This window comes from Giraffa tippelskirchi, chromosome 13 (assembly GCF_054371585.1).
Source record: "Giraffa tippelskirchi isolate mGirTip1 chromosome 13, T2T-mGirTip1v1.2.pri, whole genome shotgun sequence".
In the NCBI taxonomy this organism is placed as follows: domain Eukaryota; kingdom Metazoa; phylum Chordata; class Mammalia; order Artiodactyla; family Giraffidae; genus Giraffa; species Giraffa tippelskirchi.
This window is the reverse complement of record NC_137287.1, coordinates 45406198-45550376: the sequence shown is the minus strand read 5'-3', so window position 1 is coordinate 45550376 and position 144179 is coordinate 45406198. Positions and strand designations below refer to the sequence as shown.

General features: G+C 40.1%; 1 non-coding gene and 1 pseudogene across 1 annotated transcript; both read right to left on the bottom strand.

Annotated features, from left to right (window-relative positions):
- Nucleotides 1-58689: 58689 nt before the first annotated feature.
- Nucleotides 58690-116255, bottom strand: LOC145530937 (ras-related C3 botulinum toxin substrate 1-like; annotated as a pseudogene).
- On the bottom strand, nucleotides 92761-92842 carry TRNAS-GCU (transfer RNA serine (anticodon GCU)). Its single transcript has one exon. It is a non-coding gene; the product is annotated as a tRNA-Ser (tRNA).
- Nucleotides 116256-144179: the final 27924 nt, after the last annotated feature.

The window sequence follows — 144179 nt, the reverse complement described above, 5'->3', positions numbered from 1 at the left end:
GGTATTGCAGACGAAATCAATTCAAGAAACTTAGTTAAGATGATCCTGCACCCATGGCTGCAGCACCTGTCACTTTTCTGTGACCACTGTTGTGTCCAAAGCACATGTGAGCACTTGTTCTGTCTACCTCACCTGTCGATGCAAACTTCTGCTATGGTTACTGTGTTTTTTCCTAAGTCTTTCACCAACCCCAACAGTAATTTTCTCAGTGAAGAGTGTAACTGACAGAATTGTGGGGGCTCCCAACATTAGATATTCAGATCCAATCACATTGTTTCTTCCTGGGGATGTAGGAATGTCCTAGAATGTAAGATAGAAGAGTTTCCACTCTGCTGTCTCAGAAAGCCACAGCCACCATTTCTGTACAATGATTATGTCATGGGTAAGATTCGCAGAAGCTGACCTTGAGGTGATGATTCATGAGCAAGTGGTTCATTAAGAAAATTCTTCTAGGGAAAAGCTGCAATGGAGTAAAGCAGGGAAGAGGGAAGAAGCCAAGTAAGGATATGGTTTCAGGCAAAGCCCCAGTCTCAGCCTGATCCTACAAGAAACTATGGTGTTTTAAGTTCCACATTGGAATTTTCCTTGACTCAAAGCGAGGGAGCTGGTTTTTCCTACTGGCCAAGTGCCAGTCCAGGGGCTGTAAACTACCAGGCACTTTCTGATCTCTGCTAGGGATGTGGGCAAAGAAGTTTCAGAATCCTAAGGGCAGTCATGCAATGATGTTTGCAGGTATGAGTTTCAAGGCACACAGAACTGAGGGATGGAGGAGCAGAGAGGGTAAGAGGAACCACAAGGAACCTTAGCAAACCACTGGAAATGCTCAAAGTTTACCTCTTTTTGTACATGAAGTTGTTCACCCATATTTTTGTAATTTCCCGATGCTCTTTTCGTAAGTTTCTCATTGAATTAGTTGGCTCTGGGGTTTTTGTCATGTCCAGTTGTTTTCCTATCCAATCATATTCTCAAATTTTTGAGCTTAAAGGGAGGAGGAAGGGGCTCTTGGTTTTCCCCTCCCCCATAGCCCTGAATTCAAATCAACCTCTACATTTCAATACTGTCTCTCTCATATACATCCAACATTGAAGTTCCCAGCTCATCAGAAACTCTGTTACCATCAAATTTGGGGATGAAGGAAGAGTCTGGAATGATACGCAGGATTATGACTCCACCCACTGAGCCCCAGAGCCCTGACCTCTCTGGGAATGCCTGCAACCAAAGAGCAGGCTTGGGAGTCAGAGCTCCTAGCAGGCAATTTCCCTAGTTCATACAATTTAAAGGACAAGAAACTGACAGGTTGGGAGATATTCTTGGGCTTCCTGGGGAGCTTGAAAAGTTAGGAGTGAACTTCAGAGAGGACCTTCAACCCAGATCCTCTCCTGAAACTAAAGATATAAAGAAAGCACAGGCATATTTGTTGTCCTATGATACACATTTCCTACAATTATAGAGCAATAGAGCTAAATCCGAACTACGTGAATCATCTGATTATCTCCTTTCTGTTACAAGCCCAGAAAAGCTAGGTGACATGCCCTGGGTCACCTGGTTAATTGGTTGCAAAGGCAGTGCTAGAATCAGGGTCTTATAATTTCTATCAAGGTAAATACTTTTCTAAATTTGAAGATAAAAATGGCCATTAAAATTCTCTAGATTTTAGTGACCAAATTTTATCATTTTATTGTAAATGATAAATAAATGATAAATATCAAAATAAATGATCTTATTATCATAATATTATCATTTATTAACTTTTTACCTCCAATCTTTGTACATTTCATGAAAACCATTAAAGCTTCTTTAAGTGATTTCTGTTTGCTTCAGAAACTATTGTCTGCACATATCTAATTGCACTATTTATAGTTAGTCCTCAATCAGTTTATAGATATTGAATATTCTCATGAATTCAAAAGAATTCAAAGAATTACTCTTTTGAAGATAGTTGAGGCAAAATTTAAGCATATGCACCACTTATCAAAAATACATCTTTCTGGCTATATTATTTCTGTATGTCCAATCATCCCAGCTCAGGAACCAGAGGCAATGGCTAGGTATTCCCTGATAGTCCCAATTCCACAGCTGCTTAGTTCTGTGACCCTGGAGAAATTATCTAACTTTCTAACTTCCAGTTTCCTCATCTGTCAAATGAGCATACTAACAGACTCTTCCTTACAGAGTTGTGAATGGATAAAAATTGATGCCGCATGTAAAGCCTTCTTTGGAGAAATGTCTGTTTAGTTCTTTGGCCCATTTTTTGATTGGGTCGTTTATTTTTCTGGAATTCAGCTGCAGGAGTTGCTTGTATATTTTTGAGATTAATTGTTTGTCTGTTGCTTCGTTTGCTATTATTTTCTCCCATTCTGAAGGCTGTCTTTTCACCTTGCTTATAGTTTCCTTTGTTGTGCAAAAGCTTTTAATTTTAATTAGGTCCCATTTGTTTATTTTTGCCTTTATTTCCAATATTCTGGGAGGTGGGTCATGGAGGATCCTGCTGTGATTTATGTCGGAGAGTGTGTTGCCTATGTTTTCCTAAAGGAGTTTTATAGTTTCTGGTCTTACGTTTAGATCTTTAATCCATTTTTTTTTCATTTTTTTAAAATTACTTTACAATATTGTAATAGTTTTTGCCATACATTGACATGAATCAGCCATGGGTTTACATGTGTTCCCCTTCCTGGACCCCCCACCCACCTCCCTCCCCATCCCATCCCTCTGGGTCATCCCATTGCCCCGGCCCTGAGCCCTTGTCTCATGCATCGAACATGGAATGGTGTTCTGTTTCACATATGATAATATACATGTTTCAATGCTATTCTCCCAGAACGTCCCACCCTCACCTTCTCCCTTAGAGTCCATAAAATTGTTCTATGCATCTGTGTCTCTTATTCTGTCTCGCATATAGGGTTCCATTTTGAGTTTATTTTTGTGTATGGTGTTAGGAAGTGTTCTAGTTTCATTCTTTTACAAGTGGTTGACCAGTTTTCCCAGCATCACTTGTTAAAGAGATGGTCTTTTCTCCATTGTATATTTTTGCCTCCTTTGTCAAAGATAAGGTGTCCATAGGTGCGTGGGTTTATCTCTGGGCTTTCTATTTTGTTCCATTGATCTATATTTCTATCTTTGTGCCAGTACCATACTGTCTTGATGACTGTGGCTTTGTAGTAGAGCCTAAAGTCAGGCAGGTTGATTCCTCCAGTTCCATTCTTCTTTCTCAAGATTGCTTTGGCTATTCGAGGTTTCTTATATTTCCATACAAATTGTGAGATGATTTGTTCTAGTTCTGTGAAAAATACCATTGGTAGCTTGATAGGGATTGCATTGGGTCTATAGATTGCTTTGGGTAGTATACTCATTTTCACTATATTAATTCTTCCAATCCATGAACATGGTCTATTTCTCCATCTGTTTGTGTCCTCTTTGATTTCTTTCATCAATGTTTTATAGTTTTCTATATATAAGTCTTTTGTTTCTTTAGGTAGATATATTCCTAAGTATTTTATTCTTTTTGTTGCAATGGTGAATGGTACAGATGGCTAACAAACACATGAAAAGATGCTCAACATCACTCATTATTAGAGAAATGCAAATCAAAACCACAATGAGGTACCATTTCACACCAGTCAGACTGGCTGCTACCCAAAAGTCTACAAGCAATAAATGCTGGAGAGGGTGTGGAGAAAAGGGAACCCTCTTACACTGTTGGTGGGAATGCAGACTAGCACAGCCACTATGGAGAACAGTGTGGAGATTCCTTAAAAAACTGGGAATAGAACTGCCATATGACCCAGCAATCCCACTGCTGGGCATACACACTGAGGAAACCAGAATTGAAAGAGACGCGTGTACCCCAATGTTCATCGCAGCACTGTTTACAATAGCCAGGACATGGAATCAACCTAGATGTCCATCAGCAGACGAATGGATAAGGAAGCTGTGGTACATATACACAATGGAATATTACTCAGCCATTAAAAAAATACATTTGAATCGGTTCTATTGAGATGGATGAAACTGGAGCCCATTATACAGAGTGAAATAAGCCAGAAAGAAAAACACCAATACAGTATAATAACGCATATATATGGAATTTGAAAAATGGTAACGATAACCCTATATGCGAGACAGAATGAGAGACACAAATGCATAGAACAGTCTTATGGACTCTGAGGGAGAAGGTGAGGATGGGACGTTCTGGGAGAATAGCATTGAAACATGTATATTATCATATGTGAAACAGAACACCATTCCAGATTCGATGCATGAGACAAATGCTCAGGGCTGGGGCAATGGGATGACCCAGAGGGATGGGATGGGGAGGGTGGTGGGAGGTGGGTCCAAGAGGGGGAACACATGTAAACCCTTGGCTGATTCATGTCAATGTATGGCAAAAACTACTACAATATTGTAAAGTAATTAGCCCCCAACTAAAATAAATAAATTTATTAAAAAAATTGATGCTGCATGTAAAGCCTTCAGTACAATACCTGGTATATAAGCATCCACAAATGGTAGTTATTTCCAATGATTTTATCCCACAATTAAGATATAATTTAGATACTATAAAATTCACTTTAAGATGTACAGTTCAGTATTTGCTGGTAGATTCACAAAGTTTTACAGTCATCATCACTCTCTAATTCCAGAAATTTTTCATCATCCCTAAAAGAATCTCCATATCCTTTAACAGTCACTCACATTCTCTCATCCCTCCAATCCCTGGTAACCATTAGCTTAGTTTCTATATTTATGTATTTGCTTATTCTGGACATTTCACATAAATGGAATTACAGAATATGAGATCATTTGGGTCTGACTTCTTTTACTTAAAGTTATATTCTCAAGCTTCATCCATGTTGTACTATGTGTCAGTGTTTTATTCCTTTGTTATGGCCAAATGATAGTCCATTTTATGGTCATATCACATTTTATTTATCCATCCTTCAATTGATGGGCATTTAGATTATTTCCCTTTTTGGCTATTGTAAATAATGCTGCTATGAAACGTTCATGAATAAGTTTTGTGTGAATATATATTTTCAGTTATCTTGAGTTTAGAAGAGAAATATTGGCTCATGTACTAACTCCGTGTTTAAAGTTTTTATGAATTAACAAACTTTTCCAAAATGACTGCACCATTTTACATTTTTACCACAAGGTAAATGTCCCCATTTATTCACATCTTCTTCAACACTTATTATTATGTGTTCTTTTGATTATAGCCATTCTAGAGAGTGTGAAATGGTATCACATTATGATTTTGATTTGCCTTTCTTAAATGATTGATGATATTGAGCATCTTTCTGTGTTCTTATTGGCTGTGTGGACATTCTTCACTGTATTGTCTGTTCAGTTCCTTTGCACATCTTTAATTGGATTTATTTGTCTTTTTATTGTTGTATTGTAAGAATTCCTTGATTTTTATTGGGTATTATTTTATGGATCACATGACATTCCAGAAGCTGCAGACACAAAGATGAAAATATAGACAAAGTTCTGCTTCTGTTAACTTGCTTTCTAGGGAAGGTATAGATAACCAAAACAGCAAGCAAGTAAATGAACAATAAAGGTGTCTGAGAGCAATAAATGTTATAAAGGAAAGAAAATGGGGAATATAACTGTGACAGGAACCATGGGAACAATATAAGAGATGTGGATAGGGAAAGACATACTTTGAGTTGAAATGTACAGCAATAGAAAGAACCTATCACGGGAGATAAGCTACAATTGAAAAGATGTACTAAGATTTCAGTAACACAGACAAAAAAAAAAAAACTACATTTGGAAATAAAATATATTCCATAGCCAAAAGATTCCCTTGTAACTTAGTGACATTTCTGGTAGAATTTTTGGTCAACTTGGTCCTAAATCTGCAAGTATATGACAGTACATAACTTATGCCAAGAATTCCTTTTACATGTTATCAGGTAAGCAAATTTGACCTTGATATATTTTGAAAAACATATTGTACCTCTTGAATTCAAGGCCCATGCAGTGCTTTTTACAGTTATTGGGTAAGTACATATTTATTAAGTATATACATTTCAAGGCTAGTTCTCACCAGATTACAGTAATGAGTCCAAAGTGCAAGGTATTACTTTAAATTATCCTTTTTCTAAGAAAATACATAGCATGGGAAAAATCAGACATTCAGCAAAGTCAGAGCCAAGTTCTATGCTCCTGATATTGAACTTTCTTTCAAATCATTTTTAAAAGCAAATCCATAAAATATGAAGTGACTGTGTTTACTATTTGCAAACAATGCATAAAACATAAAGTAACAGGCACAATATTCACATTTTAAAAATTCAGTTTAGAATATAGTGTTCCCTTGCTTGCTCTGAAGCTGGTTGCCAGAGGAAATGAATAACAAAATCAGAAAAATCCAATAAAGGCTAAGTGTGCTTCTGGGTAATTTCCCCATCATTTGGGTGTCGTTCCACTTAGATGAAGGACAGATACCTGAAACCACTGCACACATTTCACTGTAATCTAAGAAAAAAAAAAAGCTCTCTGTTCAAAAATCCAATCTAATACATCTAAAACTATTCAACCAAGCACTCAGCAACACCTTAGTATGAAGGCTGGTGTTTTTATGAAATTGATGAAGAGCATAAATTCAAAACTGAAGTTAGCAAAAATCCTTCAGGAATAACTATATTATGAAAAGTAGTATCTGTTATTAGTGGTCATTAGACGCCCACTTCTTAATCAATTATTTATTGGATATCCTGTACCAAATGCCATCTGTAGATTCTAGGACACAAAAATGAGAAAGAGACAAAAGCCTTGTTTTGCACTCTACTAATAATTTTTTTTATTTTAAACTTTTTATTTTGTATTGGGGCATAGCTGATTAACAAGCAAAGTTGTGATAGTTTCAGATAAACAGCAAAGTGACTCAGCCATACGTATACATGTATTCATTCTCACCCAAACTCCCCTCCCATCCAGGCTGCCACATAACATTGAGCAGAGTTCCATGTGCTGTACAGTAGGTCCATGTTGGACAAAACATTTTTCTTAATAAGACATTCCAGGGGAGAACACAGATAATAAATAAATAAGAAACCTTTGAAATGTAATGCATTCTACATAGAAAAGAGGGGGTTATACATATGATAGGAAGAATGGAGTTGGGCAAGATTAGCTAGGGTGATTAGTAAAGATCTTTGTAAAACTGTAATATTTGATGAGAATTGAAAGACTAGACTTGGATGAAATGTTTCATGTTGTATTTTTGCATGTCATGTGTGTGTGTCGTATAACCCTTTTTTACTACTATTAACGAATGAATTCTAGTTTGTGTTGTTTTTCACTATGCTTTTCTAAAAAGGTTTACGTCAATTATTATTATTGAGAAAATATTAGCATACTAAAACAATTTCTACATTGTATGTCTAATAATTTACAAAAACTAGCTCTATTACATCCAATATTGTCTTATTCCAATAGTTAAAGGATCTGCTTGCTTAGTTTTTGTGTCAGTTAGCTATTGTCATAATAATGCTGTGTGACAAATCACCGCAAAACTCAGTGCTTAAAAAATCACTTATTCCAGTTCCTGTTATCTCTTGGTAGACTCAACAGGAACTGACTTAAATGGGCTTGGCTCAAAACTGTATGGTAGATACAGGTCCACCCTGAGTGTTTTTCATTCTCATTAAAGCAGGAGCTACATTTCAGGTAGCCTGGGAGAAATCATGGACAGAGGAGTCTGAAGGGCTACAGTCCATGGGGTTGCTGAAGAGTCGGACATGACTCAGTGACTAAACAACAACGTTTCAGATAGAAATGCAGAATCGCAAAAGATTGACTCTAAACATGAGGCAGACTTCAGGTATCTGCCTGTGTCACATGTACTAACATCCCATTTAGCAAAGCAAGTCACCTGGTTTAGCCCTAAGTCAAGTGATAGGGCGACACCCTGCCCATGATGTGACCTAAAGGAGTCTCATTGCCAAGCTCAGCATCAGTGGGGCACAGCAACAACTCCCTTGTGGTTAAAGGGAGAAAGAAAACATTTGTCACACAAAGGCCTAGTCTACTACATCTTTCACTCACCAACTATATATAGAGCCTTTAGTGCGTTCAACACTGTTATGTCCTGTGGGATATAAAACCATAAGATAAAAGCACATTTATGTGCAAGGAAACTCATTTATGTATGCTTACTTGAGTCAGCAACACAAGATAGCAAGTGAGAAGTGTATTTTCAAATAATTAGATTAAAAGGTTTGGGGCATTAAGAGAAGGATGAAATGATAGACATTCCTCATCTTACTTTGTCTTTTCAATATAGAAGACCTTTTTAAGCTGAAAAAAAATGTACACATATTCACTAGCATTTCCATACGTAGCCATACAGACACAAACCCATGCGTATTGTAATGCTCTATATTAGAAGATTCTGTCAATTTACCCTATCAATTCCTCCTTTCCTGACATTCACTTTCCTATAGTTTTTCATGGTTTCACATCTCAAGAGCCTGCCATCCTTGGTCTACAGGTTTTGTCTGCCCCTGGGTGCATGTATAGCCTGTACATGGGATTGGCCAGAAGGTGATGGATTTAAAGCCCTGGGAACTGCTCTCAGTTACTGATGGACCAGAATTGATGGAAATATATCTCAACTCCTTGCCCCGAGGCTCCCTACAAGTTCCCCCGCAGGACAGCATTCTAGTCACTCACACTGGAACCTGGTTTATTAACACAGCCTCTTTGACTGTCTTCTTTTCCCTGTCTCTTTTCTCCAGTCGTTAGCACTGTGCTTCATGAGATCACCTCTCGAACAAATTAATTGCTACTTGTTACTTGGATCCTCGTTTTGAGGTTTGCTTCTGGGTATTCCAAACTAAGATCATTAAAGAGACTGAAATAACTCAAAATGATGATGTTGAAACATATTTGAAATGGAAACATCAAACCCAAATCAAAAAGCCTTGAGGCAACCACTGTTTGACTTGATATCTGGCTTGGAGCTTTTTATCTGTGCTTAGTGTCTATATAAAAAGCAGAAGTTTCCATCTCTACAGAACACATCATATGCCTTATCAAGCAATGAATTTCAAGTTAAATTTGCATCACCAAGAAAGGTTATACACATCCAGCTGAAGGAATTGGAGATAAATTCTTACATAAACAGCTCATTATTCCTGAAATTCTGAAGAAAACAGAACCACATATCTATAGAATCTGACCATCTATTTCCTCCATATCACTATTAACTCCACAAACATTTAGTAAAACTTTACTACTTGAACAATACTATTCTGTTTTTTTATCTGAGATTTATCATTTGACTGAGGCCTGGTTCCTCCTGTCTTCTATTTATAATCCAGTTAAGAGTCTAGCATGAAAGAAGATGATAAAAATTAAACTGTAATCTGAAAATGAAAGTCGCTCAGTTGTGTCTGACTCTTGGCGACCCCTTGGACTATACAGTCCATGGAATTCTCCAGGCCGGAATACTGGAGTGGGTAGACTTTCCCTTCTCCAAGGGATCTTCTCAACCCAGGGATTGAACTCAAGTCTCCCACATTGCAGGCTAATTCTTTAAACTGTAGTGTAAACTATGGCAAATGTCATAATTGAGGAATTAGCACCCTGCTGTCTGCATGCACCCAACCTAACCCTGAAATGGAAATTGTTAACGAGATAATCTCACATAAACAGTCAATTATACCTTGGAATGTATTTTTGAAAAGAGAGAAAAGCCATGGCTGAAAATATAAAATTAAAATTAAAATAAAGAAATATATAGTTTAACATTCATTCTTTTGTTATCATCGAAAGACTCTTTTCTTAGAAATGGTCTGGCATTAGAACCAACTTTTTGAAATTTGGATCAGGCAAAACTTAGCCAGAAAGACAGAATGGGGAGGTTTGATTCAGGGGCAGAGAACTTGTTGCACAGGTCCTGAAGGACAGAGAAGTCTAAGAGGAACATGGATGTCCCCTGTGGCAGCAGCAGGAGCCTGCAGCAGCCCCCGGCAGTGGAGACTGGCCTTGAGGCGCGTGCCAGCAGAAGGTAAAAGGCACCCCTTTTTCCCTCCTTCCCATCTTCCCATCTGTTGTTGGGTCAACCCAGTGAGAAATGGTGGCAGTGGAAGCCTGGGAAACACAGCCTGTGAGGGGCAGCCCATTGGCCTGGGGACTGAGTTGCGGGACAGATAAGGACATGATGGAAGGTAACCCAGTCCACGACCGGCATGGGAGCTCAAGTTCACATCTAGATTTTCTCTGCAAAAAACGCCCACTCTTCTCCTGAAAAAATACAATCTCAAAAAGCCTTTCTATATATATATATATATATAGTTTGAAATTCTTGCTTTGTAACATCAGTGAGCTAATTAACAAATATCTATTACCTGAAATTCATACTGTAGCTTCAAGTAAAAATGATCCTTAATCTTTCTCAGATACAATTTTCTAATAAATGTAAGCACATTCACCTCTTTAGGTCTTGGTGTTTTGATCTACTTTGTATTTTGAATAAAAGTGTGTTCCCCTTCCTGGATGCTGCCTTTTTCCCAAGGCGATCACTTCTCTCCTGCTTTTTCTTTCATTGCATTAATTACTTGTCAGACCTATGCAGAGTTTAGCCCCTCCTCCCATTCCCCTGGGCACATTGAAATAATTGGCTTTTTTTTTTTTTTTTTTTTATATAAGCTACAGTAGAAATCCAAGAAGGTGGGGAGAGGGAATGGGGGTATTCAAGACAAGTTGTTTAAAGGAGGATGCAAAAGCAAAAAATCAGTCACCAGTAATTGATTGTCCCCTGATACAACCAACACTGGCTTTGTGCTTCTGTGGACTGTAAGATATTTTGTGACACCAAAGTTGTTATAATCCCATTGCTTCCTCTCTCCTTCCTTCTTTTCCTTCTTCTTTCTCTCTCTTATTTTGCCACCCCCGTCCCCCCTCCCTCTCTCCCTTCCTCCCTTCTTTCCTTTCTTCCTCTTAGTTTCTTCTTTGTTAATACTCTGAATTTTCCCTAAAATATTTGAGATTATAAATTTATAATATAGCTAGAGATCCACATTAAATGATTTGAGAGCAGTAGAACATACAATAAGGTGATAATTATGCAGCCAGTATCACTAAGGAGAAAGAGAAGAGGAGATGGCTGTGTGGGCAGCAGCAATCAGATTTCAGATGCACTCTGTGGGAGGACCTTGACCTTGAAGATGAGAGAATTAGGCCAGTGGCAAGTCAGTGGGAGAGTATGGCAGAGTGAAGGCTGGTTTGGGTAGAACCACAGATATAGGAAAGAGGTGAGCTTGCGGAAGAGGGACAGGAGTCTTAGGACCCTCCTTCCCTGATGCCGCTGCTGGCCACCTGTCCCCTAGTCTTTTAAAATCTCTAGTGATAAGCTAGGCAGCATTTTCACCCAAGCATCACTAGCCAGTGACCATTCAGGGCAATTGCATAAACTCCAGGCCATCCACTTGAAAGATTATTCTTATTTATCATTACTGCAATTTTCATTGTTTTATCTCCAGTTTTCTTTTAAACATCTACCTGTAGAACACACAATTCTATAGTTTGCACAAATGTGGCCACGAAATTTGTGCAGAATCAGGTTTTTACCTCCCCTAACCAGGAAAAGCAAAAGTCAAAGTACCAGTTGAACAAAGTACCAGTCCAACTAGACAAAAATTACTTGGCCAAAAAGAAAAAAATTGCATTTTTAAGAACAATCATCACAGAAAAGAGAAGGAAAGATATGTTTTTAATATAATGGAGCTGTCCCCAAACTTTACTGAAATTAGAGTCCAATTTGACCTTGGGATGAGTTTTCTTAACACTTCTTTTCCATCTTCTCAACTTTTCTATGGTTTTTCAAGAATTATTCTTGAATCGAGCTTTTAGGTTTCACTCTGGGGCTGGGACACCTGACTCTCTTTGTCATCATTTTACAAAGAAGTGCACCATGTCTTCAGACTCTAATTGTTGAAGATTCTGCTTTCATGATGTGATCAAGAGTTTTCAGACACCTCAAATTAAGCTGAAGATTCCACCTCAATTTCTGTCTTGATAACTTAACATTGAGCAAACATTTTAGGCCTGGTCTAAGCTTGGACTTGGATGTATAATCTTATTTCTATTTTTTAGAGAACAAATCATCCAGGGGCCTTCCCTGGTGGTTCAGTGGTTAAGAATCCACCTTGCAGTGCAGGGGATGCATGTTCAATACCTGATTGGGGAACTAAGACCCCACATGCTGCAACTACTGAGCCTGTGTCTGTGCCCTACAAGGGAGGGTGCCACATGAAGCAACAAAGATCCTGCATGCCAGGGAAACCCTATACAGCCAAAGAAATGAAAATTCTTGTAAAACCCAAACTATCCATTTTTATCCCTTCATGAGTGCTTACACATCTGAAGCATGAGGGGCAGGGGAATATCCGTTCAGTCATGGAGGAGGGTATTCGGTTAAGTTAACTAATTTGCTCAGTGAAGGATCATATCTGCCAACCTGATAGGAAGCATCGTTCATATTTCCATCCCAGCAAAATTGCAAATTACCCTTAGGAAGAGATCTTCAGGGAGGTTCTTCAGTGGGAGACAAATATCAAATCCATGAGTACTAAACTGCCAGTATGCATTGATTTAATTTTGCCTCCGTTCTTCACTCGGGGTGGTGATTAAGAGCATGGGCCCCCGAAACCAGATTGCCTGGCAGACTACAAACCTGAATGCAGACTACACTAATTACCAAATATGAGAGCTTGAGCAAATTTTCTCATTTCTCTTTGTCCTCACTTTCCTTTTGTAAACTACTGACAATAGTAATACCTATATCACAGCATTGTTATTTGGAATAAATAGGATGATACATGTAAGAGTAAGACATGGAAGAGTACTTGGCTTATAATAATCACTCAGTAAATGCTAGTTTATTATCTCTATCCATTAATTACACCCATTCCACTTCACCCTTGGGTTGAACATCATTTACATGCTTTTTTAATGACTATTTCCAAAGCATGTTATCATGCAAAATAGATCAAATGAGCTCTATTTAATGATTTAATTAGTTAATCATTTGGCTTTATTTAAATTAAGTCTTAGACACTTTTTATCTAAGATATATTAATTTACTTGGCCTATTTCCTAGGCTCTTGTGAATAAAGGATGTCTGAATGAAATATATTTTTGCTCCAAATGACCCTGTCTGAAGGCTCTTTGAAATGACATCCCTGTCAGGCAATTCAAAGTTTCAAAAACAAACAAACAAGTAAAACCTCAGCCAGTCTGGCTGTATTCTACATAATCAATAAATGGAACTTGGTGGTGGTGGTTTAGTCACTAAGTCGTATCTGACTCTTGCAACCCCGTGGAGTGTAGCCCACCAGTCTCCTCTGTCCATAGGGTTCTCCAAGCAAGAATACTGGAGTGGGTTGTCATTTCCTTCTCCAGGAGATCTTCCTGACCCAGGGATTGAACCCGGGTCTCCTACACTTCAGGCAGTTTTTTAATCAACTGAGCTACCAGGGAAGCGTCCAGTGGAACTTGAGTAACCTTATTTTGTGAGCTTCCCTGGTGGCTTAGAGGTAAAGAATCTGCCTGCAATGCAGGAAACTTGGGTTAGATCCCAAAGATCCTTGGAAGAAGGAAATGGCAACCCACTCCAGTATTTTTACCTGAAGAATCCCATGGACAAAGGAGCCTGGAGGGCTACAATCCATGGGATTGTAAAGAGTCAGACATGATTGAAGCAACTTAGCATGCATGCACATAACCTTATTTTGAGTTAAGGTATTTAGCACCCTTTGGTTTCTTTAATGTCCATCTGGGCTTCCCTGGTGGTTAAGATGATAAAGAGCCTGCCTGCAATGTGGGATACCCAGTTCAATCCCTGGGTTGGGAAGATGCCCTGGAGAAGGAAATGTCAACATACTCCAGTATTCTTGCCTAGAAAATCCCATGGATGGAGAAGCCTGGTGGGCTACATTCCATAGGGTGGCAAAGAGTCGGACATGATTGAGTGACTAACACACACACACACACACACACACACACACACACACACACACACACACACATACACACATATGATGTCCATCTAGGATTTCAGCCCTTATTTAGACTAGAAGGCACTTTTCAAACCCTGGGGAATCGAATAAAATGAGTAAAATCAGAAGCCGAGCAGTGGGCTGTCGTACTTGGTGGGTGTGAGTGTGGATTTTCTTTTCCTCTCCATTTTTGTTCTTTTTAATAATGAATCTAAAACATTTATGATTTGCCAAGGGTATGTTTTCTAAAACTGGAAAAGTAACACAGTGTAACAGAAATAATATTCCAATCCACTGACTATTCACTATGATGGCATTTTGGAAAGTAAAATGAGAGACTTCTTTCCAATTCGCTTCAGTTTTTTTAAACAAAGGGAAATTTGTATCTCTTTAATTTATGAGCTTTGTCCTTTTAATTTTCTCATATTACATTTAACAGTTGCAATTTAATAAGACTAGTTGAAAGGCATTTTTTTTTTTTGGTTAAGATTTATGTTGATGGAGACTTTGAGAAGGCTAGTTTCAATTTTTCCCCCTGTTTTTGGAAGAAAAGAGGCTTTAGTTTATATACTTGGCTTAACCTGCCCATTTATTTGCAGGGCATATTCTTTATTTCTTTATTTCAACACTATCTTCCTACTTGGAGACATTCAGGTGGTTCTAAATAGTCATGTAGAAAAGAGATGGATATGAATTCATGAGTAGGAAGAGTTTGGAAAAAAACTACAAAGAAACAAAAGAAATACTCTTTTTTCCTAGGAAAAGAAACAGTAAGTGAGTGGTAGATGAGAGGCTTCCATTCGAAAATGCCAAAATAGTATCAGATTTTCTGGCCGAGGCCGCGCAAGGGCGCTGTAGCTGCCAGTGCCGCTGTCATGGCGTCTGAGGCGCTGTCTGAGGAGAACACGCGGCGGTCTCCAATGATAACTTGGGAAGTGTAAATAGTTTGCAACTCAGATGGTCTGGTTGTTGTCCTTGCACTGTTAAATCAAAAAAAAGCAAAATCCCTGGGTCCCATTACTCCTGCCCATTTGGAGATGATATCTATGACCTAAAACTGAATGTCATATCTGCAGACTTCCTGGAAATTAGCTATCACTATCCAAATCAGAGAATATCTACAATACCTCTATGATCAAATTAATCAATAAGAATTTCAAAGAACTGTTTCAGGGAGACAAAGAGTGACCATCCAGTTTTAATTCATGAACTGATTGAGATCCACAGAAATTATGGGGTTTATACGAAATTCCTTCTCTTATTGGGTATGATGTTAAGGACTGTAAATAAAAAGAGATTTAGGAAAGTGACAATATCTATAATGCTCTTTCCTCAAAACATAATTATTGAAATGACACTTTTTCTTTTGACCTTTTATAAAGTTTAAAAAGACATCATCTAGCATTGTTTATAGTATTTCCTTGGCAATAAGTACTGTTTAGCTGCATGGAGTTTCTTACTGAGCAAGTCTTTTTTTCCTTGTATCATCTTCACAGGTGTGTGTTGGTTTCTTTAAACTTCTCTACCATTTTGAAGATACTAATAACAGAGAAACACTTGAATATATTTTTGTACTTCCCTGAGGACTTAATACTACACGTTACATACAGATGGTTTTACTACGGGCAAATATTTATTGATTGTTCAATCTATAAAGTTGAAGTGGGCACAAAAGAAAGGTCACTAGTGGTTTAAGACTCTGGTTGTAGATCTATATCTTATGCTAGGTGGAAAACTGACCTAAGGTAGGTAAGTTTACCTTACCTTACCTTACCTTACCTTAATGTAGGTAAGTCTTAGCTTCTTTGTAGTCTATAGGATAACTAAGCAAATCAAATTGAATGTGTGTAGAAATACTTCAGCAGCTGCATTCCTTCACCTCTTCACCCTACGTGCATTCCACCTCCTTTTGGTTCTCACTAATTTCTTAGATGTTAAGTCAATTTAATTTGTAATGTGCTGAGTACAAAAAAGATCTTCATGACCCAGATAACCACAATGATGTGATCACTCACCAGTGATCACTCAGCAGTGGCCACAGGACTGGAAAAGGTCAGTTTTCATTCCAATCCCAAAGAAAGGCAATACCAAAGGATGTTCAAACTACCACACAATTGCATTCATCTCACATGCTAGCAAAGTAATATTCAAAATTATCCAAGGCAGACTTAAATAGTACGTGACCCCAAAACTTCCAGATGTTAAAGCTGGATTTAGAAAAGGCAGAGGAACCAGAGATCAAATTGCCAACATCCGCTGGATCATCGAAAAAGCAACAGAGTTCCAGAAAAATACCTACTTCTGCTTTATTGACTATGCCAAAGCCTTTGACTGTGTGAATCACAATAAACTGTTGAAAATTCTTAAAGTGATGGGAATACCAGACCATCTTCCCTGCCTCCTGAGAAATCTATGCAGGTAAAGAAGCAACAGTTAGAACCAGACATGGAACAACGGTCTGGTTCCAAATTGGGAAAGGAGTACATCAAGGCTGTATTTTGTCACCCGCTTATTTAACTTATATGCAAAGTACATCATGCAGAATGCCAGGCTATATGAAGCGCAAGCTGGAATCAAGATTGCCGGGAGAAATATCAGTAACCTCAGATATGCAGATGACACCACCCTTATGGCAGAAAGCGAAGAACTAAAGAGCCTCTTGATGAAAGTGAAAGAGGAGAGTGAAAAAGTTGGCTTAAAACTCAACATTCAGAAAACTAAGATCATGCCATCCAATCCCATCACTTCACAGCAAATAGATGGGGAAACAGTGGAAACAGTGACAGACTTTATATTTTGGGGCTCCAAAATCACTGCAAACGGTGATTGAAGCCATGAAATTAAAAGACACTTGCTCCTTGGAAGAAAAGTTATGACCAACCTAGACAGCATATTAAAAAGCAGAGACATTACTTTGTCAACAACAGTCCATCTAGTCAAAGCTATGGCTTTTCCAGTAGTCATTTATGGATGTGAGAGTTGGACTATAAAGAAAGCTGAGTGCTGAAGAATTGATGCTTCTGAACTGTGGTTTTGGAGAAGACTCATGAGAGTTCCTTGGACTGCAAGGAGATCCAACAAGTCCATACTAAAGGAAATCATCCCTGAATATTCATTGCAAGGACCGATGCTGAAGCTGAAACTCCAATACTTTGGCCACCTGATGAGAAGAATTGACTCAATGGAAAAAACCCTGATGCTGGGAAAGATTGAAGGCAGGAGGAGAAGGGGATGACAGAGGATGAGATTGTTGGCTGGCATCACCTACTTGATGAACATGAGTTTGAACAAGCTACAGGAGTTGGTGATGGACAGGGAAGTCTAACGTGCTGCTCTCTGTGGGGTCACAAAGAGTCAGACACAACTGAGCGACTGAGCTGAACTGAATGTGTTGGGTAGAATTTGTTGTTCAGTCACTCAGTTGTGTCTGACTCTTTGCGACCCCATGGACTGCAGCATGCCAGGCTTCCCTATCCTTCACTATCTCCTATAGTTTGCTCAAACTCATGTCCATTGAGTTGATGATGCCATCCAGATGTAGCCACCTTCTCCTACTGGCCTCAATCTTTCCCAGCATCGGGGTCTTTTCCAATGAGATGGCTCTTCACATCAGGTGGTGAAATTATTGGAACTTCAGTTTCAGCATCAGTCCTTCCAATGAATATTAAGGCTTGATTTCCTTTAGGATTGACTGGTTTGGTCTCCTTGCTGTCTAAGAGACTCTCAAGAGTCTTCTCCATCACTGCAATTCAAAAGCATAACTTCTTCAGTGCTCAGCCTTCTTTATGGTCCAACTCTCACATCCATTCATGACTACTGGAAAAGCCATAGCTTTGACTATACAGACCTTTGTCAACAAAGTGATGTCTCTGTTTTTTAATATGCTGTCTAGTTTGTCATAGCTTTTCTTCCAAGAGCAAGTGTCTTTTAATTTCATGGCTGCAGTTTTTGGAGCCCAAGAAAATAAAGTCTGTCACTGTTTCCATTGTTTGACCGTTTATTTGCCATAAAGTCTATAGCATCATGGTACTTGATGTCATGATCTTAGTTTTTTGAATTTTGAGTTTTAAGCCAGCTTTTTCACCCTCTTCTTTCACCTTCATCAAGAGGCTCTTTAGTTCCTCTTCACTTTCTGCCATTAAGGTGGTGTTATCTGCATATCTCAGGTTATTGATATTTCTCCTAGCAATCTTGATTCCAGCTTGTGCTTTGTCTAACCTGGCATTTCACATGATGTACACTGCATATCAGTTAAATAAACAGGGTGACAATATACAGCTTTGATGTTGGGTAGAATGGGGACATTTAAAAAGCAAAGGAAGGGACTTCTGTGGTGGTCTAGTGGTTCACCTTCTAATGCAGGGAATGTGGATTCAACCCCTGCTTAGGAAGCTAACATACCATATTCCTCATAGCCAAAAAACCAAATATAAAATGGAAGCAATATTGTAACAAATTCAATAAAAGACTTTTAAAATGGTCCACATTTTTAAAATCTTTAAAAAATTAAAAATAAATAAAGAGCAAGGAATACCCTAGTCTCTGGGGATGAAAAGCCAACTTGATACAGTGAATTTGTGTGCGTGCTAAGTAACTTCAGTAGTGTCTGACTTTGTGCAACTCCATGGACTGTAGCCGCCAGGCTCCTCTGTCCATGGAATTCTCCAGGCAATAATATTGGAGTGGGTTGCCATGCCCACCTCCAGGGGGTCTTCTCAACCTAGTGATCAAACCCAGGTCTCTATGTCTCTTGCCTTGGCAGGTAGGTTCTTTACCACTAGCACTACCAGGGAAGCCTCCAGTGAATTGAAGTTACTACATATGGAAAAATGGAAGTAGGAACTGAGGTGACTATACAACCTAGCATTTTAGCATTTAGTCTGGATGTTGACAAAATCATTGCACATTTTCTTCTCTTCCACTCATACAGAATTATGCTCTCTGAGGTAAATGATGCTTATTTGTAATTATGAATATACAAAAAACTGGATAAGAGGCACACATAGGCTATTGAGGAATTCCCAGGGGAGATGATCACCATTGTTCCTTTTGGTTTATGTGTAAGTTTCCTCAAGAAGAAGGCAATGATGATCATCTGATTTATGGAGTCCATGGGTAAGACAAGATTCATGGCTACATTTAGTGTTGTGTGGAATGACTCTCTTTTAGGATTGCTCATCTTGATTTGGATTGTCAGATCTCACATTTAAAAATGCTTTATTTTCATTGAGACATTCCTTTGTGCAGGTCTCAGCCACCCTGTGTGTAATATGCCATAACAAATACATAAATCATCCCTAGCCAGAGAGCTAATGTGAGGTTACAGTAATTTTGCCCTGAGTTCTGAAATTCTGGCACTTTCAGGGGTTTTACCCTATAATGCTTTTATTCAGTTCAGTTCAGTTCAGTCGCTCAGTTGTGTCCGACTCTCTGCGACCCCATGAATTGCAGCACGCCAGGCCTCTCTGTCCATCACCAACTCCCGGAGTCTACCCAAACCCATGTTCATCGAGTCGGTGATGCCATCCAACCATCTCATCCTCTGTCGTCCCCTTCTCCTCCCGCCCCCAATCCTACTCAGCATTAGGGTCTTTTCCAATGAGTCAACCCTTCGCATGAGGTGGCCAAAGTATTGGAGCTTCAGCTTCAACATCAGACCTTCCAATGAACACCCAGGATTGATAATGCTTTTATTCAGTGAAGAAATAATCACACTTTTCTCTATCTCTTAAATATATCTTCTGGCCTTTTCCAGGGCATTAATCATAAAATCCATGTTTCATAAAAGGAGAAATAGGAAATAAAAACAAATGAATTAGATTCCAAACAGCTCTGAAGGGAACTATGTGAATGCAGAATATGTTGAGAGGTAAAAGTTTTGGACTTTTGATATGTTAAATCAAAGAATCTTGATAGTGAGATATTTCTCCATGCCTTCAGGATAGGAAATGTTGAATAAAGGTAAGTGAGATATAGCCTATTTTCTTTTTATTCTTTTGTGCTTTTTCACAGTAATTTTCCCTAAATCGTACATTAAAAAAATAAAAACTGGGATGTGTCTTCTTTTGAATAGTTAAAATGAAACTCTGATGGCTTGAAAATAGCCAATGGAAGGTTGTAAATAGAATTTAATTCACATTTACAGGATGGAAATTGTTCAATTAGAATGGGTTTCATGGCCCAAATTTATATATGCTTGATATAAAGGCAGATTACTAACAATAAGAACGAACCAGGATAAAGATGAAAATTTTGTAATTATATAGATATGTGTTGTGATTAGTCACTCAGCTGTGTCTGACTCTTTGTGACCCCATGAAGTGTAGCCCACCAGGTTCTTCTGCTCATGGGGATTCTCTGGGCAAGAATACTGGAGTGGGTTGCCATGCCCTCCTCCAAGGGATCTTCCCAACCCAGGGATCGAACCCAGGTCTCCCACATTGCAGGCTGATTCTTTACCATCTGAGCCACCAGGGAAGACCAAGAGTACTGGAGTGGGTAACCTATTCCTTCTTCAGGGGAACTTCTCGGCCCAGGAATCAAATCAGGGTCTCCTTCATTGCAGGCAGATTCTTTACCAGCTAAGCTACCTGGTAAGCCACCAATTATATAGATAACCTCAGGTATTTTGGATGTCTCCCTTTTACCACACTTAATAAAAATGTAAGAGTCACAAAAGACAAGTTTTCCTAAAAGGTGTTCAAATTCAAGTTGAATGTACAATGTAATAGCACAAAGTTCACCAGATAAACTTTCACAAGATATATGTCTTGTTTTTTTTTCATCACTTACTATCTCTAGGGTGACATGGAGGTAAATTATTTCACCTTTATGAATATCAATACTCTCATTTTTTAAACGGTGAAAATCTTAGCTTCTTGCCTCTTCTTGGGTGGTTGTGAACATCAAACAAAATGATGGATGTAATTGTGCTTTGGAAAATGGCAAAATCCCATCAAGCTGAAATATTATCCATCTCCACTTTCTTTCGGTTCTACTTCTTAACATAGCAATTCTTTTTTTTTAATTTATTTTTTAATTGAAGGAAAATTGCTTTACCATGTTGTGTTGGTTTCTGCCATACAACAATGCAAATCAACCATAATTGTGTGTGTATGTGTGTGTGTGTATCTCACATTCCTCTGGTTAAAACAGTAATTCTTATTAACACATTTTAAGGGCTCTTGGAACTTGCAAATCAGACAGATAGAATGAGTTTTGATAATACTATCCTCTCTTCCACATGGAGAGGACTCTTCAGGACTATTCAAGAAAGTCCTTTACCAGATATCTAACTTCATGCGCTTTCCAGAATGTATCAGTAAATGATTTAGATAATATGCATTTTAGATTCAGTGGACTATTGTTAACGGAAAAAAAATTGAGAATAGCACAATGTCTCTTCCACGGTAAAGCCTTAATATATATTTGTGGTTTGAATGAATGGATTTAATAGCAAGTGATCTGAATGTGATCCATTGTGACTGCCTGGCCCATGTTGATCCTGTGACCCAACATGACTGCCTGACGGAGCTTTGTGAATATTGTTCCTAACAGGAAACATTCCTCTACTGGTGACTCAGGCCCTCCTGAGCACCCCAGCTCACGCCCAATCTGTGAATTTATTAATAAAAACCCTCTAGTCTGACCATATTCCAAAAAAAGTGTTGATTCTCCAATATCCTACTGCTGCTAAGTCGTTTCAGTCATGTCCAACAGCAGCCCACCAGGCCCTTCTGTCCAAAGGATTCTCTAGGCAAGAATACTGGAGTGGGTTGCCATTTCCTTCTCCAATATTCTACTAAAAATCCACAAAATCTGGAAAATGAATAAATCTGAATTTATTGAGTAGCTACTATGTACAAATTGTTGCTTTACTATTCATGATGAAATGTATGAGTTGCTACTCTATCAGCGTAGCGAAATGAGTCAAGTGGATCTCTACAAGATCAAAAACACAATAATGTGAAAAAAACACAAATGAAAACATCTAAGTCCCAAACTTGGCTTTTAATATGAAAAGACTTTCAAAAGAGAAAGAAGAAACCACAATTTCCAGAAATGAATGGGAACACAAAACCATGAAAGTAAATATACAAATTGATGCTGTAGCTGTTGGCCAGGTCCTCATGTCTGGGGATGGAGCTTCAATACCCACCTGGGACATGACACAGGGACCACAACCCTGCCGAGCAGAGGCTGAGACCAACACTCCTGCATAAAGCCAGGCCCTGGAAATCTTCCTGCTCAGCCCACGAGCCCAGGGAAATGGGAAGAAAACTTATCTCTGGCTTGACAATCTGGGTGAAAATTTTCAGTTCAGTTCAGTCGCTCAGTCTTGTCCAACTCTTTGCAACCCCATGAGCTGCAGGACGCCAGACCTCCCGGTCCAACACCAACTCCCGGATCCCATCCAAACACATGTCCACTGAGTCGGTGATGCCATCCAATCACCTCATCCTCTGTTGTCCTCTTCTCCTCCTGCCCTCAATCTTACCCAGCATCAGGGTCTTTTCAACTGCGTCAGCTCTTCACATCAGGTGGCCAAAGTATTGGAGTTTCAGCTTCAACATCAGACCTTCCAAAAAAAAAATCAAACCTTCAAAAGAACATCCAGGACTGACCTCCTTTAGGATGGACTGGTTGGATCTCCTTGCAGTCCAAAGGACTCTCAAGAGTCTTCTTCAACACCACAGTTCAAAAGCATCAATTCTTTGGCGCTCAGCTTTCTTCACTGTTCAACTCTCACATCCATACATGACTATTGGAAAAACTATAGCCTTGACTAGACGGACCTTTGTAGGCAAAGTAATGTCTCTGCTTTTTAATATGCTGTCTAGGTTGGTTGTAACTTTCCTTCCAAGGAATAAGCATCTCTCAATTTCATGGCTGCAATCACCACCTGCAGTGATTTTGGAGCCTCCCCAAAATAAAGTCTCTCACTGTTTCCCCATCTATTTGCCATAAAGTGATGGGACCAGGTGCCATGATCTTAGTTTTCTGAATGTTGAACTTTAAGGCAAATTTTTCACTCTCCTCTTTCACCTTCATCAAGAGGCTCTTTAGTTCTTCTTCACTTTCTGCCATAAGGGTGGTATCATCTGCATATCTGAGATTACTGATATTTCTCCCAGCAATCTTGATTCCAGCCTGTGCTTCCTCCAGCCCAGCGTTTCTCATGATGTACTCTGTATATAAGTTAAATAAGCAGGGCGACAATATACAGCCTTGACGTACTCCTTTTCCTATTTGGAAACAGTCTGTCGTTCCATGTCCAGTTTTAACTGTTGCTTCCTGACCTGCATACAGATTTCTCAAGAGACAGGTCAGATGGTCTGGTATTCCCATCTCTTCCAGAATTTTCCACAGTTTATTGTGATCCACACAGTCAAAGGCTTTGGCATAGTCAATAAAGCAGAAATAGATGTTTTTCTGGAACTCTCTTGCTTTTTCGATGATCCAGCGGATGTTGGCAATTGGATCTCTGGTTCCTCTGCCTTTTCTAAAACCAGCTTGAACATCTGGAAGTTCACAGTTCACGTATTGCTGAAGCCTGGCTTGGAGAATTTTGAGCATTACTTTACCAGTGTGTGAGATGAGCGCAATTGTGCGGTAGTTCGAGCATTCTTTGGCATTGTCTTTCTTTGGGACTGGAATGAAAACTGACCTTTTCCAGTCCTGTGGCCACTGCTGAGTTTTCCAGATTTGCTGGCATATTGAGTGCAGCACTTTCACAGCATCATCTTTGAGAATTTGAAATAGCTCAACTGGAATTCCATCACCTCCACTAACTTTGTTCGTAGTGATGCTTCCTAAGGCCCACTTGACTTCACATTCCAGGATGTCTGGCTCTAGGTGAGTGATCACATCATCGTGATTTACTGGGTCATGAAGATCTTTTTTGTATAGTTCTTCTGTGTATTCTTTCCACCTATTCTTAATATCTTCTGCTTCTGTTAGGTCCATACAATTTCTGTCCTTTATCGAGCCCATCTTTGCATGAAATGTTCCGTTGGTATCTCTAATTTTCTTGAAGAGATCTCTAGTCTCTCCCATTCTATTGTTTTCCTCTATTTCTTTGCATTGATCGCTGAAAAATGTGACAATTTTAGCGCATGTTAATAATCAGGATATAGACAAGCCTTGTTATCTCCTACCCTATCCCCTACAAAATCCTTTATGCTACCAGAAAGTAAATAGTTGGAACCATGTAGTGTATAACCTGACACTGGCTCCTTTCTCTGGTCATAATGCCTTTGAAAGCAATCTTGTATATCAATAATTCCTTTCTTTACAATGTTGAGTGACATTCCATTGTATGAATGTGCCACAACTTGTTTATCTGTTGATTCATTGAAGGGCATCTTTTTTTCCAGTAATTGGTTGAGAATGAATAAAGTTCTATATACACTGATTTACATTTCTCTATAGTAAATCTCTATAAGTGAGATTGTTTGGTTATGTGGTAAATATAGGTTTGATTTTATAAGAAACTTTCAAACACTCTCCAAAGTCACTGTACTATTTTGCACTAGCACCAGCAATCTATGAGTTTTAACTGCTCTACATTGTCATCAAGTCTTAGTCTCTTCTGTATTTTTCACTTATAATTTTAATTTTTCTAATAGATGTGTATCTAGCAAAGCTTTTATGTTGCATTTTCCTGAAGGCATATAATGAGGAACATCTTTTCATGTATTTGCATGCCTTTTGCATATCCTCTCTGGTTAAGTGTCTTCAAGGCTTTTACTCTTTAAAAAATTTTTGTTTTCTGCATGTTGAGTTTCAAGAGGTTTTGGTTTTATTTTAACATATTTTGTAAAAAAACTTTTTATGTACCTTGAAAATATTCTCTCCCACTTCTATAGTTTGTCTTTTCATTCTCTTCAACAGCAGCTTTTTCAGAGCAGTTTTTAAATGTCAATAAATGTCAACTTACCTTTTTCCCCATGAACTGTAGTTTATGTGTCATTTCTAAGAACTCTTTGCTAATGCCAGGTCACAAACACTTTTTGTTATTTTCTTCTAAAAATTTTATAGTTTCATATTTTAGAGTTAAATCTATTTTAGTGTAAATGTTTGTATTAGTTTTAATGCTTAGGTCAGGTTTTTTTGTTGTTGTTGTTTATGCTTTTGGTATCTAGATTTATATTGTTTAACAACATTTTTGGAAAAACTATTTTTTCTCCATTAAATTCCTTTTGCATCTCTGTCAAATATCAATTGACCATATTTGTATGGGTCTATGTCTGGACTCTATGCTGTCACATGGATCAGTTTCCAATACTACACAGTTAATTACTGTAGCTTTACAATAACCTAATGTTGACTACTATAGTTCCCTCAATTTATTCTTCTTTTTCAGTTATTTTTCAGTTATTCTAGTTCCATTGCCCTTGAATATAACTGCACCGTACTAGGGAGAAGCCAATGGCAACCCACTCTAGCACTCTTGCCTGGAAAATCCCATGGACGGAGAAGCCTGGTGGGCTGCAGTCCATGGGGTCGCGAAGAGTCGGACACGACTGAGCAACTTCACTTTCGCTTTTCACTTTCATGAGTTGGAGAAGGAAATGGCAACCCACCCCAGTGTTCTTGCCTGGAGAATCCCCGAGTCGGGGGAGCCTGGTGGGCTGCCGTCTATGGGGTCACACAGAGGCAGACACGACTGAAGCAACTTAGCAGAAGCAGCAGCAGTAGCACCATACTAAGCTTTCCAGTTCATGAATGTGGTATGTCTCTTCATCTATTTCAATCATCTTCAATTTCTTTTTTTTATATATAAATTTATTTATTTTAATTGGAGGCTAATTACTTTACAATATTGTAGTGGTTTTGCCATACATTGACGTGAATCCGCCACAGGTGTACCTGTGTTCCCCATCCTGAACCCCCCTCTCACCTCCCTCCCCATCCCATCCCTCTGGGTCATCCCAGTGCACCAGCCCCAAGCACCCTGATGCATTGAACATGGACTGGCGATTCATTTCACATATGGTAATATACACATTTCAATACCATTCTCCCAAACCATCCCACCCTCGCCCTCTCCCACAGAGTCCAAAAGACTGTTCTATACATTTGTGTCTCTTTTGCTGTCTCACATACAGGATTATCGTTACCATTTTCTAAATTCCATATATATGTGTTAGTATACTGTATTGGTGTTTTTCTTTCTGGCTTACTTCACTCTCTATAATAGGCTCCAGTTTCATCCACCTCATTAGAACTGATTCAAATGTATTCTTTTTGATGGCTGAGTAATATTCCATTGTGTATATGTACCACAGCTTCCTTACCCATTCGTCTGCTGATGGACATCTAGGTTCTTCCATGTCCTGGCTATTATAAACAGTGCTGGGATGAACACTGGGGTACATGTGTCTCTTTCAATTCTGGTTTCCTCAGAGTGTATGCCCAGCAATGGGATTGCTGGGTCACATGGCAGTTCTATTTCCAGTTTTTTAAGGAATATCCACACTGTTCTCCATAGTGGCTGTTGCTGCTACTGCTGCTAAGTCGCTTCAGTTGTGTCCAACTCTGTGCAACCTCATAGACGGCAGCCCACCAGGCTCCACCGTCCCTGGGATTCTCCAGGCAAGAATACTAGAGCGGGTTGCCATTTCCTTCTCCAATGCATGAAAGGGAAAAGTGAAAGTGAAATCGTTCAGTCATGCCTGACTCTTAGCGACCCCATGGACTGTAGCCTACCAGGCTCCTCCGTCCACGGGATTTTCCAGGCAAGAGTACTGGAGTGGGGTGCCATTGCCTTCTCCGTGGCTGTACTAGTTTGCATTTCCACCAACAGTGTAAGAGGGTTCCCTTTTTTCCACACCCTGTCCAGCATTTATTGCTTGTAAAATTTTGGACAGCAGCCATTCTGACTGGCGTGTAATGCTGCCTCACTGTGGTTTTGATCTGCATTTCTCTAATAATGAGTGATGTTGAGCATCTTTTCATGTGTTTGTTAGCCATCTGTATGTCTTCTTTGGAGAAATGTCTGTTTAGTTGATTAGGCCTAAATTCGGGAAACAGATGAATATATTAACAGGCAATGCAGTGAAGTATTCAGAAAAGTTTCAGTTCAGTTCAGTTCAGTCGCTCAGTCGTGTCCGACTCTTGGCGACCCCATAAATTGCAGCACGCCACGCCTCTCTGTCCATCACCAACTCCCGGAGTCTACCCAAACCCATGTCCATCGAGTCGGTGATGCCATCCAACCATCTCATCCTCTGTCGTCCCCTTCTCCTCCCGCCCTCAATCCTACCCAACATTAGGGTCTTTTCCAATGAGTCAACTCTTCGCATGAGGTGCCCAAAGTATTGGAGTTCCAGCTTCAACATCAGACCTTCCAATTAACACCCAGGATTGGTCTCTTTTAGGATGGATTGATTAGATCTCCTTGCAGTCCAAGGGACTCTCAAGAGTCTTCTCCAACACCACAGTTCAAAAGTATCAATTCTTCGGCCCTCAGCTTTCTTCACCGTCCAACTCTCACATTCATACATGACCACTGGAAAAACCATAGCCTTGACTAGACGGACCTTTGTTGGCAAAGGAATGTCTCTGCTTTTAAATATGCTATCTAGGTTGGCCATAACCTTCCTTCCAAGGAGTAAGCGTCTTTTAATTTCATGGCTGCAATCACCATCAGCAGTGATTTTGGGTCCCAAAAAAATAAAGTCTGACACTGTTTCCATTGTTTCCCCATCTATTTCCCATGAAGAGATAGGACCAGATGCCATGATCTTAGTTTTCTGAACGTTGAGCTTTAAGCCAACTTTTTCACTCTCCTCTTTCACCTTCATCAAGAGGCTCTTTAGTTCTTCTTCACTTTCTGCCATAAGGGTGGTGTCATCCGCATACCTGAGGTTATTGATATTTCTCCCTGCAGTCTTGATTCCAGCTTGTGTTTCTCCCAGCCCAGCGTTTCTCATGATGTACTCTGCATATAAGTTAAATAAGCAGGGTGACAATATACAGCCTTGACGTGCTCCTTTTCCTATTTGGAACCAGTCTGTTGTTCCATGTCCAGTTCTAACTGTTGCTTCCTGACCTGCATACAGGGTTCTCAAGAGACAGGTCAGATGGTCTGGTATTCCCATCTCTTTCAGAATTTTCCACAGTTTATTGGGATCCACACAGTGAAAGGCTTTGGCATAGTCAATAAAGCAGAAATAGATGTTTTTCTGGAACTCGCTTGCTTTTTCAATGATCCAGCAGATATTGGCAATTTGATCTCTGGTTCCTCTGCCTTTTCTAAAACCAGCTTGAACATCTCGAAGTTCACGGTTCACGTATTGCTGAAGCCTGGCTTGGAGAATTTTGAGCATTACTTTACTAGCATGTGAGATGAGTGCAATTGTGCGGTAGTTTGAGCATTCTTTGGCATTGCCTTTCTTTGGGATTGGAACGAAGACTGACCTCTTCCAGTCCTGTGGCCACTGCCGAGTTTTCCAGATTTGCTGGCATATCGAGTGCAGCACTTTCACAGCATCACCTTTGAGGATTTGAAATAGCTCAACTGGAATTCCATCACCTCCACTAGCTTTGTTCGTAGTGATGCTTTCTAAGGCCCACTTGACTTCACATTCCAGGATGTCTGGCTCTAGGTGAGTGATCACATCATCGTGATTTACTGGGTCATGAAGATGTTTTTTGTATAGTTCTTCTCTGTATTCTTTCCACCTATTCTTAATATCTTCTGCTTCTGTTAGGTCCATACCATTTCAGTCCTTTATCGAGCCCGTCTTTGCATGAAATGTTCCTTTGGTATCTCTAATTTTCTTGAAGAGATCTCTAGTCTTTCCCATTCTGTTGTTTTCCTCTATTTGTTTGCGCTGATTGTTGAGGAAGGCTTTCTTATCTCTCCTTGCTATTCTTTGGAACTCTGCATTCAGATGGGAATATCTTTCCTTTTCTCCTTTGCTTTTCGCTTCTCTTCTCTTCCAAGCTATCTGTAAGGCCTCCTCAGACCGCCATTTTGCTTTTTTGCATTTCTTTTCCATGGGGATTTTCTTGATCCCTGTCTCCTGTACAATGTCACGAACCTCTGTCCATAGTTCATCAGGCACTCTGTCTATCAGGTCTAGACCCTTAAATCTATTTGTCACTTCCATGGTATACTCATAAGGGATTTGATCTAGGTCATACCTGAATGGTCTAGTGGTTTTCCCTACTTTCTTCAATTTAAGTCTGAATTTGGCAATAAGCAGTTCATGATCCAAGCCACAGTCTGCTCCTGGTCTTGTTTTTGCTGACTGTATAGATCTTCTCCATCTTTGGCTGCAAAGAATATAATTAATCTGATTTTGGTGTTGACCATCTGGTGATGTCCACGTGTAGAGTCTTTTCTTGTGTTGTTGGAATAGGGTGTTTGCTATTACCAGTGCGTTCTCGTGGCAAAACTCTATTAGCCTTTGCCCTGCTTCATTCTGTACTCCAAGGCCAAACTTGCCTGTTACGCCAGGTGTTTCTTGACTTCCTACTTTTGCATTCCAGTCCCCTATAATGAAAAGGACATCTTTTTTGGGTGTTAGTTCTAAACGGTCTTGTAGGTCTTCATAGAATCATTCCACTTCAGATTCTTCGGCATTACTAGCTGGGACATAGGCTTGGGTTACCGTGATATTGAATGGTTTGCCTTGGAAACAAACAGAGATCATTCTATCGTTTTTGAGATTGCATCCAAGTACTGCATTTCGGACTCTTTTGTTGACCATGATGGCTACTCCATTTCTTCTAAAGGATTCTTGCCCACAGTAGTAGATATAATGGTCATCTGAGTTAAATTCACCCATTCCAGTCCATCTTAGTTCGCTGATTCCTAGAATGTTGATGTTCACTCTTGCCATCTCCTGTTTGACCACTTCCAATTTGCCTTCATTCATGGACCTAACATTCCAGGTTCCTATGCAATATTGCTCTTTACAGCATCGGACTTTGCGTCTGTCACCAGTCACATCCACAGTTGGGTATCGTTGGGTATAGGCCAACAGTTGGTATAGGCCAACAGTCACATCCACAGCTGGGTATAGGCCGGGCTGGGGGCCCGTGGGCCGGGGGCGGCAGCCGACAGGGCCTAGGCTGGGCCGGGGGCCGGGGGCCGGGGGCCGCGGCCGACAGGGCCTAGGCTGGACTGGGGGCCGGGGGCCGGGAGCCAGGGGCCACGGCCAAGAGGGGCTAGGCCAGGCCGCGGGCCGGGGGCGGCGGCCGACAGGGGCTAGGCCGGGCCGGGCGCCGGGGGCCGGGGGCGGCAATCGACAGGGCCTAGGCCGGGCCAGGGGGCCGGGAGCGGCGGCCTACAGGGCCTAGGCTGGGCCGGGGCCTGGGGGCCAGGGGTGGCGGCCGACAGGGAAAACTAGCTAATCTGATCACAGGGACCACAGCCTTGTCTATCTCAATGAAACTAAGCCATGCTGTGTGGAGCCACCCAAAACGGATGGGTCATGGTGGAGAGGTCTGACAGATTGTGGTCCACTGGAGAAGGGCATGGCAAACCACTTCAGTATTCTTGCCTTGAGAACCCCATGAACAGTATGAAAAGGCAAAAATATAGGACACTGAAAGATGAACTCCCCAGGTCAGTAGGTGCCCAGTATACTAATGGAGATCAGTGGAGAAATAACTCCAGAAAGAATGATGGAATGGAGCCAAAGCAGAAAAGTTTAGGTTGTAGGAAACTCTATAACACAAATCCCTGTTTCCTTTAATGAAAAAAAATACCAGGAATAAAACAGGGAGTGAAAAGAAACCTACCAATAAAAAAAGAGAAAAACCTCAAGAATCATGTTAATCAGTATACGAACATTATTTTAATTTAGATTTAAGTAAACACACTGAAAAAATAAACATTTACGGGGAAATAACAAACTTTCGAAAAATGACTAGATACTTTGTGATATTAAGAGCATGTTTTTTTTAAATTTCTTTAGGTGATAATGCTACCATTAAGTTACTTTAAAGATTGAAAGATACACTTTGGTATAAATTGGAAGAATTATTATAAATAAGATTTTAATTATAGACTACTTAGTCTGTAAAATCAATGCAATGATAATAGAAATAACATTTATCTTTTCCCCATGGAATGTGACAAATCATTTTAGAGAGATATACTCAAACAGTTTCAAATGAAATATTATAATAGATCACATTTTTTACAAAATAATTTAGTGGGAAATAGTGGAAAGTAAGCAAGGCACTGTTCAAACAAGAATGGTCATAACTTCATAATTTTTGTGATTGAGTGCTGGTAATTTTCTCTACATTTTCCATTATAAGTTTCCATTATAAAATATTTTCATAATAAATATATTCCATAATAAAAAAAAAACAACTTTTAAGGAGGTTTTCAACAATTTATAAAATAACTAGTTATTTAAGAAATCATAACGGAAATAATACAATAGTTAATGAAAAATTGAGGATGATTCAACACTCATAGGACACAGATAGACTATTACTTAAAGGAAAATTCATATATTAAAAAAGAAGATTAACAACAAATGAACTGAACATTATTCTCAAGAAATAAGTCAAAGAGTAGAAGAAATTGATCATCACCAACAATGACCAGACAGAAACAGACGGAAATGGTAGGGACCTAACAAAAGCAGAAGATATTAAGAAGAGGTGGCAAGAATACACAGAACTATACAAAAAGAAGCAACAGTTAGAATTGGATATGGAACAACATACTTGTTCAAAATTAGGATAAGAGTATGTCAAGGCTGTATATTGTCACACTGCTTATTTAACTTATATGCAGAATACATCATGCGAAATGCCAGGCTGGAAGAAGCACAAGCACAAGCTGAGTCTGAACAAGCCCTGGGAGTTGGTGATAGACAGGGAGGCATGGCGTGCTGCAGTCCATGGGGTCGCAAAGAGTCGGACACGACTGAGTGACTGAACTGAACTGAACCGAACCAATGACCAAACAAACAGTTGGAAATAAATAATGAAGATTAGAAACTGATAAAATATCAATTAAATCTGTAAAACCAAAAGCTGATTCTTTAAAAATACTATGTAGAGCTCTGGCAAGATCTAAGAAGAAAAAATAGATGTGAAGACACTAATAAATGATATTAGTAATAAATACCCTTCAAAAAGATATTTTAAATGAAGGTAATATTATAAAGGGCTTCCCTTGTGGCTCAGCTGGTAAAGAATCTGCCTGCAATGCAGGAGACCTGAGTTCAATCCCTGGGTTGGGAAGGTCCCCTGGAGAAGGGAAAGACTACCCACTCCAGTATTCTGGCCTGGAGAAAGAGTCAGAAGCATTTCATGCCAAAACATTTGAAAGTATTCTAGAAAGATAAATTACCACAACTACCTCTTTAACAAATAGAAAATCTTGGTAGACCTATATTCTTTTTTTCAGGACTAGGCTTTATTATATTTGAATTTTGCTGAAATTTCAGGAAACAAATACTCAATAGCATGAAAAAACTGTTAAAAAAAATTTTGTCCTACAAGAAACAACTGGTGATCATTACTCTTTAGCCCATTCATCTGGTTCATTGTAAAAAATGGCCAGAGGACATGAAAAGGGGTTCTGACTTAATCTGAGGATCAAGAGAAGCCATAAAGGTGCTAACTTAAACATTGTGACCTTTAAACTGATTGGTTAGAAATGACATATTTTACAGACAGGAGCCAACCAAAAATGTACAGATCAATACTAGTAAGGATATACATTGCTGCAAGTCCTGCATTTTGGGGGACTCTTTACCCCCTCTCAGTGTCTATGCTGAGAGCGTTGTACTTTCCTTCTCTTTAATAAATCATATTCACTTGCTACTGTGAAAAAAAAAATTGTCCTACAAAATTTCAAAAGCAGAGCAATCTTTCCATTTATTTAATGAGACAAGAAATAGCACAAAATAATATTAGAAATACAAATTGCAGTTCAATATTACTTATGAAAATGAATGCAAACATGCTAAATCCAATACTCAAAAATGAATTCAACAATAAATATTTAAAATCATTATAAACGAATTGGAATTATCACAGGAAAGCAATAATTGTTTAACATTACAAAAGCTATGTGCTAAAATAACATCCCAGTCATTGTAAAAACAAGTTATGAGAAGCCTGAAAGAAATATAATAGAGGAAGTATATAACTTTATAAGAAAAATAAAGGTAAATGCATTAAGAGATTTTGGTTATTGATTAAAAATACAATAAAATTAAAATGTTCGATTTTACACCCATTAATAGAAATTATTATTTTTTATGGAAAGTTAGATTACTAAAATTAATATAGAAGAGTTTAGAGAATAGCCATGATAGTTTTGAAGGAAAGCAAATTATTGGAACTTGCTTTTCCTGATCAAGATTTGCTATAAAGTTAGAGTTGTTAAAACATCCTGAAACACAAAGATGCTGAAATAAGAATTCTAAAATTATGAGGAAAAGATTTGTAAATTTACTACATTAAAATTTAAAAGTAGGTTGTATTAAGTTTAGATAACACTGAAATTTATATTAAGATAAAAAGCATTATAAGTAGCTAAAAAGAAAATCTACATGCATAATGGGAGGATATATTAATGATACATGAGACGGAGAAATAATTACTATTGAGATTATATAAAGAATTCCTACAAATGAGTGAGAAAAAACCTGCACAACTGAAGAATAGACAATATAAGAATATGAAAGCCATCTGGCCTATAAGCATGTGAAAAGACAGTTCAGCCTTATTAATGATCAGGAAAAAGAAATTAAAACAGAAATGAGCTAGCATTTCACACTCATCAATTTGGATGAATTTTAAATTGTGTGTTTGTGTGTGTATGAATGTGTTTGTGTGACTTTCAGTGTCAACTAGGCTATAAGGAAATTGGAGCTTTCATCCTGCTGATCTGATCAGGAATATGTTGGAAGATGTTTAAAAACTGGCTCTCCAAGAAAAAAAAAACAACACAAAAGTCCCACTTGAAGTATTGTCTAATTTCAAGGTCCCAGTGGGAGGTGATGGTAGGGAACAGAATTAAAGAGAGATGTGTGCAATTAGAATTGCTCAAAATCTTGGGGTATAATTTAAAATGTATACCATTGAGAAAATCTAGTTTATAAGAACAAGGAACATTAATTTTAAAAGGAAAAAGTTAATAATAGTCTAAATCTAAATCAATCTAAATCTAATCATCTAAGTAATCTAAGCAGAAGCATAATAAAAGCATTATATTTCCATAAAGCCATGGCAGTTAAAATGAATAAGTTAATAACTATGTAGATAAATTTAAAACATGACTTTAAATGAACAAATAAAACTAAAATGTGATAGCAGGTGTGTAAATTTTGAAAACAATGCAATGTGACTTATGAACAGTAACATATATGTGGTAAAATATGAAAACATGGGGAGAAAGGCATCAAATTCTTCCTTGTGGCACTCTTGGAAAAGAGAGTGGGATAGAAAGGGAGTATAGGGCTTCAATTATTTTAGTAACACTTAATTTCTTTATGAAAATAAAGATTTGCAATGAATCATTTTAGATTTGATCAGAGGGAGCATGGTTGTTGGTTTTATTGTCTTTCTACTTTTACCGTATGTTTGAAATAAAATATTTGGGGTGAAAATCCTATCTCTGGCCCCCAAATCTTATAGCTATGATGAGGGTAAGATGCTCTGAGGATATGACTGGTTTACTCAGTATTGGATGACAGTGACAGATGCAGAGGCCTCCAAAGGGACTGTCATAACCTGAGGGACCCAGGAAGTCCTCACATTCCATGAACACTGCACCTAATTGCTGGACCTGGAATGATCCCTGTGAGATTCAGTAGTTCTCAATCTGGGACCATTAGGTGACCATCACTTGGCTCACAGATGATCACAGTGCAATGTCAGCTTTCATCATACACAAAACCAGGGATGCCAAAATGAACCACCCAAGGATACCAAGGGGATGTCAATCTTGAATCATTACAGAGAAGGTGTCAGAAGTGAGATACGACAGAATTGCTCTGTTAACAACTGCATCCATTTCCTTTCTTTCTATGCACTAGCTTCACTGAGCTGATTTGATCTATAACCCAGGCATATTCCAGTCATCTCCAGGGACTACCTGTCTAAGCAACAGGTAATAAAAATCACCATTTAAACTTGAAGGCTGTCTGTCCATGGATGGCCATTTAGAAATGAGAAATTTCATGGAACCCTAGAATGTTAGGATTCAGAGTTCAATTAAGTCACTTCTTTCTTCTTTTAAATGTGGAAATGGAAGCCCTTCAGAGATTCAGTGACCTACCAGACCTCTAGAGTGAAGGACAAAGTCTGGGACTCAAATGATTTAATTACAAACTGAGTGAGTTCTCATAACCACAAGAAATGGTTCCATTACAGAGCTTCAAGGAAGACTATTTGGGATTCTCTCTCCTTCACTCTCTCTCTCTTATTCCAAGTTTAAAAAAAAATCTGTTTAAAATCCTATGGGAGCTGAAATCGCTGAAGACAACTAGCTCTTTAATTATGATGTGCAGTCAGCTTCTTTTACTCTTCACTTATCTCTGAAGTTGAATGGCCTGGTACCTGGAATGATCCCTGACAGGTCCCTGTGATTTGTGTCAGCTCACAAAATTAAAAAATGCAGACTTGCAGCTCTAATTTGCCAGAATCCTTAAGATCCCTTTTATCATGCCCTGCTGGCTGGGTGGAAAGCAATGCTCTCTTTAGTGGTAATCTGCTCTAATCATTTTTTATTGAGGTGGCAGGCAGGGTTCAGGCAAAACATGAAAGAGAGTGATTGGAGCACAGCAACTTCAGATGGCTTAAACTGCATCAGTCAGATAGTTTTGATCCTTTTTCATTTAGCCACATTTAAACAGGTTTCTTTTGCAGCTCAGGAGACCCAACCCCAGCACAGGATATAAATAAGGTGCATCAGAAAAGAGCATGTTGTCTGAAATCCGAACTTACTCCCTTCTAGATGTATTTGACTTTCAGTTTCTAAATCTCTCTGAGTCCTCCTTTCCTCGTGGATGAAATAGGAAATAAAAAAAAAAAAAATGCCCTCATCACTGGATTGCTCTGAAGGGGAAATGAGCTTTGAGTATTGTATGTGAAAGTGTTTTATGCATTTTAAAGTGTTACACAAATGTTAGCACCATATATATTCATTTTCTATGTGAATTTTTAAAACTTGCCATGTTGTCTAAAAATCAGCTTTTAAAAATGTGGACATAGGAAAAATTTCCAGGTAAATATCTAACTGTCCTTTCTGAGTGAAAAGAAAAATCATAGATTCTGGTTTTATTTTTCCTTAGTTGTGCCATTCTGAAAGGTAGATGTAAGGACAGATTGCATAATAAGCAATGATCTTATTTAATATAGGTTTCTGGAGAGGAGAGAGAACTTATTTCTTTGCCACAAACTACAGCTGTTTATTTCACTTTATGAGAAAAAAAAATCAATGAGAAAAGAAGACAGCTACTGGGGCCACCAGGAAGAAATTAAAAACAGTTGGTTTGGAACTCTTTGCAGTTGGTTTGGGAGTTGGTTTAGAGAAAGTCTCTATCTTTTTGATTGAGGGGGTAGATCTCATTTATTAAAACCTTTAAAAAGCACCTAAAAGTGACAGGGATTGAACTAAAAAGTATGGTCTCTGCCTCCAATGAATACATGCTTCTTGATGATTGTATTTCAAATTCAGCTGCCCCTCATTATATGAACTCTGGTTGACCTCATTACTCACTAATCAAAGTTCAGTAATGGAATGTATTAGGATAGTCAGAGATACGTTACTCAGTAAAGGAAAATAGCACTACCACTCACTTCCAGATTCTACTGATACTTAATTGTTCCTCTAGCTCTCTGACCCTAGATCTGGCCAAGGTAGCTTTCAAGTTAGAAAAAAATGCCAATTAATATCCTGTGTTTCCATGGAACACCTAGCACACTATTCAATACATGTTTGTTGAATTTTATTAAATATTGAGTTGGCCAGAAAGTTCACACAAGTTTTTCCATAAGATGGTACACGAAACCCCAAACAAACTTTTTGACCAACACAATACCTAAAACCTTATGTAAGTATGTGAAATGGGAAAATTCTTTACAAAGTAGAGCATCCTTATGACATAGGAAGACGTTTCTAATCAGGCCTCAGGATAATAACTGTTTGCTATTCACTACAATTTCCCAGCCACATGGTTGAGGAAAAAATTATTTTCCCCTTATTGGACTGTTTGTGGGAATAACTCCTTGAGAAAAGGCACTGTGTCTTCTACTCTTCTGCCTATTTCTATAGTAAACCACCAGGCAAAATGAGGAGCACACTTAGAGATGATATTTTTGAAACCAGAACTTACAGAGTGCTCAATAGTCAAAGCTATGGTTTTTCCAGTAGTCACGTAGTAGTCAGATGCGAGAGTTGGACCGTAATGAAAGCTGAGTGCCAAAGAATTAATGCTTTTGAACTGTGGATGCTTTTGGACTCTTGAGTGTCCTTTGGACTTCAAGGAAGGTAAAACCAGTCAATCCTAAAGGAAATCAACCCTGAATATTCATTGGAAGAACTGATGCTGAAGCTGAAGCTTTGTCCACCTGATATGAAGAGCCAACTCATTGGAAAAGACCCTGATGCTGGGAAAGATTGAGGGCAGGAGGAGAAGGGGATGACAGAGGATGAGATGGTTGGATGGTATCATCGATTCAGTGGACATGAGTTTGAACAAACTTTGGGAGATAGTGAAGGACAGGGAAGCCTGACGTACTGCGGTCCATAGGATTGCAGAGTCGGACATGACTGGACAACTGAATAACAATAATTTCAACTCAAGACCAAGTAGAATAAATATGTTCCCTAAACCAAGCACAAAAGATGCCCTCTTCTGGATAGCCTGACTTCAGATCCTCCATGCCAACTCAGAGCACACCCAAAGCCTCTCTTTGTTCCCCAGCCCCCTGTTTGCCATTGAGTCTCTGCAAAACACAAGGTTTTGTTGCTACAGCAAACTCTGTAAGCAGCCTTTGTTCATTCTCTTTTAGATGGTCCTCTTTTGCTTCTATATTCTCTACCCCTTATTTATCATCAAATCTGGGGCCTCCATCTCCTGATGGGAAGCAGTTATTTTTTCTTTTCAATGAGGAGAATAATGAAAGACCGGCTATTTCTACTTTCAATACACAAGCAGATCCAGGCTTTTCACTGATGCAGACCTCTATCAGCTGCCCCACTGGGGTCGGTTTCCACCACTTCTCTCCAGACATGGACCCTCAATATCTACAATGTTGCTGCTGCAAGTGGTGTAACTCCCAGGAATGAGACAAATGTCAGCTTCCTTTTCACACTGTTACCTGGTAGGGTCCATGTGTAGTCAGGAAACATTGTATATACTGCCTGGTGGTGCAGTAGTTACTTTTAGAGTTATCAGTAGCATCATCATCAAAAATTGCACGTGTAAAATAATTAAAGCAGTCAAAATTATTTGTAAAGTTTATAGTGGGATTACTTTATCTTCCTTTGGGGGCAATATTTTATTTCTGTTTTGATGGGTTTTGCTCAGCCTTGCAAACATCTATCAATCTAGGCCAAGTAAAAGTGAGTGCTTAACAACAGGTGAACATTAATATGTTGATTGGCCTCTGGCCTCCAGTAAACTGTAAGGAGACCCAAAGCCCTTGTAACAGATGGAAATACTATGATTACAAATAAACTTTTAAACAGAAAACTTTAATGTCTTAGCCCTGGAGTCATTTTTTTTTCCCTTTAGGTACAGTGTGTGTGTGTGTGTGTGTGTGTGTGTGTGTGTGTGCGCGCATGCGCGTGCATGCACGCTGACACAGTTGCTCAGTTGCTCAATCTTGTCTGACCCTTTGCGATCCAATGGACTGTAGTCCGCCAGGCTGTTCTATCCATGGGATTCTCCAGGCAAGAATACTGGAGTGGGTTCCCATGCCCTCCTCCAGAGGACCTTCTCAACCCAGGGATCAAAACCACATCTCTGGTGGCTCCTGCGTTGGCAGGCAGATTCTTTACTACTAAGTACAGTGGTACTTCTGTGTCTATGGGTTCTGCATCTCTTACTTGACCAATCTTGGAATTCACAATAGGGGCTGTAGATTGTACCATTTTGTAGAAAGGACTTCAGCATCCGTGGGTTTTGGAATCCTCTGGGTTCCTGAAACCCATCACCAGTGGACAGAGGGACCACTGCACCTCACTCTCAAGTAAAATGAAGCTGAGGGCTGTTCATGGTGATTTGCCTCAGATCTGATAAATCTCTTAAGAATTATCTTGGAACTTGAACTACTCTAAGTCCATCCTGAACACACCATATGTTTAACTCTGTTAAATGTGGAAAGCGGCTCACCTGGGGAATCATCTTTGCTCAGAGGAAACCACAGAGGCTACTATTCACAGGCTTTAAAATCAGAATAATTCACCTAATTGGTGATATTTATAAGTCTATTTCCCCCATTTGTGTTTATCTATTTACTTATTCATGTATTTAAATGTACATTCTTTACATGACTCCATGATACATGTTCAGAATATAGTATTTAGCATAGCTTAATTCTAGTCATCAAACTGCTCTGAGCATATTAAAGGACCTAGGTAGAGAAGAAAGAAGCAAGTGTGTCATGTGTAGATTTCCACCACCTGTCAGGTCCTTCTCTCCACCACATCTTCCCAACTGAAGATTCTTGCTTGATATGCATCTCCATCTCTTACAGAAGAAGGAAGAAAAAACACAAATGAGGTGTACTAAGTTTGGGAGAGAATTTTGGTAATAAGAAAGAAAGACATAGCAAAGAGAGTAATACTAATTTAGTTTCGCTTTTGTTGTTCATGTAGTTTTAAGCGTCTCTCAGGCATGAGATATAATGGTCATCTGAGTTAGATTCATCCATTCCAGTCCATCTTAGTTCGCTGATTCCTAGAATGTCGACATTCGCTCTTGCCATCTCCTGTTTGACCACTTCCAATTTGCCTTGATTCATGGACCTAACATTCCAGGTTCCTATGCAGTATTGCTCTTTACAGCATCGGACTTTGCTTCTATCACCAGTCACATCTACAGCTGGGTATTGTTTTTGCTTTGGCTCCATCCCATCATTCTTTCTGCAGTTATTTCTCCACTGATCTCCAGTAGCATATTGGGCACCCACCGACCTGGGGAGTTCATCTTTCAGTGTCCTATCTTTTTGCCTTTTCAGACTGTTCATGGGGTTCTCAAGGAAAGGATACGGAAGTGGTTTGCCATGCCCTTCCCAGTGGACCACATTCTGTCAGATGACCATGATATCTACTACTGTGGGCAGGAATCCCTTAGAAGAAATGGAGTAGCCATCACAGTCAAAAAAAGAGTCTGAAATGCAGTACTTGGATGCAATCTCAAAAATGACAGAATGATCTCTGTTCATTTCCAAGGCAAACCATTCAATATTACGGTAATCCAAGTCTATGCCCTGAACTGTAACGCTGAAGAAGCTGAATTTTGAATGGTTCTATTAAGACCTACAAGACTTTTTAGAACTAACACCCAAAAAAGATGTCCTTTTCATTATAGGGGACTGGAATGCAAAAGTAGGAAGTCAAGAAACACCTGGCGTAACAGGCAAATTTAGCCTTGGAGTACATAATGAAGCAGGGCAAAGGCTAATAGAGTTTTGCCAAGAGAATGCACTGGTCATAGCAAACACCCTCTTCCAACAACACAAGAGAAGACTCTACACATGGACATCATGAGATGGTCAATACCAAAATCAGATTTATTATATTCTTTGCAGCCAAAGATGGAGAAGCTCTATACAGTCAGCAAAAACAAGACCGGAAGCTGAATGTGGCTCAGATCATGAACTGCTTATTGCCAAATTCAGACTTAAATTGAAGAAAGTAGGGAAAACCACTAGACCATTCAGGTATGACCTAAATCAAATCCCTTATGATTATACAGTGGAAATGGCAAATAGATTTAAGGGACTACATCTGATAGACAGAGTGCCTGATGAACTATGGACAGAGGTTCGTGACATTGTACAGGAGACACGGATCAAGACCATCCCCATGGAAAAGAAATGCAAAAAAGCAAAATGGCTGTCTGAGGAGGCCTTACAAATAGCTGGGAAAAGAAGAGAAGTGAAAAGTAAAGGAGAAAAGGAAAGATATTCCCATCGGAAATCAGAGTTCCAAAGAACAGCAAGGAGAGATAAGAAAGCTTTCCTCAGCGATCAATGCAAAAAAATAGAGGAAAACAACAGAATGGGAAAGACTAGAGATCTCTTCAAGAAAATTAGAGATACCCAGGGAACATTTCATGCAAAGATGGGCTCGATAAAGGACAGAAATGGTATGGACCTAACAGAAGCAGAAGATATTAAGAAGAGGTGGCAAGAATACACAGAACACCTGTCCAAAAAAGATCTTCATGACCCAGATAATCACCATGGTGTGATCACTCACCAAGAGACAGACATCCTGTGCCTTAGAAAGCATCACTACAAACAAAGCTAGTGGAGGTGATGGAATTCTAGTTGAGCTATTTCAAATCGTCAAAGATGATGCTGTGAAAGTGCTGCACTCGATATGCCAGCAAATCTGGAAAACTCAGCAGTGGCCACAGGGCTGGAAAAGGTCAGTTTTCATTCCAATCCCAAAGAAGGGCAATGCCAAAGAATGCTCAAACTACCGCACAATTGCACTCATCTCACATGCTAGTAAAGTAATGCTCAAAATTCTCCAAGCCAGGCTTCAGCAATACGTGAACCGTGAACTTCGAGATGTTCAAGCTGGTTTTAGAAAAGGCAGAGGAACCAGAGATCAAATTGCCAACATCCACTGGATCATTGAAAAAGCAAGAGAGTTCCAGAAAAACATCTATTTCTGCTTTATTGACTATGCCAAAGCCTTTGACTGTGTGGATCACAATAAACTGTGGAAAATTCTGAAAGAGATGGGAATACCAGACCATCTGACCTGTCTCTTGAGAACCCTGTATGCAGGTCAGGAAGCAACAGTTAAAACTGGACATGGAACAACAGACTGGTTCCAAGTAGGAAAAGGAGTACATCAAGGCTGTATACTGTCACTCTGCTTATTTAACTTATATGCAGAGTACATCATGAGACACGCTGGGCTGGAAGAAGCACAAGCTGGAATCAAGATTGCCGGGAGAAATATCAAGAACCTCAGATGTGCAGATGACACCACCCTTATGGCAGAAAGTGAAGAAGAACTAAAGAGCCTCTTGATGAAAGTGAAAGAGGAGAGTGAAAAAGTTGGCTTAAAGCTCAACGTTCAGAAAACTAAGATCATGGCATCTGGTCCCATCACTTCATGGGAAATAGATGGGAAAACAGTGGAAACAGTGTCAGACTTTAATTTTTTGGGCTCCAAAATCACTGCTGATGGTGATTGTAGCCATGAAATTAAAAGATGCTTACTCTTTAGAAGGAAGGTTATGGCCAACCTAGATAGCATATTTAAAAGCAGAGACATTCCTTTGCCAACAAAGATCCGTCTAGTCAAGGCTATTATTTTTCCAGTGGTCATGTATGGATGTGAGAGTTGGATGGTGAAGAAAGCTGAGGGCCGCAGAATTGATGCTTTTGAACTGTGGTGTTGGAGAAGACTCCTGAGAGTCCCTTGGACTGCAAGGAGATCCAATCAGTCCATCCTAAAGGAAATCAGACCTGGGTGTTCACTGGAAGGACTGATGTTGAAGCTGAAACGCCAATACTTTGGCCAGCTCATGTGAAGAGTTGACTCATTGGAAAAGACCCTAATGTAGGGAAGGATTGGGGGCCGGAGGAGAAGGGGATGACAGAGGATGAGGTGGTTGGATGGTATCCCCGACTCAATGGACATTTGGGTAAACTCCAAGAGTTGGTGATGGACAGGGAGGCCTGGCGTGCTGTGATTCATGGGGTCACAAAGAGTCAGACACGACTGAGCGACTGAAGTGAACTGAACAGGCATGAGAAAGAGATTAAAAATAAGAGATACAGCTCATATAAATGTTTAAAAAATTTTTTTTTTTTTTATTTTAAGCACACCCACTGGTACTCTTGGTATTTTTGCAAGAGAGCAGTATTTTGAATTGCTCACAGCAGTTATCTTTGAAAAAGGAATACTGCTCAGAGGCTGGGCCATATGGAACTCCAGTTACATTCCAGTTACATAGGTAAATAAGCAATTACATTGCAGTGGTATCAGCGCTTTGATCAGGGAGAGGTACTGAAGGTGTCTAAAGGAGCAAGGACAGATTAAAAGAGGAATGATATATAAGCTGAAATCTGAAGCATTAGATATACAGACAAACCCAGGCTTGGGAGAGAGGATCAACAACGGAGTCAGAGGAGCAGTAGGATTGCAAAGAATTATTATTCATAATGGCTGGAACCCATGGCTGATTCATGGCAATGTATGGCAAAAACTACTACAATATTGTAAAGTAATTAGCCTCCAATTAAAATAAATAAATTTTTGAAAAATGGCTGGAATGAAGTGTGTATGGATGTAAAGGGAAACATAACCTTAGGAATGACATTTTCTTTAGATAGTATCTTATAAAGTCCAGAACCTAGCCTGCGGTTTTCTTTAATAAGTTCTCTTTTCATCTGTGTAATATGCATCTCCCCATGCAATTAAAAATTCTTATTGTAGTATAGTTTATATACAGTGTTGTGTTAATTTCTCCTGTATAGCAAAGTGACAGTTATCACAGGATATTGAATATATTTCCTTGTGCTATATAGTAGGACCTTGTTGTTCATCCATCCTGTATATATATATATATATATATATGTGTGTGTATATATATATATATATATGTATATATGTATACATACATATATATATATATGTGTATATGTATTACTAGTTTGTGTCCCCTAATCCACACTCCCAATCCATCCCTCCCCAACTCTCCCCCTTGACGACTGCAAGTCTGTTCTCTGTGTCCATGAGTCAGGTTCTGTTTTGTAGATAAGCTCATTTGTGTGTATTTTAGATTCCATATACTAGTGATATCATATGGCATTTGTGTTTCTCTCTCTGACTTTCTTTACCTAGTATGAGACTATCTAGGTTCATATCTAGTATCATATCTAGTATGAGAATGTCAGGGGCTTCCCTGGTGGCTCAGAGGGTAAAGTGTCTGTCTGCAATGCGAGAAACCCAGGTTCAATTCCTGGGTTGGGAAGATCCCCCTGGAGAAGGAAATGGCAACCCACTCCAGTATTCTTGCCTGGAGAACCCCACGGACAGAGGAGCCTGGTAGGCTACAGTCCATGGGGTCACAAAGAGTCAGACACGACTGAGTGACTTCACTTTCACTTTCACTTTCAGATTCATCCATGTTGCTGCAAATGACATTGCTTCATTCTTTTTGATGGCTGAGTAGTATTCTATTGTATATATGCACCACAGCTACTTTATCTATTCATCTGTCTTGGGCATTTTGGTAGTTTCTATGTCTTGACATGTGAATAGCACTTCTATTAATATTGTTGTTCAGTCTCTAAGTTGTGTCCAACTCTTGGTAACCCCATGAAATGCAACACAGCAGGCTCCTCTGTCCTCCACTATCTTCCTGAGTTTGCTTAAATTCATGTCCATTGTCAGTGATGCTATCTAACCATCATCCTCTGCCACCCCCTTCTCATTTTGCCTTTAATCTTTCCTAGCATCAAGGTTTCTTCCAATGAGTTGGCTCTTCACATCAGGTGACCAAAGTATTGAATATTCAAGATTGATTTCCTTTAGGATTGACTGGTTTGATCTCCTTCAGTCCAAGGGACTCTCAAGAGTCTTCTTCAGAACCACAATTTGAAAGCATTAGTTTTTTGGTATTCGGCCTTCTTTATGGTTCAACACTTACATCCATATATAACTACTGGAAAAACCATATCTTTGACAAAATGAAACTTTCTTGGCAGAGTGATGTCTCTACTTTTTAATTTGCTGTCCAGGTTTATCACTATGAACAGAGGAGTGAATTAAATTTTGGTCTGGGTATTCGCCCAGGAGTGGCATTGCTGGATCATACAGCAACTCAATTTTTTGTATTTTGAGGAACACTCACACTGTTTTCCATAAGTGAAAGTCACTCAGTCATGTCCAACTCTTTGTGACCCCATGAACTACATAGCCCGTGGAATTCTCCAGGCAAGAATACTGGAGTGGGTAGCCTTTCCCTTCTCTAGGGGATCTTCCCAACCCAAGAATCAAACCCAGTTCTCTCACATTGCAGGCAGATTCTCTACCAGCTGAGATACCAGGGAAGACCAAGAATACTGGAGTGGGTAGCCTATCCCTTCTCCAGTGGATCTTTCCCACACAGGAATCAAACCAGGTCTCCTGAATTGCAGGTATATTGTTCAACAGGTGAGTTACCAGGGAAGCCCCATAATGGCCACACAAATTTAGACTCCTACCAACAGTGTAGGAGGGTTCTCTTTTCTCCATACTCTCTCCAGCATTTATTGTTTGTAGATTTTTTTGATTATGGCCATTCTCATCAGTGTGAGGTGGTACCTCATTATAGTTTTGAATTGCATTAATGAGATTGCAATTTAACTTCCACTTTGCTTAGTTTTATCTCTAGCTCTCAGGACTATCCTGTCCATGGGGTTTTTCAGTTGCTCAGTTGTGTCTGATTCTTTGCAATCCCATGGACTGCAGCACACCAGGCTTCCCTGTCCTTCGCCATCTTCCAGACTTTGCTCAACTCATGTCCACTGAGACAGTGACACCATCCAACCATCTCATCCTCTGTCATCCCCTTCTCCTCTTGCTTTCAATCTTTCCCATCACCAAGGTCTTTTCCAATGAGTTGGCTCTTCTCATCAGGTGGCCAATACTTTGTCCTGTGGAGTAGCTCAGCAAATAATCAAATTACTTAGTTGTCACCTTCTATGTACTAGACCCTCACATCTATCATCTCCAGTCCTTAACATAACCCTAAAAGGTAAGGTGATATCTGTTCTACTTAAGAGAGGAATAAACCAAGGCTTAGACTTCACTGATTTGCTCAAGACTGCACATCAAAATGGAAACAGAAGCTACACTGATTTTCATACTAGACTGCTTTTAACTGCTATAAACACTCGAGGTCTCCATTTCACCATGGGTTTTAGTACAAGTGTTAGCTCTTCTTCCCCTCACCCCACACAAGAGATCTTCCTCACATTTGGCCAGCCTTTGTGCCTTGTTCAATAGCTTCTAACATAATAAAAGTCAGGATCTTAGGGGTTAGAAAGGCTCTGCCCCCCACACAGTCTGTGCCCTTGGAACTATTACTTTAGTCTCCCTAGGCCTCTGTTCCTAATCTGTTACACAGAACCTGAATGGGTACCTATTTCGTGGGCTGTAATTACAATTCCAAGAACTTACTTAGGAGAAGAGTAAGCATAGTGCCTGGCATAGTTCAGCCAACAATGAATTTTACATTTTCTTCATGGACTTTTTCAACCTTAACTTTGTTCTGAACTTTCTTAGACTCAGACTATTTTGTCTTCTTTTTCAGGAACTTTGCCTCTGTGATCACATCCACACAGTTCACCCTTTAAGAACCCCAAATTCTTAAATTAACAAAATGTCCACTGGTTATCCATATTGGTACATGTGTCATAGGTATTTGACTGCATACCATCATCGTATGACATTTAAAAATATTCAAGATTTTCTTTTCTCTCTCTTTCTGAATAGAAATGAATTCCTTTGTTCTCCTAAGATCCTTGTGGTAAAAAGAAACAAAAAATTTACACCCTCTAGTAAGTGTCTCTATGCTGACATTTAGAATTATGTTACTTTACCCATAAAGTGAGTCAACTTTACTAGAGGCTCCAGTTACTCCAGATTCACCATTATCTCCTTATTTCACCTAGTTAATTACCAAAGGGCCAGTGAAGGAAGGAAATGCACATAACAGATCATTGTACCTTTAAGAAAAATCTCCTTGCCAGTGTCTTTCGGGATGATGATTTTGATCTTAAGGAGACACTGTTTCAGAAGGATGCAGGTTGCAGAGGCAAATGTCACAGTAAATAATCTGTGAACTGTCTCTTGCTACCCTTAACACGAGGCTCAGATCCCAGACATTTCTCTCTCACGATGCTCTAGAGATACTTCCAAGTCTAGCAGAGCCATGTTGCAAGATAAATTGGGGAATCTTCCTTTTCCTGCTGATTGGACTCTTTCAGTCATGACAAGCCCAAGATGCCTTGGGACAGAAGGTTGGTTCAGAATGATGGTATAACCAACCAACATGACTCAGGAAGAGTGTCAGGTATTTTTGTCCTGGACAAAACAAATGCACATGATCGCACACTTGATTGGAGACTCTGCAAATAGAATTCCAAATTAAGTTTGTAAAAAGATAAGAAAACATATGAGGCTCTTGGTTGGTTTCCCTGGAAGCAGAAGCTGAGATGCATGTGGTTTATTGAGGGCTCTCAGGAGAAGAAGGATTAGGGGGATGAGGGAAGAGCTGAACAAGGACATGGTCTTCTCTGGAGATGAACCTCAGCCTGATCACATAGAGGGCTCTGGAGTAGGAGTTAAACCTAAGAGTTGGTCCCACCTAGAGGCAGGGGGCTGAGCATTTTGCATCTTTGAGGCCATTCTGAGGGTAATGATACAGAACCTCTCTAGTGATACCACTGTCTTATGACACACCAGACTCCAAAGGAGTGTGCAGCCTGGAGCTGTTTAGCAGACAACACTGCAGCTAGGAGATGGGTACACTGTCTGCAAAAAGGGAACCTGGGCAGCAGGCCTTGCACTTGGAGTAACTTTACCCTTTCCAATTTGTGTACCTGCGGATGGAGAGTATCAACCTATCTATCATCTATCTTCTAACATATTTGTCGACTTACCTGTGATCTATTTCAGACTTTCTTTAATGTTGGTGTCCTTATAGATTATTTCCATTTACCTCTAACTATCCCTCTAAATGACATTTTAAAAGCAAATTAAAATTTAGCATAATTGTACTATCCAGTTGTACAACATGCTTTTTGGTCTTCTGTTATGCTAAGCCAAAGAAAGAAAAAAAAAAAGACTGGAATGTTGCTAATAGGACAGAATTGCATCTCAGCCATGAGAAGAAAATTGATCCTTTTTTGAACTGTCATAATTAGTACCCTCAGCATTTGATTTGCAAGATGTTATAATCTAAAAGGACTATTTCTATATGTAAGATATAGCCATTAATCAATGCAATTGATTTTCAAAACCTGTATATAGAAATCAGCTTGAAAATTTGATATTCTCTCTGCAGGCCTCCACTTCCTGGAATTGAGGAAGCCATCAGCCATTCTCCTCACTGCTCTTTCCAGCCCATCCCCTCTCCCTGCTCCCTAAAACACCAAGTGTGACTTTCAGGTTACATCAGTTGCCTCTTGCCACAATAATGCTGCATAACAGGGATCTCAAAAAGCAGAGTTTTAAAGTGATGACCATTTTCCAAGTTATCAGGTCTTCAGGATTCTGGTTTAGGCTGATGTATTAGTTATTTATTTCTATATAACATATTTCCCCAAAAATTAGCATCTTAAAGAAATACACATTTATCATCTCACAGTTTCTCTGAGTCAAGAATCTGGTGTGGGGAGGTGGGGTTGGGGGAAGGATGAAATTGGGAGATTGGTGTTGACACATACACACTACTAAATATAAGATAGATAACTAATAAGGACCTACTATATAGCATAGGGAACACTACTTAACACTTATAGTGGCCAATATGGAAAAAGAATCTTAAAAAAAGAGTGGATGTATATCTGAATCACTTTACTGTATACATGAAGCCAACACAGCATTGTAAATCAACTATACTCCAATAAAAATTAATAAAAAGACAACCTGGTGTGGTTTAAATGGGTCATCTGGCCCTGGTTCTCTCACAGGATGCAATTGCCACCTTGGCTAGGATGGCCATCATTTCAAGGCTCATCTCTGGCTCAATCTGCATCCACATTTCCTCATGGGAGGGGTAGTAGCCTTCACATTCTTGCAGGTAACATCACTTCCTCACCATGTGTACTTCTCCACACAGCCACTCACAGCACAACAGTTCACTTCCCCCAGAGCAAGGGCCACAGGAGAGAAAGCAAAAGAATGAGCAGGACAAAAGTCAGTCTTCTGTAACCTGATCTTCAAACTGGCATTTCTTCATATTCCTATATTCCACGCACTAGAAACCAGGTCCAGCCCATGCTCAAGGGAACAGAGCTTCACAGGGGCATGGATACCAGAATAATGGGAAGCCATCAAGGTGCTGCCTACTACAGCCATGCTCAGCTGGTTAGTTTCCTCTGATTTTGACTATACTCCTTCTATATCTGGGGATCAGCTGCTGTTAGCTGATCAAAATGATTTTGGCTATAGTGACTTTGCTCTGAGCCTGTTTTTGGGTTTTTTTTTTATATACTCTAGAAAATTAGCTGGACACACTCTCCTGGTGGTGGCAAAAGCATAGGAAAATAGGCAGAAACACCCAAAGACTCTTGAGGCTCTGGCTCAGAACTGCTACACCATTTCTTTTGGTGCATCCTATTGGCCAGACAACTCATAAGACTGGCCCAGATTCAATGAGTGAAGATGAGAGTGTCTCACCTCATATCCTTGAAGCCATCATTCACCCACACAAGGGGTACTCCCCTTCTTTCTTGAAGTTTTTGTCATTCATTCTCACTCGATACAATGCTGCTCCTATTGAAGTTCCTGTGGATGTTGATGCCCACTTAATTAATCTTTTCCAATGGGGCCACTAATGTCATTTTAGGGGAGAAAATTCTTCACTTATGTAAAACTATTCCTTGGGTTGCAGGACATTTGACTGCCATGAATCTTGCAATCTAAGTGCCAATAATTCTTCCAGCTTTGAAAATGCTCCAACAGAGAGAAATGTCACAGATAAGCAAGTAGAAGAGACTAGAATAATCCCCAAGTTACTGAATTAGAGTCAAAGACACAAGTATGAATACACATTAAGCTTAATATATCAATAGATACAGATGGCTGCATAGAAAAATGTTTATAGATATGGGTGTACATATATATTTATATCTGTGTATATGTATAAATGTCTGCATATATATAGATATAGACATATATGTGGGATGTATATGCATACAAGTATATCTGTATACATATGTGTATAAATATATATGTATATTTTTCTTGCACTGTCAGCTGAGAGGCCCTAGAAGCAACAGCACTGTAGTAGCAATGAGCAAACCTAGTACTCAGATCTTGATTTATAATACTGTTCTGCAGTAAAAGGAACCAGAACTCATTTGATAAATGGCTGATTCTAGACCTGGAGCAGGAAATATACATGATAAACCTGGAGCATAGAAAGTAAGTGCTAAAAACAAACCAAAATCTTCCACAATGATGGGGATATATGAAAAGAACACAGGAGTCAAACAAAAGAGTTCCTAAGGCTAGAACAATTTGGGTAACAAAATAAGCAAAGTAGGATTGGATAACACAAAGTATAAAATAAATATCCACCAACCCATACTGATATAAATAACTGGATCAACAAACAAATGGAGGAAAATAGACAAATCTCTCATGCAGAATTCCAAATAATTTATGTTGTTACCCTGTGCTCCAGTATAAGCCTCACTCCTTAAATGTGGTCTGCAAATAATGACTTCTTCCCAAGAGGCTCAGACACTAAACAGTCTGCAGGAGACACAGGTTCTGTCTTTGGGTCCAGAAGATTCCCTGGAGGAGGAGGTGGCAACTCACTCCAGTATTCTTGCCTGGGAAATCCCATGGACTAAGGAGTCCAGTGGGCTACAGTCCATGGGGTTGCAAAGAGTCAGACATGACTGAGTGACTAACACTACTACTAACACTCCCAAGAGTAAAATGTGGAAAGGGAGAAACAATTTGTAATGGAGAAACATGGTAGACATGACCTCCATCATGTCATCAAGGTCCATGTCAACAGTGGTCAACCTTGTGGACAGCAAACTCCCTTGATGCTGTGTGATGAGAAGGGCGTACATCTCTGTAAAGTGGGTTTCCCCAGAAAACCAATAATAACTCCATTCTAGCCATGAGAAAAAACTCAATTGAGGGACATTCTAAAGATGTCTGTTGAGTATTCCTCATGATTGTACATTTCAGCAATAACCAGGAAAGTGAGACACTGTCACAGCCAAGGGAAACCTAAGAAAACATGATAGCTAAGGGCAATGTGGCAGTCATTGTGGACGGGATCTTGGAACAGAAAAGGAAGGTTAGGTCAAAACTAGGTAATAGCTCTACAGTAGGGACTTTAGTTAACAATGGTCTGTCCATACCGGTTTGTCAGTTGTGACAAATACACCACACTTTATGAGATTCTATTAGGGGAAACCAGGTGTGGAGTGTATAGAAATTCTCTATACTAGTTTCAAAATTTTTATGTAAAATCAAAAAAAAATACTCAAATTAGAAAGTTAATTTTAATAATGCCCTAAAACATTTTCTTTTCTTCTTTGGGGGTTTGGAATTCCTTTTTTTAATTGAAGAATGGTTGACTTACAATTTGTTGTGTTAGCTTCTTTTTCAGATTCTTTTTCCATATGCACGCAGGCACACTAAGTCACTTCAGTCATGTTCAACTCTCTTTGTGACCCTGTGGACTGTAGCCTGCCAGACACCTCTGTCCATGGGATTCTCCAGGCAAGCATACTGGAATAGGCTGCCTTGCCATCCTCTAGGGGATCTTTCGGACCCAGGGATCAAACTCAAGTCTCTTATGTGTCCTGCATCAGCAGGGGATTTCTTTATCACTAGTGCCACCTGGGAAGCCCCCTTTTTCCTTATAGGTTATTACAAAATGTTGAGTATAGTTCCCTGTGCCATACAGTATGTCCTTATTGGTTATCTATTTTAAATATGGTTAATATTTGGTTAACCATATTATGATTAATATATGGTTAACCTATGGTTTATGTGTTAATCCAAACTCCTAATAACCCTAACATTTTCAACACCCCGCTTAAGCAAGTGACTGTATTCTTGTTTGAAAGATACTGACATTCGTATCTTTGTCATGTCCTTGAGCTCTTTTCTGCCAGGGATCTTGTTTCTAGCCCCAGTTCCCACCTCAGCCACCGATGGTCACATCCCAGACATGTTCATCCCCACTAAAGAAAGGCCTCGGACTCAAGTACCTCTCTCCCTTCTCCAGTGATCCTCAGCTCCAATAATTCTTCACCCCCTGGGTCAGACCTTTGCTCCTGCCACTTTTGCCCTGTCCTCAAACCTCCTCAGGACCGTGTGCCCCTCTTTACCTGGCTTCCATTCTGGAATCAATCATCATAATCACTCCCATGGATATACTCTCAATTCCTTTGTTTCTCTTGTGCTTTGACCTATTCTCTTGGCAAAACTCCAGCCATAACTTAATTAGATGCTTCATCAATACACTTTAGGTACCCATTTAACTGAGAACAGCTGGCCTGTGATGCTGCCTGGCAATCATGCCGCACTTTCCTACCGAGGTTACTTTTGTGCTCTTTGACAACAGTTTCATGCTTTCTCCTCTCTTCTCAAGCCTCCAACATGGCTCTCCTTACCCTCACTTTCAGCTGATAATACATCTCCTTGTTTCAAGGCAAAAATAGAAGCATTCAGAAGAGAATTTGCATAAGTTCCCATCATTATATTTACCTTCTCATTACATCTACACCCATTAATCCTATTTTCTCTGTTATTGTGAAATACTCAATACTAAGGTTAACTTGTACTTTTAGGTACCGTATCATTTCTTTAAAAGTGGAAGGGGATTATTTTCTACCTCTCCTGCTTCATCAGCTTTTTCCTCTCCACTGGATCCTCACCATCACTGTTATCAGGATGCTGTTATTTCCTCCAACTGAGAAACGAAACTTACTCCACTTCTCCCTCCAGCAGTCCCTACCCCATTTTCCCCCTCCCTTTTTAGTTACACTCCTTTTCTAAAGTGTCCAATAGTCTATCTCTCCAATTGTTCACTTTTTTTCTCTCTTAAACCCACTCCAAGGAAACTTTTTCTCTACTGCTCCATCAAGGTCAAATCAAGGTGACCTCTGGCGTTTGTAAACCCTATGGTGGATTCTTAGCATCTATTTTGTACAGTTGATTCCCCCTTCCTTGAAATTCTTTCTCCATTTGGCTTCTAGCACTTCGCACATTAAAGGTTTTCTTCCTACCTTATTGGCAGCTCCTTCTCAGCCTCTTGTACTTGTTTTCCAGTATCTTTCCAATCCCTTCATACTGGAGAATCCCAAGGCTCAGAATGTACACTTCTCTCTCCACCTACACTTACTCTCTGCATGACCTCATTCAATCTCTTTGTTTTAAACACATCTGTATACTAGAGACCCCAAATTTATATCCACCCTTTGTACCTCTGCCCTGAACTTGAGACTCATGCATCAACTGCCTACTTGACTCTATCTGGATGGCTAATAAACATCACAAATCTAAACTGTACTCCTGATAGTCCTTTCTCATCCCTAGCTCTGTTCTCCCAGAGACATTCCCTCTCAGTAATAACAGCATGCTGCCAGTTGCTTAGTCTAAATGCTTGGCATCAATGCACGCTTCTATTTTGCTCATACCTCAGGCTCATGCCATCAGTAAATTCTGTTACTCTGCCTCCAAAACACCACCAAATCCCACCATTTCTTATTATATCTATCATATCTTCTAAAACCACACTAGTCCAAGTCATCATCATCTCCTAGCTGAACTGGTTTCATTGCTTGGTAGCTGATTTCCAAGCATCTAACGATGCCCCTTTTTGTCTTACCTCTAGAGACACAACAACTTTTTCCTGTTGATCAAGTCTAACCACATCAAAGCTATGCTCAAAACTCTCCAGAGGGCCCCCATCTCTCCAGAGTTAAAATTAATGTCATCACAATGATCTAGGAGCCTATAAAATGTCTTGGATCAATTTTTTAAATTAAACTTCCAGCTCTGGGCCTTCCCAGCTGTGCATATCTAAGACCTGTTTAAGTGGTTGGTGCCTTTGTAAGAGTGAAACTGCTCTTACCCCTTAGGCAGATGCAGCCCTGTACCCAAGCTCACACACTGTCAGGGTGAGAGCTGGCTGGAGGACAGACACTGGCCATTGTGCAGCATGCACACTGAACCGCTCTGCCAGCTCTATCCAGCATCCTCCCATTACCACTGTGCACTAACTTCCTACCACTCTCTCCTAAATTTAATCTGCTCAGCCACACTGGCCTCCTTGTTCATGGACCTAATAGGCATACTCCTGTCTCTGGAGTTTGTTTGTTTGTTTTTTCCACTACCCCTAAACACATTCTTTTTCTCCATATAATATATATTTTATATATATATATATGTATGTATATATACATACATATGTATATAAATCTCCATATAATATATATATACACATATATATGTGTATATACATATAAATCTCCATAATATATATATATATTATATATATATATAATTACTTCCTAGGCTGCTTCAAGACTATGATCAATGTAAACTCTTTGGTGAGGTGTTCAGTTCAGTTCAGTTCATTTCAGTTGCTCAGTCGTGTTCGACTCTTTGTGACCCATGGACTGCAGCACACCAGGCTTCCCTGTCCATCACCAACACCCGGAGCTTACTCAAACTCATGTCCATTGAGTCAGTGATGCCATCCAACCATCTCATCCTCTGTGAGTGATCATCAGAGTGATCTCATCATCTTCTAGGTGAGTGATCACACCATCATGGTTATCTGGGTCATGAAGATCTTTTTTGTATAGTTCTTCTGTGTATTCTTGCCATCTCTTCTTAATATCTTCTGCTTCTGTTAGGTCCATATAATTTCTGTCCTTTATTGTGCCCATCTTTGCATGAAATCTTTTCTTGGTATCTCTAATTTTCTTGAAGAGATTTCTAGTCTTTCCCATTCTATTGTTTTCCTCTATTTCTTTGTATTGTTCACTTAGGGAGGCTTTCGTATCTCTCCCTGCTCTTCTTTGGAACTCTGTATTCAGATGGGTACATGTTTCCTTTTCTCCTTTGCCTTTCACTTCTCTTCTTTCCTCAGCTATTTGTCAGGCCTCTTCAGAGAACCATTTTGCCTTTTTGCATTTCTTTTTCTTGGGCATGTTTTTGATCACTGCTCCTGTACAATGTCATGAACCTCCACCCATACTTCTTCAAGCACTCTGTCTATCAGATTTAATCTCTTGAATCTATTTGTCACTTTCACTGAATAATTGTAAGGGATTTGATTTAGCTCATACCTAGTGGTTTTCCCTACTTTCTTCAACTTAAGTCTGAATTTTGCAATAAGGAGTTCATGATCTGAGCCACAGTCAACTCCCAGTCTTGTTTTTGCTGACTGTACAGAGCTTCTCCATCTTCAACTGCAAAGAACATAATCAGTCTGATTTAGGTATTGACCATCTGGTGATATCCATTGCAGAGTCATCTCTTGTGTTGTTGGAAGAGGGTGTTTGCTATAATCAGTGCATTCTCTTGGCAAAACTCTGTTAGCCTTTGCCCTGCTTCATTTTGTACTCCCAAGGTCAAACTTGCCTTTATTCCAGGTATCTCTTGACTTCCTACTTTTGCATTCCAGTCCTCTATGATGAAAAGGACATAGTTTTTAGGTGTTAGTTCTAGAAGGTCTTATAGGTCTTCATAGAGCCATTCAACTTCAGCTTCTTCAGCATTAGTGATTGGGGCATAGACTTGGATTACTGTGATATTCAATGGTTTGCCTTGGAAACGAACAGAGATCATTCTGCCATTTTTTAGATTGCAACCAAGCAGTGCATTTTGGACTCTATTGTTGACTATGTGGGCTACTCCATTTCTTCTAATTTGACTATACTTTCTACTAAAGTTATTCCCCATGAAGACAGAAGTACATATATATAGAGATAAATATGCAATTTCTGTTTCCCCAGGACCTAGAGTGTCATCTGCTACATAGCAAGCATTCAAATTCTATACTATAGTCATAGACATTTTTGATATAAAGAATATACCACTTATCTCTCTGAGTCATTTTCCTCCATTAAGCAAATGTTCTCTTTTCCCCTGGTGTTCCAGTTGTGCCTGAATATGCTTTCTTCTTCTCTGTCAAATACATCTTCCCTATCTGCCACATATACCCATTGACTTCACTCTTATATTTTACTCCTCTATTTCCCAAAGGGGATCCCTAGGTCATACACTCATATAGCATGATTAATTGGACTAGATTTCTACTATATAAATATTATATCAATAAACAGTGAAAATGGAAACTTTTCAATTTTTAACACCAGGTTCATGCATCTATTTCTGAGAGTGAAACTCTCCAAAGACAATGGGGAATATAAACAAAATGGTATTTGAGGATGGTTTCAAAATGGCAAAGTAATCCCAGTCCATAGTAAATACAAAAGGAACTTCCCTGGTGGTCCAGTCATTAAGAATCCACCTTCCAATGCAAGGGACTTGGTTTGATCCCAGTTTGAGGAACTAAGATCGCACATGTCACAGAGCCACTAAGCCTGCACAACACAGCTGCTGAGCCTGCACGCTTCAGCTAAGACCTGACATAGCCAAATAAATAAATAAACACTTTTAAAAACAATAAATGCAATGGTTGTTTCCATTGATGTATAATGAACCATAAAGCAATGCTAATTGCCTCAATAGGCGTCTAACTGGGATGTGTCATCTTCTAGGACACTTAGAATCCATCACAGTATTGCATTATGTCAAGGGGGCAAATATGAGCTCTCTATTATCTTTGGCAAACACCATTTCATTTTTCTGTCAGGTGTCTGTAGTGGCTTTCTTTGGGTAACACCTCTGGCTTTGCAAAGTTTGGCTTAACTTTCTTAATCTCTGTAGATACTGACAACACATACATGCTCTGTTTGTAGAACTATGTCATCTGTTGGAGCTCAGCGGGGGAATAGGAAGAGGAATCAGGTTTTGAAGAAAGAACAACAGCACCATTTGTACAGCTGCAGGCATGAATCTCTGAAGAGGAGAGCTGGACCAGGTTATGCCTCAGACTATGAGATTTCTGGCCTCAAATCAAGGCCAGAAGTAAAAAGGAAGGGCCTGTGAGAAAGGGCAGCATGGAGCTGGCACCGATCATGTCGGTTGTTAATTCATAGCAGGTCCATGCTACACTGAAACCTGTTACTTTCCACAAGTTCAGAAGGCAGGGTTTTTTTTTTAGGATTCAAGGGTTTATTAAGTCATACATGCAAAACATACTGCTAATTGCGTTAGCAAAAGATCAATGTAAAAACACCCCACAATTCTGCAATTGTCAATTTAAAAAATTTTGTTCTAGTGTTTGATAGATTCAAGCTCATATTCTTGCCAGTGACTAAGTTGTGCAGAACTTCGTTAGCACGAGTACAGGGCTGACGGAACCTCACAGACCCCAAAGAACATCGTCAGGGCAAGGACAGGAAGCATGTGCACATGGTGAGGCAAGAGGGGCCATCATCATTAGTCACAGTGCAGCATCGGGCATCTGGCCAGTGACAGTGAGGCTTACAGTTTATGAATATCTGAAGTCTCTTAAAAACCATAAAGCTGCAACACATGATTTTTATACCTAGTTACTAGAAAACTAAGGAAAACACTTATTAGCTTTTAATAAAGCAACATGAAAATAGGAGTGCACTTTTACTAACCTACAAAAAAATTTCCTAATGCATATTCAGAAAGATTTTATAATACAAGGAGGCATATTGCTCATTAAGAATGGGTTCTATAAGAAAAGCACTAAGTTAGCAACTATGAGGATGATCAGGTCAAAGATGGATTAAATGCCCAATTTCAGAAGGGGTGGGCAGATTTAAAGAAAAGGAAAAGCTTAAGAAAACACTCACTGATAATACCGACCAACCTTCTTCATCTACCACATTTGACAGGAATTAACCTTTTAAAACCTTTACCCGTGATCATAGTTTTAATGATTACGTGTATAATGTAGTGTAAATTAATCTCCACATTTTGTCAAAATACTGTCTCCATCCTTGGATCACAAGTGTTCCACACACTCCACCCCAGGGCACCCATGAGCAGAGCAGAACACTTCATCGCAGGGAGCACGGGCTAAGAGTTCTGTTCAGAATCTCACAAAAGCTGAAACACTAATTCGTTTTTAAAAATCTCACTACAAAATCAAAAAGATTGATCCAAAGACTGAGCTGTTACGCTCGTGCGCTATGATGTACAGTACAGTGGTAGGTAGTGAACGTGGGCTGCTACATCGTGCCACATTACATGCAGCGTTTCAGGAAGGAGGCTGTGCACACTCTTCTTGCCTGAAACTCAGCGAGGGTCTGCACCTCCTGCCTCCAAAGCTACAGTGTCTTCCAGACAAAGGTCTTTCCACAGCTTAGTGCTTAGTGTTCTTAGCCCAACAATGCAACTTAGTTCACAAGGTATTTTGGCACCTCTGAGCACGAATAGGGGCTTTGAAAAATGAGGCTTTAAGGAAGCTTGTCATTTTAGGGCTGAACTTTAATAGAATGTGAAAGTTTGAACTCTTACACTTTAAACAAACAAAACCTAGACATTACTGATTGGTTCAAAACGGTTTTATGGAAAAACTAATCTGTAACAAAAACTTGGCATTGCGTGTGAAGCCTCCACCGTTTGAGCAAAGCATACAAAGGGTCCTGGGGGTGGATGTGTTGGGGGGGAGGCAAACGTTCACAACAGCAGGCACTTTCTTTTCCTCTTCTTGTTGAGGGGCGGGCAGAGAACCGCCCGGATCGCTTCATCAAACACTGTCTTGAGTCCTCGCTGCGTGAGCGCCGAGCACTCCAGGTATTTGACGGCACCTATCTCCTTGGCCATGGCCAAGCCCTGCGGGTAGGTGATGGGCATCAGCTTCTTCTCCTTCAGGTTCTCGATCGTGTCTTTATCGTCCCTCAGGTCAAGTTTCGTCCCCACCAGGATGATGGGTGTGTTGGGACAGTGGTGTCGCACTTCAGGGTACCACTTTGCACGAACATTTTCAAATGATGCAGGACTCACAAGAGAAAAGCAAATTAAGAATACATCTGTCTGCGAGTAGGACAGGGGGCGTAATCGGTCATAATCTTCTTGTCCAGCTGTGTCCCACAAGCCCTGATTCATGGGTTTTCCATCCACCATGACACTGGCAGAGCAGTTGTCAAAGACAGTGGGGATATATTCTCCAGGAAATGCATTGGTAGTGTAACTGTATGGCAAGTCTTACCCACAGCTCAGCGGAAGGCACCCCCTGGTAAATCAGTTGAAGGTCCCGACACCAGCCGGTGCATGCCCAGACTCCTCCAATACAACCGACCAGAGACCACCGGGACCCTCGGAAGGTCAGAAGGCAGATTTTTAAATCTATTTCTGGGGTTCAAAATGCCACCACTGTCAGAGTGCTTCCAGACATACAGGGACGGGAAATATTCTCTCGACACCCCCCTCACCAAACAGTGAGTCCTTGCCTTGCACCAGTTACAAGCATGCACAAAAGCTATGTGGGCCTTTAATCACCTGATTTCTGTCCCCAGAATGAAGTGTATGTCAACTCAGCATGGTTAACACTTTTGATTGATATCAATTTACTTAAGTGCTACCTCTTCAAAGGCTTTTACTGTATTCGAATACTATTTCTTGAGTCCAGCTAAAAAGCAAAATGTGTTTATTAACTGTTTAAAAAGACATATACCCTTTCAGATTTAAAAAAAAAAAAGTGTATACTAATTTAGACACATAGGGTGTCATTGTTTTATCTTGACTACCCAACCCTCCGTATTAATCACTATGCTTAAAAACATGCTGATACTCTCTTTTTAAATTAATAAACATCTAATCCACTGGCTGTATATTGACACCCTGCTTATTTAACTTATATGCAGAGTACATCATGAGAAATGCTGGGCTGGAAGAAACACAAGCTGGAATCAAGATTGCAGGGAGAAATATCAATAACCTCGGATATGCAGATGACACCAGCCTTATGGCAGAAAGCAAAGAAATAAAGAGCCTCTTGATGAAAGAGGAGAGTGAAAAAGTTGGCTTAAAGCTCAACATTCAGAAAACTAAGATCATGGCATCTGGTCCCATCACTTCATGGGAAATAGATAGGGAAACAGTGCAAACAGTGTCAGACTTTATTTTTGTGGGCTCCAAAATCACTGCTGATGGTGATTGTAGCCATGAAATTAAAAGACGCTTACTCCTTGTAAGGAAGGTTATGACCAACCTAGATAGCATATTTAAAAGCAGAGACATTCCTTTGCCAACAAAGGTCCGTCTAGTCAAGGCTATGGTTTTTCCAGTGGTCATGTATGGATGTGAGTATTGGACAGTGAAGAAAGCTGAGCGCCGAAGAATTGATGCTTTTGAACTGTGGTGTTGGAGAAGATTCTTGAGAGTCCCTTGGACTGCAAGGAGATCCAACCAGTCCATCCTAAAGGAGATCAGTCCTGAGTGTTCATTGGAAGGACTGATGTTGAAGCTGAAACTCCAATACTTTGGCCATCTCATGCGAAGGGTTGACTCATTGGAAAAGACCCAAATGCTAGGAAGGATTGGGGGCAGGAGGAGAAGGGGATGACAGAGGATGAGACGGCTGGTTGGCATCACCGACTCGATGGACATGGGTTTGGGTAGACTCCGGGAGTTGGTGATGGACAGAGAGGCCTGGCATGCTGCGATTCATGGGGTCGCAAAGAGTCAGACACGAACTGAACTGAACTGAATCCACTGGCTGTGCTCTTTATTCCTAAATTCAGAAACTAGAAAAAACAAAAACACAACCCAGATGTTCAGCCCATATCCCTGGTCTGGCTATGAGGGTGAGGAATTTGGCCATTTTTTTCAAGGCTTTTTTCACTTTTGCCAAGGTGATGGAGTTAATCAAGTTTGCCCAATTTCCTTTCCCACAAGCAATCAGAGATGGTAAATATTATTGTCAATGAAAAACAGGGACAGTGTTATTCTTTTCCAAAAAGGTTTTCTTGGCCGAGTGAAAAGTGCTACCTACAATATCTTCTTGGAAGCTTCATAATGATACATAAAATGCTCTAGTTTTAGATAAGCCCTACAATCCCTAAATTCCTTATATCCTGAAGTTCTCACACTTTCCTGACCAAGGGATTCCTTCCATGTAGGAGCTGGAGGAGGAACATACAGGGATGTGTAAGATTCAAGCTTTTGTGACAGGATGAGAAACTACTGGAAGGCTTTGAGCAGAGGAGGGACCTGATGTTTTATGATTCATTAGGCTCCCCTGAGTCTATGTGAGATGTGGCTGAAGGGAGCATGGGAAGACAAATGCCAGAAGGTGGGCTCGGAGGCTTTTGCAATAAAGCAGGTAACCCAACAACATTAAGTTGAACCAAAAAATAAAGGTCTAGATGATGAAAGGGCATTATTTTCTAGATGCATTTGGAAGGCAGAGTTTTCGATATTTTCTGGCAGATGGAATATATGATGTCAGAGAGAAAAGTCAAGGATGATCTCAGGCTATCTGCCCTGAGCAATTAGCATACTGTGGGAGGAGCACATTTGGGCATTTGGGGATAAATCAGAAGTGTAGTTTTGGAGCTGCTAATCTTATGATGACAATTAGATGTTCAACAATAGCCAAGATGTTCTCTGGGATCCGCTGTCTGAACTTGACTTCATTTAGTGCAAAGCAGATGGTTCTCCACTCTGGCTATTCAGTAGAACTACCTGCAGATATTTAAAAGTTCCCTGGGCTAGGGTGCTGCCAAACTAATTACTTAAACATCTCTGGGGTGGACCAAGGCATGGACATGCTCAACACCCTCCAGGGGATGCAAAGGCATAGTGAGAGTTGAGAACCACGGGATCAGTGGCCCCAGTGGTCTGTGGGCTTGCAATGGTCATGGCACATTCTATTAGATGCAGTGGCAGGACAGTCATGCTTCCTGGATGTCAGGAAACTGGAGACAAGGTGTGCCCTATTGCTGGGAAACAGACACTTCCCAGATTCTCTCTGCCTCTTCCTGCACTCTCTCTTTTCTTTCTCCAAGTTTCAAGGAATGTCTGGACTTATAGCTTAGGTACCTCGTTTGACACGGTCTTCACTTAAATTAGGCAGCATTGATGGTGCCTGAAGTATTCTGACTCAGGGTCTGAGCCTTTTCTGCTAGTCTCTAGAGATGAGAGTCGGACACGACTGAGCGACTGAACTGAACTGAGCAGGTGGGTTTGAGAAAGCTACAAATAAAGACAGTGTGGGGACTTCTCTGGCAGTCCAGTGGCTAAGAGTCCATGCTTCCAGTGAAAGTGACCCAGGTTCGATCCCTTGTCGGGGAACTAAGATCCCACATGTCACACAGCATAGCCAAAAAGGAAAGAAAGAAAGAAAGAAAGAAAGTTTTGGTTACAGTGCCCAGGTACTTAGCGAAAAGGTAGAGACATTCTTGGAACCCAAATATTTGCCTCCCTCAGCGAAACCTACACATGCAGGTATCACTTTGAAGACTAGAGTCTTCAGGTAAATACTTTCACACACGCCACACACACACTCAACACACATACACATTCAACACATAGGCCACTCACATTTACACTAATAGACATTGCACAGGCTCCCATAATACAGAGACTCGCCTTTCATTTATTGACCCCTCTCACGTCAGACCTCTCAAAAATGAGTCTCAGGGGACTTGCTCATACAACAGATGAGAGAAATTGGGCTCTTGGTTTACTTTCTAGGCCTCCAGCTTCTTTGTGATTTAACTGATGAACTGTGGAATTTCAAGTCTCGTGGCCCTGAGAAGGAAGGACCCTGAAAGATAAGTGTTCTTTCCAGTTCCCCTGAAGTTACTTTATTTGGGTGCCAATAGGCCCCATTCAGTCACAAAGCCACTCCTGAGAGAGGAAGAAAGGCAGGAGGGACACTGACCTCCAGACCCCTTTGCCAGGTGGGAGGTTTTGTCTAAGGCAATGCTGGTGAATTCAGAGCTGAGGAAAGACCTGAGGGGACACTGCCTTCTCCTCCAGAGGTGGCAGATGCAATCAGTGCCTCCCCACTTTCTGTGCCCTGAACTGGTTGGTGCACAGTTGCTCATGTTTCAAAGCCTACCATCAGCATTTCTTTCTTTCTTTTTTTAATCTGCATTTTTTTTTTGTCCTAAGCATTTAGTCTAGACTAGAAAGCCCACTTTGCCCACTCCTGCAGTAAACTGGAAGGTCCAAGGACCTGACATCATCAAAAAGGAAGTCTCCTTCTATCACTGGTGGAAACTGGCTCCCTGACCTTTGAGTGAGATAATTTTAGGCTTCCCAAGTGGTTCAGATGGTAAAGAATCTGCCTGCAGTACAGGAGATCTGGGTTCCATCCCTGGGTAGGGAAGATCCCCTGGAGAAGGCAATGGCAACCCACTCAGTATTCTTGTCTGGAGAATTCCATGGACAGAGGAGTCTCACTGGCCACAGTCCATGGGATTGCAAAGAGTCAGACCTGACTGAGTGACTAACATCTGCTCTGGGCTTCTAGAATTCTCCATGGGGATTGAGCCTATGGTAGTGACTGGTTTGATAATGCACCCTCTTTTGGCTGTTTTTTTTTTTTTTTCCTGTCTCCCTTTCCAATAATCCTACCAATGTTTTCTGGGATCAACCTAAGATAAACTATTCATACTGAAATTTCTACTCAGGATCAGCCTCTGCGGGACATGACCTAAGACACAGAAAAGAAGGACATCCCCTGCAAGTGTAAATGACAAAAGATGGAGAGAGGTCAGTTTACTCAAAAGGGATCAGAATCCCACCAATATGTCTGTAAAATGGTCCTGTTATCGAGATTTGATTTATCAAGACAATTTGAGAAATTTGCCTCCCTGTTGGGTCACCAAACAGGGTGACCATGTAAAGGGGAAGCAGATGCACTCAGCCTGTAGCCTCACACTTCTATAGCAATGACTACAATTTTCCAGGAGGGAGACAATAAAAAAATTCACATAAAACTTTTTATTGTGTAAGTGACACTGGTTGTTACAGTCAGCAGTCAGAAAGCTACTCTGAGGACAGAACTTTTCTGCCTATTAATGTAGAGAAAACCGCTAGCCTGTTTCCCAAATCTCAGAGTGTAGCATTGACGATGCTAGGATTCATTCCAAAGGAGTTATAATACCAGGAAATACAAGAAAGATGTAGCAAATGTTGTGTTGTAGGAAAGATAATAAAGTAAAATCTAAGCATTTCAGAGCTCTTGGGGCAAATTGAATCCATGAGAATTGAAAAATAAAGGCTTGGAAAAAAATGGACTCTTTACAGAGGACAGGAAAATAACGTATTTCTCCATTTTATGGAATGGAGAAATACTCCATTTCATTCTCCAGTTTTTCTGGACTCAAAACTACTGCTGAAATCATTTCCAACCATACAAAAGAAATATTTAATGAGGATCTATGGCTTTAGTTAGTATTTATAATCAGGACTCTGTCTATAAAGATTTCCTTTTTCAATGTGGACACATGCCAACACAGGAAAGCAGTTGGAGCACAATCCCTGCACACAAATAACCCAACGTCCTTCTGTACCTGCTCCCGGCTCCCATCATTTCCTTCAGATCCAGCCTCTGTGTTACCAGCCAGGGTTCCAGGGTCGTCATTCACTCCACACTCTCCACTTTAGTTCAGCTCAGTGGGGCTCTGCATCACTCACGGGTTGTGAAGAGCTGTGAATGATGGAGGGATCAGCTTTACTATATTAACAGCACTAAAGCATAAATATTTTTTGGTAGGGTATCCTGATTCATTAGTTTGAATAGCCCAAATGCTGAGACAAAGACCAGCATCTGCAACTGGTCTTATCCTCTCATACCGTGCTATTTCACAAAGTGAAAATTGATTTCTTGCTTGTGTTACAAACATGTCAGTGGAGGGACCGAGGGGATGTGTTCACAAGGTCATTCAGAGGCCCAGGTTCCTTCCAACTATTCATTACACAATTCCTTAGACAGCAGTTGTAAAATGACTGATTGGCTTTACTTTATAAAACAGTCTTAGAGTCACAGAAAAACTGAGCAGAAGGTAGAGAGATTTCCCACCTTCCCCCATCCATACCCCTGCACAATCTCGCCCACTGTTAACATCCCCCACGGGTGGTAGAATCTTACAATCCGTGAACTTACATCAGCAAATCATAATCACCCAGAATCCACTGTTTACATTAGAGTTGATGCTGTACATTCTATGGATATGGCCAAATGTATGCTGATTGTGTAGCCACCTTCATGGTGTCACAGTTTCCACTGCTCTAAAAATTCTCATGCCTCACCTATTCATCTTTCCCTTCTCCTAACCCCTGGCCACCATTGATTTTTTTTTCTTTATCTTTTTAACATTAATTTCTGTTGGAATACAATGGCTTTACAATGTTGTGTTAGTTTCTGCTGTGCAGCAAAGTGAGTCATATACATATATATATATATATATATATATATATATATATATATATATATATATATACACACACACATATATACATATACCACCTCTTTTTTGGATTTCCATCACATTTAGGTCACCACAGAGGACTGAGTAGAGTTCACTGAGCTATACAATATGTTCTCATCAGTTACCTATTTTATGTGTAATATCAATAGTGTGTGTATGTATGTATATGTTAATCCTGATCTCCCAATTCATCCCCTCCTTCCCCCCTTGTTGTCCATAGTTTTTTCTCTGTGTTTGTGTTTCTATTTCTGTTTTCCAAATAAGATCTTTTTACTGTCATCATAGTTTCCTCTTTTCAGAATGTTATATAGACACAATCGTGTAGTACAAAACCTTTTCAGATTGACTTCTGTCACTTAGTAACCTGCATTAAAGCTTTCTCCATGCCTTTTCGTGGTTTGATAGCTCATTCCTTTTTAGCAATAAATAATATGCCATAGTCTGGATATTACACAGTTTTTTAAATTTTATGTTGGAGTATAGTTTATTTATAATGTTGTGTTAGTTTCACAGGTATACAGTAAAGTGATTTAGTTATACAAATACATATATTACTGTTTTTCATATTTTTTTCCATATAGGTTGTTACAGAATATTGAGTAGAGTTCCCTGTGCTGTACAGTAGGTCCTTGTTGATTATTTTATGCATAGTAGTGTGTATATGTTATCCCAAACTCCTAATTTATCCTTCTCCATTACCTTTCCCTTCTGATATCCATAAGTTTGTTTTTTAAGTCTGTGAGTCTGTTTCTGTTTTGTGAATAAATTATTTTGTATCATTTTTTAGATTCCACATATAAATGATACCATATATTTGTCTTTGTCTGATTTACGTCACTTAGTATGATGATCTCTAGGTATCATGGTTTATTTAATCATTCTTTTCCTGAAGGGTGTCTTGGTTGTTTCTACATGTTTGACAATTGACAAACTTTATGGTAAACGGCCACATAGTAATTATTTTCAGCTTCCTGAGTTTCTGTGTTCAATCTCTGTGTTAACTACTGCCATTGTAGAACAAAACTTCCATAAACACTACATAAATAAACAGACTAGCTGTGCTGCAATAAAACTTTATTACAAAAATAGGATGTGGTATGCAGATTCCTGCCTTGGAGTCCTCCGTTGGCTCTTATCAGCAGACAGGGAAAAGAGACAGTGGAGGATCTGGATCATTTGGTAAATATTTTTAAGAGGACCAGCTCCTATCACTTTAACCCTCATCCCTTGTTCAGATCACATGACCTCACCCAGATGCAAGGGAGTTTGGGAAATGTAGCTTAGCTGTGTCCATATAAGAAGAAACAGGATTTTGTGAGCTGACATTCTTCTATACAAACTGAGAACTAATCATATTTTGTGATATAGTATCTCTGGAAAGGATATGCTGAGATTGTAAATAACAGGTTTTAAAAATCCCAGAAACATAATTGCTATGGAAATTGGAAACCTTCTGACTTGATGATGAAGGAATTTTGCTTGCAAATTACATTATGTTTGAAAGAAATTTTATTTAAACAATGTCAGAATATCACTTATTGCTTTGTACTTTGAGTGTGTGCATACTAAGTTGCTCTGGTTGTGTCCAACTCTTTGCGACCCCTATGGACTGTAGCCCACCAGGCTTCTCTGTCCATGGAATTTGCAGAATTCATCCATATGGAAACACTGAGTAATTTCCATATGGATGAATTCTGCAACTCTTAACTAAGCATTAAAAAAGATTCTGCTGGACTTCTGCTTGTAAGCAATTGGTTAATAGGAGTAATGAATCTGTATTTCTTTTTAAAAGCTCATATTTTTACTTCTTTTAATGGACATTACTCTTTCCCCAAATTTTATGAAATTTAAGAGATTTGACAGCAGTCATGAGCTTAGCTAATAAAACAAGCTTTGTTTTCTTATGTAACATGAGAGGACAATATTATCAAATTCAGGGTTTATTTCTCTCCAATAATTCACCAGAGTGGTTATTTTCATGGAATCCAATAATAGAAAATAGTTACTTTTCTACCATTCAAGATCTGAAAGGTGAACATATTTAGTAGCATTAACAAACCCAAGGGACTAAAAGAATATAAATAAAATTTTCATCAGACACTCTTTGTCATGAGGAAAAGGAAAAAAAAAAATCCATTGTAATTGCTCTGGTGTCTGATTTGGGTCAGAATACGTAAAAACTGAAGAAATAAATCTAAAGCTCTTGACTTCATTTTTCAGCCTTCAAGTCTTCTAATGAGGCAGAGCTGTGCAGATAAATCTAAAATTTTAATAAGAAAAAGTGAAAAATATATGGCAGTTCCTTCGGCAGTGCCCTTCTAGGTCACCCTGAAATTCTTAAAGTTATTGTGATTGCTCTAGATTCTGAATATATTTCATATACTTTGAAAGTAGCTTGCTCCAAGTATCAAATCACATTTAAAAGTTGCCTTAGTTGTTTTTTAGATGCAGTTTTTATTTCAGTTACTGGTGATGTTGGAATTCTGGCAGATTAACTTAATGCATCCTTGAAGGCAGTAGTTTTGGAAGTTTAGCATGCAAAAGAATCACCTGGAAGGTTAGCAGGCTCCAAGCCTCACTTTCACAGACTTTGACTCAGCAAAATCTCAGAAGGAACCTGGGATTCTTCTTTTCTAACAATCTCCAAGATGATTAATGCCGGTGATCTGGTACCCCTCTATGATTGACATCACTTCCAGGGTCTTTCTATTGGAGACCCAACTCAAATTGGCTTAGAAAATAGAAACTGCATTGACTCACAGAAATTAAAAATCCAGGCAGTCTGACTTAGACACTACCAACTCCATCTGTTCAAGTAATATCCTGAGGATCCAGTTTTTCTCTTTCTCTCCAGTATCCATTTCCTCTGTAGACATCTCACTCATGGTTGCAAATGGATTCTGGTGCTCTTGACCTACATTTGCTTGTTTCCAACTCCAGTGGAGAAAAGAGACTTTTCTTTTCTTTCACCAACTGTTAAAAAAGAGTTCTCACTATTATTGGTTCTAATTGAGTCATGCCCTCACCTCGTTTTTGCTGTAACTCCAGGGATGTGATATGCAATCAGTTTGGGTTAATTTGGACTTACCCTGGATTTAAGTTCTCAGGTACCCACTGTCTCTGTTTTTCTGAAGCCACAGAGATTCTCTCAGTTTGAACTTAATTACAGTCTAGACATGCATAGGCACTGATGCACTTGCATTCCCCAATCGATGGGGGACAGAGTTCATGGACAGCAGCTGCATTTCCAGTTTTCAGACAGTTATTACGTGTATTCTATAACATTTTTTTAGAAGCTTGCAGTAGTGTTTTGCCCCAGTTGCCCATTGTGGAAACCAGCAATATGGTAGACTATGGAAGTTTCCTCCTCTTCTGCCTCTGGCTCCTTGCTTTTCACCCTGCTCCTGGAATCATCTCCCAAATCTTTGCCTCATGTACTACTTTTGGGAAAATCCAAATTATAGCCTACCCTACATCATGTGGATTGACACTGAGGGAAGTGTTTCTCTAGAATAACCCTGGGGTTTTGTTTTATCAAAGAGGGTTAAAAGGATATTGAGTAGGAAAAGCAACATATTTCCTCTAAAAGCTAGTTAATTCACAAATAAACAATATTGAATTGTGACTCAATCAGAATATGAATCAGGGCTGAAGTATCTCGTGCAGTGGATTGGGTGGGAACACATCACCTGTGGACTCTGTGGTGACCCAAGGGCTAAAGAACAGATAAAACCAAGGAGGGTCTTGGAATGCGGAAATAGAAAAACCAGACCCTTATCATCTTTCCCTCCCCCATGTTGCAACTATTAACGGATTTCGGCTCCTCCTGGGCAGTATAACCTGTCTCCCCTCCTACCCCACAGGGAGAAGGTATTTTCTTTACTCTCCCCCCAACCCAGTATACATGCCTCATCCAATCAGCAAGTGACCCATAAGACCCCATCCCACTCCTTGTACCCTGACTGTAAAAGTGGACTAAGGACCCCTGTTCAACGTCGGTTCTCCCTTGCTCTGGCCCGCTGTACTAACAGCGTCTCCCATTCGAATAAAGTTTATTTCCCTCTCATTCTGTCTCATGTCTGAAAATTCTTTTCCAACCCACTCCTGGACCGTGACAGACTCCACTCCTGCAGTAGATAGACTGAGCAAGAAAGGGAATATGGATCCTACTTTAATCTGAGACATGGATTTAGCTAATACTAAATTCACTGGTGGTTCAGACAGTAAAGAATCCACCTGCAATGCAGGAGACTCAGGTTGGGAAGATCCCCTGCAGAGGGAGTGGCAACCCACTCCAGTATTCTTACCTAGAGAATTCCATGGACACAGGAACCTGGCAGGCTACAGTCCATGGAGTTGCAAGGAGTCATACATGACTGAGCAGTTAACACACACCTGCCCACTCACACACACACACACACACACACAAGTTTAAGAAACTAAAACTGTGTTGGTAGCCTCAATCTCAAGTAATCTTAAAACACCTTCTTCAAATTCCCAATGTTGCCATCTCCCCAGCTCACCTGGAATTGTGCATTCCAAGCTTCCCACTCACTGTATGATGCATCTTAATCTTCCTTTTCTTAACTAAACTCTGAGACTCTAAACCTTTCCTCTCCTGTGTCCCATCTCTTGAGGAAAAAACTTGGCTAAAGCTGGCTGTTGGGCTGATGCTACTGTAGTTATTAAACAACAAGTAAGAGTGGCAGCACTGGTTCAATGGACATGAGTTTGAATAAACTCCGGGAATTGGTGATGGACAGGGAGGCCTGGTGTGCTGCAGTCCATAGGGTTGCAAAGAGTCAGACACGACTGAGTGACTGAACTGAACTGAAGAATAGACATTACATGTTAAGTCTTCCTTCAGCCAGGAAATAATTTCATTTTCACAACTTTCTAGAAAACATTAGCCAAAGATTTTATAGAAATGCATTCCAAGGAAGTTTTCTTTCCTGAGAAGCACATTCACCTAATCTTCAGAAATGCTGCATACTGCCTTTTATTTCAGGGCACCACAGTAGGCACTGACTTATTAAATGCTCTGAGATAATTTGGCTGAGAAAATATTAACTCTAACTAATCTGGATCTTTCCTAACTTAGTTGATTCTAGCTCTGTTTGGGGTTTTGTTGTTGTTGCTGTTTTTGTAGTTCTTTGAAGGTGAAACTGTCAACATCTCAAAGGCCGCTGCCTATACTTCTAGAAATTCAACCCTAAACTAAAAGTGACACTAAATGTGGGAAATTCTATAACTGTCACAGACAGAATGCATACTAAGTTGCTTCAGTCTTGTCCAACTCTTTGCGACACTATGGACTACATAGTCTGCCAGGCGTCTCTGTCCATGGGATTCTCCCAGTAAGAATCCTGGAGTGGATTGCCATGCCTTCCTCCAGGGGATCTTCCCAACCCAGGGACCAAACCCATGTCTCTTATTTCTCCTGCATTAACAGGTGGATTCTTCCCACTAGTGCCACCTGGGAATCCCTTATAGGCAGCAGGAGGATGAATCTTTGACATCCTTGTGGAAGTGAAGACTTCGCCTGCCTGCACATGGGTCTGGCTTCCAGGACTGTCTAAGAGCCCTCCTCTCTCCCTTGGTGTGGCCACTATTATTATTTCCCTGAAGGCAAGGAGAGTGCTGAAAATAAAAGAGTCATTTCTTTTTCTTTATTTTATTGAAGTATCAGTTCAGTTCAGTTCAGTTGCTCAGTAGAGTACCATCCAACTCTTTGGGACCCTATGGACTGTAATATGCCAGGCTTCCCTTTTTCATCACCAACTCCTGGAGCTTGCTCAAACTCAAGTCCACCGAGTTGGTGATGCCTTGCAACCATCTCATCCTCTGTCATCCCCTTCTCCTCCTGCCTTCAATCTTTCCCAGCATCAGGGTCTTTTCCAATGAGTTAGTTCTTCGCATCAGGTGGCCATAGTATTGGAGCTTCAGCTTCAGCATCAGTCCTTCCAATGAATATTCAGGACTGATTTCCTTTAGGATGGACTGGTTGGATCTCCTTGCAGTCCAAGGGACTCTCAAGAGTCTTCTCCAACACCACAGTTCAAAATCATCAATTCTTTGTTGCTCAGCTTTCTTTATGGTCAAACTCTCACATCCATACATGACTACTGGAAAAACCATTGAAGTATAGTTGATTATAGTTATTGAAATATAGTTGATTATATTGAAGTATAGTTGATTTACAATTTGTGTTAATTTCTGCTGTACAGCAAAGTGATTCAATTATACATATATGTGTGTGTGTGTATATATATATATATATATATATATTCTTTTTCATATTTCTCTCCATTATGGTTTATCCTAGGATACTGACTATAGCTCCCTGTGTCATACAGCAAGGAGTTGTTGTTTATCCATTCTATATGTCCTAGTTTGCATCTGCTAATCTCAAACTCCCAATCCATCCCTTCTCCACCCCTCTTCCCTTTGGCAACCAGAAGTTCATTCTCTATGTCTGCATCTATTTCTGTTTCATAGATACATTCGTGTCACATTTTAGATTCCACGTACAACTGATGTCATACAATATTTGTCTTTTTCTTTCTGACTTACTATACTTAGTATGATAATCTCCAAGTCCATCCATGTTGCCACAGATGGCATGATTTCATTCTTTTTTGTGGCTGAGTAAAAAGGTCATTTCTGTAGTAATCAATAGAATCAGAATTTGAGCCATCATGTCTGACACTGCTGTAGCATTTGGATGTGGCAGATGTAATATTTTTTGTAACATTGACAGCTTACAGTGAACGGTGCTGGGTTCTTGATCTCCGAAAAAGATTCACCTTCGTGACCAGGGCTTGATCACTCAAGAGCTTTTGTGTAGCAGAGTTTTATTAAATGGACAGAGAAAGCTTTTGACACAGACATCAGAAGGGATAGGGAGAGTGCCCCCTCTGCTAGTTTTAGCAAGCTATTTTATGTCTGTCAGAAAGCTATGAATCAGATAAGAGAGACACCTCAAGGCTGAGGGAGTTTCACCAGGCCCCCCTCCCACAATGTGCATTTTTGAGATAGGGTGCCATGAGGTGTGTCATCCCCCAGCCATGAAACAAATGGTACAAATACTGGCTTGTTGAGCTATTTATCAGCCAGAAGTTAGTCTTAGGTGGAATTGGTTTGAAGAAATGCAAATTCTAAAGCAAATACAAAGTTTCATTAACATAGCTTAAGAAAAACATTTCCATGGAGAGTTTGTTTCCTCTTGCTGCATAAGGGAGAGAAAAAAAACCCGTCTTACACTCGCAGCCTATTTCCTACATTTGGAGACCCCAGGCCTTCCTGCCTGTTACCCTCTCAACATGTTACCTGGGCAACTCAGATGATTAAGCAAAGCCCCACATTTGGACTAGAGTGACTGTTGGTGATGTGTGTATGTGTTTCTAGGTGAAGGTGATTAAATCACATAGCTCTAGAGTTATAGTATTTACTTTAAACATAGAAATTATAATATACTAAATGTGAAAGTTGCATTGTACATTTGTAATGGTGGAGAATTGATGTTATTTTAGAATTGAATATTAAGTTCATCAAGGAAAAGATGTGCACATGAGTAGAACTGAAAAGTTCAGCAGTATCCCCATAGGTGCTTTTTTTAAATGAGTTATAGCAATTTATTTTTTCTAATATATGGTATTAGATGGTCTGCTGCTGCTGCTGCTAAGTCGCTTCAGTCGTGTCCGACTCTGTGCAACCCCATGGACTGCCGCCTACCAGGCTCCTCCGTCCATGGGATTTTCCAGGCAAGAGTACTGGAGTGGGGTGCCATTGCCTTCTCCAATTAGATGGTCACATACCTTAAAAACCCCAAATCCCTGAATCAGATAGATTTTCTTTTATTACCCACGTCAAATTGTAGCCCCTCCCTCACTCCATTACTCTAAATCCCTCTTTTCTGCTTCACATTTCTTCATCACATTATCACAATCATCCAGTCATATAAACATATTTCTTTGTGGCCCATCTTCCCTTCTGTACAATAGAACAAAAGCTGCGTGAGAGCCTAGACTTGGTGTGTTCGTGACACACAGTAATGCTGCCATAAATATTAATATTTCATGAATTTATGAGCACAAATATTGTCAGCCCATGATCCTACTGGTTTTATGCCAAGAACTCATATACCTAATCTAGTCTTTCACATAAGCAGATGCTGCTGCTGCTGCTGCTGCTGCTAAGTCACTTCAGTCGTGTCCGACTCTGTGCGCCGACCCCATAGATGGCAGCCCACCAGGCTCCCCCAACCCTGAGATTCTCCAGGAAAGAATACTGGAGTGGGTTGCCATTTCATTCTCCAATGCATGAAAGTGAAAAGGGAAAGTGAAGCCGCTCAGTTGCGTCTGACTCCTAGCAATCCCATGGACTGCAGCCTACCAGGCTGCTCTGTCCATGGAATTTTCCAGGCAAGTGTACTAGAGTGGGTTGCCATTGCCTTCTCCCATAAGCAGATGAGTGACTGTATTTGGCAAAGAAGTTGAGGTTATACTCATGATTTTGTTTCCCCTTTTCTCCTTTAAGGTCTTAAAACTCATAGCAAGTTGTAATTTAATGATTAGGAAATTTCAGGCCATTGTTCCATCAGGGTACTTGGCAAGTTTGAGATCAAAAAGATGAGGAAAATTTTATGAGTGAATGACATTTAACGGCAGCAGAAACTCTAACTTGCCCCCCAAAAGGAAATATTCTATGGTATTACTCTTATAATTATAGAGAAATGTTGAAGTTATACAGAGAATTCATTGACAGAACTGTAGACACTTTCTCATTTGTATAGTTTTGCTCTTTCTCCAGTATTTGATGTTATCAGTTGAAATCTCTAGGCATGTTAACTGAGCCACCTGGAAAATTATCTTAGACTGAGTTACCATTTACTCATTTATGAATAAAAGTGATAGTAAATATTAGGAATAAAATATAAAAGAAACAAAATTGAGCAGACAATAAATGGTCACTACTGTATCATAGTATCTGCATATTTCATGAACTCTGTTTCATTTTCAGGGCTGCAGTAACAGAGTGCCATAGCTGGGTGGCTTTAAACATCAAAAATTTCTTATCTCACAGTTTTGGTGACTAGAAGTCCAAAAGCCAAGTGTCAGCAGGGCTGGCCACGTTCCCTCTGACTCCTGTAGGGGAGAGCACTTCCTTGCTGCTTCCTGGCTCCTGTGCTAGTGTCAGTCTTTGCTTTGCATGTGTATCATTTCAGTCTCTGCTCTGTAGTCTCACTGTTTTCTGTGGGAGTCTGTCCTCACATGTCCATCTTCTTCTAAGGACACCAGTCATATTGGATTAAGGGTCCAGCTTAATGACCTCATCTTAACTTAATTACATATGCAAAACCCTATTTTCTGATAAGGCCACATGTACAGGAACCAGGGGTTAGGGGTCAATATACCCTTTGGGGAGCACAATTCCTAACTGAGCCTCTCTAGGGCATCACAGAGTGCCAAGCTGAGCTCTCTGTGCTCCCTGAGCATCTCCCAGCTTCCTGCTATCTATTTTACATATGGTTGTAAATATGTGGAATATTACTCAGCCATAAAAAGGAATGAAATTGGGTCATTTGTAGTGATGCAGACGGACCTAGAGTCTACCATACAGAGTGAAGTAAGTCAGAAAGACAAAAACAAATATTGTATATTAATGCATGTGTATGGAATCCAGATATATGGTACAGATGAGCCTGTTTGCAGGGCAGGAATAGAGACGCAGACACAGAGAGCAGACTGTGGACACAGAGTGGAAAGCAGAGGGGGAGAAGAATTGGGAAAGTAGGCTTGATATATATGCTCTAACTCTTTTCAACTTACCAACTTGTTGCCACTGCAGTGTCTTCTCAGCAAGGGAAGGAATAATCTTTGTGATTCAGAGAAAACTTCAAGAACAGCAAATTCCTAAAGCTTTCAGAAAGAACAAGGGAGCCTGACATCAGTTCAGTTCAGTCGCTCAGTCGTGTCCGACTCCTTGTGACCCCATGAATCGCAGCACGCCAGGCCTCTCTGTCCATCACCAACTCCCGGAGTCTACCCAAACCCATGTCCATCGAGTCGGTGATGCCATCCAACCATCTCATCCTCTGTCGTCCCCTTCTCCTCCCGCCCCCAATCCTTCCCAGCATCAGGGTCTTTTCCAATGAGTCAACGCTTCGCATGAGGTGGCCAAAGTATTGGAGTTTCAGCTTCAACATCAGACCTTCCAATGAACACCCAGGATTGATCTCTTTTAGGATGGATTGATTGGATCTCCTTGCAGTCCAAGGGACTCTCAAGAGTCTTCTCCAACACCACAGTTCAAAAGCATCAATTCTGCGGCGCTCAGCTTTCTTCACCGTCCAACTCTCACATCCATACATGACCACTGGAAAAACCATAGCCTTGACTAGACGGACTTTTGTTGGCAAAGTAATGTCTCTGCTTTTAAATATGCTATCTAGGTTGGCCATAACCTTCCTTCCAAGGAGTAACACTGCCAGGTCCTAAAAGGCAAACAGCTTGGAGAAAGAGACTTAAAGCTCACAAATATCAAAGAGCCCCTGGAATATTGGGAGCAGAAAGAACCATCCGAAACACAGTGAAACATAGATGAAGTTGCACTGGATTCACTGGCTGTCCTCCCAGGGCAAAATTATCCTCCCCTTTCCAAAACTAGCACTGGGCACACCATTAATTTGAAGTGGTTATTGTCTTTGTGGAATGCATTATTTTTTATAGTTTATGGCAGGAAATGACACTCAATGTTCCATTATCTGTATTTGCTCGGAGATACAGAAAGGTACAAGTGTGGCCCTGATAGACATTTGGAGGCAGATTTGATCTGACCTGTACCTAAAGCAAGGCCATTTACCTGCTCTCCACAATAATTATCTTCTCATCTGGTCCTTCAGCTCTAGCATTATCCTTTATAGTTTATCCATCTTCTCTGATTAGAAAAGGGGTACATTGCCATTTTACACATAGGAAATGAATAATTAAAATGCCCTACAAGCAAAGATGGGGTAAATAAAGGACAGAAATGGTATGGACCTAACAGAAGCAGAAGATATTAAGAAGAGGTGGCAAGAATACACAGAAGAACTGTACAAAAAAGATCTTCACGACCCAGATAATCACCATGGTGTGATCACTCACCTAGAGCCAGACATCCTGGAATGTGAAGTCAAGTGGGCCTTAGGAAGCATCACTACGAACAAAGCTAGTGGAGGTGATGGAATTCCAGTTGAGCTATTTCAAATCCTGAAAGATGATGCTGTGAAAGTGCTGCACTCAATATGCCAGCAAATCAGGAAAACTCAGCAGTGGCCACAGGACTGGAAAAGATCAGTTTTCATCCCAATCCCAAAGAAAGGCAATGCCAAAGAATGCTCAAACTACCACACAGTTGCACTCATCTCACACGCTAGTAAAGTAATGCTCAAAATTCTCCAAGCCAGTCTTCAGCAATACGTGAACTGTGAACTTCCAGATCTTCAAGCTGGTTTTAGAAAAGGCAGAGGAACCAGAGATCAAATTGCCAACATCCACTGGATCATCAAAAAAGCAAGAGAGTCCAGAAAAACATCTATTTCTGCTTTATTGACTATGCCAAAGCCTTTCACTGTGTGGATCACAATAAACTGTGGAAAATTCTGAAAGAGATGGGAATATCAGACCACCTGACCTGTCTCTTGAGAAACCTGTATGCAGGTCAGGAAGCAACAGTTAGAACGGGACACGGAACAACAGACTGGTTCCAAATAGGAAAAGGAGTACATCAAGGCTGTATATTGTCACTCTGCTTATTTAACTTATATGCAGAGTACATCATGAGAAACGCTGGGCTGGAAGAAGCACAAGCAGGAATCAAGATTGCTGGGAGAAATATCAATAACCTCGGATATGCAAATGACACCACCCTTATGGCAGAAAGTAAAGGAAGAAGAGCCTCTTGGTGAAAGTGAAAGAGGAGAGTGAAAAAGTTGGCTTAAAGCTCAACATTCAGAAAACTAAGATCATGGCATCTGGTCCTATCACTTCATTGGAAATAGGTGGGGAAACAGTGCAAACAGAGTCAGACTTTATTTTTGTGAGCTCCAAAATCACTGCAGGTGTTGATTGCAGCCATGAAATTAAAAGACACTTACTTCTTGGAAGGAAGGTTATGACCAACCTAGATAGCATATTTAAAAGCAGAGACATTACTTTGCCAACAAAGGTCTGTCTAGTCAAGGCTATTGTTTTTCCAGTGGTCATGTATGGATGTGATAGTTGGATGGTGAAGAAAGCTGAGCATCGAAGAATTGATGCTTTTGAACTGTGGTGTTGGAGAAGACTCTTGAGAGTCCCTTGGACTGCAAGAAGATCCAATCAGTCCATCCTAAAGGAGATCAGTCCTGGGTATTCATTGGAAGGACTGATGTTGAAGCTGAAACTCCAATACTTTGGCCACCTCATGCAAAGAGTTGACTCATTGGAAAAGACACTAATGCTGGGAAGGATTGGGGGCAGGAGGAGAAGGGGACGACAGAGGATGAGATGTTTGTATGGCATCACTGACTCGATAGACATGGGTTTGGGTAAACTCCAGGAGTTGGTGATGGGCAGGGAGGCCTGGAGTGCTATGATTCACGGGGTGGCAAAGAGTCGGACACGACTGAGTGACTGAACTGAACTGAACTGAACTGAACAAGCTCATTGCTTTTAAAACATCTGTTATCTATTTCTTAAAATCGTAATTTTTAATGACTTCCTGGTACTCCATTGTCTGATTACAGTAATTATTTTAGACAATGCTCCTATCATTGGCCATTTATGTTGTTGCCAGGGACATTAAAGCAGCCTAAATATCCACCAATGGATGAATAGATAAAGAAGGTGTGGTAAATGTATACAATGGAAGGGTACTCAGCCATAAAAAAGAACAAACTTGGAGCATTTGTAGTGATGTGGATGGACCTAAAGTCCGTCATACAGAGTGAAGTAAGTCAGAAAGAGGAAAACAAGTAGTGTTTATTAATGCATATATGTGGAATTCCGTGGTGGTTCAGGCAGTAAAGAATCTGTGTGCAATACAAGAGAGCCAGGTTTGATCCCTGGATTGGGAAGATCCCCTGGAGAAGGGAATAACTATCCACCCCAATATTTTTGCCTGGAGAATTCTGTGGATGAAGGATTCTGGTGGGCTACAGGGTCGCAAAGAGTCGGACATGACTAAGTGACTAACACAGTCAGTGCATGCATGTGAAATCTAGAAGAATGGTACTGGTGAACCTATCTGCAGGGCAGCAATGGAGGCACAGAGAATGGACTTGTGGACTCAGAGGGAACAAAGACAGTGGGACAAATGGAGAGAGTAGCACTGATCTACATGCACTATCAAGTATAAAATAGAAAACTTGGGTGAAGTTGCTTGTTTGGAAAAGGGAGCTCAGCTTGGCGCTCTGTGATGACCTAAATGGGGGTGCTGGGGGTGGTGAGAGGAGGTTTTAGAGGGAGGGGACATATGTATACTCATGGCTGAATGACACTGTTGTACAGCAGAAACTAACAAAACCTTTTAAAGCAATTATACGCCAACTAAAATTAAACATTATACTCCAAACATAAAATTTAAAAAAGAAAGAAAGCAAAAAAGTATTCATACTCATCACATTTAGAGATAAACATTATTAATGTTTGAATATACCACTGCCCTTCTTTTCTATGGATACCCATACATAATTAATTTTCTATATAGCTGAGATAATATGTATATCACAACATATCAATGTGTATCTTATTCTCCTGTTTTGTTATAAAACTATATTTTCCAAACTCAAAAAATAAATAATAAAAATTGTCATAATCACCATCTTTGTATCCAAATTGTTGTGTGCACCATAGCATTATTTTTAATTTTGTATCTTTAGCTCCAAATTTTAAAGCCCAGCAGCCAAAATATGTACATTTTTGGATACAGAACTGTGGCAACCTTTGATGACAAACTGAAATTATAATGGAGTTGAGATGGTTGGATGGCATCACCGACCCAATGAACATGAGCTTGAGTAAACTCCAGGAGTTGGTAATGGACAGGGACCCCTGGCACGCTGCAGTCCATGGGGTCACAGAGAGTCAGACACGACTGAGCAACTGAACTGACCTGAATTGAACTGACCTGAATCACAATTCAAGTCTTCCCTGGTGGTTCGGGTGGTAAAGAATCCAACTTCAATGCACGAAACTCCGGTTTGATCCCTGGGTCAGGAAGATCCTCTGGAGAAGAGAATGACAACCCACTCCAGTATTCTTGCCTGGAGAATTCCATGGACAGAGAAAGCTGTGGGCTACGGTCCATGGGGTCCCAAAGAGTCGGACGTGACTGAATAACTAACATAATCACAGCTCAGGCATACAAAAATAGCGTTGGATGGCCATTGAGGATCTGGTCTCAGACACATCTCGGCACCACTGAGAATGTGAGCTTTCTTTGAACTGTAGCAGACCCAAGGACACTGCCAGCTGTGCTCAGAACAATCCCCACCAGCAGCAACCTGGTGTTCTCAAGGTCTCCCCTAGTAACTATGCAACCATTTCTGACCCCAACCAATCCCTGCTTAACAAATACCTGTACTTCTTGCCAGCTCCAATTATAAATCTTGAGAAATAACTCGTGTAAACTAACTGTAACACAGCAGTTTTTGCCTTGATAAGCCTCTTCCATTTTGTAATCTAGTGAAACACAGTTCTAATGCTTCTTAAATCTGTCTCAAAGGTTGCAGTCCTAACAAACTCCAAATAAACATTTTCATTTCATTCAGCTCTCCATTTCTCAAACTTTGGTTCAGTTCAGTTGCTCAGTCGTGTCCGACTCTGCGACCCCATGAATCACAGCACTCCAGGCCTCCCTGTCCATCACCAACTCCCGGAGTCCACCCAAACTCATGTCCATCGAGTTGGTGATGCCATCCAGCCATCTCATCCTCTGTCGTCCCCTTCTCCTCCTGCTCCCAATCCTTCCCAGCATCAGGGTCTTTTCCAATGAGTCAACCCTTTGCATGAGGTGGCCAAAGTATTGGAGTTTCAGCTTCAACATCAGTCCTTCCAATGAACACCCAGGGCTGATCTCTTTTAGGATGAATGGACTGGTTGGATCTCCTTACAGTCCAAATTTTGGTTAGAAGGTCGTAAATACACCTGCAGCCATCTAGGTCCCAGAAGCTTTGATCTGTTCTTTTTTTTTTTAGTTTATTTATTTTTTAACTGAAGGATAATTGCTTTACAGAATTTTGTTGTTTTCTCTGTATTCTTTTATGACGGTCCATACATGGGGTGAATGATAAGAGGGTGAAAAATGGGCACGTTTTGCTTCACTATTTTTGGGCTGTGTTCACTCATTTTCCTACATATCCACATGGGAAAGTTCTACCTGAGGTGGCTCTCTGGTTGCTGACAGAATCAGATGTGAATTCCCCATCTCTGACTCTCAGAAGACTTGAAAAGACCTATTAGGAAAATCTTGGACTTCACCTCACATTGATCTACTATAATCAGCCAGAAACTGGGTGTGTGGCAAGCTACTGAATGTGGGGAGCAGACAGTCTGTGGTGTATAGATGATGCTTCTCTCAGTCGCTGTCCCCCAATCAATCAGGGCAATTAGAGGTCATGTTGTTTTATCTCCTCTTCAAACTCCCATCTTTTAGACCCATTCAAGAAGCAGGAGGTGGTCTTCTCCTTCCCCAATCTGTTGGCTGCATTCCAACCAAACTTTTCTTATTGTCTCTGGCCCTCCTCCTCCATGGAGAAACCTCCATTGTTCATTCCTGTCTTTGGCAATGTGAATGACAGAGGACTGTTTGTATTTTATCATCAGGGCTTAGAAAGAATGGTTAACTGCACAGCCCCTCTGATCAAGGCAATGAAATACAGAATTTATCTGGAAACCATTCTGCCAGATGACAGAGTAGAGGCCAAAGTCAAGGCAGAAAACTTCTAATTCAGTGATTGTTATTCGCAGAAAGTTTTCTCATTTGAGAGTATGACCCAGTCTTTAGAGTGAAGGAAGAACAAAATAGAATAAGTGCATCTTGTGAAAAAAGGGATTCATTTATGCTTTCCTGACCCAAGTGCCAGTTAGAAATACAGGTTTTCAGACCAAAACAAACATTCTGAAGCAGAACAAGCATTTTAACAAGAACCCCAAGTTATTCATATGCATAGAAAAGTTGAAAAGCTCTGCTCTGTAAATAAAGTGTATGTGCATTTAGTTGCCTGAAAGAAGCTCTTTTGAAAACTGACTCTGCTTATAAAGCAAAACTAAATAAAAACAAACCATTAACAACTTTTTCTACCTGGAAGAGCATTTGAGTCCTCCACAATTCAGATGAACTACTTATGGGGATGAGATTAATTTTAAGAGATGGTATACGTTTACCTGAATCTCCTCTCATTTTTCATTGCATAATTTTAAGTAGTTGATTTTGCTGAATACAGGCAAATGGCCAGATTTTCAAAGAGCATAAAACTGTGTACATTGAAAAGTAAGATCTCATCCTAGAAATTAGTTTCATTCCTAGAGGCAATTACTGTAACAGATTTTTAAAATATTTTTTCTATACTCTTCCAGAAATATTATAATGTAGCTATCTTATGAATCTCCTTAAATATAGTATTATAAATGCTATTCTGGACTTTGCTTTTTAGTCCTTTTTAAAGTATCACATAACTGTACATAGAAAGCTCAACTTGATAATTTTTAACATTTATATAATATTTTTCTAATGTTTGCGTAAAAAATTGTTAATGTTGCCTGTCATTTAGAATGTTTCCATCTTCTGTATTGCTTGTTTTGGCTCTTCCAAATTATACTACAATGACTATCTCTGTGCATATAGTTTGCATACATGTATGTCTATCTAACAAATAAAATCTAAGTAAATTTCTGGCTGTGAGGACAAGAGGCTTTAAAACCTCCAGTTTCATCCGTGTTGTTGCAAAGCATGATTTCCTCCCTCCCTATGGCTGAATAATATTCCACTATATATGTAATATTTTCTTTGTTCATCTGTTAATAGACAAATAGACTGTTTCCATGTCTAGGCTATTAGAAATAATGCTACAATAAGCATAATGGTGAATATATATTTATGAAATAGTGTGGTCTTTTTTTTTTTGTATTTCTTGGATAAATACCAAGAAGAGGAACTGTTGGACCATTAGCAGCTCTATTTTTAATATTTTGAGGAAACTCCATATTGCTTTCCATGGTGGCTGCATCATTTCACGTTTCCACTAGCAGTGGAAAGTGTTCCCTGTTCTCCACATTTTTACCAACACTTGTTATTTGTGGGATCCCATCATGGTTTCAATATACATTTTCATGAGAAAGTAAGCAAATGATTTCAGGATTTTTTTTCTTAATTCTCTGAACTATTATTTATCTGTTCTTATCTTCATCTGCTTTTCTGTTAGATTGTAACCTTTTAAGTAATCTCTATGTCTATTCAGATACAAGTCCTTTGTCTTCTCTATGAGACAGTAATTTTTAAAAACAGGATATGCTTCTTTTCACGTTTCCAATTTTTTTCCATTTGCCTATCTTTTTTTTTAATGTAAGGCTTTAAATCTTTTAAAAATGCCCTAACATTATTGCTCTTTTATCACTTTTAGTTTTGACTCAAGGCCTAAATGAATCATTTTCAGTTCAGTTCAGTTCAGTCACTTGGTCATGTCCGACTCTTTGTGACCCCCTGAATTGCAGCACTCCAGGCCTCCCTGTGTATCACCAACCCCTGGAGTCTACCCAAACTCATGTCTATTGAGTCGGTAATGCCATCCAGCCGTCTCATCCTCTGTCGTCCCCTTCTCCTCCTGCCCTCAATCCTTCCCAGCATTAGGGTCTTTTCCAATGAGACAACTCTTCGCATGAGGTGGCCAAAGTATTGGAGTTTCAGCTTCAACATCAGTCCTTCCAATGTACACCCAGGAGTGATCTCCTTTAGGATGGACTGGTTGGACCTTCTTGCAGTCCAAGGGACTCTCAAGGGTCTTCTCCAACACCACAGTTCAAAAGCATCAATTCTTCAGCGCTCAGCTTTCTTTACTGTCCAACTCTCACATCCAAACATGACCACTGGAAAAACCTAGCCTTGACTAGATGGAACTTTGTTGACAAAGTAATGTCTCTGCTTTTTAATATGCTGTTTAGGTTGGTCATAAATTTCTTTCCAAGGAGTAAGTGTCTTTTAATTTCATGGCTGCAATCACCATCTGCAGTGATTTTGGAAGCCAAAAAAATAAAGTCAGCCACTCTTCACTGTTTCCCCATCTATTTCCCATGAAGTGATGGGACCAGATGCCATGATCTTAGTTTTCTGAATGTTGAGCTTTGCTGCTGCTGCTGCTAAGTTGCTTCAGTCGTGTCCAACTCTGTGTGACCCCATAGACAGCGGCCCACCAGGCTCCCCCGTCCCTGGGATTCTCCAGGCAAGAACACTGGAGTGGGTTGCCATTTCCTTCTCCAGGGCATGAAAGTGAAAAGTGAAAGTGGATTCGCTCAGTCATGTCCGACTCCTAGCGACACCTGGGACCGCAGCCTACCAGGCTCCTCCGTCCACGGGATTTTCCAGGCAAGAGTACTGGAGTGGGTTGCCATTGCCTTTTCCGATGTTGAGCTTTAAGCCAACTTTTTCACTCTCCTCTTTCACTTTCATCAACAGGCTTTTTAGTTCCTCTTCAGTTTCTGCCATAAGGGTGGTGTCATCTGCATATCTGAGGTTATTCATATTTCACTCAGAAATCTTGATTCCAGCTTGTGCTTCTTCCAGCCCAGTGTTTCTCATAATGTACTCTGCTTATAAGTTAAATAAGCATGGTAACAATATACAGCCTTGACGTACTCCTTTTCCTATTTGGAACCAGTCTGTTGTTCCATGTCCCGTTCTAACTGTTGCTTCCTGAGCTGCATACAGGTTTCTCAAGAGACAGGTCAGGTGGTCTGGGGTTCCCATCTCTTTCAGAATTTTCCACAGTTTATTGTGATCCACACAGTGAAAGGCTTTGGCATAGTCAATAAAGCAGAAATAGATGTTTTTCTGGAACTCTCTTGCTTTTTTGATGATCCAGTGGATGTTGACAATTTGATCTCTGGTTCCTCTGCCTTTTCTAAAACCAGCTTGAACATCTGGAAGTTCATGGTTCACGTATTGCTGAAGCCTGGCTTGGAGAATTTTGAGCATTACTTTACTAGCATGTGACATGAGTGCAATTGTGTGGTAGTTTGAGCATTCTTTGGCATTGCCTTTCTTTGGGATTGGAATGAAAACTGATCTTTTCCAGTCCTGTGGCCACTGCTGAGTTTTCCAGATTTGCTGGCATATTGAGTGCAGAACTTTCACAACATCACCTTTCAGGATTTGAAATGGCTTAAGTGGAATTCCATCACCTCCACTAGCTTTGTTCATAGTGATGCTTTCTAAGACCCACTTGACTTCACATTCCAGGATGTCTGGCTCTAGGTGAGTGATCACACCATGGTGATTATCTGGGTCGTGAAGATCTTTTTTGTACAGTTCTTCTGTGTATTCTTGCCACCTCTTCTTAATATCTTCTGCTTCTGTTAGGTCCATACCATTTCTGTCCTTTATCGAGCCTATCTTTGCATGAAATGTTTCCTTGGTATCTCTAATTTTCTTGAAGAGATCTCTAGTCTTTTCCATTTTAGCAAGGCCTAAATCTACTTGGGCTTCCCAGGTGGCCCTAGCGGTTAAGAACCTGCCTGGCAATACAGGAGACATAAGAGACATGAATTCAATCCCTGGGTTGGGAAGATCTCCTGGAGGAGGTCATGGCAACCCACTCCAGTATCCTTGCCTGGAGAATCCCATGGACAGAGGATCCTGGTGGTCTACAGTCCATAAAGTCATAAAGAGTCGGATATGACTAAAGCAACTTGGCACAAATCTACTTACATTCATAATCAACTACATTTAGAAAGAAATAAAGTAGATTTTTGTTGATTCTCTTAGGTTTCCTACAGTGAATGGTATCAGATGGACATAATGGTAGGTTTACCTTCTTTCGTATTTTTGTTCATCTAAGACAGCAGACATGGGAAGTCTCCATTCCCACCAAACAAACATATGAGAACATAGAAAAAACCTCCTGAGGGATCCCAGAAGTATTTATCCCAGGGTCTCACAGAAGGACAAAGTCACACGTTGGTCAGGAGCTAACAACCGTTTAGCTGTTCCCAGTTAAGTATCAGTCCTAATATCCAGGCTAGCGTTGGGACTCATACAAGAAGTCTGCTAACAGTCGATATTTTGACATTTATTTTCTTTGGGATCCAGCACATAAATATCTTCTTTGAAATAATCCATGGATACTTGGGGAAAATGTAACCTAATTTATATTTTTGCTGAAGTCATTTATTTTCTTATTCATTTTAGTGTCCCCTAGATCTGTCAAAAATTAGAGAAGTGTAATAAATCCTCCCAAATCTATTTTATTTCTATGTACATCTCTTGTTTCCTCAGTCGGGACTGTGTCTATTTTGCTGTTCTGTTTTCTACCACATTTAGCCTCATGAGGAGTTGTAAGCAACTGTCCTTGTACTGTTTTATGTTTTCTATCTTCAATTATACTTTGTCTAATATTAATATTGCCTTTCCTACCTTTCCTTGGGCTTCTCAGGTAGCTCAGCTGGTAAAGAATCTGCCTGCAATGCAAGAGACCTGGGTTGAGAAGATCCCCTGCAGGAGGGCATGGCAACCCACTCCAGTATTCTTGCCTGGAGAATCCCCATAGATAGAGGAGCCTGGCCGTCTACAGTCCACGGGGTTGTAATGAGTTGGACAGGACTGAGTGACTAAGCAGAGCACACAGCACCTTTACTTTAGTTGCATTTTCTCTGGCTAACTTTACACCTTTTTGCATCATTTTCTTGTATTTATCAGTTGTAGGCTACAAATAGCTGGGCTTTTGCTTGATGATCTATCTGTGAATGTCTGTAATTTAGTATAAGAGCCAGACTCATTTGTGTTTATTGTCAGAATTAAAATGCTTCTTATGCTTGGATGCTTTCTTTCTGCTTATCATTTTATGCTTCATTGTGATTTCATTTGCTTTCTCTTCTTTGCTGTATGGCTTAGTTTCTTTTGATTTTATCATTTCCTCTTTAAAATATACATCTTCTATATGACATCCCTCATGGTTACATTTAAGATTTTCAAAAATATTCTTCAACTTACAATCCTTTAACATCAAAGTTAAGAACAAAATAATAAACACTGATTTCCCTTTATGCAAGAAAAGCAATTTCACTCTTTTACATTGTTATACTTGCTATTCACCAACATTCATGTATTTGTTATTATATTTATTTTCAGAATCAGATCATTATAATTGAAACACATTTGAATACTAAAGTATTATCTTTGAGAAGACAAATTTGAAACTGGCCTTCAATTGCATGGCTAAATTTATCACAACTTGATAAACAATTTCATTTTAACCTGTCTCAGTGATCATCAACCATATTTCAATACCTCAACTTCCTTCTTTTTGAATTGTTGATTCTTATTTCTCTCCCAGCTATTTAGAACCCATGGTAAAGTTGTTTTGTCAAGGAAGGCATTTAGGCATTATAATACCTGAACCCTTCAACAAACATTAACATCTCTTTGTAACTTACATACATTAAATAAATAAAAGCAGTCAAATATGAATTATACAAAACACATATCCCCACAAAACTGTGTAAATGTGATTGCATCGCTTTTCATCCCTTAATGTTGCATAAAAGAATCTCCATATAGCTTGATGTTTGTGTTTTTCTCTTTGGATGTCAGTGAATATATTTTTTTATAATATTTACTCTCTGTTGAGGAGAAGGCAATGGCACCCCACTCCAGTACTCTTGCCTGGAAAATCCCATGGACGGAGGAGCCTGGTAGGCTACAGTCCATGGGGTTGCTACGAGTTGGACATGACTGAGCGACTTCACTTTCACTTTTCCCTTTCATGCATTGGAGAAGGAAATGGCAACCCACCCCAGTGTTCTTGCCTGGAGAATCCCAGGGACGGCAGAGCCTGGTGGGCTGCCGGCTATGGGATCGCACAGAGTTGGACACAACTGAAGTGACTTAGCAGCAGCAGCAGCAGCATTCTCTGTTGACATTTACCTAAACTATCTTATTTCATTATTTGATGGCCATAAACAAAAAATCTGCAAATAATAAATGCTGGAGAGGGTGTGGAGGAAAGGGAACCCTCTTGCACTGTTGTGGGAATGTAAATTGGTACAGCCTCTATGGAGAATAGTATTAAGTTTCCTAAAAAAACTAAAAACTACCATATGATCCAGCAATCCCACTACTTGACAAATACTTGAGAAAATCATCATTCAACAAGACACAACCCCAGTGTTCACTGCAGCTATTTACAATAGCCAGGACATGGAAGCAACCTAAATGTCCATCAACAGATGAATAGATAAAGAAGATGTGACATATATATGTAATGGAATATTACTCAACCATAAAAAGGAACAAAATTGGGTCATTTGTAATGATGTGGATGGACTTAGAGTCTGTCATACAGGGTGAAGTAGTCAGAAAGCAAAATACAAATATCATATATTAATGAATATATATGGAATCTAGAAAAGTGGTATAGATGGACCTATTTGTAGGGCAGGAATTGAAACACAGAGGTGGAGAAAGGACATGTGGACACAGTGGGGATGGGGAGGTTGGGATGAACTGAGAGACTGAGATTGACAGATACACAAGACCATGTGTAAAATAGACAGCTAGTGGGAAGCTGCTGTGCAGCACAGGGAGCTCAGCTCGGTGCTCTGTGATGCCCTAGGGAGTGAGATGGGAGGGGTGAGGTGGGAGACAAGGCTCAAGAAGGAAGGGATATATGTATACATGTAGCTGATTCACTTTATTGTAGGGCAGAAACTAATGCAACATTGTAAAACAATATGCTCCCAGAATAAAGTTTTTAAAAAAAGCAAGATGGTTTAGGGATCAGGAAAGCCTTATGAAAAAGTCTTATGAAAGTTTCATTTTTTTTAATTTTACTGTTTTAATGGCTTCTTCTTCACTTACACTTTTAATTTTTAGGCTGATTATCATCAGTTCTATCACGTTTTATCTTTTCATTTTATCAATAAACTCTTTTCCTCTGCCTTTATATTCTTAGACAGCATCTCAACTTTATTTTCCTTATTACTTATTTTTTTTTTTTTTAATTATGTTCTTTTTTTTTTTTTTTTATAAATTTATTTATTTTACTTGGGGGCTAATTACTTTACAATATTGTAATAGTTTTTGCCATACATTGACAAGAATCAGCCATGGGTTTACATGTGTTCCCCTTCCCGAACCCCCCACCCACCTCCCTCCCCCTCCCATCCCTCTGGATCATCCCACTGCCCCGGCCCCGAGCCCTTGTCACATGCATCGAACATGGAATGGTGCTCTGTTTCACATATGACAATACACATGTCTCAATGCCATTCTCCCAGAACGTCCCACCCTCACCTTCTCCCTCAGAGTCCATAAAATTGCTTATTTTAAATGGTAATCCAACTTGAACTCACTTGCAAGTGTTAGTCACTTAGTCATGTCTGACTCTTTGTGACCCCATGGACTACTGTAGCACTCCAGGCTCCTCTGTCCATGGAATTCTCCAGAAAAGAATACTGGAGTGAGTCCATTCCCTTCACCAGGGGATCTTCCTGACTCAGGGATTGAATCCTGGTCTCCTGCATTGCAGGTAGATTTTTTGCCATCTGAGCCACTAGGGAAGCTATGGTAGGCTTGAAGTCACATTGAAAGTAAGTAACTTCGAAAATGGATTGAAACTGTGATATTTACTGGTGTCCTAAAATAGGAAATATTAGTATTCATCAATAGATCAAAGGCATATCCAAAATCTTAATTCAGCCATGTGACCCTGTCCATCACCAATATATTCTTTTTTTTCATAAACAACAGGTAGAAATATAACCAGAAAAAACAAATGAGAAAAACTTTGTTACTTCAGGAGATTTCATGCTAAATATGTATACCCTTGGGCCAACTGATATCTAGTAATATACTCATCAATAAATAGCTCCTTTACAGGTATAAAACACACCAGGGTGTACCCAAAAGCTAGTCTGGTATAACATCAACCATAATTCCTCCCTGAACCAGCATTCACACATCACTAAAAGATAGGCACCAATATTACATGGATCTAGAGAATAGAGTATAGGTGGCAAAGTGTATTGTTTGCAATCAAGCAAGTCTTAATCACAAAAGCACTACCAGGCAGAAAGTTTGGAGTATGTCTTCAGACAGTCTCAGTTTTTTAAGTAAGAAAATGCAATACACAACATAAGACATTGTCTATAATAAAGATGAGGGTTCTCCACATTATCTTGATCTTCATTCATGGATATTAAAGGTAATGAGTACTCATGCCTCTGCTGGAATGATTGCAAAAATTATACATGTGACCCAAATTCTGAGTAAGCCTCGTATGACCTTAAGAGTTGTATGAGCATTGTATGACCCTGGAAGTGAATCTTGACAAATGATGGATAAGAATTTGGTGGATAAATACCCCAGCTCCCTCACCCTTGGGGAAAACTCTCTTGGTGTGTGCTATACTATCTCCCAGAGTTCCTCAGCAAGATGATGTTTAGATTCCCACAGTGATAATGTCTTCAGTAGCCCACTCTTTCCCTCTGTTTCACTTCTCTATTCCTATACTAATGTTTCTTGAGATCACCACTCTGATAAATTTTGGGCATTGGGATTTTCTCCAGGCTAGATTTTGAGAGAATAAAAATCAAACAGATTCCAGAAAGAAAGAAAAAAAAGAAACAAACAGAAATATTAGAAAAACTTTGGTGATGCCTCTTAATCTATATGCTCAGTAAAACTTCCTTTTGAGCATCCACTGGTTAAAACATGCTGCTAAGTCACTTCAGTCGTGTCCGACTCTGTGCGACCCCACAGACGGCAGCCCACCAGGCTCCCCCGTCCCTGGGATTCTCCAGGCAAGAACACTGGAGTGGGGTTGCCATTTCCTTCTCCATTGCATGAAAGGGAAAAGTGAAAGTGAATTTGCTCAGTCGTGTCCGACCCCTAGCGAACCCATGGACTGCAGCCCACCAGGCTCCCCCGTCCACAGGATTTTCCAAGCAAGAGTACTGGAGTGGGTTGCCATTTCCTTCTCGGCGATTAAAACATACCAAACCGTAAAAAAAAAAAAATGCATTTAAGATTCTTCTCTTCCTGTAAGCATTCAGGAAAATGTTCCTTTTCTGGTTTCATGAAAGTGAAAAGCGAAATTGAAAGTCGCTTAGTCATGCGTGCCCCGACTCTTTGTGACCCCATGGAATAGTCCATGGAATTCTCCAGGCCAGAATACTGGAGTGGGTAGCTGTTTCCTTCTCCAGGGGATCTTCCCAACACAGAGATCAAACCCAGGTCTCCCAAATTGCAGGCGGATTCTTTAACAGCTGAGCCACCAGGGAAGCCCAAGTATACTGGAGTGAGTAACCTATCCCTTCGGATCTTCCTGACCCAGGAATCGAACTGAAGTCTTCTACATTGCAGGCGGATTCTTTACCAGCTGAGCTACCAGGGAATCTTTTGTATAATTTTTATCCCTCTTTATTCATCTTCATAGGAGGAGACATACAGACAGGGTGTGTGAATTTCCCTAAATCTTTCTTCTCTCAGGGATGGTCATTTCCTATTCTCAGGTCCACAGCTTCAGAGCATGTTGCTGGGCTCAAATTCCAGCAAAATTCCTCAGAAATAATCAGGTAAAATGTGATGGAGTTCTGTAGCCCTGAGGGGTGGTATTTGCCTCACCTTCTTGCTCCGACCATACTTGAATGTATAGTCATTCGAGAATTCCTTCTTCACTCCTGCTTAACAGTGGTTTAAAAAACATCACATGCATGGGTATTTTGTCCTGTTTTCTCTCTCTTAAATGATCTCCATATTATAACTAATGAAAATACTTTATTCCTTCTGCAAAAACCTGATGACCACAAGATGCCAATCATTCATAGTTAGTAGCTTACTGCTCAGGATTCCCTATGTTTCTCTTCAATGCTTCTCAAGAATCATTTGTACTAGTTCCCAAATCCGGTACTTCTAGCCATACTTATTACTATAATTGTTACTGTATGTATTCAGTTGTTATGTAAAACAGTGAAACATAAATGACAAAAGAGAAAATTACTCTTTCTACAAGTACAAAGCTGATTGCTTCAGAAAGACTCAAAGGGAAAAGGTTTTAAAGAATGTTACATTTTAAAGAATGCTCCATTTGATTAAGAGATATGTGAGAAAACTGTAAAAGACTGGAAAATAAAACTAGATGTATGTGTGTTGTATATACACATACATATATACACGCACACATACATATATATATGTCTTCCCCACTCATTTACTTTTTACAAGTGCTATGAGTTTCTTACTCCACATTGAAGAGACAAAAACTAAAACTCTTAAGACTATTATTAACCTTGGACACACATTAGAATCATCTGGGAAATTTAAAAATATTCGGGCTCAAGCTCAGAGATTCTGATTCTTTTATATTTAATGTAAAGTTGGCATCAGACATTAGTATTTATTTTTTTAAAAACTCCTTATGGGATCTAACGTGTAGTGAGGATGCTAGAGTATGTAGCATCCTATCTTCACTTGGAAGAGTGGCCACTCCTTCATATAATGCAAAGTGCTGAACCCTGATTGTTTTTTCCTTAATATTGTTGCATCAGTCTAAAATTAGTCTCTTCCTTCAGATTCTAGCAATAGGTTATTTGTCATGTAAGATTCTAGTGAAGATGAAAGTTTCTATCTTCTGCTCATCCTTTACAAGCATTTTAGAGTATCTCTACAGGAGAAAAGCTCAAATGCTCCTACCCTGATGTAACAGCATTTGTGAAAGTCTCTCAGTTGCGTCAGACTCTTTGTGACCCTGTGGACTGTACAGTACATGGAGTTCTCCAGGCCAGAATACTGAAGTGGGTAGCCTTTTCCTTCTTCAGGAGATCTTCCCAACCCAGGATCGAACCCAGGTCTCCTGCACTGCAGGTGGATTCCTTACCAGCTGAGCCACAAGGGAAGCCCAAGAATACTGGAGTGGGTTGCCATGCCCTCCTCCTGAGGATCTTCCTGGTGGAACCCTCGTCTCCTGCATTGGCAGGAGAGATTTTATTTTGTTTTGTTTTGCTTTTTCATTAAAAACCACTACCACCACTTGGGAAGCCCAAGCAGAAGGCAGGACGTGGAAGCCACAAGCAGAGGAGGATGGGGTTTGAACCCACGCGTGCAGAGCACAATGGATTAGCAGTCCATCCCCTTAACCATTCAGCCACCTCATCCTGATCACGTTGAACTTGCTGGACTTCCCTTGTGGCTCAGCTGGTAAAGAATCCATCTGCAATGCGGGAGACCTGGGTTCGAACCCTGGGTTGGGAAGCTCCCCTGGAGAAGGGGAAGGCAACCCATTCCAGTATTCTTGCCTAGAGAATTCCATGGACTATATGGGGTCGCAAGGAGTCAGACACGACTGAGTGACTTTCACTTTCAAGAGCGTTTGACCCTTTCTTAAATTGAAAATGGCTGGAATTTTTTAATTGAAAATTAAAAAGTTGAAAATGACTGGAAAAATTTTAGAAGTATGCTGATCCTAGCACCCTGCAAGTAATGTTTCCTTGGTTTTTGCTACTTTTGTTTACCTTTGATATTATTTTATTAAGGTTTTACTTTCTTTGTGGTACATGCTACATCAGAATTCGTGTATAAATATGTACAATAAGCATTTATAACATGTATATGAATAATAAAATGAACATGTGTGTGCCTATCATCCATGTTAAGAAACAAAATTGTCAAATCCAAAGCCTTTTAAGCTCTTCACCATCGCCTTGTTCATTTCTATTCCTCCCACACAGAGTTAACCAATTACTCCTTTTGTTCTATACTTTCTGTTTGAAGATAGTTTGACATATTGATGTACTTGCAAGTATACACTGTTCTGTTTTACATATTTGACCATTAAATACTCGGACTCTAAATCACCTCTTCTGGTACATCTGGGACTTACTTCTTTTACTCAGTAGTGAAAGTGAAATCTCTCAGTCATATCCAACTTTTTGGGACCCCATGGAATGTAGCCTACCAGGCTCCTCCATCCATGAAATTTTTCCAGGCAAGAATACTGGAGTGGGTTGCCATTTCCTTTTCCAGGGGATCTTCCCAACCCAGGGGTCGAACCAGGGTCTCTTGCCTTTCAGGCAGACACTTTACCGTCTGAGCCACCAGGAAAGCTCCTTTTATTCAACATTATGCTTTTAGTATCCATCCATGTCAGTGTGTATATCTGTAATTATCTCATTCTCACTGCATATAGAAATCGACTACCTGAATATAGATCAATATATTTACCCATTCTGTGGAGCCTTAGAATAGACTGAAGTGTTTGTTTTTGTTTGTTTGGTTGGGGTTTTTTTTTAGTAATCTCTATTTCAGTAAATACTTCTTTTAATGTTTGCCTGGTGTAATCTGGGCTTTCCTGGTGGCTCAGATGGTAAAGAATCTTCCTGCACTGCAGATACCTGGGTTCTGTCCCTGGGTTGGGAAGACCCCCTGGAGGAGGGCATGGCAACCCACTCCAGTATTCTTGCCTGGAGAGTCCCCATGGACAGAGGAACTTGGTGGGCTACAGTCCATGGGGTTGCAAAGAGTCGGACACATCTGAGTGACTAAGCATGAAACAGCACAGCTGGTGTAGTCTAGCAATAGTTTCTCTGTTTGCCAACTAATGGAATCTCTGCATCATAGGGTATTAATACTTTCAACCTCAGTGGAAACTGATTCCTAAACCCTGGTGTCTCAGACGGTAAAGCGTCTGCTTGCAATTCGGGAGACCCGGGTTCGATCCCTGGGTCGGGAAGATCCCCTAGAGAAGGAAATGGCAACCCACTCCAGTACTCTTGCCTGGAAAATTCCATAAACTGAGGAGCCTGGTAAGCTACAGTCCATGGGGTCGCAAAGAGTCAGACACGACTGAGCGACTTCACTTTCACTTTCCTAAAGTGTACCTAACAGTTTATACTCTAAAGTGTCATCTCCCAGCCAAATCTTGGTACACGATGTCTTTTTACTTTTTGCCAAATTGTTGGCTGTACAATATAGTACTGTATATTTATCTTACATTTCCCAGATAACTATTGAAAAATATCATCTTTCCCAATGTTTGTCCCTACTTTATGAGTCTTTTGTGAAATGTCGATTCATATCTCTTGAGCAGTTTTTTGATTATGCTAGTTTTTAATTTTTAATAGCTAGAAGTTATTAATATCTTCTAGATATTAATCCATGGAGTTCTTTTTGGTATGTGTAAAATTTTCCTATCAGTTGTGGTTTTTTTTGTATTTTTATCAAAATATTTCTTGTGAACAGATGGTTTAATTTCAGTGCAATTATAAGACACTTTTTAAGTTTTGCAGGTTTATCTTTTGTCTTACTTAAGAAAGCTCCCCTTACTACAGGATAAGAAAGATATCTTCAAATTTCATTCCAAAATATTTTAAATGTACCTTTAACTTTAAAGTATGTAATTCACCCAAGATCAAATTTTGTCTCTGAATTGAGGTAGAAATCCAACTGCACTCAGTTTCCATATTGACAACTTGTAGAGTTTGTAGATTAAGCACTGTAGATTAAATGTCCATCCATTCCTGGGATCTGCAGTAATGCCACTGACATATAGCAAGTTCTGTGCTCTGTTTCTTGATTCATTCATCTTTTCGACCATTTTGTCTCAATGGCCCACTGTTTTCTTTTTTTTTTAATTGGAGTAGAGTTGCTTTACACTGCTGTGTCAGTTTTTGCTATATATGGCAAAGTGAATCAGCCACATGTATACTTATATACTCATTTTTGGGAGGGTTTTCTTCCCATTTGGCTCACCACAGAGCACCAAGTAGAGTTCTTTGTGCTATGTAGTATGTTCTATCTTAAACACCTCTGTCTTAATAACTCTAATTTTATAATGTTTTCATTTCTGGTAAGATAAGTGACTTTGTCCTTAGGAATATTTTGGTTATTCTTAGGTCATTACTTGGTCACAGACACTTTAAAATTAGTTTGTTAAATTACACACACACAAACACACACTGCTCTGGATTTTGATATTGGAGTTGCACAAAGAGAGATTATATAGATTAGTAGTTGAAAAACAACAAACCATAGGCCAAATCTTTTCTTTGCCTCTGTTGTAAATGAAGTTTTATCAGAACACAGCCATGTCAATTCTTTTATCTGTTACCAATGGCTACATTCAAACTACAAAGGCAGAGTGGAGCAGTTGTGATGGCAGTTCTAAGGCTTGTAAAGCCTAAAATGTTTACTATCTGATCCTTTATAAAGTTTGCTGACCTCTGATATAGACTATACAGGGGAATAATTGTATTTTTGTGATTTTGAAATTTTATATCCAGAAACATGATACAAATCTGGTTTATTAATTCTTCTTAAATATCTCTTAATAAAGACTTACAAGTTTCCTCATAAAGGGCTTGTACCTATTTTGTTAGATTTATTACGAGGTATTTTACATTTTTCTTCTAGCAATTATAAATTGTATCTTTCAAAACTTATGATTTTTAATAGTTTATTGCTGGTGAATAGAAATGCAATTATTGTTTGTATAACAATGTATAACGATTTTATAGCCAGGTAATTTGCTAAACTGACATTAGTGTTTATAAGATATTTACGCTTTATATTTTCTGAGTTCACATATGAACTGTGAATAATGATTGCTTTATTTCTTCTTGTCAATCCACATACAATTGTAGTATTTTTTGTTAGTTTGTTTTGATTTAAGGTACAAGCTAAAATCTTCAGAACAATATAAGAAATAAGTAATGATATTGGGCAAGTTCATCTTACTTCTGCTTTAAAAGAAAATGCTTTAATAATGTGTATGGTAGGGCTTTTGTAGACAAATCTAATAGATTAAGGAGTTCCTTTCAGTGCTCATTTGCAGTGAATGTATATCATAAACGGATACAGCAATTTAGCAAAAAGAAGTTCTTGTGTCTTTTGAAATACACATGTTTTAATTTGTCAATGAGCAGAATTTTGAAAGTGGGTTTCATGTGTGTGTATTTTCATTCATTTCATTTTTTTCTATTATTTACTAGGTTGGTAGGCATAGCAGTTATTTACACTCTTTTAATCGATACCCCAGGCTTTTTATCATTACGGTTAACTTCAGTTCAGTTCAGTTGTTTAGTCATGTCTGACTCTTTGCAATCCCATGCATTGCAGCACGCCAGGCTTGTCTGTCCATCATCAACTCCTGGAGCCTATTCAGACTCATGTCCATCACATCGATGATGCCATCCAAAGTATTGGAGTTTCAGCTTCAGCATCAGTCCTTCCAATGAATATTCAGGACTGATATCCTTTAGGATGGACTGGTTGGATCTCCTTGCAGTCCAAGGGACTCTCAAGAGTCTTCTCCAACACCACAGTTCAAAAGCATCAATTCTTCGGCGCTCAGCTTTCTTTATAGTCCAACTCTCACATCCATACATGACCACTGGAAAAATCATAGCCTTGACTAGACGGACCTTTGTTGGCAAAGTAATGTCTCTGCTTTTTAATATGCTGTCTAGGTTGGTCATAATTTTCCTTCCAAGGAGCGTCTTTTAATTTCATGGCTGCAGTCACCATCTGCAGCGATTTTGGAGCCCCCAGAAATAAAATCTCTCATTGTTTCCATTGTTTCCCCATCTGTTTGCCATGAAGCGATGGGACCAGATGCCATGATCTTAGTTTTCTGAATGTTGAGTTTTAAGCCAACTTTTTCACTATCCTCTTTCACTTTCATCAAGAGGCTCTTTAGTTCTTCTTTGCTTTCTGTCGTAAGGGTGGTGTCATCTGCATATCTGAGGTTCTTGATATTTCTTCTGGCAATCTTGATTCCAGCTTGTGCTTCATCCATCCCAGCATTTCTCATGATGTTCTATGCATATAAATTAAATGAGCAGGGTGACAACACACAGCCTTGATGTACTCCTTTCCCAATATGGTTACCTTAAGGGTGTCTAAAATTAATATTTCTATCCACTGTCTCAAAAATATAAAGATTTCAGAGTATTTTAACCTAAAACAACCCTCATTCCCATCTATATGCTGTTTTTAGTACTAAGACACCGAATAACTTATTTTATTGCATTCTCATAGAGGAAGCTAATATCACTTGTGTGTTTTGAAAAATAATGTCTGGTGATATTTTCCCATACCTTTAACAATTTATTTCTACTTATATTTTCCTGCTTCCCAAAGGCCAAGGTTCTTTACTGAGGATCTTTTAGTACTATGTTCAATTTTTGTTAGCTTTTGAACTACCTTTATTTTTCATCAATCTCAAAAGGTAATTTCACTGTGTAGAGAGTTCTAATTGAATTATTTTTCTCTCTGAATGGCATCTTGAAAATACCACTATTCATTCTCTTGTTTCCACTGTTAATGTTGAACAAGCAGCTGCCAACCTAATTTCTGTAGCTTCCCTTTTCTCCAAAGTTTCTCTTTTTTAAAATATTTTTTAACTTTTTATAGGTCTAGGTGATAATATGTTTGGTTTGGTTTTTAACTACTCATTTTGCTTTGGATTCATTATGTTTCATGAATCTTATGACTATTGGGCTTTCACTAATTCATTTTTAAAATGTTTATTGGAATATAGTTGTTTCACAATGTTGTGTTAGCTTCTGTTATTCAGCAAAGTGAATCAGCCATGCATATACATATATCCCCTTTTTTTTTGGATTTCCTTTCCATTTAGATCATCACAAAGCACTGAATAGAGCAGAGTGTGCTATGCAATCCCACTCCTGGGCATATGTCCATAGAAAACCATAATTCTAAAAGATAAGTGCACCCTGATGTTTATTGCAGCACTATTTACAATAGGACATGGAAGCAACTTAATGTCCATGGACAGATAAACAGATAAAGAAGATGTGACAAAAGCATACAATGGAATATTACTCAGCCATGAAAAGAAATGAAAGTGTGGCATTTACAGAGACATGGATGGACCTAGAGATTGTCATACAGAGTAAAATAGGTCAGAAAGGGCTTTCGTTAATTCTTGAAAATAATCAGACTTTATGTCCTAAGCATCACTTTTCCACTATACTCTCTCTTTTCTCTCTTTTATAAAACATCTTCTCACCATATCCACCATGTTGGCCTGTTGCCTGACTTTTCTGATTCTCTGTGCTACATTCTGGACCACTTCTTCAGTTCTCTATATAGCAGTGTCTAACTCTATGGCTTCCAAACTGAGGTAACCCTTGGCACTGACTTTCCTCAAAATGACACAATGAACTTACAGGGGTCACAGAATATTATAAATATCTTGGGGGAACATGATAAAACTCAACCCTGCATGGTAGTAAGACATTGAGCTGCTACCTTGAGGTAGCTCACAGTTTCAGCCTTCTTTTTGATGTGTTGTGCTGTGCTGTGCTTAATTTCTCAGTCATGTCCGACTTGATGAGGTTGATTTTTGCAGCTAGTGTGACCAAAAGCAGGTACCACACAAATCAATATAAAATAGGAAACGAGGCTGCTCGTGCCCAACATGAATCTACAGTTTAAAAAGTTCTTCAGTGCCTACCAGACATATTTTGTTAGATAAAAATGGTTATTTTGGAGTGTTGTTGTTGTTCAGTTGCCAAGTTGAGTCCACTCTTTGCAACCCCATGAACTGCAGCATGCCAGGTTTCCCTGTCCTTTGCTATCTCCCGGAGTTTGCTCAAACTCACATCCGTTGAGTCAGTGATGCCAACCAACCATCTTATCCTCTGTCATCCCCTCTCCTCCTGGCTTTAATCTTCCCCACCATCAGAGTCTTTTCCAATGAGTTGCCCCTTTGCATCAGGGGCCAAAGTATTGGAGCTTCAGCTTCATCATCAGCCCTTCCAATGAATATTCAAATTGATTTCCTTTAGGATTGACTGGTTTGATCACCTTGCTGTCCAAGGAACTCTCAGGAGTCTTTTCCAGTATCACAGTTCAGAAGGAGCAATGCATCAGTTCATCAGTTTAGGAAGGAAATAGAATCATTATGTTTTATTCTATTTATTCTCATTAACTTTCAAATGACTACTATGTGTGTGTATTAGTCGCTCAGTCATGTCCAACTCTTTGTGACTCCATGGACTGTAACCCTGCAGGCTCCTCTGTCCATGGAATTCTACAGTCAAGAATACTGGAGTGGGTTGCTATTTCCTTCTCCAGCAGATCTTTCCAATCCAGGGATTGAACTCCGGTCTCCTGCATTACAGGCAAATTCTTTACAGTCTGAGCCACCACTAAGTTCTTATGATAAATGCTAAAAAATTAAGTGCTTCAACCTAACCTAACTACTTAATAGATGGAGAGATTGGGCATTTCTTTGGGCCTAAATGCATCTTGAAAAAATTACTGAGATACTAAGGGCACCGTGAAATGTAAAATTTGAAAACTTATCATGTCCTCTGCTTACTTTAGCTTTCAATCATGATTATTTCTTTTTTCAAATCTATATAAGTGTAATTTGGTTCTCTTTTCAAAACTGCTTTGCTCATATTTATCCATTCTTCCATAAACTAAACATATTTTACATATTGGTATGTACATAATTCTAAGTATCTTGTAGTGTTTTACTCTTCTAATATTTAAAATTGGATATTTTTAGATATCCAGTTTCATGTGTATGTTTGATAATGAGGATGATTTTACCATTTTTGAACTGATTCTCAAGCAGGGTGCCCATTTCCTTCAGTGTTGTTGACATTGTTTCACTACAAATCAAAGTCCTTGGTGTTTTGTCTGTGACAATTGGCTGACATCTAGCATGGGAGGCATTTTGTTCCTCTCCTTAGCAGCATGCTTAAGACAAGCAAATTTCTTAACCACCACACTATGTGGGAGAGTTGTTCTTTCTATAACTCTAACTTACTCTTTGAAGGATGGTGTCAATCTTTGGAATTCTGGCTTGAGTGTCTTTGAGTTTATCATCCTTCCCATGTTGACACTGAAATGAAAACTTCAGGTAATCAGTGGTCAGGTTAAATCTTCAGAGCACCCTCAAGCTCCACTCTTCACTTACCCCCCTGGATTTCTCCTTTTACTGTCTTGGCCAGTGAGAATGAGACTCTCCCTTGTTTTCTCGATAGATTCGAAAAACATTTTTAATTTTTTGAGCTGGCTTTGCAATTGAGAGGGTGTTCATTGTATTAATGCATTTAGGTCACCATACGTGAAGAAATGCTGTCTCTTCCTTGAAGAGGGATTCGTTGTGATTGTGTATGACTGATGTTTGGATCTCTTTGGTTATATTCTCTTTGTACGTGGGCATGGATAGAATTCCATTAGCAGTTCCTATATTTCCATGTTCATAATCCCTAGCAAAATTCCAGAGTCTAGGAGGCACTCATGGAGAAGGAAATGGCCACCCACTCCAGTATTCTTGCCTGGGAAATCCCATGGACAGAGGGGCCTGGTGGGCTATAGTGCTTGGAGTTGCAAAGAATTGGACACAACTTAGCAACTAAACAACAGCAACAAGGAGGCACTCATCTGGTTTGGCAGGGCTAGATTATGTCCTCTGGCCACCTCAGGAAGTAATTCCATGTAATAGAGGTGACATCATGTTTTGCATCTCTAAGCTAACCGTGAAAACTTGTGTAGACTGAATTTCTTGTCTAAATCAACTGCTGATAATTTCCCAATTAAATCCTATCTACCTGTCTTCAGTTCATGGAATTCTCCAACACTGCAAAAATATAATATTGCAATGTCATTCCCTTCTTTTCTTGAAGGGAGGGTGTGTGTGCTGCTATTTTTATAGAGTTTTCAAAAAGATTTTTGGAGAGAATCCATAAATGAAGATTAGCCTGACCCAACATAATGCCAGAAGTCTTTGAATGTCAGGGGCTAATGGTGAACTGATACCAGGCTTTAGTATATTTCTTTTTTGGCCCAAACTTTGGGTCTTGTGAATTCTTGCTGCTGATAGGAAACATTCTGGCTCATTTCAACAAAGTGTAAGATTTTGTCTTTGATCTCAATTCCCTCCCCACACACCAAGCTAGAACATGGAAGAGATCAGCTTTACACATTTTATTCCCTCTTATTCCAGTATAACTGGATGCCCAACTAATGGGATGCTAATCCCTGCTGAAGTTATGGGTCACACAAGTGTTCCAAGTCTTGTGGATCTAGGACATATTAATTGACAAATAGTTTTAGTTTCCCCCAAATAGCTGAGTTTAACTATGTAACACAACTGGAGTACATTAAACAAATTTATTATTGCAAACAAATGCATAGTAAACAACTGTGAGAATTACTATCTAGTACAGATTTCTTCCAAAGCATTACTGAAGGATATAACACTACTCCTATCCCATAAGGTAATGATAATCATAAATGCTGCATTATCTGCATTATCAAGATGCAGATGAAGCTAGAAAAACATTATTTAAAGCTATGTTGGAGCAAAAAAAGTCTTGCAAAAATAACACTTTAAGCTTTTATTGTCTATAGGAAAATAATCAGATTGCAAAATGAAAAAAAAAAACACTCTGTAAGAAAAGAACAAAGTATACAAGAATATTTTAGGCACCTTGAGATGGGGAGAAGGGCAAGAGTCTATTATGACAGGAGAACTAACATGGATGGAGGATAGGATGTAACCTACAGCATCACCATGTTTGTGGTATACCATAAAATCACTGATTGTTATGATGTAGCACCTATTTTCAGAAGGGGAAACTGAGGCTTATAGATATTAAGAGTTTTGCCCAATATTTCTGTCACATGTCCATCACATGTCAAATAATGGTTGACCTGAATATTTGTGCCACAGGCTAAGACAACCCAGGTTATAGTGCCTGTCTGGACCAGTTGCTTCTATGCCTCATGGTGAAGGATCAAGAGATTAGCTTGTTGGCTAATCATGAGCTTGTTTTCTTTAATGAATTCAGTCTGGTACAATGAAATGCTCTCTTGGGAAGAAAGCCAATTTTGTAGCAGCTAAATTTGGGTGTGAAATAATGAAATAATGTGACAGATTTAAAGACAAAACATCATCACAGACAAGTCTCTAAATGATATATTTCCTGGAGGAAGGCAAGAAAGAAGGACATCCATAGGAATGGTTTACACTGAATACCACCCCAGTTCTGAACTACATTCTAAGTTCAATGGAACCAAAAAGATATGTATTGAGCATACGAGAAACATATATTTGAACAAATAGTGCCCTCAAAAACCTCACAGTCTACTGTAAGTAATGGGTAATACTTCTTAGGCTTGAATAGTTTCCCATTTTGTAAAAGTGAGATAATACTTCTAAGCTGTTGTAAAGAAAACTGAGATAGTTGTGCCTCAGGAAGTAAGAATATCAATTTTTAAATAGTTCCACAGCACACCATTTTCTAGATTTCTTCATACTTTTGCTGTACTAGACACATGGTAAATGGCTTCAGTTCTTCCTGTGTGGCTTAAGGCAGAACAGCCAAGTACAAATTCGATGAAGCTAAATAACTAATTTTATCTCCTCTTCTTACACCTACTTTGTCTTGCACTCAGTTATAGTGAAATTTCTCGCTCCCTCTGATGGAATTTATCTCTTCCTACCCAAGTGCTTTGACAATCACTCAAGCTAAATATTTAGATCAAGCACACATCTGGGCTGGAAGGCTTCTTATCATGCACTCAACTGTGTTTATTTTATTCTCTATGATGACATGCTAGGTGGAAAAGTGCACTGAAAATAAGAGTTAAGAAGAAGAAGAAAATACCATGGTTTTTTTTTTCTGTTGCTGAGGGTGAGGAGAGGGATGAGAAAGAAGTTGGTCTCTATGCTGCCAGCTTCAACTTCTCTTTGTCATTAGGTTTTAACTTTCCTGACCAATGGCAGCATAATTTACTGAATTCTTCAAAGACTCCTCATATTCTGTTTGCTCAATAAAGTTTCACCTGCTCATTTTCACTCACTATTTTCTCATTCTTTGAAATTTCTTATAACAAAAACCAAAAAACCAAAACAAAAACCCTACATCACTCATTTCAGCACGTGTTGTTGTTGTTCAGTTGTTAAGTCGTGTCTGACTCTTTGTGACCCCATGGTCTGTAGCACACCAGGCTTCCCTGTCCTTCTCTATCTCCTGGAGTTCACTCAAATTCATATCCATTGAGTCGGTGATGCTGTCTGACCATCTCATCTTCTGCTTCCCCTTTCTCTTTTTGCCTTCAGTGTTTTCCAGCATCAGGATCTTTTCCAATGAATTGGCTTTTCGCATCAGGTAGCCAAAATATTGGAGCTTCAGCTTCAGCAACAGTCCTTCAAATGAATATTCAGGGTTGATTTCCTTTAGGATTGACTGGTTTCATCTCCTTGCTGTTCCAAGGGACTTTCAAGAGTCTTCTCTAGAACCGCAATTTGAAAGTATCAGTTCTTCAGCGCTCAGCCTTATTTATGGACGAACTTTCACATCTGAAGATAACTACTGGAAAAACCATAGCTTTGACTATACAGACATTTGTCAGCAAAGTTATTTCTCTGCTTTTCAATACATTGTCTAGGTTTGTAATAGTTTTCTTTCCAAGGAGCAAGTGTCTTTTAATTTCATAGCTGGAGTCACCATCTGCAGTGATTTTGGAGCCCAAGAAAAGAAAATCTGTCACTGCCTCCACTTTTTCCCCTTCTGTTTGCCTTGATCATAGGGTACTGACAATAAAGCACATAGCATTAGGCCTGGCTCTTCCTTTGCTGACAGCACCAGTATGTAAAGTACCTGACCAGTACTGTATTTCTAATACTGAGAGCTCTCCACCCAAGAATGGTCTACTTCATGATGTCCAAAATAGGAACACAAAATATTGTATTGGAGGCTGGGCAATGCAGGAGAAAACCTTTGCACCTCCATGAAGATATATGATTCTTCCCATGTGAATTTTGAGCTCCCTCCCACCCTGAAAGTCAAACACACCATATGTTTATTTTCTCTGTCCCCCTTGAAGCTGAGACTTGGACACATTGTGAGGCTCTGCCAGTCAATCCCACCCTTCCTGTAGGTCTTTGAGTACCACTAATTGCATCAGAAGATACTTCCATGTCAAGGGCATAGTGTTAGCAACTTTTTCCACTGCTGTATGGTTTGAGCATTCCCCTCAACTACAGACTTCAGGGTGGTTATGGTGGTTATGAAGTGTTCCATGAGCTAGCCAATGTTCTCCTTTAAGCTATGTTTCCTACCTAACTCATCTAGTTGGTATCATAGCCTGCAACTAAGAATATATTGACAGGAAAACTGGTAACAAAACTGAGCACGTAGCAGAAGCAGGTAATCAAGAGACTCTCTGAGAAATTTGGAAAATAAGAGATTAGCTGGGTCTATTGGCAGAGAGGATTCAGTTAGTGTTAAGGGCTGGGCTCTGGCAGAGCAGGGAGAAAATTTAATTTAAGACTTATCTCTGGTCAGTAGGGATGAAGTCATAACTCTGGGAGATCAATTGGCCACTTCCATAAAATAGTATAAAGTGATTCAAGGACTGAGGTATTGTTTCTAGTGGTATTGGGCTTGAGAAAAGAGATCAATGAGGTCACATTTCTTAATTTTCACCATAGGCTGCAAACCAAAGGGACTTTGTTTCAGTGAAAGACTCACTATCATTTTCTACGATTCCTTTTAATCTCCTATCTCTTGCAGCTCAAGGTCTAGAAATTAAGCATCTTGATCCTGTGGTTTTTATATGACAATCTAATTATATGCCTGCTGCTGCATTTGCAGTTTCATCGAATCTTTTAGAGCTTTGGTTATGGAAGATGAGAACTAGATCAGAAAAAAACTGGAGATTTCAGGTAGTTTGTTAGATCCCAAATCCTTGCAATCAAGCACGTAGTTGCTTCAGTCGTGTCCAACTCTTTGTGACCTTAAGACTGTAGCCCTCCAGGCTCCTCAGTCCATGAGATTCTCCAGGCAAGAAATACTGGAGTGGGTTGCCTTTCCCTTCCCCAGGGGATCTTCCTGACCCAGGGATTGAACCTGAGTCTCCTGTGACTCCTGCATTTCAGGCGGATTCTTTACCTCTGAGCCACAGGGGAAGCACTCCCAAATTCTTACTCCCTGTTAAGCCTCCCTGGCTGGCACAGATAAACTTTCCCCACTCTCTGATAAGGCTCCTTAGACACATTGAAGACCCTCCACCGAGGAAGTTTTCTTGAAAGGAGAAGTACATTCTTTCACTTCACCCAATATCTTTTACAGTCTCTAGATTTCAGAGTCATATTCTCATGTATCTCAGGGACCACTTATGAAGCATATATAGGAAGAGATGTTGCTTCCCTGGTGGCTCAGATGGTAAAGAATCCGCCTGCAATGTGGGAGACCTGGGATCTATCCCTGGGTTGGAAAAATCCCCTGGAGGAGGGCATGGCAACCCATTCCAGTATTCTTGCCTACAGAATCTCCATGGACAGAGGAGCCTGATGGGCTCCTCCAGGGGTCAGAAAGAGTTAGACATGACTGAGCAACTAAGCACAGCACACAGGGAGAGATGACTAACAAATTAGCTGTAATATTATGCAAATTTCTACCAATAAAAGCTGGAAAATCAGTGTAAGATTTTATTTAAATGATGTGCAAAGAGAAATAAAAGTGTTTTCTGGTCTTCCTGATTTATCAACATGGGTGAATCTTCAGGAGATGCTGACTCATGGTGCTTATGTAGCTGCTGGAAGCACTAACAATTTAGTGGACAGAAATCTGAACTTGAATGTCAAAGCAGATTTATCCTATGTGATCCTCTTGGACCCTCCCAAATGATGTCCCTTTAGAGAACCCAGAAGGTTCTTCTTTCACTGAAGTTTTGAAACATTAATTAGTGAGAAAGAGGTACAGTGGGTGATCGTGGAGTCCAGGCAGCTGGAGGAAGTTGCTTCCAAAGCCAGGATCCTGGATGGCAGAGGTCAAATTTAGGTGAGGTGCCCCAATCTAGCACAGTTTTTCAAGGGGTAACATGATAGACTGGTCAAATATCCCTCCTCCTCTCGGGTAAAGCAGTTCATCAATGCAGAATGTTTTAGGCCAGCCTCCTTGTAAGTAGAGCCTGAGATGGTAGATTAGGGAAGTGATTATTTGAGAGGTTTCTTTTATAAGAATGGGAGGAAAGGAAGCAGTTTGGGGAGGGGGAGGAGCTGAGCAAGGGTGCTAATTTGGGTGTTCTGATCATCAATTCCATTGTGTGTGTGGTGGGGGTAGTTGTTACCACATCAACAGTTAATTCTCAAACACAAGCTGGGTGTGGTAGAATGAAACTCAATTCAGATATTATCTGTTTGGAGATGGCATCTGATTCCTTGAGTTAAGGGCTCAGTCCTATAAGTCTCTCCCCCCCACACCCCACCCCATCTCACAAGTCAGTCACAAGCCCAGGTTGTTATTGATTGTGCTTTTCTTTTGACCCACCACCTACACACTGGAGGTTACAATGACCCCTTCCTACTCATGATGTCAATCACAAATTTGAACTTCTGATTGACTGTCTATAAACCAGAGATTCTCATGATACCTACCCTCCCTGGATTCTATTAATTTGTTAGAGTCTCTAATAGAACTCAGAGAAATATTTTGCTTGCTAGATTATCAATTTAGTATTCAAAGCTATAACTCAGGACAGCCAGATGGAAGAAGTGTGTAGAGCAAGGGGTCAGGAGAGAGTTCAGAGTTTCCCGCTCCCTCCAGGAGTACCCTGCAGTCTCCCAGCACCTCCCCTTGCTCTCAGTCCTGATGCTCTCTAAGCTCTGTATTTTTGGGGTTTTATGGAGGCTTTATTTCACAGGCATGATCGATTAAATCACTGGTCATTGGTTATTAAACATAATCTCCAGTCCTTTCCCTTCCCCAGAACAATCAATCCTCTAATCACCTGCCTCAGGTACCTAATAACCTTCGGTACTTGTCACTCACATCTTTATCACTCTTGTGTGTTCATGCTCAGCCGCTTCAGCATGCCCAACTCTTTGCAACTCCATGGACCATACCCAGCCAGGCTCCTCTGTCCATGGGTTTCCCAGATAAGAATATGGGAATGAGTTGCCATTTCCTGCTCTAGGGGATCTTCCTGACTCAGGGATCAAAACTGAGTCTCCTGTGGCTCTTGCATTGCAAGTGGATTCTTTACCACTGAGCCACCAGAGAAGCCTGGTTTAATTACTCTTACCACTTACAAAATTCTAAGGCTTTTAGAAACTCTCTGCCAGAAGTTTGGACAAAAGCCAAAGGTGCACATTTGACTCTTAAACAACAGGGGACTGAGATGTTTGGGTCCACTCATATACTAATTTTTACAGTAAATATGCAGTTGGTTTCCCATGCGTGGATTCAACCAATGGTGGGCCCAAATTTCCATCTGAGATTGATTGAACCTAAGAATGTAAAACCTGTGAATACAGAGGCATGACTATACTACACTGTATTATATAAAAGATTTGAGCATGGCATATTTTCTTATATGTGGGGGCTCCTGGAATCAATGCCCCTTGGATACTGAGGGAAGACTGCATTTTTTATAAATCACAATATCACACGTGTGGGCTCAGGTGGAGTGCATCTTGATCACACAAGAATCTCTAGAAGGTGAATTGCCACAGAGTTGATTCTACTCCCAAAGGCAAGGACCTCTTGTATCTCAAATCCATCCATCATTGGCTACAGGCTACCCCGGAGGAAATGTTACCCTCCCACCCTCCGCCCCACCACCTGAAAACATAGCTTCTATAAACCAAAGGCTGTTCTCAGCCAACATGGCCAGCTCTGCGCTCCCAGCAGACAACAATATCAGAGGCTGGGGGATTGGAGCACCAGCTCTATAAAGCAGATCTGGGCAGGGAACCAAGAGCATCTCTGCAGAGCCTAACACGACATTGTTTTCCATCAGTTGCATCACATTTTTTATTTATATTGGCTTTCTCATCTACTAAAATCAATAAATATTTTTCATACCTATTGCTGTTCAAAGCTATATATCCCTTTCTGCTTTTGTACATATTAGTTTTCTAACCTCATTGGAAAAATTGCCTTTCCTACTAGGATGTGTGATCTCATTACATTTCCCCCTTCTACTCAGCATGTCAATATCATTTTGGATGCATGCTGCTTTCCAATACTCCCTAAACCACCTGATTGTACGTGAATGCATGTTTGAGTTCTGGTTAAAAGTAGACTGATTCTGTCAGCAACATATGATGTCTGAGCATTCAGCCCATCTACCAATGTCCCAATATCCAGAATGTCAAGATCAAACCCAGTTAATGTCCATCACTTTGAAATCAATGTTTTGATTTCTCAGAAATTTCATACCTCTGAGGATAAAAGGTTTCATTTGTTCAAAGAAAATGGTTCTGAATTTCTCAGATAAAAGGTTGTGAAAGAAATGAGTGTGCTGTCCTCCCCACCCCCAATTTAGAATTTTATTTCAGAGCATCCAGTATGTAAAGCTGGTCCCTAAAGCCTGTATTGAGTACCTAAAGCCTTTTGTTTATGCTATTTTGGCCAGCTTTTTGTTGATCAGGTGTCTGATCCACAGCAAAATGAATCATTCCCTCAATGTCCTCAATGCCTGAGAGGTTAATGCAGATAGTGTCTGGTTGCCCGAGGTCCATTCTGTACTTGCTGGCCACATGGGTGGTTAATGCAATCAAGGATGAGATTAATTAAATTAAAAGTCTGCTTTTATTGCTCATAAAATGCAACAAATCCAATACTCTTTGACAGCTTGGAGCTGGAGGCCTGGGTTTAATGTGATCATGGATAGATTGGTGCTTCCAGACAGCATGTCATTTCAGGAGGTGGAAGGCCTCTGTTCAGGTCACAGGCTGCCTCTGCCTTGCGTTTACAAGCCTTTAGTTAGCAATCAACATTATCTGCATTCACTTCCTCAGGTGGTGACTAAACTATCCAGGATTGAACCTGATACCTTCCATTTTGCTTCAAAATATGCTGCTCAGTTAAGCAGGGCCCCATCTGATTACCCCTAGCCCCTGTTGCTCTGTTGTGCCTGGGACATCTTAGGTGTCTGCTCTGTTCCTCTCCCCAGATCTCCCCAACTATGTCCGCTTTAGGAATTGCCTTCTAAGAAGACATGTGTGTAAAAGTCGGTCCCCCTGGAGTGTTGAAGGATACCAGTTTATTTAGCCTGGCTCTATTAGGAGGCAGACACAATATATATCCTTTGTCATTACCTTTGAATTAGTCCCTTTGGTGGTTGAGTCGGGGTGGGGGGAGGATACATAAAAAAGACTTAGAAACAGAGAGAGCTTTGATTCCTGCCTTCGTCATTTACTTATTATAAGTTATTGGCCACTTATTTAACCTCTTGGTGTCTTTCAAGTGGGCCTTAAGATACCCCTTTAAGACTATCTGAAGGTTAAAAAGAATGTAACCTGCATTGAAAGTCTGCTAGGTTTTCTTGTTTTTGTTATTATCAGCATTAATCCAAGTTACAGAGGCTCAAAGGGATCAGGTGACAATCAGATAAAGACTCCATCCTAACCCTTTTCTCTATCAAAAACAGCCTATTGTAAAAGTAAATGTTACTGGCTACTTCCCCCTTAATGCAAATGTCATCCTAAATGCTGCTCCTTTCAGATGAAAATATACATTAAGCTGGAGACACCCAGTTATATATGATGGAATTACCCAGGATGCTATATGCCTGGGTCCCACTTCATGGGTCCCTGGTGGATTATAATTAGTCTGGAAATGCTTGGGCACAAGAATAGTCAAAGGCTATCAGTTATTCTGCTGTGCAGCCAAGATTAGGAACCATTGCACCAAGCCATCCCCCACCTTGGAAGGGAATATTTGGTCAACGTTAAAGAGATGGGAATACCAGACCACCTGACCTGCCTCTTGAGAAATCTGTATGCACATCAGGAAGCAACAGTTAGAAGTGAACATGGAACAACAGACTAGTTCCAAATAGGGAAAGGAGTACATCAAGGCTGTATACTGTCATCCTGCTTATTTAACTTGTATGCAGAGTACATCATGAGAAACACTGGGCTGGAGGAAGCACAAGCTGGAATCGAGATTGCCAAGAGAAATATCAAGAACCTCAGATACGCAGATGACACCACCCTTATGGCAGAAAGTGAAGAAGAACTAAAGAGCCTCTTGATGAAAGTGAAAGAGGAGAGTGAAAAAGTTGGCTTAAAACTCAACATTCAGAAAACTAAGATCATGGCATCTGGTCCCATCACTTCATGGCAAATAGATGGGTAAACAGTGGAAACAGTGAGAGACTTTATTTCTGGGGGCTCCAAAATCACTGCAGATGGTGACTGCAGCCATGAAATTAAAAGACACTTATTCCTTGGAAGAAAAGTTATGACCAACCTAGACAGCATAATAAAAAGCAGAGACATTACTTTGCCAACAAAGGTCCGTCTAATGAAAGCTATGGTTTTTCCAGTAGTCATGTATGGATGTGAGAGCTGGACTATAAAGAAAGCTGAGCACTGAAGAATTGATGTTTCTGAAGTGTCATGTTGGAGAAGACTCTTGAGAGTCCCTTGGACAGCAAGGAGATCCAACCAGTCCATCCTAAAGGAAATCAGTCCTGAATATTCATTGGAAGGAATGATGCTGAAGCTTAAACTCCAAAATTTTGGCCACCTGATGTGAAGAACTGAGTCATTTGAAAAGACCCTAATGCTGGGAAAGATTGAAGGCAGGAGGAGAAGGGGATGACAGAGGATGAGATGGTTGGATGGCATCACCAGTTCAATGGACATGAGCTTGAGTAGGCTCCGGGGGTTGGTGATGGATAGGGAGGCCTGGTGTGCTGCAGTCCATGGGGTTGCAAGGAGTCAGATACAGCTGAGTGATTAAACTGAACTGAACTGAAAGAATTTAATGGGGCTTCCCTTGTGACTCAGTCGGTACAGAATCCGCCTGCAATGCAGGAGACCTGCGTTTGATCCCTGAATCCGGAAGATCCCCTGAAGAAGGAAATGGCAACCCACTCCAGTATTCTTGCCTGGGAAATCCCATATACAGAGCAGCCTGGAGGACTACAGTGCATGGGGTCTCCAGAGTTGGACATGACTCAGTGACTTAATCACCAAGAATTTAATGAAGAGCTGAAGGATCTGTGAGCTCTTTGCATATCAGACAGTGAAAAGTTTTGCCTCCTTTAAGAGTAGCTGCCATTTCATGAACACTGAGAGAAGTTCCATGAGAAACTTGCAGGATCTCTGAGGAAGGAAGCAAACCCTGCAGGATAAGAATTCTAGGACATTCCATGCTGTGCCTATTGTGTGTGACCCCGACCTCAGCCTGCACTTGCCAGGGTGCCCAGGAGGAATGTCTGAGTTGGCCACAGGAGGGTTTTCCCTATGGTTCCAGGTTGTAATTGATTTTTTCTATGCCTATCTCCCCAGCTAAACTCTGAGCTTTTTGGCAACCAGAAGTATATTTCAGTTCAGTTCAGTTCAGTCGTGCAGTCATGTCCGATTCTGCAACCCCATGAACCACAGCACACCAGGCCTTCCTGTCCATCACCAATTGCCAGAGTTCACCCAAACCCATGTCCATTGATTCGGTGATGACATCCAACCATCTCATCCTCTGTCGTCCCCTTCTCCTCCTGCCCTCAATCTTGCCCAGCATCAGGGTCTTTTCAAATGAGTCAGCTCTTTGTATCAGGTGGCCAAAGTATTGGAGTTTCAGCTTCAACATCAGTCCTTCCAATGAACATCCGGGACTGATCTCCTTTAGGATGGACTGGTTGGCTCTCCTTGCAGTCCAAAGGACTCTCAAGAGTCTTCTCCAACATGACACTTCTGAAGCATCAATTCTTCTGTGCTCATCTTTCTTTATCGGAGAAGGCAATGGCACCCTGCTCCAGTACTCTTGCCTGGAAAATCCCATGGACAGAGGAGCCTGGTAGGCTACAGTCCATGGGGTCGCTAAGAGTCGGACACACTGAGCGACTTCACTTTCACTTTTCCCTTTCATGCACTGGAGAAGGAAATAGCAATCCACTCCAGTATTCTTGCCTGGAGAATCCCAGGGATGGCAGAGCCTGGTGGGATGTCGTCTATGGGGTCGCACAGAGTTGGGCACGACTGAAGCGACTTAGCAGTAGCAGCAGCAGCAGCATCTTTCTTTATAGATGAACTGTCACATCCATACATGACCACTGGAAAATCCATAGCTTTGTTGGGCCTTTGTTGGCAAAGTAATGTCTCTGCTTTTTAATATGCTGTCTAGGTTGGTCATAACTTTCCTTCCAAGGAGTAAGTGTCTTTTAATTTTATGGCTGCAATAACCATCTGCAGTAATTTTGGAGCCCCCCAAAATAAAGTCTCTCACTGTTTCCACTGTTTCCCCATCTATTTGCCATGAAATGATGGGACTGGATGCCATGATCTTAGTTTTCTGAATGTTGAGATTTTTCACTCTCCCCTTTCACTTTCATCAAGAGGCTCTTTAGTTCTTCTTTGCTTTCTGCCATAAGGGTGATGTCATCTGCATATCTGAGGTTATTGATATTTCTCCCAGCAATCTTGATTCCAGCTTGTGCTTCCTCCAGCCCAGCGTTTCTCATGATGTACTCTGCGTATAAGTTAAAGTATATTTAGCTTTTCTCAAATACTCAGTTAAATTTTGAAATGCATTTGGGAAATTCCACTGAAATTTAATTCAAAAGCTTTTGATTTTAACCACTTTTAAGTTTGATTGAGGGTAGAACAAAGTAGCATGAACTTTAAAATTTTTAAACAGGCACAATAAGGAAAATTTCAAAACATATCTGGAGACGGCATTGCCACCCCACTCCAGTACTCTTGCCTGGAGAATCTCATGGACGGAGGAGCCTGGTGGGCTGCAGTCCATGGGGTCGCTAAAAGTAGGACACGACTGAGCGACTTCAGTTTCACTTTTCACTTTCATGCACTGGGGAAGAAAATGGCAACCCACTCCAGTGTTCTTGTCTAGAGAATCCCAGGAACGGGGGAGCCTGGTGGGCTGCCCTCTATGGGGGTTGCACAGAGTCAGACACGACTGAAGCGACTTAGCAGCAGCAGCAAAACATATCACCGATTTCCATAGGGCAATGAAGATCTTTTGCCTTAAAAATATAAACAAAACAAAATAAACTGAATCACTTTGCTGTATATCTGAAACTAATACAATATTGTAAACCAACTATACTTCAATATAGTATATTTATATATACATATCAGAGAAGGCAATGGCAACCCACTCCAGTCCTCTTGCCTGGAAAATCCCATGGACGGAGGAGCCTGGTAGGCTGCAGTCCATGGGGTCGCTAGGAGTCGGACACGACTGAGCGACTTCCCTTTCACTTTTCAGTTTCATGCCTTGGATTAGGAAATGGCATTCCACTCCAGTACTCTTGCCTGGAGAATCCCAGGGAGAGGGGAGCCTGGTGGGCGGCTGTCTCTGGGGTCACACAGAGTCGGACACAACTGAAGTGACTTAGCAGCAGCAGCAGCATATATACATATATAATTTATATATATACATAAACAAGTTCTAAGGTCTTGGTAAACCAAACGATGGAGCAGTTATTGGATAAATAATTTAATCATGAATTATTCTGTCAGCTTAAGTCTTTTTTAGAACAAGGTAAGAAATAGATCATTTAAGTTGGCAGAGAGATAAGTGAATTAATAATATTGATTTCTCCTTTTCCCATATAATACTACTAAAAGAATAATTTAAAATTTGTTCCCTCTTCTAGTGTTTGCAGGATTCCAATGTGTCTTATTTAATCTTTGGCAGAATGTTATGACACTAAGATGTTAGAGCTTAACATATGGATGGATATATTGGATAACTGCTCTTTAGAAAGAGATAATAAAAGGCATTTTTAACTAGTATCTGTCAAAAGGTTATTTTATAAAAAATTCATTTTGGCCACACATTACAGCATGAGGAATCTGAGTTTCAGGGGTCAAATCAGTGCCCCCTGCATTGGGAGCATGGATTGAAAACCTCTGGACTACCAGTGTTCTTCAAAAGTTTCTTTATTTCAGTTAAAATGAATCTTTCCTACTGTATAAGAATCATGACATTTTAGAGCAAAAAGGGACCTTAAGAGTTTCATCAATCAAATTGCCTTACTTTCTAGATCAGCAGGTTAAAAATCAGAAATGCTGAGAGAATTTTCCAGCACTGCCCAGGCATATACTAGCAGAACAGGCCTATGATCCAAGCTTTCTAGAAAGAAACCCTACTCCTTGCTCACTCTAGACCACCACATATTGCAGATCCTGTTTGTTTTTTTCTGTTTTTTTTTTTTTTTTTGAGTGTGTGCTCAGTCGTGTCCAACTTTTTGTGACTGCAAGGACTGTAGCCTGCCAGGCTCCTCTCCCCATGGAATTTTCCAGGCAAAAATATTGGAGTACATTGCCATTTTCTAATCCAGGGGATCTTCCCAAACGTGAGTCTCCAATGTCTCCTGCAGTAGCAGGAAGATTTTTTTTTTTTTAAACACTGCACCTTCTGGGAAGCCTATTCTCAAATCTTTTGTCTTCAAAAATGGGAGGGTGGAGGTGGAACCAGGAGTCCATTTTACATGTAATATGATGCCAGGCTATTGACTCACTCTCTGCCAGATGAACACCTTTGAGAAATTCTCTAATTTTAAAAGACCTGCATTGTCTCCACCCTGCCTCAACCTATGTGGTATCCATCTTTTCTTTCTTTTTCTTCCTTGTCATTGCACCTGCCTCTACAACATGGTACAGGGACGCACAGGGATAGATGGGGGAGGAATGCAGCTGTGGTATAACAAAAGTTTAACAAGGCTGAGAACTTCTGAGTGAGCTCACTGCTGACCTAATTAGTGAGTCTGTGTCATTTCTACCTCCTCTCACCCTGTCCTCATCATTCTCCTCAAGTTCCTCCTGAGTACATGACCATATGTAATTCTAAGGCAATTCCTCCAACTACGAAATTGATGGGGGTAGACTGGCCAAGGGATCTACAGAAACTGACAGCCTCCCTTGAATAAAGGGTTGAGCAGCAATGCTGCTTCAGTGCCATTCATCAGCAGTCACTGAGAATGAGGAAATATTGTCCCTCCTGACTTCATCAGTCAAGGAGATGTTGTCTAGAGGATTGAGGGCAGCCAGAGAGTGAGCAGTTGTTTCTTGCAACTTGGCATCAGCCATGGGTCTCAACAGAGAAGATAAGGTCACAGAAGCTTAGCCAAAGACAAGGCAGGTGCTTCGTTTAGCCCCATGGAGGGATGCTGATTTGGAAGAAAGAGAAATGAAGGCTTTCTTCAAGACGGTCTGTTATTACATTTAATACGAAATTTTTATCCTTGCTTTCACAGAGGATCCAGAGGAATTGGCATGGAGATTAGAAAAAGAAAGGTTGTGCTTCTTGTTGAAAGTGGGAGGAGGAAGAAGGGGAATTTTGTCCTTTCCAACCATCATTTCCAGTTTTTGCCTGGCATCTTGCTCTACCTGTTTCCCCAGTGCTGCCCCTTCTTCTTTTCAGGAAGTCCTTCTTCCCATGATTCTGTGCATGGGAACCCTGGCCATGGCCACTCCCTATCACATCACCTTATTTCCCTTTATTTATAGTACTGATTGCCATTCAGAATCATCTTGTTTTTCTTAATTGCTTCACCTATACCTGCTTCTAGATTCAACTGCATGGTGAACAAAGACCCCATCTTGTTCACATTATCCTCTTGCCCACCATGGTGCCTAGAAAACAATAGGATCACAGTGAATATTTGGTTAGTGAACTAATTAATTGCGTGATTATTTCATAAATGAATATTTGGTTAGTGAATTAATTATTTGTGTCACATATGGTAACACAACTCTCATTAAATAGATATTTTCAGGTTGAATAGTTGAAGCAAGGGGAGGAGATTTGTAGAACCAGCAAACCTCACAGTTCAGGAAACAAGAAGCCCAAGATGCAGGAGAACCAGATGGATTCAGATATCATGGTGAAGACTGGTGAGCAAGCAGTGAGGAGCAACTGGGACAAGAAACACCTGAAAATTAGGCAGATTCATGCCTGTTCCCAGAAGTTTTCTCTCTTTATTTTCCCTTTGAAGCCCAGAATGTATCTCTTGGATTCACTAGTTTGAAGCCTGTCTTTGCTGTTCAGGGAAAATTTTGGCTAGGAAGGGAAGGGAGCTAGAGAGGGAAGAAGAAATTCTGATAAAAAAGCCTTGTTAGTCTAAGGGCACTGAATAGGTTTTTAACAGCCTCACATGTCCTGGGTTCATTGTCTTTTGTGAATGGACACTGAAGAAGGTTTAAATAAAATTTAATTTAAAAGGGTATAAAGCAGCATGATTTCAACAAACTTGCACTTTAGAATAGGGTATTCAAGGCATCCAGGCAAATGTTCAACAATGCTACAAGGGCCTTCAAATTGAGAATGACATTTCCTTGCAACTTCAGTGAAACTTTGTCACTACCATTTAATAACCATTTATTGAACATTTAGAATGTGCTTCTTAAACTAGGAAAGGCAAATCCTTGAAAGGCACATGGTTTGCCGAGAGAATTCCAAAGCAAAAGCATGTGTCATCTTCCCAGTATATATGAAACAGAGCTGAAGTTTTGTATTATTAAATTCATGAAGAGTTTAATTTTAGAGATAAACCATGATTCTTTCAAGTGCTGGTGGTGGGGCTGTTTTGAATTGAGCCTCTGGTCTCTATAACTCTTGCCATTTTGAAACAATTCACATCATACTTTATCTTCATCCAGCTGACACCTATTTTCTCTTATGGATTTCAAGTATCCACACCAAATATGAATGGGGTATTTATGTGCCACAAATATTGTGTGTTCTCTCAGGTTTTCCAGGCCTTGCCATTAGGATGGGGCCATCAGACAACTTTTGGTCAATGGATCCTAGGCGGAAGTGATGGATATCATCTCCCAGATGAGCCAGATAATTGTTGATGTGTCTCTTCCTTCTCTTCTCAGTAATCTTGGGAGCCACATGTTGAGATATTACAAATATCATGTGAGGGCACCTGGATCCCTAGGTTACAAGATGGAGATTAGCCCCCATCATCTAGCCTCAGATTTTTCATGAGCCAGAAAATTTTTTTACTGTGCTAAACCACTGAGATGTCAGGATTTGTTTGTTACCACTGCACTATAATATCCCGCTCACAATCATTTCAAATTTAGGTGTTCCAGGTGAGGGTGGTAAGTATCTGTTTTATGACTGGTTATGAAGATTTAGGATGTCAGCTTATCTGCATCATCAAATCTGCAAGACTCTAGTTTTGGACAGAGGAGACAAGTTACACTTGTTCAAATGTCCTGGCAGGAGTTTCAGTATAGATCCTTAAATTAAACTTTAGCTGTTTCTCACTTAGCTTCTCAAACTAAGCTGACCTTCTTAAAGTGTTAGTTTGAAATTCTATGGGTATTGAAGTCCTGGAGATTTGTAAAATAGAACACAGAATAATGTATGAAAAGGACAAAAAGAGTTAACTGTGAGTGTCAGAACTGCAATCACTCTTTGAAAGATCTCATCTCAATAGAGTTGAAAGAACAAGCAGACTTTCTCCATAACAAGGTGCCCTAAATCATGCTCACATTGGCGAGAGTTCCAATCCATCCTATTGAACTGCTGCGATTCTCAACAAGAATATTATATTGCCTTTCATGTTAAATTGTATTGCAAGAGGCTGGCAAGAAACTCAGTGTACAAATCAAGGCTCAGATGAACACACTTGATAGAACAGAACCGAAATGGGACAAAGGTTGGAAGCTGGAAGAGTGCAGCAGTGCTTTGGAAATGCAAGACCCTCAAATATTTCACCATTTGTCAGAGGTGATAATGCTGAATTATACACTTTAGGAAATTAAGCCTTCTATTCAGAAGTAAATTACTTGTTCATCTTTGGATACTGTGTTAACTCTCTCTAGACATAAGAATCTCCTAATAAGCAAGGGCTATGTCTTAAACATCTATTTTTGCAGGACTTAATCCAATACAAAAAGTATACTGATGATAACAACTAGCATTTATAACACTAAAAACAAGTCAGTTTTTGTTTGTTTGTTTGCATCACATGTGTATTAATTCACTTAATTCTCAGAATAAGCCAGTGGAATAGGTATTATTATTAGCTCCAGCTTATATGTAAAAAAGCTAGAAATCTCAAGTATGGGAAATTTAACCAAATTGCCCAAGGGCATCTGTATAAAGAATATTGGACCTGGGTTTGAACCAGGTAGCCTGACTGTAGTGTGACATTGAATCATCATGACCCAATGCCACCTTTTAAAGTATTCATGAATGGACGAAGGAAAGAAAGAAGGAAGCCTGGATGCAAAAAGAGATGATAAAAGGGATGGAAGAAAGATGGAAGGGAGAAGGCAAGGTTGAAGGGATTCTGGAAAGAGGGCTGGAAGGGAGAATGGACAGAAATCTGAAGGGAAGACTGAAAGGAAGGATGAAACAAATAGAAAGAAGGAAGAGTGGAAGAAGGGAGAGAAGACTGACTGGCTGGTTGGCTGGCTGGGTGGAAAGAAAAGCAATATAACTGAATGGTTAGACATACAAAATAGAAGTCTTTTTCTTGCCCTAACAGTTTGCAATGTTGCCTTTGAGAGAGTTCCTGACACCCACGAAATAAAGATTCATGGCAAAGATGACCTGAGCTTTCCTGAGAGTAACGTGGTTTCATTACCAACTTTACCTCTTCCTTCTCTTGCACATTGAGCCTGTGTGTGGTCTTCTACCCAGGATTTCTTCCTCTAAGGCTACCCTACTTTTTTTTTTTTAATAAATTTATTTATTTTAGTTGGGGGCTAATTACTTTACAATATTGTAGTGGTTTTTGCCATACATTAACATGAATCAGCCATGGGTTTACATGTGTTCCCCATCCTGAACCCCCCTCCCACCTCCCTTCCCATCCCATCCCTCTGGGTCATCCCATTGCCCCAGCCCTGAGCATTTGTCTCATGCATCGAACCTGGAATGGTGTTCTGTTTCACATATGATAATATACCCTACATTTTTTTAACTGGATATCACCTCCATTAGAAGCACTTGGAAGCTACAGAGTCTTCCATTTCTTGTGCTCCCAAGGATGCAGAAAAAGCATCGTCAGTTTGGGGTGTCTCAGAGTCAGATTGTACACCCCTCTGGACATGTATGTTGCTGTTGAACTTTTATTGTGAGAATGTATTCTTCAGTTAACACCCAGAGCCTCTGATTCCCTGTTCAGTTCTCTTTCCACCACCTTTTGCCAGAAGCTCAAAAAAAAATTTTTTTTTCCCTTAAGAATGATATGTTGTGAGCATTATGCATAAGTGTTCAGAGATTTGTAGGAAAAAGGGGAACAGAGTGTATGTGGTTGCCAAGTAAAGCCACTTAGGTTAGTTAAGTCAGGTATTAAAGGACAGCTGTGTGTCTTGACAAGTTTAATAATTGAATGGGCTTTCAAGCTTCTGAAGATAAACTGCACCTGCCAAATAGGAACCATTACTTTCCTCATTTTGACTGCTTGCCGAATCTCCATACTTGCAGTATTTTAGGTTGTGTTCTTCAAGGAGAAAGCCCTGAGACAAGAATTCAAACACCAAGAGAACTTTTAGATCACCCCAGGAAACGCTGCTGGGAGGAAGATGAAAAGAGAAAAGGAGGGTGAGGAAGCCAACAAAGGGTCAGTTATCCGTCAACTAGCACTGTTAACAACTGGAGCTTAACCCCCTGAGGGGAGCTCCGAAAACCACCCAAAGGGTGAGGAAGCTGACGTGTTTACACACCTGTTGCCATTAGTCATTGCCTGAACGTTGCTCTGGTGGACGCAGCTTCAGTCGCTTCTGGTACTTGCTGTGTGCCTCACTGACGCCAAGTAGACGCGAGCCTTCAGAGGGAGGCCTGGGGCAAAGAAGTGCTGGTGTTGGAGGTGGGCTGGACCATGTGCCCTGAAGCTGGACCAGCAAGACTGATGGGTAGGACCCTGAGGGTCAGGGACAGGGCTCACCCAGCTCCATGCAGGACTGAACCAAGAAGGGGAATCATTCAACCTTTGGTTTCCTACCATGGCTTTGAAACAAAGTGAATCTCAGTGAAGTGTTAACACAGCACTACAAGTCCTATATTTTTTTTAATCTTTTTTATTTGTTTTATTTTTGGAGAGTATAGATGCCTTATGATGTTGTGTTAGTGTCTGCTGTACAATGAAGTGAATCAGCCACATGTATACATATATTCCTTCCCTCTTGGACCTCCTTCCTCCTCCCATTTCACCCCTCTAGTTCATCACAGAGCACTGAGCCACACTCCCTGTGCTATACAAAGCCCTAGATTATTACACTCACTTTAAACATGTGGAAACTGAGTCTTTGAGAAACCAGTTGTCTCATCCTAAATCTTATAATTCCAAACAGGTAGAGATGAAAACTGCAGCTTAACTCTTCTGCTTTCGCAGCCAGGATTCTTATTTATATTACGTCATACTGTCTCTGCATCAGAGTTAAATGGAAGCCAACCAGAAGTTTCTGCCCTTCCCTAGAATCTAAGTATGGAAAAGAAGAGAGAGAGAGAGAGAGAGAGCTAACGCAGACTCGGACTCGTTTGCTGGGATGACTCCAGGCACTCACAGAGTATGGAAATGCTGCTCTGGATCATTCCATCTCAGTGGTGATTGATTTACCACCTCTTAGTATAACATCCTTTTACATCTCTGAGCTCTTTGGGGGAAAGATTTAATTTCAGTTTACATTTTATCTGGATGGAAAGGAAAGTAAAAAAGCTGTGAAATTGAGACATGAGCTACATTACGTTGGCAGTGATTTATCCCTGTATTTCTGGAGGACATCAGGCAGAGTAGCTAACACATAAAATGAGGGGAGTTGGGCATCAGGGTCATGGAGGCAAAGCTTAAGAGAGGAGCCGCCAGAAGGTGGTCAGCCAGTATGAGGAGCCCCGCCCTCTCTTGACCACCAGGGTAATCTCCCAGACAGTCCATTCAGACCTCTGTCTCCTTGCAAACCCTCGTCCAAACTCGCCTGTCCTCTTCCTTCAGAGACCTTGCTCTCTGCTTTATAACCAGCCCATGTATATCATCTATGGCTGGATTTCCCTTCCCAAGAGATACAGTAACCTTGCCAGACACCTTCTAGAACTACAGGTTTCCACACCAAATAAAGAGCCGGTCAAGACTTTAGAAAGTGAAGCCTGGGTTTGATCCCTGGGTCAGGAAGTTCCCCTGGAGAAGGGAATAGCTACCCACTCCAGTATTCTTGCTTAGAGAATTCCGTGGACAGAGGAGCCTGCCAGGCTACAGTCCATGGGGTCACAAAAAGACATGACTGAGAAACACTTTCACATTTTTTAAGACTTTAGGTGCAAAAGAGAGAGAGTTTCTTGATGATAGGTAACCTGTGGTATCTTTGCAATCAGTCACCTCCCAAACTGTAGGAGCTCATTGTGTATAGCAATATAATCTGCCTCCAAATTCCCACATATTCCAAATATTGAGTAATTACGCTATTTCAATAAAAGTGATTTGTTACTTGTAGAAAGTGACGGATTGATTTTCATACTTCTGTAAGTCTTCTGAGGAAAAAAATTACACATTAGAACAGATTCTTTAACCAGGACACACCTTGATTTTAGATTTGTAGAAAATCATTTCAGATACGTAGGTCAGCACCCTGGAACATTGTTCCCTCCTCGTCTTTCAGATTTAATTGCTGGAAGCAGCTCACATGTAACAGAAGGCATGATAAGCTGGCAGGATGGAAAGAGGCCCCACCTGCCATCCACGTGGACATGGACCACCTGAGGCCAGGCTCTTAGCCTAGAAGCTGGACCTGCAAAATGCAGAGTGTCCTTTATGTACACTCAGCAGCTTCTACCTACCAGAGAGCAGGGCAGGTGTGTGAGCCAGGGGCTTTTCAGTGTTGCAAGAAAGGAGAGCAGCAAGGAGAGAGAGAGAAGGAGAAGATGAAGAAGAAAAATGCAGAAGGAGGTGGGGGGGTGTAGGGGGAAGTATGATTTCCATGTCAGTCCTCATACCCAGTTCTTAAAACACAGAATCTGCTTCACTTGTTTTCTAAAGTCTGATGGTAAAAAAAATCTCCCCTTATGCTTTCTTTCCAGAGATTTGCCTTTAAGAGGACAGGGTGATGGTCCCCCAAATGAGAGCTACCAGGGGTCTTGGGCTGAGTCATGGAACAGGTGAGCTGGGAGTGTCTCCCTGGGGAGTGAGCCCGGCGTCTAACATCTAGTTTCCATTCTGTTGCTTTGAGACCTTGGCTCTGTGAATGTTTTCCCCCAGGCCATGCCTTCCTTTCTTAGGAAGGAGGTTGTCTGAGAAGGAATATGCTCATGTGAACCTCAGAGCAGTAACTTGCTTGAAAACTATGTTTAGAAATGTAATTTCTAGTTATACTCTAAAGGCCCTGCTTGGTGATAGCTGCTACTGGGGTAAATCTGATAACAGTCAGAGGTACCTAAGATGGTTCTCAGCCAACTACAAACAAATAGGTCTTCCCTTTGCCTTCCTGATGGCACAGTCTTGGTGATTCCAACTACAAACAAATAGGTCTTCCCTTTGCCTTCCTGATGGCACAGTCTTGGTGATTCTCCATGAGAGGGTGGCTGCCTCCAGGCTGACTCTGCACAGACCAGGGTGCCTGGGGATAGTCAGTGCTGAAGCCAGCTGAGAAAATGGCTATCTTTCTCTGCTTATTCTTCCTCCTCTCGCTAGAGGGCCGAGGACATTTGTGTTCCTTTCAGAAGCAGGTGACAGAGAAAAGGAAGGAGTCAGAGAAGAAATAGTCCCAGCCACACGGTCTTCCCACATAGCTCTGGGTCTTGATAGAAAAGGGTCTGCAGTACCCACAGTGAGGAGGCAGGAGCCTGGTTTTGATCCATGTTCCTTTAATCCCAGGTATACTGATGAGTAGGAAGACAGTGTTGGGTACCAGGGGGAAGTGGAGAATGATACCAGCTAAGGAACACAACACAGGCTATTCCAAAAGAGGGAATAGTGCTTCTTCTGTATCCTCTCACCCATAAAAGCATCAGAAGCTGGGGTAGGGGGAAGGCAGGGGGAGGAGGGGGAGTCGTGGTGATTATTCCTGGATCACAGAGGGGAAGCCAGGGATGTCCAGCCACACCACCTGTAACGGCTATGCTCTTGGTTCTTACATTTGAAATGCAGAGGGGACATGATAAAAATTGAGATGATACTTGAGTTGATGAAGACACAGACCAAACCACCAAGACTCCACTAAAATATTACTGCACCCTCCAGCAATTGTAGTAGACTGAGGCTCATTCAGACTGCAGTATGATTTCTGTGCAAAAATGAGGAATAAAAGTTTATTTTCTGATTGAGGTTATTAAAAGACTCCTGGCACTTGAGAATTGGGGTTAAATTCCATTTACTGTTTTACTGGTACATTTAGGAGTTAGCTTAAAAGCCTTTATGGAATCCACTATTTAAGCAAGTGCTGATACCTTAAACACGTGTGCTATGTTTTTGCCTTTACTCTGGAGTGATTTAGGCAATGACAGTGAACTAAATCACCAGGCTGACATTCCAATTCAGGGCGTGCTCTTGAGGGGCCCTGTGAGTTTCAGAACTTTTGGCTGCTATTATTATCTGATCTGCCTTATGGACTACAGTGGATATTTGCCCAAACTCATAAAAACTTCTCTGCAAGGTCTATTGAATGTCACTGGTATTTGTAACATAATCATCAAAATGAATTGTCACTCTGGTGGTAGAATAAATACAGAAGGGCTGATTAATCCACTTCCAGAAACCCTGAAATGAAGATAAAAAACACAATAACAGCCACCCTTAATATTAACCCTGTGGGGATTCTGTTATTAATTGGTCTGGATTTGAGCATAGCTTTTAATCAACTGACAGAGTTTTAAGCTTACACCCCCCAGAACTGCACATTCATTTTCAGGAACTGTGAATTAAATGTTGAACAAATGTCAGGGAAGGTATTTTTCAGAGCTCATCTTAGGACATTTCATCCACATCCATATCTGGTAATAAAGCAGTCCAGCTGGGTACCCAACTGAGCCTGTGTCTGGGGAGAATTTGCCTTCAATTATTCACAGAAGAAGGATGAAGGGAGAGCTTTGTTCTGCAGAGCAAACATGGCTTTGAATCTGTACCTGGGTCTTTCAGGCCAAAGTAAGCATTCTCAGGGAAGGAGGGGGAAAGGATCTTAATGAAAATAATGGATTCAAACATCAGGATAATAAACCGGCCTGCAATGTTGATCTCAGTAGGGCTCCTTAAATATTTGGATTTCAAGGAATTCTTTGAAAATCCTTTATCCATAACAATGAAAATTGCAAATATATGTCCCCCAAGTGTAAACCAAATCCAAGAGGTTTATGTAGCCTTTAACATTCATCCTGTGAGTCATAGGTAAAAGCCCCCCGTTTTGATGCTTTCATAGCAACTAGTGACTCTTCTTTTGTAACCCTCTCTACACTGCTATAATGGGTTCATTGCCTGTCTTTCTTGGTGATCTAGAATCTCCCTGAAGGCAGGAACCACATAGATCCTCATTGGTAACCCCCAACATATAAAGCAAGCCTGGGACACAGGTAGAGCTCAATAAATATTTATGAAATTATAAAGCAGAATTCTCATCTACTGAATGTTTAATGTTCTGGTCCAAGTTTAAAAACACTAAGTAAAAACGAATGGAGAAAATTTTCCAAAATTAAGAGAACACTGTTGCCAGGCCTCCAGTCTGCATGACTAATAAGCCTTTCATTGTATATGATTCACTTCATGATAATGGATATATGGAAAAGAGTGGTTGTGTTTAATTCATTTAGTGCTCTAAATCAGTGCTGCTCCAACTTTTGCACACACAGGAGTCACCTGGAGAGATTGCAAAAACTCAGATTGCTAGACTCCATCCCAATAATTCTGATAATTCTGGAGGACTGGCTTGGGAACTGAAATTCTGCACTTTTAATAATCTCCAGGTGATGCTAACCTAAGGCAGTTGTTGGTCCATGGACCACTCTGAGGAGCAAGATTCTAAAAAGCTTGTGAAGGGATTCTAATGATCTCAGTTTCCATCTAAGGACTCCTGAAAGTCAGGTCAGTCCCACCCAAACAACAGAGCTCAAATCTTGAAGGCAGATTTTTAGATTCTAGCTTCTGTTTCTGTGCTATTACATTACCATGCTGCTCCACACATGAGCCAGAATAGCATCCTTATCACATTGTGCTTCATACTCCTCATGGGATGTTCCTTCAGGAGATATGACTACAAAGTAATTAAGTTCTTAATTTGTTTTATTATATAAGTACTTCCATAACAGCATTAATCAAAATTTTCAGGAAGAAAAGTCTCTTCTAATCCCTTCATTTTATCAGAGGTTTCTTTTTGCAATTTTGTCATGAACATGCTAATTTTAAATAGCTGTCATCATGGTGAATGTAAAATTTGTGTTCAGTTTTTACTGGGCAGATTAAGCATTTTTATTAAGTTACATTGTTTGTATTTTCTTAATGATGGTGAACTGAATATACTAAAATGTACATGAACAATTGAGTGTCATTCCTCCAATGTAGTCATCATGACAGGCTTTAAATGTACTCCGTTCAAGGCAGTTACTCAAATATACTTGAAATGATTCTTTTGAAAACATTCTCTGAACTAGTTTTTTTTTAACTTTTTATGTTTTTTTAAATTAAAACATTGTTTACAATGTTTTGTTGATTTCTAATGTACAGCAAAGTGATTCAGTTATAAAACTGAATATATATATATATATATTCTTTTCTATATATTGTTTTCCATTTTGGTTTATCACAAGACACTGAATATAGTTCCCTGTCCTATACAGTAGGACCTTGTTGCTTATCCATTCCATGCATAGTAGCTTACATCTGCTCACCCCAAACTCCCATTCCACCCCTCTCCCAATCCCCCTCCCCTTGGCAACAACAAGTCTTCTGTGAACTAGTTTAGAGAGATTTAAGAAGAGGAGGTTCATTCAGTCTTGATCTCGTTATCCAGCATCATTCCTTGCTGTTAACCTTACTTGAATCTGTAAGACTTCTCCCATTTCCAAAAAAAGCAAATGTGTCTTTAAAGGATTAATACTGGGAGACATGAAGAAGACTTACAGATCCTGGTGATGGAGGCTGACTATTTTGTGATGTTATTCAATTCCTCCTAAAATGACCTATAATTCCTATAAAAATACACTTCCTTCTCAGCAGATTAGTCTTAACTTTTTGTGGAGATACAAATATGTGAGAATAATAAATATAAGTTCACCAGATTTTGTGATGTTATAACAGTCAAACCAGTTCAGTATAGGAATATGAATAGAAGAAGCAATAATGGATGAGAAAAGAATTGAAAGCTGGATTTAAATTCAATATTTCAAAATAACAAGATATTTTAATCAATGTGAATTAATGGATCTTTCAATGCATGAAATTGAGACAAATCAGTTAGATATTTGAAAAGCATAATTAAGTGGATCTGTATCTAAATTGTTGCATCAAAAAAAAAAGAAAAAATCCAGAGGAAAGACTGAAGTATTTAAATAAAGCTAGTGGCTTCCCAGGTGGCGCTAGCAGTAAAGAACTTGCCTGCCAATGCAGGAGACATAAGAGACATGGGTTCAATCTCTGGGTTGGGAAGATCCCCTGGAGAAAGGAATGGCTACCTAATTCAGTATTTCTGCCTGGAGAATCTCATGGACAGAGGAGCTTAGCGGGCTACAGTCCATAGGGTCACAAAGAGTCAGACATGACTGAAGCGACTAACCATGTACAGCACGCAGCTTATAAAAGTACCTATGGAAAATACAGAAGACTGATAAATTTGACTACGTAAAGTGCAAAAATTCCATACCATAAACAAAAGTCAAAAGAAAAATGGTTAGCCTGGAAAAATATTCTTAGCACATAAGAAAAAAAGGACAGTTTCCTTAATTTATGAAGTACTTTTTCAAATCAACAGTGAAAGACCAGAATTATAATAGAAAAATATACATAATATTTAACCAGAAAACAGAACTTGAGCAGTTGATAGACATGTAAAAAGTTGTGCGACACCATTCCCATTAAGAAAAGATACATTGAAACAAAAGTGAGACATTGAGAGATTTTTCACTTATCAGACTGGAAGCTACCAAAAGATTTAATAAATTATATTATTGACAATGGTTAATAATAGGTAGTCTCATATACTCTGATAAGTTGATCACTGCAACTTCATTGGATATCAATGTAAAGGATAAAAATCTATCACAAAATTAAATGTAGACACACTTAAAACTAAGAATGCATGCCACTATTACACTTACAAATGGGCACTGATATATTAGTATCAATATATTCATTATAAATATGACCTGTAATAGTTTAAAAAAATGAGAGGCAGCCTTAGACCCATAAGCAGGGGAATGGCTATGTAAATTATGAAACATCCATTCAGTAGACTGTAGATAATTACAAAGAATGAAGTATAGCTTTGTATTGCTGACAAGGAAAATCCTCAAGAGATATACTGTCAAATTAAAAAAGAAGAGAAAAGAAAAGGCAAATTATAAAATAGCATATACAGTGTACATAGTATGCTTCTGTCTTTTTAAAAAAATGAATGCTCAGTTAAAAAATAGTATCTAATATTTAATTGTCCCCAGAATTAAGTATGTATCTCACTAAGAAATTAAAAGACAAAATGTGGTAATGGATATAGCAACCTATGGGACATGCCCCATAACCAAACACCCTAACCCTTAGTAGTTTAAAACAATAAGACTTCTCTTGCCACGAAAAAAAAAAAGAGAGAGAAAAATTCATACCTTTTTGTGTTCGGTAGTATTCCATTGTATGGATGTACTATAATGCGTTCGCCCAGTCATACATTTATGGACATTGGTATTATTTCTAGTTTTTGGCTACTACAAATGAAGCTGCTATAAATATGTACAAGTTAGGAGCATAAAAAGACAAGACATGCATGGAGAGAAAATAATTGCAGAATATCTGAAAAAGAGATTTTTGTATTTTGTACAAAAATGTATATCGTATCCAGAATATACAAAGGACCCTCAAAACGCCCCCTCCAGATGGCCTGATGGTCTTTGTGTCACAGAAGTCTCAGGACTGCAGTGCAAGAGGAAAGACCCAGTGCTCAAGAACTTAGCTGAATTCTGCTTGTACACCATTCTGAAGTCACATGGCTAAGTAACAGCATCAGTGTGGGTCAAAATAAAGACTTGGAAGCCAGCAGGTAACAATCATTGGGAGCTGTGACTGTAGAAACTACTGAATGGTATGTACAATCACCCTCATTTTACCTGTGAAGAAACTGAGTCTTAGAAAGAATCATGCAACAGGTCTAGAGGAGTAGAGGAGAAAGTTCCCTCCTGTTCCCTGACTCCAGAAGTGAGGTTCTGAGGACCACTCTATGGAGAATACGACAGTTGTTCCTCCTTCAAATCATTTTCTGCATTGTTTTCTGATCTTTAACTTCAGTTTTCCTTATGCCACCATTTTAAACTAACTGGTTTCAAAGCACTTCCAATTTCTGCTTCCTCTCATGTTCTGTCAGTCCAGTTAGTCTTTTGGCTGAGCATTTTTGGATGAGCGCTGCCTTCCTCCAACTCTACATTGACATGCCTCCCAGAATGTCTTCTCACTTTGTCACTGCCTCTTGGATTCCCAGAAATACTCAAAGTCTAGTCTGCATATCACACCTTCTACTCAGCTTTCTTCATTCACCTGAAGTAAAACTGGTTGCTGCTAATGACCTCACACTTTATCTTAACACCTTTATCACATACTGCAATATTTAGGTATGCAGCTTCTACGTGGCTTTCAGACTGCAAGCTTGCAGTAATACAGCTCTGTAGGCACCACTCTGCAGACCATAGCAAATGTGAGACACTGACTGAATAAAGAAGCTGCTTTTTTATTTTATAATTTGTGTTTCCTTTTTAAATACCTTATAATAGTGCTTCTCACACTTTAGTGAGCATAAGAATTACCCAGGGATCTTTTTAAATGATTGTAATTTCTAATTCTAGGTCTACCTTAGGGTCCAAGATTCTGCACATTTGGAAAGCTTCAAAGTGATACTGATGCTTCTCCTCAGGGGACCATACACTGAGTAGCAACACCCAGGAAGACACAATTCTGAGGGCCCTGCATTTAAAATAATAGAGTAACAGTTTTGTAGAACAAAATAGTACTTATAAAACAACAACAAAATAAAGTCAGAGTATCCAGAATAATTTGATGAATTTCTTATCCCAATTTCAAGTCAACGTATTTGACCTTTGAATCCTCCACCAGTCTTGATTTCTGTTTCAATTTGTTTAACTAAAGTAAAAATTAATAACATAATCTGGGATGTATCTATAACTTTACATTTTCTCAGCTTATTGAAGAAAACTTCATAGGTGCTTCTGTCCCCCAAAATTTTCCTTACATATGCCTCAGCATCAGTCTTGTTCTGTTCTCATCCATATCCAACTGCAACAAATGTGATCACATTAAAATACAAATTTGGCTCTTTCAACTGAAAATCATACATGGGTGAAGTCTAACTGTGTAAGTGGCTCATATGACTCTTGCCTACCTCTCCAGGTCTTTACAGAATCCAAATATAACATATGAGATAGTTTAGGTTTATATTCAATAAACATCCACATACCCCCATCCAATGAGGGCAGAGTATATTCCCCCAAGTCATTCCTTTGGGCTTTGCTATGTAACTTGCTTTGCCCAATGAGATGTTAGTACTCATAACACAGGCAGGGATTTTAAATATGCATGGGTAGTTTGACTTGATTTTTACTCCAGTGGTCTGTCAGGAGAAGAACATGCCTGGATAGCTCATTCCCCTTCTTCATGGCCCTCAGAATAAACACCTTGAAGAATCCATGAATCTAATCCACATCTTGCATCTATACCCAGTTTAACTGCAGCTTGAAATTGAGCTATCCTTTTGAACTCATTGTAAGTCAGTCAAACTCTAGTCAGTCTGTAGATGAAGCATGAGAATAAATGCTTATGGTAGAAAGTCACTAAATTTTGAGATGACTCATGTTACACAGCATTTTATAGAAATAGCTGACTGATACATCACACATCACAAATCTTTCGGTTCCTCTTATTTTCCAATTTCCTTTTCTTCTCTAGACTTCCACACAAATTGCACCTTTGGTCTGAGTCACTCTCTTCCTCATCATTCCTCCTGGTTTGGCTGTCCACTAGCATACCTTCATGGTCCCATTGTGGAAGCTTCCTTCTGTGAAAAGACTTCTGGGCTAACAAAGTTGGGTAGCAAACTATCCTACATAGTTTATCATCATGATGTGTTTGCCTAATGGTGTTTCTTATCAACTAAAACTGCATAATAAATTTTCTTTCTCTCCCACTTAACTTTAAACTATCAGAATTTAGGAAGAATATGGACCTAATTTTGGAGCCCCAGTACCTAACAATGTGCTAGAACATTTTGGAACCCTTGATGAAACTGTTGAAACAACTCGATTTAGGGAACCAGCATTTTGTTGTGTGAGCTCTTTATGTTCCATGATGCTTTTGCTCTTATCTGATGTTAAAGCCAAGTTAGTAACTGCTAATAGAGAGGAGAGCTATTTAAGCTTAAACATTCACACAAAAGAAAAATGGTAAGAGAATAAGTAATGGGTTTGAATAATTCCACACCATGTGCCTTATACTTTAATGTGAACTGAGGAGGAAGCGAGCTACACTACAGAAAACACGCTGGGAGCATCAAAGATGCTCATATTCCATGACTGCTGAGAGGCGCGTTTTGAACAATGAGGTTCGTGGAGACAAGAGTTAATTTAATTTCTGTCAAAAGATGCTAAGATGAGAATACAAGTGTGTCCAGGAAGAAAGATGGTGGCACCTTTGGAGGAGACAGCAATGCATTTAAGTATCCCATATGTGGTTGAGAGAATCTTCACTTTAGATGAATATTAACCGTTTACTGGGACTTGCATTGTTATGTAATTACATGATTACAACAAGGATCTTGGACATTTTCTCTGCTCAAATTTTAGACCTATTCTTTGTGTTAGATTTCTTTCTCTTAAGTCCTTTGGAACTCTAGTCATACCCATGGGACACGCCATATAACTAATAAACGAAAAAACCTTAAGTTGTCTTTTTTTTTTTAAGTCAGTGTTACGAAAGACAAAGACTGAGCAGCTGTTTCAGATTAAGATCTAAAGAGAAATAAAACTTAAAACTGCACATAGTGCCTAACTAGATCTTATACAAAAAATGTAAATGTCTTATGAATGATATCATTAGGAGAATTGTTGATATCAGTTATGGACTGTAGATCATACGGAAGTATTATAGCTAATGTTAAATGTCCTTGTTTGGTAACTGTTTAGTAGTTATGTTAGAAACCACCCTAATTGTAAGAAATATACATTCAAGTACTAGGGAAGAAAAAAGCATGTTGTACCCAACACGTTTGGAAAAAGAGAAGAGAATGGGAAATGTAGCAAAATATTAAAAATTGATGAATGTGGTAAAGAGTGCATAACATTTCTTTGTACTACTCTTGTACATTATCTGGAAACTTTTAAAATTATGACAAGAATTTTAAACAATTTAAAATATCAAGTGATAGGGTTTGTTACCAGGTCTCTCGGGGCCCATTCTAGTGGATTTCTGCATTAGAAACCTCTTCACCACAGTTCAGTTCAGTTCAGTTCAGTCGCTCAGTCGTGTCCGACTCTTTGCGACCCCATGAATTGCAGCACGCCAGGCCTCTCTGTCCATCACCAACTCCCGGAGTCTACCCAAACCCATGTCCATCGAGTCGGTGATGCCATCCAACCATCTCATCCTCTGTCGTCCCCTTCTCCTCCCGCCCCCAATCCTACCCAGCATTAGGGTCTTTTCCAATGAGTCAACCCTTCGCATGAGGTGGCCAAAGTATTGGAGTTTCAGCTTCAACATCAGACCTTCCAACGAACACCCAGGATTGATCTCCTTTAGGATGGATTGATTGGATCTCCTTGCAGTCCTAGGGACTCTCAAGAGTCTTCTCCAACACCACAGTTCAAAAGCATCAATTCTGCGGTGTTCAGCTTTCTTCACCATCCAACTCTCACATTCATACATGACCACTGGAAAAACCATAGCCTTGACTAGACGGACTTTTGTTGGCAAAGTAATGTCTCCGCTTTGAAATATGCTATCTAGGTTGGCCATAACCTTCCTTCCAAGGAGTAAGCATCTTTTAACTTCATGGCTGCAATCACCACCAGCAGTGATTTTGGAGCCCCCCCCAAAATAAAGTCTGACACTGTTTCCACTGTTTCCCCATTTATTTCCCATGAAGTGATGGGACCAGATGCCATGATCTTAGTTTTCTGAATGTTGAGCTTTAAGCCAACTTTTTCACTCTCCTCTTTCACTTTCATCAAGAGGCTCTTTAGTTCTTCTTCACTTTCTGCTGTAAAGGTGGTGTCATCCGCATATCTGAGGTTATTGATATTTCTCCCTGCAGTCTTGATTCCAGCTTGTGTTTCTTCCAGCGTTTCTCATGATGTACTCTGCATATAAGTTAAATAAGCAGGGTGACAATATACAGCCTTGACGTACTCCTTTTCCTATTTGGAACCAGTCTGTTGTTCCATGTCCATTTCTAACTGTTGCTTCCTGACCTGCATACAGGTTTCTCAAGAGACAGGTCAGATGGTCTGGTAGTCTCATCTCTTTCAGAATTTTCCACAGTTTATTGTGATCCACACAGTCAAAGGCTTTGGCATAGTCAATAAAGCAGAAATAGATGTTTTTACGGAACTCTCTTGCTTTTTCGATGATCCAGCGGATATTGGCAATTTGATCTCTGGTTCCTCTGCCTTTTCTAGAACCAGCTTGAACATCTGGAAGTTCACGGTTCACGTATTGCTGAAGCCTGGCTTGGAGAATTTTGAGCATTACTTTACTAGCATGTGAGGAGTGCAATTGTGCGGTAGTTTGAGCATTCGTCACCACAAGGGGGCGCTAAACCGTGTGTTTAAACACAACTCCAAACTCCCGGACTTCCATGTCAAGATCTTCCATTAATTCAGTAATCGCGTATCTGCTCCATTACTGGGATAGTGCTTATTCTCACTAAGGAGGAGCACTGCAGGACAGTTGCTGGAGATCTCAGAGTTTATGTTGAAGCCACCGAGACTAGATCCTGAGAAGCAGTGGCTCCAGAGTTTCTATACGATGGGAGTTCAGGGCCCACACTCTGGCTGGAGAAGCAGCAGGGGCCTGGTGTTGAATTGGGGCCGCATGCACTGTTGGTACTTGTAATGGGTGGTTTTTCAGGAGGACCTTTGGAGGTAATAGGGTAATCAGGGGGAGAAAGCCCCTGCAGACCACTTCTTGGTGCTGCTTCATACATCGGACTGGATGTTATTTCATTTGCTCGGATATTATCACAAGGCCCAGAAAAAAGAGCAGATGTGTGTGATGTTGAGAGTTAAGAACAAGCTGAGAATGTCTGACATGGAGTTATTATCTCAGAAGTGATTTCATAAAATGAAACCACAGAACGAAACGCTGCTCCTAAATGAATAATAAAATATCAAATAAACTTAGCTCTCATTTTTTATATATGCAAACATCCCCACCAAAGAAGACTCTAAAAGCTACATGCCAATCTGTTTGTGAGTGATTTGCTTTTTGTGAAACTGATCTGAAAAATTGCTTAGCTCTCAACCTTAACTGTTGACTTTCTCTAGGGCTTTTCTACAAATAAACATTTTCCTTTATAGCACTTGGCCTGTAATGTTAGGGATGTATTATGTATTAACATAAAAAGTTCTATGTTGCCTTTATGTATCATTCATTTTATTTTCCTTTCAGATGGATGATTTATTTATCAAAACCCATTCTGGTGGCTATGTCAGCGCCATATCCCTTTAGCCTTCCAGGAGGTAATCGGCAGATACATTAAACATTTCCCACTTAAACATCTGAGAGCTTCTGCCTAAAGGCTTTCTCCTGCAGCTGGCATAGAGTGAGGGATAAACCAGAAGTGCTGAAACGTTAATATTTCCTGTAAGAAACATCAACCAATGAGAGCTGAGAGCTGGCAATAAATATCCCAGCTTCCCTTCACCCTCAGTGGAATAGCTCTGAGGCTGACCTCACATCCTCTCTCAGAAGGTTCGCAGTCACTCTGAGTTCTGACTGTACTCAGTGGTAACGAGTATGGCCTTTCTGGCCACCTTCCCTTTGCTTTCTGCACCTCCCTATCCCTTCCCTGTGTTTGCTGCAATACGGCCAAAGAAATGACTTGAGCTGAAGTTTTTGTCTCTGGGTATTCAAACCAAGGGAGAAGGCAATGTCACCCCACTCCAGTACTCTTGCCTGGAAAATCCCATGGACGGAGAAGCCTGGTAGGCTACAGTCCATGGGGTCGCTAAGAGTCAGACACGACTGAGCGACTTCACTTTCACTTTTCACTTTCATGCACTGGAGAAGGAAATGGCAATCCACTCCAGTGTTCTTGCCTGGAGAATCCCAGGGATGGCAGAGCCTGGTGGGCTGCCGTCTATGGGGTCGCACAGAGTCGGACACGACTGAAGCGACTTAGCAGCAGCAGCATTCAAACCAAGACACTTTCTCTGCCTAAGGCACTAGTCTACACCTGAGGAGATGGTGGTAACAAGGGAAAAAAAAGTTCTCCTCTTATGGAGCTTACCTTCTTGTAGAAGCAGCAGAGATGATCCAGGCAAAATTCAAAGACAGAATATATCAGGACTACTGCAGAGTACATATGTAAAACAGAATAATGGGCTGGAACATGGCATAGTGAGTCTCTTTGAACAAAACTAGAAAATGGAGAATGGGTGAAATTTTCCAAGGTCTTCAGGAAAGCAGACCAGTCAGAGGACCTAGATAGAGCCAAATCCTGGGGCAGCAAGTAAGTGAGGCAATCCATGGAACAGAAGGAAGGTCAGTTTGGAGAGTAGAAAACAAGGAAGAAAATTATATGAGCTTTAAGACAGAAACACTAGAACCAAATATACATGGCAAACCTTTTATCTTTAATATTATCTATTTACATTTTGGTCAACTTGTACATTTCTGCAGACAGTACAATCTTAACTCACTGTGGAATATATATTCACTCATTCAATAAATGTTTACTGAACATTTACCACACACAGGTACTGTGTTAGAAATGCAGGGAATGGAACTAGGCAAACTACTGATAGAATCACTGTTCTCGTGGAGTAGACTTTCTGGGGAATGGGACAGCATAAAAACCCTTTCTTTCCATTTGTTTTAAGTGACCATTATGAACCATTATTCTTTAAATCATCTTTTGCTATGTGTGTGTTCAATTGCTCAGTTGTGTCCAACTCTTTGTGACCCCATGGACTGTAGCCCTCCAGGCTTCTCTGTCCATGGAATTTTCCAGGCAAGAATACTGGAGTGAGTTTCCATTTCCTACTCCAGGGAATCTTCCTAACCCAGGTGGCACCATCTGGGAAACCCAGTGAAATTTTGGCTCAATTTCATAACTTTTCTATCAAGTTTCGACTACTAGAACTTAGTGCAATCCTATTTAACACTCTACATTTATAACCTATCTAAAGCTCTCTCCTTGCACCAACTCTTCTAGATTCTAATTCTTCCGGTGGAAAAAGAAAAAGCCGGTGTCTTTACCAACCAGATACAGTTATTATAATTATAGATAAGGACATGGCTTTGTTCTTGCTTTCAGTGGATCTGTTTCTATCTGGCATAGATTTGTTTCCATCCTCCAGTAGATATTTGTGGTTTTCCTAAGGTTTTCCGTTGCCAGTGTCTTCTATAGAAGACTCTCTTAGGGAGAGGCAGCTGAGTCTCCTGTTTGGCCCTGCCAGTGGTCCATGAGCCGAACTCTTTTTTCATGACAGGGATCACAGAAATCATCCAGGAGTCTCACAGCTCCTGAACTCTGTTAACTGTGATCCTACACCTGGAGTCACTGGAACTGTTGAAATCCTCATACTCTCTCTCCAAGAGTTACAAGAAACAATACTATTACACAATGTTTTCCAAGCCTGCTGTTTGGACCACTTGAGAGGGATCTTGCTTTCAGAATACAACTGGGCCACAAGAAGACACCAAACCCTATGTTCAGAGACAATTCCCAGCTCCAGGGAGCCCATGGCAAGAAATTCCATGAACTGTGACAACGTTCTCTACTCCAATCAGTAAGTCTCTGCAGATTCTATACCCTGGAAAGTGCCCATCCCTAGTTGATGCCTGCCTCCCTTTCTTATAGGAGCCTAAGATTTCCCAAGTCTTCTTCTCTTGGAGGGCCACAAAACTTGGCTTCAGGAGATGACACCCTTTTCCTCTTGGCCATGGTAGAAGAGTCACATAGCCATGCCGTCGGTGCCCTGGATGTATTCCCTCAGCTGTCACTATCCCACTACAGCAGCTGTGACTCACCTGAGACTGCTCATCCTCGTGCTGAAGAATCAACATGTAAAAGAGCTGATATACAAATACTGCAGCTTCCATATCTCTCAGGTGGGAGAGCTCTGAGGTACATTCTACACTGACTCCTCATCAAGGCTGAAATTCAATTTTCGTCAATAACAACTTGCTCCATAACACACTTTTCATTGGATTTCCTTTCTTTTCTCACTCCCTCACACCCCTTTGGGGTTTCCTAGAATCACATCCCCCCAAAATTGCTTCCATTCATAATCTGCTTCAAGAGAAACCCAAACTAAGGTGAGAAGAAAAATTCTTCTATTACAAACCCAGTCCTTTCAAAATTAAACCAGTGGAGTACTGCATTTATTTATGTGTCTCAACTTCAGTAATTACCTATAATTGTGGCTCATCAGGAAAAGTTGCACTCAATATTAAGTATATTTATTTATATTCACATCAGCATTTGTATTTATATATTTCTGTAGATATATAAATATGTATCACATAATCTGGACACAGATCAGAATAAAGAATCTTGTAGCTCTTCATTCTCAGGGCCTCACATATATTTTCCAGTACTTTCTTTGCATCCTGCTGACCTCATCTATAACAGGACACTTGGAATTTGTCATGCTCAATGACTCTTCCAGTAGAAGTTTCTTCAGTTCCAAGAAAGTTCTGAAACTACCATCACACAAGATAGAACACCATAATATCCCTTACCTGGAACATTCCTCCAAGGTTCAATAAGCAGAAGAACTAGGAAAAAGAAGAGCACTAGATGTCATCCCTCCAGCTTTAGTGACTCAGCAAAACCAACCATATGGACCAGTGGGTGGATGGGTGATCTTTTAAATATTTCTGACATTAGGAATGGCTAAGCAAATGCTTTCTGTGCCTTGGTTTTCATGTTGGACTCAGTCTTAATCATTGACTTCACAGTGTATCATTGTGAGGTATGGCACCAATTTAAAGACTTAGTTTAAAGAATTATATAAAAAGAAAGGAGAGATTTATTTCCCACTTTCAGGGAGCTAGAAAAGAGGGTCAGAGTGTCTTCCTTGTGTTGGCCATTTCTTAAGTGATTTTGAAAGTGAAGAGAAAGTGAAAGTCACTCAGTCGTATCTGACTCTTTGTGGCCCCATGGACTGTCCATGGAATTCTCTAGGCCAGAATACTGGAATGGGTAGCCTTTCCCTTCGCCACGGGATCTTCCAAACTCAGGGATCGAACCCAGGTCTCTAGCATTGCAGGTGGATTCTTTACCAACTGAGCTATCAGGGAAGTGACTTTAGTTCAAGATAAAATACATTCTCATTTTAGCAGTCACTTAATGTTCTCTAGCAAGCAGGTGTGGGGTTCACTAGGACTTAGTGCCTGATCTTTTCACTTTTTTTTGGTGCCAGGAATCAGAACAAAACCAAAATCTCTTTATTTTCAATCTACTGCTATTGGGAAAGATTGAGGGCAAGAGGAGAAGGGGGCGACAGAGGATGAGATGGTTGGATGACATCATCAACTCAATGGACTTGAGTTTGAACAAACTCTGGGAGACAGTGAAGGACAGGAAATCCTGGCATGCTGTAGCCCATGGGGTTCCAAAGAGTCGGACACAACTGAGTGATTGAATAACAACAACTGCTATTGACAGAAATATTTCTGTCTCGGACTTTTTTGAAACTTCTTTTTTTTCGTTTTTTATTTTTTATTCATTTTTTAAAAATTAGTTTATCTTCTATTTTTTAACTTTACAATATTGGATTTGTTTTGCCATACATTGACATGAATCCACCATGGGTGTACATGTGTTCCCCTTCCAGAACCCCCCTTTCAACTCCCTCCCCATCCCATCCCTCTGGGTCATCCCAGTGCACCAGCCCTGAGCACCCTGTATCATGCATTGAACCTGGACTGGCGATTTGTTTCACATATGATAATTTACATGCTTCCAGGCCATTCTCCCATATCATCCCACCCTCACTCTCTCCCATAGAGTCCATAATACTATTCTATTTATCTGTGTCTCTTTTGATGTCTCGCATACAGGGTTATCTTTACCCATTGACTAAATACCATATATATGTGTTAGTATACTGTATTGGTGTTTTTCTTTCTGGCTTACTTCACTCCAGTTTCATCCACCTCATTAGAACTGATTTGAATGTATTCTTTTTAATGGCTGAGTAATATTCCATTGTGTATATGTACAACAGCTTCCTTATCCATTCGTCTGCTGATGGGCATCTAGGCTGCTTCCATGTCCTGGCTATTGTAAACAGTGCTGCGATGAACATTGGGGTACACGTCCCTCTTTCAATTCTGGTTCCCTCAGTGTGTATGCCCAGCAGTGGGATTGCTGGGTCATATGGCAGTTCTATTCCCAGTTTTTTGAGGAATCTCCACATGGAATCTCCCATGTTCTCCATATGGGCTGTACTAGTTTGCGTTCCCACCAACAGTGTAAGAGGCTTCCCTTTTCTCCACACTCTCTCCAGCATTTATTGCTTGTTGTCTTTTGGATAGCAGCCGTTCTGACTGGTGTGAAATGGTACCTCATTGTGGTTTTGATTTGCATTTCTCTAATAATGAGTGATGTTGAGCATCTTTTCATGTGTTTGTTAGCCATCTGTATGTCTTCTTTGGAGAAGTGTCTGTTTAGTTCTTTGGCCCACTTTTTGATTGGGTCGTTTACTTTTTCTGGAATTGAGCTGCAGAAGTTGCTTGTACATTTTTGATATTAATTGTTTGTCCGTTGCTTCATTTGCTATTATTTTTCCCATTCCGAAGGCTGTCTTTTCACCTTGCTTATAGTTTCCTTTGTTGTGCAAAAGCTTTTAAGTTTAATTAGGTCCCATTTGTTTATTTTTGCTTTTATTTCCAATATTCTTGGAGGTGGGTCATAGAGGATCCTGCTGTGGTTTATGTCAGAGAGTGTTTTGCCTATGTTTTCCTCTAGGAGTTTTATAGTTTCTGGTCTTACGTTTAGATCTTTAATCCATTTTTAGTTTATTTTTGTGTATGGTGTTAGGAAGTGTTCTAGTTTCATTCTTTTACAAGTGGTTGACCAGTTTTCCCAGCACCACTTGGTAAAGAGATTGTCTTTTCTCCATTGTATATTCTTGCCTCCTTTGTCAAAGATAAGGTGTCCAAAGGTGCGTGGGTTTATCTCTGCACTTTCTATTTTGTTCCATTGATCTATATTTCTCCTAAATGGTGAAAAACTGAAAACATTTCCCCTAAAATCAGGAACAAGACAAGGGTGCCCACTCTCACCACTACTATTCAACATAGTTTTGGAAGTTTTGGCCACAGCAATCAGAGCAGAAAAAGAAATAAAAGGAATACAGATAGGAAAAGAAGAAGTAAAACTCGCACTGTTTGCAGATGACATGATCCTCTACATAGAAAACCCTAAAGACTCCACTAGAAAATTACTAGAGCTAATCAACGAATATAGTAAAGTTGCAGGATATAAAATTAACACACAGAAATCCCTTGCATTCCCATACACTAACAATGAGAAAACAGAAAGAGAAATTAAGGAAACAATTCCATTCACCATCGTAACGAAAAGAATAAAATACTTAGGAATATATCTACCTAAAGAAACAAAAGACCTATATATAGAAAACTATAAAACACTGGTGAAAGAAATCAAAGAGGACACAAATAGATGGAGAAATATGCTGTGTTCATGGATCGGAAGAATCAATATAGTGAAAATGAGTATACTACCCAAAGCAATCTGTAGATTCAATGCAATCCCTATCAAGCTTCCAATGGTATTCTTCAGAGAACTAGAACAAATAATTTCACAATTTGTATGGAAATATAAAAAACCTCGAATAGCCAAAGCAATCTTGAGAAAGAAGAATGGAACTGGAGGAATCAACCTGCCTGACTTCAGGCTCTACTACAAAGCCACAGTCATCAAGACAGCATGGTACTGGCACAAGGACAGAAATACAGATCAATGAAACTTTTAATTTTTTATTGGAAAATGTTAGTTGCCAAGTCTTGTCCAACTCTGTGTGACCCCGTGGACTGTAGCCCACCAAGCTCTTCTGTCCATGGAATTCTCCAGGAAAGAATACTGGAGTGGGTTGCCATTGTATTGGAGTATAGTCAATTAACAATGTTACGATGGTTTCAGGTGGACAGCAAAGGGATTCAGCCATACCATTCTCCCCCAAACCCCCCTCCCATCCAGGCTGCCACATAACATTGAGCAGAGTTCCCTGTGCTCTTGTTGGTTAGCCATTTTAAAGACAGTATTGTGTGCATGACCTTCCCAAACTCCCTAACTATTCCATCCCCCTTCATCCTTCCCCACAGCAACCATAAGTTTCTTTTCTGTGAATCTGATCCTTTCTTTTGGGAAGGCATGGGAGGGAATGTCTCAGGATGACAGAGAAGAAGAAGAATATAGTAGTATGACTGAGTATGCATCTGTGTGAAATTCACCATTTATCCTGCCTGCAACTAGCAAGCAACAGGTATGTAATGTACTTTACTCATGACTGCAGCACGTATGTGTTTTTTCTCCTCCTGTATGTTTTCCAAACTTACACTAAAAGGATTCATCCAGTCCTCTTGTTCAGATGGCTCAGGGTTGTGTTTCTTTTGCTTACCCTGTGTTTTGGGGCTCTATAGTATTTCTATAATTATGTAACAATAGTGTTGCACTGTAATCTATCATATAGATCTATACATATGCAAAATTTTGGTCAGTTTTTTAAAGAAATATATCACATTTGTAAAGGCACAGTAAAGTTGTATCTTATTGACTATAGGCAATAAAGCTAACAATAACCCTTATTTAACACACACGAGCATGCACACACACATCAATAGGCCATTGAGACACAATTAGGGCTGCCTGTCCTGGGCCCCAACACTTCTGAGGAAATAGAAAAAAATGAGAGGTGAGAGCTACTGTTTCAATCAAGTGTCATGGCAGTTATATTTTGCTTTGATTTTTATTATTGGAATATAAAGTGTCTGCCTACAATGCAGGAGACCTGGGTTCAATCTCTGGGTCGGGAAGATCCCCTGGAGAAGGCAATGGCAACCCAATCCAGTATTCTTGCCCGGAAAATCCCATGGACAGAGGAGCCTGGTAGGTTACAGTCCATGGGATCGCAGAGAGTCAGACACAACTGAGAGACTTCACTTTCACTTTCTTTCTTTCTTTCCATAATTGTTTTACAATGTTGTGTTAGTTTCTGCTGTACAACAATATCAATTAGCCATATGGGTTCATAAGTACCATTTTTCTAGATGCTGTATAAATGCATTAATATATGATATTTGTTTTTCTCTTTCTAACTTACTTCACTCTGTATGACAGGCTCTAGGTTCCTCCACATCACTACAACTGATGCAGTTTCATTGGTTTTTATGGCTGAGTAACATTCCATTGTATATATGCAGCACAACATTTTTATTCATTCATCTGTCATCAGACATTTAGGTTGTTTCCATGTCCGGGCTATTTTAAATAGTGCAGCAGTGAGCATTTGGGTATAGGTGTCTTTTTGAGTTATGGTTTTTGAGTGGCTTATTTCCAATAGCCCAGGTGGAGAACAGTTAGGATCAAAATACCTCACAGGTTCCTAGATACTTAATTCAGAGAAAAATATCCTATAGATCTTCCACCGCAGGGACTTCACAAGTACAGATTCCAGAAATAGTAAAGCTTGAAATCTTCAATGAAGAAGCAAACAGGCAAGCAAAACCTCAGACTCAATTATCATTCAGATGGGGAATTATTAATATTTAGGGAGGCAGTAGAAGAAAAGAAGCTCATGCCTTATTTCTCAGTCCTTAGGGAGGCCTCGAGCTGAAAATGCTCTTGCTCTCTGTGACCCATGCTCTCCAGCTGACCCATGACCCTGAGCTCGAGCCCTTCATTTCAGGGCCCCTCAGATGACCCCTTCCACATTCACCGTTTCCCCCGCTATGGGTGCCCTTGTCCAGTTCCTGCTTCCCCAAGTCTTCAAGTTCGTGATTCAAGAATAAGAGGTATACATTCTCTAGATGTTCTACACACAACTTCACATTGTTCACATAGCGTCATATTCACCAGCACCAATGCCCAGCCTTCCTGCTCTCAGACCATCACACCTGGTTCATCCTGAGAGCAGCATCTGGAGAAAGGAAGGTCACAATTCTGAGAACAAGCAGGAAGAGACTTGTTATCCCAGGGGTGTCTTTCTCAAGACTCGACCAAGGCAACGGATCATGGATCCCAGAAGTGGTTCTCGGCTAGAAAGACCAGGATGTGAAAGTCGGATAAAGTTAGTTGTTTGTTTGTTTTCACTAAACTTGATACTGTTCTTCCCTCAAGGAAAAATGTTTTCCTTACTCTGAGCAGCCCAACAAGAAATTAGCCATTCTGGATCCTATCAGACTGGAAGTGGAATCCTCTCTGTGATGTCTAGCAAGCTATGGTTTGGCCTTGGGTTGTACATGGATGCCTTACCTGGAACCGTTAATGGTACGCCCTCAGCCTGGAGAAGGCTACCTCAAAGACAGAGATGAAAGTGAAACTGAAAGTCGCTCAGTCGTGTCCGACTCTTTGCGACCCCATGGACTATACAGTCCATGGAATTCTCCAGGCCAGAATACTGGAGTGGGTAGCCTTTCCTTTCTCCAGGGGATCTTCCCAACCCAGGGATCAAACCCAGGTCTCCCGCATTGCAGGAGGATTCTTTACCAGCTGAGCCACCAGGGAAGCCCAAAGACAGAGATGACACCTCTAAAATAAGGGCAAGGCCCAGGGAACTTGAAAAGGCTTGAAAGTGCTTCTTTGTATAAAGAAACAGAGGACACTCCTCCAGGGATGTTCAGGAGGAGGTGGTGACCTAATTGCCAAGAATGTGTCACATGCAGCAAACAACCTCAGTTATCAAACAAATGATAGAGTTGAGTAAAGAACAATGTGTGCACACTAAGTCACTTCAGTCATGTCTGATTCTTTGCCACCCTATGGACTGTAGCCCTCAAGTCTCCTCTGTCCATGAGATTCTCCACACCAAGAATACTGGATGGGTCGCAATGTCCTCCTCCAGGGGATCTTCCCAACCCAGGGATGGAACTGTGGTTCTTGCATCTCCTGCACTGACAGGTGGGTTC